The sequence below is a fragment of the Notechis scutatus genome, chromosome 1 (genome assembly GCF_049901735.1).
Source record: "Notechis scutatus isolate UNSWTSFEM ecotype Mainland chromosome 1, rNotScu1.2, whole genome shotgun sequence".
Lineage (NCBI taxonomy): Eukaryota > Metazoa > Chordata > Lepidosauria > Squamata > Elapidae > Notechis > Notechis scutatus.
Window position 1 is genome coordinate 134,408,134 of NC_142009.1, and position 144,179 is coordinate 134,552,312.

Genomic DNA, 144,179 nt, shown 5'->3' on the forward strand with positions numbered 1-144,179 from the left:
AGTGGGAAGTGATCTTTGGCAGAGAAGCACACTCAGCAAAGTAAAAGGCAGAGCAGGCCTCCCCTTATTAAGCAGTGATTGTTTCTCAAAATATCACCAATCCTGCAGAGACGTCCTTTAAAATATTCTTCAGAAGCCATTGTGGAAGTTCCTTTAAAACCTTGTGAAGATATGCAAAATTCTTATCTCCATCAGTGGCTGACTGCAAATGGAACTATATCGGCTTTACTTGTGCATAAGTCAAGAATTTTAGGTGCCAAAATAGAGCCCAAAAATTTGCTTAAAAGTTTGAGTGTCAACTAATCCTCAAATGGCCTTATACACAGTATTCCCATTTGCTGTTATATTAGGATTTGCAAGTGGAAGTGAGAAAAACAGGTGTTCAGAGGGGGCCTGAATGAGCATATTGGACAAGGGGCTACAGGAGATGGAACAAGACTTTTTTTGGACTGAATACACAAAAATATTGACAGAAGAGCACCTGGACCGACAAGCATCACATTGGCACATATTCTGTATGATGATTGGTGCTGAGTTTTCTCTTAGTTAATGACATTCAAATTTCAGCCATGGAAAAATACCACTTAGTAGATTTACAGTGCTGTGTAGAAGAGATATGGCTACAGTACAGTTTGTTCCAAGATTATTTCCTCGAGCTCCAGTAACTGGATGATTGAGCCATAATTCACAAAGGATAATTGATCTATACTTAGGAGACATTCACAAACTCTTCAGGTCAAGATGACTACCTGCTTCTGAAGTCCTAACTTCTTGCTTTCATGAGCTTCAAAGGAAAGCCAAACCTCTGTTTGAAGAGAAAACGATAAATTAAACCCCCTAAGAGATCCTAAGATTTGGCTCCACTACATTCTGTGCTGGCTTTGCTGCATTTTAATACAACTATCATGATTGCTCATTTCAAGGAAAATATTTTTCCAAGCATGAGATCAAAGAGTTAAAAAAAAAACACTTTGGGTCCCAAGCACAAGGAACCTTTGAACAAGTGAATCGGGGATTGTTTATGTATCTAGAAATGCTGTGACAAAGAAAGTTCTTTTCATGGGGCTTAGTCACAATAGCGTAAATCAAACATTAATCAGAAGTGGACAGCAACTACTCTATATTTTTCAAGGGACTTTTTACCGAGACTGAATTTTAGGTGGACCCAATGTGATTCTTGTTTTTAGTAGCATGAAGGCAGCCAGACAGAAGGCGCCGCTGTATCTTTGTCCTAAAGCATAAACCATGTTAAATATAAAAGGATAACTGAAATGATATGAAGCAGCTGATCCAACCTCTTGCAGGAGACACCTAGTACCTCACAAGTTTGATTGGCTCTTTAGATTCTTGTGCAAAGTAACAATTGGGTTTTAAAAAATCTGTATAAATGTATAGTTGTTTGAGACATGTCTACAAAGCATGTCAGATGCAAAATTACTGTATTTCTGTTAGGGCAGTTCTTCCATTTCAGTGTCCCCTCTAGTATCAGAAACACTGAATGTAAGCCAGGGGTGGGATTCTACCGGTTCGGCCTGGTTCTATAGAACCGGTAGTTCTGAAGAGCAGCTGACACCAAATCGGTTCTCTCCAAAGATCTTCTTTTCTTTGGTTGGGCCCACCCACCCGCATGGGCTCTAGGCTGTCCTTTATTCTTACCTTAGTTGCTTTGCACGTCACAGCTGAATGCCGCACATCAGCAGGAGATGGTGATTGCTTGCAGGAGAAGTTGTTTTGCAAGTACTGCACACACGCGCACAGCTCACCAATCCAATTGTTATGCCGGTAGGATCCCACCCCTATAAGGGATAAGCTATATGGTTTGTGAGCTATATTGTAGGCATGTGGGTCTAATGTGGTGTTTCTTAACCTGAGGAATTTTAAGGTATGTGGACTTCAACTCCCAGAATTCCTCAGCCAGCATGCTGGGTGGGAATTTCTGGGAATTGAAGTTTATACATCTTAAAGTGGGTGTCATGCCTCTGGTGGAAACTGACTCTGAGGGAGAGGAGGAACAGCCGACAGGGAGTGGAAGTGTGGCTCCAGAGGTTGTGGAGGAGGCTGGGGAAGTCCAGCTGGGAAGTCAGAGGAGGATCCAGGCCCATCCCCTCTCCATCCTAGGGCATGCAGGGAGGAGAGGATAAGGGAGAGACATGGTCTACTGGGGAGGAGAGGGCCTTGATCCTCTTCATGGACTGTAGCTGTGACAACTGGATAAGAGGACAGACATGAGTATGGGCGAGTGCTGGAAACAAAGCATGGAAATATCTCTAGTTTATTGTTCCTCTCTGAGTTTGGTGTCCTTCCCAGTGTGTGTTCTGATATCAGTGGACATCTTCAAGGCCTTATCTTTCCTGGTTTGTGTTGTTTTTTACTCTTTATAATTTAAACGGCATTTCCTCCTTCTTGTGACTGCTTGTGTGGGAGTTTTTTGTCTCCAGTCAAGGATATTTGGACCTTGGAAGCAAAGTGAAGGAATAAAAGGGGCTTCACCTGTTTTTTGTGACTGTGTTTATTTTGTTTCCCACCCTGGGTCACAGTGGGTCAGGCTGAGAAACATTGGTTACCCATCCCAGAATCCCACTTAACCCAACACACACTAGTGAGATTGCTGTATCTCACTCTGTGTTTGGACACATTTCCCAAAATAGAAAAACAAAGAGCCTGTTACTTATTACTTATTTAAAAATATTATTTTTTAAAGAATATAAATTTTCTCAAAAAACAATAACATATTTTATAAAAGTTAAAGAGCCTAGTAAGCACATCTCTACTGTTTATACCCCAACCTCAAAAAGGCCACATTCAGAATAAAATGGTTTCTGGAAACTGGGGAATGGAACTAGTGGTGGAGCTGCTGCCAGTTCTGACTGGTTCTAGCCAACCAGTAGTTCTGACCATCAGCTGGCCCTGCCCACCTGCCCCCACCCTATCCTGTCCTATATTTCCTTCTTCTGTGTGTGTCACAGGGCACAGCTGATTTCCGTGCCTCAGCTGTTCTACTTACCAGGTCTGCCCTAGAAGATAAGCAGCTGAGCTTTCAATTGCTGTATTTTGAATACTGCGTGCACTCACAGAGCCAATTGTTAAACCGGTTGCAGCCCACCACTGAATGTAACACTTTGCAACATATAAATGCTTTAAAAAAGACGTTGGCCAGAAATAGGCCAGATCAGGAGTGAGAAACTATGGCTCCTTTATGACCTGTGGACTTCCACTCCCAGAATTCCTGAGCCAGCCATTCAGGAATTCTGGGAGTTAAAGTCCCCAAGTCGTAAAGGGGCCATAGTTCCCCCTGCCTCTGGGCCAGATCTATTGCCAAAGCATAAAGGGAGAAACATAGATTATTAAATCTAAAATAAGAAGGGGTGGTATATGCTAGTGATTCAGGCAGAAACCTCCCTAACTCAGACCAGTATAAGGGTTTCTAGGGAGGGAAGAAAAGATTTGCAAGATTTTGTTACTATAATAAAAATAGTTTGCGCTTCCTTGTAGAGTTGGTTTCTTGGTTTGGTCAACATCAGGGATGTCAAGTTGGCGGCCTGTGGGCTGGATGTGCGTCATGCACAGATCACGCCCATCCCAGCTCCATGAAGGGGGGAAATGTCATGAAATGTCACATGACGGCAACATGATGTCACTAGTTTGACACCCGTGATCTACATGATGGTACTGACAAATAGTTTCTTTCTTTTTTTACTTTTCCCTGAACTTTCATTGTGCATGTATTTGCATTTTTTCAAAGTAGATACATATTTTACTTTTTGTTTTCATCTTGTGTTTTTTTTGCCTGTAATCCAATGCCTGATCTCTCTCCCTCTCTCTTACACAAACACACACACACACACACAAATCTTCCATTGTCTTGGATGCCAGAATCTTCTTGTTTTTGGCATGTTGTATAGATGCTTCCTTTGCCTAACCTGGTGTTTCATTGGGGGGAAGGAATTCCTGACAGATTTTAGAAATAAAAGCTGGAATGAATGAAATTAAATATGTATATAGAAAATACAGCTGTCCCAGCTCATCATTGTTAAGGACAACGTAATACAGTAAAAGGGCCTTTAATATTCTTGCTTTCCTTCACCCACAACCTGGGCTTTGTTGGCATCTTGGCATCTTTTTAGATGGAATAAGGAAAGGGCAACCCCTTAGATACAGTTCCCAGCAGCCTCCCAATCAGAAATGAAAAGCATAGGGTACTGGGAATTGTAGTTCAGCAATCTTGGGAGAGGCCTCAGGGCAAAGGTATAAGGAGAAGTTTGTCATTTTCATTGGTCTCTCAGTCTCAGCTGTTTGGAGAACCATACAGTTGAGAGACCGAAAAGCTTTAACATTTAAATAAGCATTAAATAAAGAGTAAATAATCCATCAATCAGTTGTATATTTGTGTCTGTGTGTTTTCTTGTCTTAGTGACAATGGTGTTCTGACTATATTGATGTCTTAGTTTTGAAAATAATGTGATAAAACTGTTCCCTTTTAGCTCCTCTTTATTTTCTTTAAGCTTCACTGACTAAAGAAATGGTAAGTTTACTTTTCATGGGGCTTACTTGTATTATTTTCTGTTGGCGCATGCTTTTATTTCAGGTTGGCTGATCAAAGAGGCCGGGCCTTTCTTTTCGCTGGATTTTTAGTAACAGAAACTAAATAGCCATCTCTCCAGAGTGCTTTCATTTGGATTCTTGCATTGAGGCAGGGATGGGGCTAAATGGCCTAAACAAGCCATACTAAGGCAGGACATAAAAATATATTAATTTTAGAGAAATAATGATACAAGTTTTATAAATAGTAAAATATGTGGTATTAGCAAGAAAGAACAAGGAAGTGTGAAAAGTCAAACCACAAGGATCATCTATCGGTCACATTTGCCAACAAACCTAGTCTCGCTTGTAACAAAACCACAAGCTAGGGAGTTTAGTAAGATGGGTTTATGACATCCAGCCATCCTAGCCTAGCAACAGGGGAGGGAGAAAGCTGTGTTTCAAGTAACCAATGAATGACTGACAAGTTATATTTCTGTGTTTTGCCCCTTCTGAAGAAGTATATAGGCATGTGCTGTTCTATAAGAAATTTGTTCAGAAGTGACTCTCACTAAAATACTCTGAACCTGCTTGCGCAAATAAGACCAACTTATTTTTGGATTCCAAGGTCTGAGTCTCGTAATTTCCTGCAACACTACCAATCTCTTAAGATTCAGTGATTCCTAAATTCAAGACAGACTTAGAAACAAAGCTCAGGAAACTTCCTGAAATGTTCAACTGTTGTATTAAAAGAACAGATTATTATCATTGCATGTTGATTGGCGTGCCCTTGGAAGGTTTTTTTTTTTTTTTTTACAATTGTATTAATTTAGTTTCAATCCTAAAAAAAATCATATCTTTAATTTAGTAAATTAGCATTGCAGGGCAATGCTTATTTTAAAAATAAAGCATGCTGAGTTTAGCAAGATTTCAAAATCACAAGAAACCTCCCTAGGGATACTTACTACTCAGTTCTGAAGTTCTGTCAGATACTTTCTGCTTTCCTCTCTGGTACGTGACTGCATTTTGGGTGCTTGGCAACTGGCTCGCATTTATAGCCATTTCAAGCATCCCACAGTCACATGGCTGCATTTTAGGATATTTTTTACAGAAAGCTAAAACTAAAATTTACCTTTGGTTTTGGATAAAATCTGTCCAGAGGGAAACATTGGTTTGGTTGACAGCTGCAGTATCTGCTTAATCACTGCCACAAAAAAGTGGTAAAAATCAGGTTGATCATGTGGCTTTGTAATTATAACAACTTATAACTGTGATGGGCAGGCCCCATTACTGTCATAAGTTGAGGAGTCCCTGTACAGTACAACTTTATTCTCCAATGTCTGATTATGGGTTTAGCTTTATCTATAAAATTCTATGTGTGTTTTTGATAACAAAATAAAATAACCTTGCTATGTGGAACCCAGTGAATCTTTGAACAAAAGAACAACACAAAAAGTTTTCTTTCTGACTCTTACCTTCCGTATCTTCAACAAACTTAAAAATATTTAGTCATTCTAATTCACTGATGAAGAGCACATATGTAGCATTCAGTCACCATTTTTTTCAATTATCATATCACATTTCAGATCAGTCGTGTGAGCTGAAAAAAAATAAATGCGGCTGTGTTAATGAGCTGCCCACAGGTGTCATGTTTTTACTCCTGCATGGTTCAAAGAGCTTTTTGACATTGCTTCCAAGGCATTGCATAGCCCTATTTATCAGTCCTATAATAAAATAAAATACCTTTTCTTTCTTCTATCTATCTGTCTATCATTTATCTATAATTGGGTGATAACATGTCCTATTCTCCCTCCCCCACTCTCTCTCACACACACATCTATCTATATCTATCTATCTATCTATCTATCTATCTATCTATCTATCTATCTATCTATCTATCTATCTATCTATCTATCTATCTATCTATCTATCTATCTATCTATCTATCATCTATCTATCTATCTATCTATCTATCTATCTATCTATCTATCTATCTATCATTTGGCCAAGACTTTGTTCCAGGGACATCTGTAGCAAGCCATGTATTTATCAAAGGGATAAAAGCTTGGGTTGGGATGCCATAGGGCAAGCTTTGCCCTGTGTTAACTTACCTGCAAATGGCTCCATCATAAATACAGGTGTAGAGTTTGCATGGTGACATTACAATAGGTATGTCTAAGGTGATTAGGAGGGTACTTGCATGCCTTCCAACAAAGAGTCCTGGAGTAACTTTAGAATTGAAAAACAATCACAACACCAGTCCTAGCCTAGCTTTTGCTTGTGCAGTACTTTAGAAGGTTCAGCAGTGCATTTGATCATAGGCAAGTTCCTCATAGGAGTTGGGATGCCTAATTTCTGCCCACAGGCTCACAGCTTCTCTAATGAATGCTATATCTCTGTCCATTTTCATTGACGTAGAAAGAGTCTTCTCTTTGGACCATCTATTTTCTTTAAAATAGGCCCAACGTGGGAGGGAAATTCAAGGAGACACATCTGCAGGAAGTATGAATCAGGGAAGACACTTAACATTTGGCACACTTCTCGGAAAGGATGGCTATAGAGGGCGTGCAAGTGCATTTATTTTCAATGAAGAGCTACTTATCCGTTCGGCAGAGACTGCACTTCCTGCCCTGTTTCAAGATGTTTGGAAGGGCCCCAGGAAGATAACTAGCTTGCCTGCCATCTTTTGATTTCCATCAGTTTGTCAGAGGCATTTTGTAACCATGGCTAGCTTCATTGAGCTAGAACTACATTAATAACACACCTGCCAGGGAGGAATTAGAACAGGGGTGTCAAAATTGCAATGACACGTCATCACAACTTTTCCCCCTTTGCTAAACTGGGGGGTGGAGTGGCTAGCATGTCATGCATCTGGTCCATGAGCACAAATTAGAATATTGTTTTTCAAACCAGACACCTTTAAGAGGTGTTAACTTCATATCCCAGAATTCCCCAGCCAGGGAATTCTGGGATTTGAAAGTACACACCTCTTGAATGTCTATGGAGATTCTCAGTCATCCAGATCATAGTTGTTCCAAAGGTGCCTTTTCAAAAGACAACTGGACTTTGGTTTTCCTTGAAGACGTTTTGCTTCTCATCCAAGAAGCTTCTTCAGTTCACAACTGAAGAAGCTTCCTGGATAAGAAGAGAAATGTCTTCAAGGAAAAACAAAATCCAGTTGCTTCTCAAAAAGCACCTTTTGCACACCTCTGAAAGTCACTAAATTTGAAAAACACTGAACTAGATGAAAACATAATAGGTAATAACAAGTAGAATGCCCATAAACTCTGAACCTTACTATGGTGCAAAAGTCCTGTATTTTCACAATTACTTTATACTGATGCTCCAAGAAAGCAAATTGGGATATTGCACTAATGTCAACTCATAAAACATTTGTATACACAGTTTATAGTTGACACTGGCACCATTGGAAACACCAGCAACCATGATCTATTGCAATTGCTTTGATCTTGATTGTAAAATATACAGCCCCACAGGCACCCTTACAGTATATTGTATTTTACAATTGCTTCTGCATTTGCAATGTCTATTAGGGTTGAGGAAAGTGAGGCAAAAGAATAAGTGCAGGATCTGTGCAGAGGCTCAGGGAGGGCAAAAAATGGGCCTCCTGAAGTTCTGGAAGAGCCTCTGGAGCCCGGAGAGGCAGTTTTTGCCCTCCCAAAGGTTCAGGAAAAGCCTCCGGAGCCCAGGGAGGGCAAAAAACAGGCCTCCCAGAAGTTCCGGAAGGCTGGAAACGAGCCTCCAGAGCCCAGGGAGGCTGGTTTTTTATTTGTTTGTTTGTTTGTTTATTTGATTTGTCAATCGCTTACAAGATAATAGGTATAAGTATAAACATAGTTATGAATACATGAAATGGGTACATATAAGAAAAAATAAAAGAAACAATAGAACAGGGACGGTAGGCACGTTGGTGCGCTTATGCACGCCCCCTACAGACCTCTTAGGAAAGGGGTGAGGTCAATAGTAGACAGTCTAAGGTTAAAGTTTTTGGGGTTTGGGGAAGAAACCACAGAGTCAGGTAGAGTATTCCAGACATTGACCACTCTGTTGCTGAAGTCGTATTTCCTGCAATCAAGTTTGGTGCAGTTAACCTTGAGTTTGTATTTGTTGTGTGCTCTGGTATTGTTATGGTTGAAGCTGAAGTATTCATTGACAGGTAGGACATTGCAATGTATGATTTTATATACTATACTTAGATTGGACCGATCTAAGTATAGGTGTAGTTCTAGGTTTTCTAGGTCTAGAATTTCAAGTCTCTTGGCATAAAGTATTCTGCAATGAGTAGAGGAGTGGAGAACTCTTCTTGTGAAATATTTCTGGACTTTCTCAACTGTGTTAATATCAGATACGTAATGTGGGTTCCAGACTGATGAGCTGTATTCGAGTATTGGTCTAGCAAATATTTTGTAGGCTCTAGTTAGTAGTGTAATATTACCAGACAAAAAGCTACGTAAGAGTAGGTTAACAACTCTTAACGCCTTTTTGGCTATGTAGTTACAGTGGGCTGTAGCACTTAGCTCATTAGAGATGAGTACTCCAAGATCCTTGACAGAGTTTGGATCCTCAACAAGGTCTTGACTATTCAGCCTGTATTTTATTTTCTGACTTTTTTTGCCAATATGTAAGACAGAGCATTTATTTGTTGAGATTTGAAGTTGCCATTTGTTTGACCATTCTGATACATAGTCAAGGTCTTTTTGAAGGGTAGCAGTATTGTCTGGGGTGTTGAACAGCTTTACATCATCAGCGAAGAGAACGCAGTTGCTCTTGATATGATCACAGAGGTCATTTATGTAGATTATGAAGAGAGTATGAAGAGAGTATTTTTACCCTCCTGGAGGCTTGAGGAAAGTCTCCGAAATCCGGGCAGGGTGAAAATGACTCCCCGCAATGGTGCAGGAGGCTGATTAGGCCACACCCACCCAGCAACCAGGCAGAGAACTGGTTGTTAAATTTTTGAAGCCCACCCCTGCAGAAAACCCTACAGGGTTTTTGCTTTCATACAGTGTAACATCTATTTTTGAAACATCCGATTAGGAAATCTCCTCTCTTTTTTCCCCCTCTCACTTCAAAAAGTTCTGGAGATCCTGAGGTTCATGGTAAATTAGATGAGGTCTAAGAAGAGACGGTGATATTTCCTAACCCAAAATAATCCAAAATGTGAATGGATAGTGTTGCCCTGACAAAGGCACCTCTAGAAGGCTATAAACCCAAATTCCACATTTGGTGGAAAGCAAGAAAGCACAACAGTGTGGGCATCCTCTCCAAATGAGATTTTGACAGTGTTCCTGATTCATCTGGTCATGGTGCTGATACCCCCAGCGAAACCAATGGGGCCCTGCTGATCCCCTCGGCGTTCCCATTCGGTTGGGCTTGCTTTAGGTGGGGCGTTGCTGGCGTCCTGGCAACGTTGGCACGTAGCGACCCAGGCCTTGATTCTTTTGTCGATTCCCGGCCACCAAGCATAGCTGCGTGCAAGTGATTTCATCCACACAATGCCCGGATGTCCCTCATGCAATACCGCTAACACAGTCTGTTGCAATTTGCCAGGGATTACGACTCGATCGCCCCCACAAGATACAGCCTTTTTGGGAAAACAGCTCGGTTTGGCGGGCTTTGAAGGGCGCCCATTCAGGTGCAATTTGGTCCGTCGGCCACCCCGTTCAACCCAGCGTAGTATGTGTTGCAGAACTGGGTCACGTTTCGTTTCAAAAGCAATGTCTCTAGCCGTCAAGGGTGGTGCCTGTAGAGCTTCAATCTGTAATGTTGAGAGGGTTGGGCTGGATCCACAACAGCGTCTGGGAGCGGTGTTCTGCTCAATGCATCGGCGTGGAGAATCGATTTCCCGGGCGGTGTTGCAAGGTGTAGTTGTAGGCCGCCAGGAATTCAGACCAACGGGTCATTCTGGGGGACAATATATACGGGTTGGTTTATTACCCGCAATGATCCCCAGTAGCGGTTTATGATCAGTGATTATTGTAAACACACGGCCATAAACATATTCGTGAAATCTTTTAACTGCAGCAACAATAGCTAAAGCTTCTTTGTCCAGCTGACTATAATTTCGTTCAGCTTTAGCTAAGGTTCACGAAAAAAAGCGATGGGGGCCTCCGCTCCGTTTGGTAACATGTGGGCCAGAATTGCCCCAACCCCAAAAGGTGATGCATCACACGTGATAGTGAGTGGCAGAGTCTCGTTGTACTGCATAAGTACTGAATCAGAAGTTAGCAATTTCTTTACTTGTTGGAAAGCATGTTGTTCCCGTTGTCCCCAAACCCACGTTGCTTTTTTGTCTAATAGTCTATGCAATGGTTCAGCTACTGTTGCTTTGTGGGGTAAAAACACATTATAGAAATTGATAAGTCCAAGGAACGCACTGTAGGTCTGCCTTGTTCCTTGGAGTGGGTGCCTTTTTAATTGCTCGTAATTTGTCTTCGATTGGGATGAATTCCTTGGCTGTCCAGGAGGTATCCCAAAAATTCTACTTTTTCGGTACATAATTGGCATTTATCTTTTTTTACTCTGAGGCCTGCATTTTGGAATCTTCGTAAAACCTCTCTGAGTCGTTTTTCTAGGATGTCTTTGTTAGGTGCGGCGATGAGTACATCGTCGAAAATATGGGACAACGCCTTTTATCCCTTGTAACAACCTTTCCATTAAACTCTGGAAGATTCCAGGGCGACGCTTACCAATTGGAGCCGGTTGCATTTAAATGCGCCCTATGTGTTACGATCGTTTAGCGCCTCGGCTGTGGTTGGGTCTACAGGCAATTGTTGATACGCCTGGGCTAGATTTAGTTTGGCGAAAACTTTCCCGCCGCCCAGGGAATGGAGTAAATGTTGTACTACCGGTACTGGATAAGCACTTTGCTGCAGTGCGTGGTTTAATGTGGCCCGGTAGTCTCCACAAATTCTTAGGGACCCATCAGGCTTGATAGGCGTCACTATCGGGGTTTCCCAACGGGCGTGGTCGGTGGGTTCCAGTACGCCCTGCGCTATCAGCTTATCGAGTTGTTCGTCGATTTTAGGCTTTAAGCGAACGGCACCCGGCGCGGCTTAAGGCGGATGGGTGCTATTTCAGGGTTCAAGTTAAACGAGATTGGGGTCTCCTTATACTTGCCTAGTCCGTTCACGAAACGTCTTGGAATTCTTGCACGAGAGTGCTTCTTCCCAATCGACGCTTTCGGCCTTGTGGACTCCGGCTACAGTGATTCCGGCGGCCTGAACCATTGAAGGCCTAGAAGACTAGGCCTATCTCGATCCACGACAGTCAGTGGTAGTGCGGCGGTGCGGTCCTTGAATGAGACCTGGAATCTGCGGGACCCGACAACGGGGATTCGGTTTGCCCTGATAGTCTTTGAGTATAACCCTTTGAGGGTTAAGGTCTTGGCGGCGAATCGTTGGAATAAGCTGTTGGAGCGTTTTCCATGACACCATCGAGAGGGAAGATCCTGAGTCTACCTCCATCACGCAAGGTTTGTTTTCAATGGCGACTTTTACTCGGATTTTCCCGGCATCAAGGGATGTAGCGTGGCCTATGGTGATTGTTTGGTGGGTCTCTTCCTGCCTGGTTTCTTCACGCCTGGTGGAAGTGGTGGACGGCTTGTTTCTGTAGGAGTGGTTCAATTTTTCTTGGTGTGTGCCGAAGAATCCGGAAAACTGGAATTCGGCCTGTCGGGGTTTGGAGTTCTGTTTGCTTCTGCAAACCTTTGCGATGTGACCGCGTCTCCGCAATGGCGGCAAAGTGCGTCGAGGAATTTGCAGCCAGATCGTGGGTGATTTGCTCCACAGCCGGCACACTGCGGTCGAAATGAGTGTTGTGTGGACTGGTCTCTCTCCGTTCGAAGTCGGTTGACCTCTTCCTCATCGCTGTCGGACGGGACTCTAGGTCTTCGTGGTGAGTTGATACCGGGTGTCTCTCTGAGCGAGGCGAGGTATCAGTGGCGAGTTTACGTGGCGGTGCGTTGGTGCGGCGCATTTGGGCTGCCGACTTCTTTGTCACCTCCGCTGCCGAGGCTTCTTTAAGGGCATCGGTGAGGCTGATGTCCCCTTAGCCATAATTTTGCTCTGGATAGCGCCGTCTTCTAGACCCAGAACCAGGTGGTCCCGGAGGGCTTCTTCTAAGTCTGCGAACCCGCAGAGGCCTCCCTAGGTTCCGGAGGTCCGCGATGTAATTGGCAAGGCTTTTGCCCTTCCGTTGGTCCCTCTGGTAATATTCGTGTCTTCTTACTAGGGTTGGCATGGTGGGCCCGTAGTAACGGCTCAAGGACGTCCCAGTCCATTTCTTTTACCTCTGCTGGCTTGGCAAGCGACTTTGCCATTTTAAACACGGTTGGTCCACAATGAGTTAGAAAGATAGCTCTTTTTTTGCCGGTTGTCGCATCTTTCAAATTGTTGGTTTCCAGAAACATCTGGAACTGATCCATGTAGGCCTCCCAGTCTTCGGTTTCTGGGTTGAATGGAGCGGGTGGTACGGCACCGCTGGCCATGTTGCCGTTGATGGTGCGTGTTCGACCACGTGCTCTGTTAGTTGCTCTGTAGGTTAGTCAGCTCTTCGGTCTCCGGATCCCATCCTCGTCGCCAGTGTTAAGTATAGAGAATAACGGAGACCAGACATCTGACCAGTGACTTCAACTCTTTAATAAAGTGATAGAACATAACAGAGCAATGCTATGGGCAGCAGTAACCCTTTTATAGGGTTAGCTGCTGCCTTATTAACCAATGAAAATGTGCAACAAGTTCAAACTACTGACCAATAAGGACAGTCCCAAAAATGGCCAATCAGGGACTGGTTCTGGCCCAATCCCAAGTTGTTGTATAAGGACCAATAAAGTGTGCAGGTTTTCAACCCCTAATTTGCATTTAGGTTATTCACTTTTATTGATTCACAACAACAATTTTTCCCCCTTTGCTAAACTGGGGGGTGGGGTGGCTAGCATGTCATGCATCTGGTCCATGAGCACAAATTAGAATATTGTTTTTCAAACCAGACACCTTTAAGAGGTTTTAACTTCATATCCCAGAATTCCCCAGCCAGGGAATTCTGGGATTTGAAGTACACACCTCTTGAATGTCTATGGAGATTCTCAGTCATCCAGATCATAGTTGTTCCAAAGGTGCCTTTTCAAAAGACAACTGGACTTTGGTTTTCCTTGAAGACGTTTTGCTTCTCATCCAAGAAGCTTCTTCAGTTCACAACTGAAGAAGCTTCCTGGATAAGAAGAGAAATGTCTTCAAGGAAAAACAAAATCCAGTTGCTTCTCAAAAAAGCACCTTTTGCACACCTCTGAAAGTCACTAAATTTGAAAAACACTGAACTAGATGAAAACATAATAGGTAATAACAAGTAGAATGCCCATAAACTCTGAACCTTACTATGGTGCAAAAGTCCTGTATTTTCACAATTACTTTATACTGATGCTCCAAGAAAGCAAATTGGGATATTGCACTAATGTCAACTCATAAAACATTTGTATACACAGTTTATAGTTGACACTGGCACCATTGGAAACACCAGCAACCATGATCTATTGCAATTGCTTTGATCTTGATTGTAAAATATACAGCCCCACAGGCACCCTTACAGTATATTGTATTTTACAATTGCTTCTGCATTTGCAATGTCTATTAGGGTTGAGGAAAGTGAGGCAAAAGAATAAGTGCAGGATCTGTGCAGAGGCTCAGGGAGGGCAAAAAATGGGCCTCCTGAAGTTCTGGAAGAGCCTCTGGAGCCCGGAGAGGCAGTTTTTGCCCTCCCAAAGGTTCAGGAAAAGCCTCCGGAGCCCAGGGAGGGCAAAAAACAGGCCTCCCAGAAGTTCCGGAAGGCTGGAAACGAGCCTCCAGAGCCCGGGGAGGCTGGTTTTTTATTTGTTTGTTTGTTTGTTTGTTTGATTTGTCAATCGCTTACAAGATAATAGGTATAAGTATAAACATAGTTATGAATACATGAAATGGGTACATATAAGGAAAATAAAAAGAAACAATAGGACAGGGACGGTAGGCACATTGGTGCGCTTATGCACGCCCCCTACAGACCTCTTAGGAAAGGGGTGAGGTCAATAGTAGACAGTCTAAGGTTAAAGTTTTTGGGGTTTGGGGAAGAAACCACAGAGTCAGGTAGAGTATTCCAGACATTGACCACTCTGTTGCTGAAGTCGTATTTCCTGCAATCAAGTTTGGTGCAGTTAACCTTGAGTTTGTATTTGTTGTGTGCTCTGGTATTGTTATGGTTGAAGCTGAAGTATTCATTGACAGGTAGGACATTGCAATGTATGATTTTATATACTATACTTAGATTGGACCGATCTAAGTATAGGTGTAGTTCTAGGTTTTCTAGGTGTAGAATTTCAAGTCTGGTGGCATAAGGTATTCTGCAACAAGTAGAGGAGTGGAAAACTCTTCTTGTGAAATATTTCTGGACTTTCTCAACTGTGTTAATATCAGATGCGTAATGTGGGTTCCAGACTGATGAGCTGTATTCGAGTATTGGTCTAGCAAATATTTTGTAGGCTCTAGTTAGTAGTGTAATATTACCAGACAAAAAGCTACGTAAGAGTAGGTTAACAACTCTTAACGCCTTTTTGGCTATGTAGTTACAGTGGGCTGTAGCACTTAGCTCATTAGAGATGAGTACTCCAAGATCCTTGACAGAGTTTGGATCCTCAACAAGGTCTTGACTATTCAGCTTGTATTTTATTTTCTGACTTTTTTTGCCAATATGTAGGACAGAGCATTTATTTGTTGAGATTTGAAGTTGCCATTTGTTTGACCATTCTGATACATAGTCAAGGTCTTTTTGAAGGGTAGCAGAATTGTCTGGGGTGTTGAATAGCTTTACATCATCAGCGAAGAGAACGCAGTTGCTCTTGATATGATCACAGAGGTCATTTATGTAGAGTATGAAGAGAGTATGAAGAGAGTATTTTTACCCTCCTGGAGGCTTGAGGAAAGTCTCCGAAATCCGGGCAGGGTGAAAATGCCTCCCCCGCAATGGTGCAGGAGGCTGATTAGGCCACACCCACCCAGCAACCAGGCAGAGAACTGGTTGTTAAATTTTTTGAAGCCCACTCCTGCATAAAACCCTACAGGGTTTTTGCTTTCATACAGTGTAACATCTATTTTTGAAACATCCGATTAGGAAATCTCCTCTCTTTTTTCCCCTCTCACTTCAAAAAGTTCTGGAGATCCTGAGGTTCATGGTAAATTAGATGAGGTCTAAGAAGAGACAGTGATATTTCCTAACCCAAAATAATCCAAAATGTGAATGGATAGTGTTGCCCTGACAAAGGCACCTCTAGAAGGCTATAAACCCAAATTCCACATTTGGTGGAAAGCAAGAAAGCACAACAGTGTGGATCCTCTCCAAATGAGATTTTGACAGTGTTCCTGATTCATCTGGTCATGGAGCTGATACCCCTAGGAAACCAATGGGGCCCTGCTGATACCCAGGCTTTGATTACAGTCTCCTTTCATTGCCTAGAATCATACTGGATTGGAGAAGATCTTGGCTGAAAGGTAAACTAATGGTCAGTGTGCCTATTGATAGCTGTCTCACATGGTCCTTGAAGCATCACATGCTCACAGCCCCAAGATCTTCCTCTGGGTTGCAGACTCTCTGTGACCAATTTGTCAGAACTCAGATTAAAGCATGTAATGGGCGCAAATCCATGCCATGGAAATAATTGGAGAAGGGAAAAAAGCTTGACAGGGAAAGCAAAATTGTGTGTCTCCTTGAATCAAGATCTGAAGCACATGACCTGGGGGTTATGGGGAAGACGTATCTTCACAAAGCACTAACTATCCATCAATGCACACAAAACGACAAACCATAATGTTACATTAGGATTCCTGTGTGATAGGCGTAGAGAGAAAACAAATGTTTTGGAAACATAGTGGCTTCAAAAAAAAACCAACCCAGTTGCCAGATCTTTGGGATTATTCAGTGGATATACCCATTCATAAAGGCAAGTGAATAAAAATAGGTCCACGTGACTTATTTTTATTATAAGCATATGCTTGAATGGAAAAGGAAATATTCTATAGTTTCCATCACATGCACAGACATCCATGTGATTGGTTTGAATGAAGCACTGGAAAAACGCCTTGTTCACTATATGGGAATTAATACAAGGCCTACTATATAGTCCATTCTTGTTCAAAAGCTCGGGGTCACCATTCACCCAGAGCCAGAATTAAAGTTAAAAGATGTCAGGTCGAGTAGGGGTGTCAAACTCAAGGCCCAGGGGCCAGATCTAGCCCATGGGGTGCTTTGATCCAGCCCATGGGGGCCGGCCTATAAACAGCAAAGGACCGGCTCGTGATGCCTCTGCCAGTGAAAATGGAACTTGGAGAGGGGTGCACATGGCCCCCATGCCCCATTTTGGGCCACGATGGCCTCCTGCAGCCCCCTGCCAGTGAAAACAAGGCATGGAGGGCTGTACCTGGGCCCCCCAGGCTCAATTTTCTCTGGCAGAGGGCGATCAAAACAAACTAAAAACAAAACAAAGGGAGAAATGTTTCCTTTTTTTGCATTTGAGCGTGCAAGAAGGAACAGGCAAGGAGGAAGGGAAAGAGGAAAGACAAAGAAAAAGAAAGAAATATGGGAAGAGAGCAAGGAAGGAAAAAGACAGAAAGAGGGGAAGGAAGAAGAAAGGAGAAGGAAGGAAGGAAGGAAGGAAGGAAGGAAGGAAGGAAGGAAGGAAGGAAGGAAGGAAGGAAGGAAGGAAGGAAGGAAGGAAGGAAGGAAGGAAGGAAGGAAGGAAGGAAGGACTCTCCCAAATCTCTGTCTCAAGACTGTGCGTCTGACAATAAAATGCCAAAGTTTTAGAAATGGCTTTGTAACATTTTTCCAGGCTGGTAAGCTTCAACCACAATTTTTGACCAGGGGTCTTCAGAAAGTTGCTTGGAGGAGGGTATATTGTGCCTTTACAATTCGTGTGGTCAGACCTTCACTCTAATGAGGGAAACCAAAGATTATGAGATTGTCATATTAGTTCTGACTGCTCAAGTACTCCACAGGTGACCTTTTGTTCTTTTTCATCACCTATTCCCTGTTCTCCTACAGGTACAGGATCTGTCTTCTGGATCAGTTTTCTGATGATTTTTACTTCCGTTAATTGTGCCCTGCCACCTTGTCTTTAGCCTTCCATATGGGTATTTGTCATCAAGGTTAAAGTGATAGAAAGTGCCGGTGAGATTGTGGGGGCCTATTCATAGAACATGATTATACCACCATAGGCAATGTTTTCCGTATTTTCTCTGTTATTGATCTAATTCTCATCTGCGGTTGGACTGTATCATTGCTGACATGTTCAGGAAGGGAAACACCTAATGACCAACGGAGTACATGCATCTCCCTTAGTGCATGTAAAGATACTCAGCACTTTTGGTGGTTGGCTAGCGCTCAGTGCCATATAGTATGAAATAGGTGGGCCATCATTTTATTCCCTTTTGATTGCTCTGATCTTTCATGATTTATAGCATTCTTTACAGATTCATTTATAATTAAAAATATTTGCCATTCTGAACATTCAAAAAGCTGGTTTGAGGAATGAGGTTGGGCTAGGTGACTAACAGCACTGATGTCAGAACAATTTTCAAGATACCTTGGATTAAAAAAGTAATGTTGTGATTCACGATCACTCCGTTAAAATGTTATACGAGGGTCACTCAGAAGAACTAAATATTGGAACCTAAAATAGCTTTATTAATGCCACTCATTAGCAATTATTGTTGATGGTCACATTGCTCATCTTTAAAAAAAAAAAGATTTCCTGGTAGTTTGTGTGGAATTATATGTTGGCCTAAATTGATAAGCATCACAACTTCAATAAAACAATTAGCTCGCAGAGCAGACAAGAAGAAAAGCTATATTCATGGATACAAAACTATTCATCAAGTTTAAAGTCTTGGAGATAAGGCAGGGGGGATTAGTTTCACAACTTGAAAGCAAAGCATCCAACATTTAGGGCAGTTACCCTTGAAGTAACCCATCACCAGATAACCACGTTGATTTCACTCTATATGGAATAAGTTTATTGATGGGATTCTGGGCTGAAAGCATGAAACCCACGCCTGAGGCCAGTTTAATATACTGTAGTGGGAAGCTGCTGACTCAGAAACCAGGAGACAATGAATTCTAGGTCTTGTCTTAGCATGAAAGCCACTGGGTGACTTTGAGCCAGTCACTGTCTCTCTCCCAATCCAGATAGATAGATAGATAGATAGATAGATAGATAGATAGATAGATAGATAGATAGATAGATAGATAGATAGATAGATAGATAGATGATAGATAGAGATGATGATAGATAGATAGATGATAGATAGATAGATAGATAGATAGATAGATAGATAGATGATAGATAGAATGATAGATAGATGATAGATAGATAGATAGATAGATAGATAGATAGATAGATAGATAGATAGATAGATAGATAGATAGATAGATAGATAGATGATAGATAGATAGATAGAGATGATAGATAGATAGATAGATAGATAGATAGATAGATGATAGATGATAGATAGATGATAGATAGATAGATAGATGATAGATAGATAGATAGATAGATAGATAGATAGATAGATAGATAGATGATAGATAGATAGATAGATGATAGATAGATGATGATAGATAGATGATAGATAGATAGATAGATAGATAGATAGATAGATAGATAGATAGATGATAGATAGATAGATAATATATGATGATAGATAGATAGATAGATAGATAGATAGATAGATAGATAGATAGATAGATGATAGCTAGATAGCTAGATAGCTAGATAGCTAGATAGCTAGATAGATAGATAGATGATAGATAGACAGATGATAGATAGATAGATAGATAGATAGATAGATAGATAGATAGATAGATAGATAGATAGATAGATAGATAGATGATAGATATAGATAGATAGATAGACAGATAGATAGATAGATAGATAGATAGATAGATAGATAGATAGATAGATAGATAGATAGATAGATAGATAGATGATAGACAGACAGATGGATAGACATAGATAGATAGATAGATAGATAGATAGATAGATAGATAGATAGATAGATAGATAGATAGATAGGATGGATGGATGGATGGATGGATGGATGATAGATCTGTGTGAGAGAGAGAGAGAAAGAGAGGGAGGGAGGGAGAGAGGTAGGGGGAGAAAATAGGACACAATATTATCACCCTCATTATCTTGTATAGTTGGCTGAGTCTGAGCCTGCCAGTAGGAGGGAGACTACAGTCAAATCCCTACCAGGGTTCAAACTGGAGATTGTGTCAAGGCTGTCAGTTTTATGTACACTAGATGTAGTGCAGGGCTGTTAGGGCCGGGGACTCAAAAAGACTTCCTCTGCTCTGGGGTCCAATTGGCAAAAAATGTAGCTGTTAAGTTGTTTTCTCTTCATAGTTATCTGTATCTGAAGCCATTATTGTAGAAATACTGGGCAACTCCTGTCCTCGCAAGTCACTGAGAGCATTCGCATGTGTATTTGCCACTGGTGCCCAGAGAAGTCTATCTTCAATTAGGATTATGAAGGAGCCAAAGCTGTAGGATTGGTATTTGATGGTGCATCAAGTTGTACTTTTAAAGAACAAAAACTTCCTTCTGCATATGCTAACCTGGCAATGTTATAGGAGGTAGTATCTCCAGTTTGTTGTCTCAAACCATAACCTTAACCCTTCTACAACTTAAGGGAAGCCCTAATAAAGGAGTTGCAACACAGAAACAAGGTGAGACCCCAAACGTACATCTTAAGTTAGTCTCATTATTTCAGCTTTCTACCTCCTGATCTTCTCCAGCAATGCTGCTTTTTCTTAAATGGTCAGGTTGAGAAAAAAGGCCTTCAAAGAATCATAAATAATCATGTCATCAGTCATTAATTTTATTTTTTCCCTCCCATTTGGCTTCCTGATTTCTGCCATGCCTCTTACTCCTTCCATGACTTCTTCCTTTGGAAAGTAGTCTCCAAGACAGCTAACAGCTGATTAGCATATTTTGGAATTGGCTGTGCTCACAGCAGAATAATCTAACCTAGTTGGAGCCAGTGCCCACTAAGACTATTTGAGAAGTCTCTTTTCATTTGACTTATTGTCTGATTGGGCATTTTGCTCCTAGAAGTAGAATCTAAACATCACCACCAAAATATCTCTCTTCTTTCTTTCTTTCTTTCTTTCTTTCTTTCTTTCTTTCTTTCTTTCTTTCTTTCTTTCTTTCTTTCTTTCTTTCTTTCTTTCTTTCTTTCTTTCTTTCTTTCTTTCTTTCTTTCTTTTTCTTTCTCTCTCTCTCTCAAACTCTCTTTCTTTCTTTCTTTCTTTCTTTCTTTCTTTCTTTCTTTCTTTCTTTCTTTCTTTCTTTCTTTCTTTCTTTCTTTCTTTCTCTTCCTCCTCCTTCCCTCCCTTTCCCTCTCCCTCTTCACTCCTGGATAATTGCCCGGTTAAGTGATTCCAATTTTTTCTTGGTGACATTTTTCAAAAATGGTTTGCCATAGTCCACTTCCTAGGGCTGAAAGTGACTGGCCTAAAGTCACTCAGCAGGCTGTGTACCTCAGTGTTTAACTTAGTCTTCTGGTTTAACCTTAACCACTACACCAAACTAGCTCTCTGTACCATTCATAGCAAGGAACAAAACTGAATGCAAAGTAGGACTTCTTGAAGTTTTGCAGCATTCATAGCAAGGACCAAAAGTTAAAATGCTCCACTGTTGCCACTTCTTGTCTTTTTCTAACTTCCCCCTCCTCTGCCCTGTGCCATCAACTCACTCTGCTGCATGACAGAACTAGCCCGGAGATACAAGATCTTATCTTAAGTCCAAACCAAGTCCACACCCATAGATACTGAAAAACAACAACAACGCCTCCTCATCAAAGCAGTTTTTCCAGAAATTCACTTTAATTTCATTGAACTCATTTAACAGCTCCAGGAAGATGGCTGTCACTTCTTGAAGTGACAGGTTTGCATGATGTAGTTTTTAGTCTGCTATTTCTTTTTTCTTTTTTTTTTTTTTGGGTGGGGAGAAGCATTTGGATCTAAACATGTGTAATGAATACAAAAAATAATTCTCCTAAATGAGTTGCTAGAACTGCTACGGTTGAACTGAAAGAAATGTCCAAGGGCCTCATCAGCATTGGTCTCCAACACTGAAGAGAGAATTCTTCATCTTGATCAACTCTTCATTTTTAGTAAAGTATATTTCTTCGCTCAAGGTGTCATAGTCCTCCCGTGTGGGGCAGGGAAATGATTTAACATCCTTGACTAGTCTAGAAAGTAGGCATCTAATTATGTGATTTGCATGAAATCTTCTGCAGTATCAATAAGGAAATAGGAGGCCCTTTAATAGTTATCTCCTCTGGCAGTTGTTTTCATTTCTGCTGGTTTTTTTTTTTGGCCTCCCTCCCTTTGATTTTTGATATGGTTTCACTGAAAACCTTGCCCATGGTTTAAAGTGCAAAGCTGTTTTGGAAAAAAAAACACCTTTGGATTAATAAAGGAGATCAGCCCCCACCCATTAGCTCATTTGGCCTCTGGAGCAACAGGAAACAAGTCACTTATTCTCTGGATGAAGAAATTGAGTTCTACATTGGTTGAGAATCAGATACATCAATGGTCCCCAACCTTTCTGAATCCAGGAACAGGTTTCAGAAGAAAAATTGTCTCCCATGGGGCAGGAATGGTTTCGGCGTGTGCCAATCTAGATCCTGCATAAAATCTTAGGTTGGCACATGCAATGCCATTCTCCGCCTCCCCCAGTCCATGGGATGTATTCCCTCCCCTCTTCATGGGATGAAGCTTCGCTTGGTTGTCCACTTGTGCAGCCTAGTTCACAACGGGTTGGGGACCCGTGAGATACATAATTGAATACACACACAAATGTGTTTTCAGAAGCTGTTTGCATAACACAGATTTTGAGTCCTCTCACTAATTTGGACTTTCTTGCTCCGAGGGTAGAATTAAGGCAAGCAAGGAATCAAATAACACTTAATACACAGAAAGAAATGGCTCTGTGATTCAGAATCCCCAGTTAGTAAATCAAACATAAAATAAAGGAACACACGTACCCACACAACTACGGGGCTGGCTGGCACCATGAGAACCCTCTTGTCTGCTTCTATTAATAACTGCTAATCCATCATCTTGGATTTTTTTTCACCTTTTGAAATTGTTATAATGCTGTTTTATAATTTTAAAATGTGTTAATCCCAAATTATTCTGATTTCAGAGGTTGATTTTGATTATAATTGTATACTGCCCAGAGTCCCTCTCTGAGGGAGAGGGCAGTTTAAAAATACGCAGCATAAAGTATAAAGAAATGAATACTTCATCCCTCATTACCATAGCATAGATACTATTCAAGCAATGGGCAAAACATTATTTCTGACTCCTTAATAAAACATTGAAAAGAAATCCTGTAAAGGAAACGATGTAGGCATGATTTATTCTATAAAAACTGAACAGTAATTTACTATTACTATTAATCCTCCCATCCTTCCTTTCACCCATCTCCTCCTACTTATGACTGTATGTCTGTAACCTTGTTGCTTGTATCCTAACAATTTTTATTGACTGTTTCCTAGTATTTGATTGCTTATGACTAATATTAAGTGTTGTACCTTATGATTCTTGACTCTTGACAAATGTAGCTTTTCTTTTATGTACACTGAGAGCATTTGCACCAAGACAAATTCCTTGTGTGTCCAATCACACTTGGCCAAGAAATAATTCTCTTCTATTCTATTTGGTGCGATTAAAGACTTAGAAAGAGTTCAAAAATGAAACCATCCACCCCAATGCTTCCCTAAAAGAGAGTAGTCCAGAGATGAAAAATGAGGATAGAGCATTTATTTTATTTATTTAGCATATGGCATTCCTGAGATCTTCTCATAGTGATGTGCTTTAAGCCAGATCACAAGGATTGTCTGGCTGCTATCGTGGAAGAATTAGCCAACTCTATGTCATTGCCCAGGAGATGTCCTAGTTTAGGATTCCTACACCCTTCAGGGAGGCAACTTCCTTTTCTCCTGAGAGTAGAGCAGACTCACATAGCTATAACTTTATATTCCAATCTTCTGAATTCAGTACAGAGACCTCCTATGACTACTGCTGGTAAGGGGAGGGGGGAAAATCTTGAAGCCATTGCTGTTCGCTTTCCCTACCTTTGTGATAAGGCAAAAATAATCTGTCTAGAATGGAGTTTCTTCCCTTGAAGAAAAGAGAATTAAATGAGATACCAGCATTACATGTGGTTATTCACTAAACATTACTAGAGAAGAATAGACAGTAGGTGGATTTCAAGAAATCCTACTTTTATGGTATGCTGCTGTCTCTTTCTAATAAGAAACCACTAATGGGAGTCCCTGTAGGTTATTTAAGAAATTGTATGTTAGAGTGTGCATGAGAGTTGCATATGTGTCAACTAACAAGTAGAAAATAAATCAGATTAGTCCTTCACAGGCTTCATCGACATTTGCTTGTCATCTTAGCTGTGACCCATGGCAATGGATGTACTGTGGTTTCGGCTGCTTTGAGGCTGCAAGATCTGGTGGATCACAATCATTAAGGGAACAAAGGATTCTGCATTGCATCATGTTAGTGTTTGGGGATTAACCCCTAGCAGAGTATTGCAGCAGTAGTCAAACCAGGCAGCCAAACGAGAGTGGAAGGGCCCCAGAGTATACACACACTGAACACAAACACTGTTTGTAGTTTAAATAGTTTTTAATCCATTTAGAGTTTAAAGCATTGTCATTCAGTCCAATAGTCATTCACTATATTTCCATCCAGTAAGACTCACTATTACAGTCCAAGTTAAGAGTCCTTACAATATCTTTATCAGCCGATAAAGATATCTTCTCCTCCTCCGGTGCCTCTCTCCAGAGGAACAAACGCTGGATATTCAGCAAACAGTAGCAAACAAGAACAGTTCAGTCACAGGCACTCACAATTAGTCGCAGTAAGACACAGTTAGTCGCAGTAGCAGTTACAGTTACAGTAAGCTTTCCAGCTTCTAATGCTTCCTTATATTGTAACTTCTAACCGCACCCTTAATCGGCTAATTGCCTGCAGCATTGTGCTTAAAGTGATAAGCACTTAAACCATGATATCTAAGTTTTATATATTTATTCACCCAAACCATATTTGGTATCAATGTTATACCTAACATACTCCCCTTTTGGGTGAAATAAATATATAATACCTTTACAATCTAATCCCATATTTTTCACAACTCTCCTGGTGTTTACTGGCACCTTGGGCTTTAGTAAAATTATCAGCTAAATTGTCCTCCGACATACAGTACTCTAGCTGAATAATCTTACTTCTTACAGATTGTCTCACGTTTAGGTATCTTAGATCTGTATGCTTGCTCCTTGTTTTTACTGCAATATTTGTGGCCATTTGAATTGCTGCCTGATTATCTTCATGTATAATTATAGGATAATCTACAGTTATACCTATATCAATTAACATTTGTTTATACATTATTAATTCTGTACATAACAGAGATAAACAGGAGAATTCTGCCTCCATAGTAGACAAACTTATATGCTGTTGTCTTATTGACTTCCAGCCTATTAATGTCTTACCCAGCATTATGGCTGTTCCTGAAGTCGACTTTCTAGTGTCTCTTTCTGATGCAAAGCTAGCATCTGCATAAGCACTCAGAATTAAATCACCCTTTGGTTCTAAATACAATGAATAATTCATTGTCTTTTTAAGATATCTTAATATCCTCTTAGCTGCAATCCAGTGTCTTTCACATGGTGCAGAATTGAATCTAGCCAACTGATTCACGCAGTACGAAATATCTGGTCTAGACCAATTACTAATATAACTCAAACTACCAATTAAAGATTGATAAATCACCTTATCAAACTCCGGGCTTTGTTCATCAGTGTTGCTAAACTCCTGACTCATTGGAGTCTTAGCCGGCTTACAAAGCTCCATCTTGTAATCTTTTAGCAATTTGCTTATCTTATCTTCCTGAGATATCTTAAAACCTTTCCGTGTTTTCTTTATATTCAAACCGAGATACTTCTTTATCTCCCCTAATTGCTTGATCTTTATTCTCTTTCCTAATGATGCTATTATTTTATTTGCTTCATCATTAGTTTCAGTTATCAATGCAATGTCATCTGTGAATAGTAATAATAATGATACTTTCCCATTTGTCTCCCTCTTAAACAGACATGGATCGGCTAAACCAGCTTTAAATCCTATATTGTCTAGTTCCTTTACAATATACTGGTTCCATTCATAGCCTGATTGTTTAAGACCATAGAGGCTTTTCTTTAACAACCAACAATCATTATTATCCTTATTTTCACTTTTAATACCAACAGGTTTTTTTCATATAAATAGTATGTTTTAATGGGGCGTGCAAGTAAGCAGTTTCCACATCTAGATGGTTAACTATATAGTTTTTACTAGCTGCCCACACTAAAGCTGCCCTCAAAGTTGCTGCCTTAAGACTAGGTGCAAACACCTCATCATAGTCATTAGCATTCTGCCTAAAACCTTGGGCTACTAACCTTGCCTTATGGATTAAATTACCATCTTTATCTGTTTTTACCTTAAAAATCCATTTGCAGCCAATGGACTTCTTACCTACAGGTAATTTGGCATTCTCATACACTTTCATATCTCTTAATGAATTCATTTCCTTATTCATTGCTGCATACCATCTTTCTTTTTCCTTAGTAGGATACTTTTTAATTTCTTCAACAGAATTAGGAACTTGATTAATCTGGCACACTGTGTTAGCCTGGTACCTATCAGGCGGTCTAGATATACGTGTAGTTCTTCTGGGAATTACAGGGCTTACAGGAGGACTTTGTTGAACTACTACCTGTTCATCTTCCTCATCCTGTTCAGCTATTGAATCTGTTTCTTCCTTTATGGGCACTATCTCATCCTGTATTTTTCTCTTTACTTTATTTTTAAAGTTACAGGGATAACTAATGGGATTTCTATAGGATTCAATAATTACATCTTTATTGGCATCCTGTTCTAATTTCTCCCATCCTTCATGTTCTAGAAATTGGGCACTAGCACTACATAACACTTTAGATGTGCCTTTCTCCCAAAATCTATATGCCCTATGGTTTGCCTGATAACCAACGAAGAAAAATCTTTTAGCTCTATGTTGCCCTTTTTTTCTGAGTTGTGCAGGAATATGCACCCATGCTGGTGCACCAAATGTGTGCAGGTAACTTAGGTCAGGTTTCCTGCCATGCCACCTGGTAAATGGTATTTCACCTGTTGTTGTATTAACAACGTTGTTCAATATGTTATTAGCACACATTGTAGCCTCCCCCCACAAAGAATCAGGTAACCCAGAATCATTTAACATTGTTCTAACCATTGCCTGTAGTGTTTGGCCTCTTCTTTCAATAAAAGCGTTATGTTCTGGCCTGTATGGAGCAGACTTCTTATGCTCTATCCAGCTACCTTAAGTCTGTTCTGGAATTTGTTATTAATAAATTCCGTACCATTATCTGTCACCAGGGTTATCAGTTGTCGTTTAGACTTTCTTTCAGCAAACCTAAGCCAATTGAAAAAATGTTGATATGTTTCAGTTTTGCTTTTCATTAAATAGCAAAACCCATATCTAGAATAATGGTCCATAATGCTCAGTATATATCTAGCACCCCCCCATACTGGGTTTCTTTGGACCTATTATGTCTGCAAATACTACTTCTAAAGGTTCTTTTGTTTTGAAACCATTTAGCCTATTTGCAGGCAATACTTTGCTCTTATCTTCACAGCAAACATTACAACGCAAATATTTATCACAAGGTTTTAACCTTATTCCTTCAGATAACTCAACTGTACGTTTTAGCATTTTAAAATTTACATGCCCCAAACGCCTATGCAATAAATGGATACATTCATCATGAGGTTTTATATTATTAAATACAGTTTGTGCCTCCCCTTTCTTACTATTATCTAAGACATATAATGTTCCATTTAAAGCTGCAGTTACCCTTTTGTTATCTTTTTCAATTATGCAATTATTATCCTTAAAAGTAATTACATAACCTAATTTATCTAATACCCTTACTGAAAGCAAATTAAACTTTAGTTGCGGTACATACAGCATTTTTATATCCTGGTTTATGCACGGACAATGTGCAAAACCTTGACCTTTCGCGTTAAGATTCCAACCGTTGGCAAGAGATATATGTTGAGAGCTTTTAGACATTTTTATAAATTTTGTCTTATCTCTTGTGATGCAGTGGGATGCGCCACTGTCAACCACCCATAGATCATTCTTCACATCAGAGTTGTTAAACGTGGCTAGTTCAAATGCTTTCTTTGGCTTTTTTATATTCTGGCTTTTTCTCTTTTTGCAGAATCTTGCCAAATGTCCTCTGCCTCCACAATTAAAACACTTTTTAATTGTGTATGCCGTCGAAGATAAATTCTCTTCTTCCATGTGCTGTACTTTGCTAATCTGGTTTCTTTCAAGCTTTGAAGATAATTTCTCTTCTTTCTTATCTTCTCTCAGCTCGTCACGCTCACGCCTTCTTCTGGCTTCTTCTAGTAGCCTGCCTGTAATCTCGGTTAATGAGAGGCTATCCTTAGGCAATACTTCCAACGAAGTCACATAGTCATCATAGCTTTGATCTAATGAAGATAATATTATGTAGACTTGTTGCAGTTCATTAAATATAAGCTCTTTTTCTTGCAATTCTTGAAAAATGCTCTTCATACAGTTTAAATGAACTAACATATCTCCATTCCTCTGAAGATGCGTTCGAAAAAGCTTCCGTGTAAGATTTATATGTGCTCCTACACTGTCCCGAACATAAATCTTCCTGAGGTTCTCCCAGCAGTTTGCAGCATTTTCTTCTCCACGAATATGGACAAGCTGCTGATCACAGAGAGTCAGTCCTATGATGCATAAAGCCTGCTCATTCTTTAGTTTAAAGTCTTGTAACTTTTCTTTATCATCATCATCAGCAGGATCCCAGCTACTCACATCTGGTGGGTTTGCTATAATGTCCCACAAACCTTCTCTGCGTAGAAGTAAACTGCATTTCATTGACCATGAAACATAGTTTGTTCCATCCAGCCTGGATATCATGGACAGTTGTGACAAATTTACTTGTGCCATTGCTCTTCAGATATTTTAACTATTTTAAACTAATTAAAACAGTTTGTTTTTACAGTAATGTGCAACTCACACCAACTCTCTCTGCTATATCCTGGTTAGTAAGACTATGCTGCTGGGCCCATAACCAATGTTAGTGTTTGGGGATTAACCCCTAGCAGAGTATTGTTGTTTTTTTTTTTTTGTAGTTTAAATTGTTTTTAATCCATTTAGAGTTTAAAGCATTGTCATTCAGTCCAATAGTCATTCACTATATTTCCATCCAGTAAGACTCACTATTACAGTCCAAGTTAAGAGTCCTTACAATATCTTTATCAGCCGATAAAGATATCTTCTCCTCCTCCGGTGCCTCTCTCCAGAGGAACAAACGCTGGATATTCAGCAAACAGTAGCAAACAAGAACAGTTCAGTCACAGGCACTCACAATTAGTCGCAGTAAGACACAGTTAGTCGCAGTAGCAGTTACAGTTACAGTAAGCTTTCCAGCTTCTAATGCTTCCTTATATTGTAACTTCTAACCGCACCCTTAATCGGCTAATTGTCTGCAGCATTGTGCTTAAAGTGATAAGCACTTAAACCATGATATCTAAGTTTTATATATTTATTCACCCAAACCATATTTGGTATCAATGTTATACCTAACACATCAGTACATTCTAGAGGAGAATATAAGAATGTGCATAATTAAAGCTTAAACCACTGTGAGACATACAGCATCCTAAACACATAAATGATTTTACAATAAAATTGCTGAGGTGGAGGAAACATTGCATCATGGAATAGCCAAATCAAAGCCCCCACCTGAATTTTAAAAAAAGTGGCATCACCTGAAAAGCTTGTGCAAAGTAGCTAATAGGCGATTACTGTATTATTGTCAGGAAATGGGTTGAAATCATTGCTACTAAAGGAAACTAAAATTTCACGTTTTTTTTCCAATAAGAACATTGATGAATGTTGGCCCAGTGAGTTCAATAGACAAAATACAGTTTGATGTTTGTTTAACCAGAACCTCATTATTAATAGTATTTAGAGAAACGTCAGGTACTATTGTAGGTATGTACTGCAGGATTCCTGATAATTCTGAAGAGTTCACAAATCTCCTTTCAATTTTCCCTGCCTAGCTTTTCTGGAATTTTTTTTCTCGAATCACTTTTATTATACCCTAAAGAAAAAGGTGAAAGGAGTGTTTATTCTGAGTAATGCATGTCTCTTCTGGAGGAAAAATCTGTTGGTAAGATACAACTAAAAAAAGTGGGGATAGCAATTGATTAAGTTTTTCCATCTAAAATAGGTTTTTTAAAAGGAATTCGTGAAACTTCAAAGCTCAGACATAGAAACATGAACCCAGCACCTGAGAAAACTGACACTTGACTAATTAGAAACTGCTGAAATAAAATTCACATTAAAGATATAGATCATATTGATAGACTGCAGGCTCAGTCTAACCCTAACCCAGTATTTGTCAATCGTATTATGTGAAATAGATGTAAAATCAGAGCAGACATAATACCCAATGTAGGAAATATTTCTTTTTAGTTGCTTAGTAAACTTGACATCCATGGAATTGCATACAAATCTCACATACAGGGATTTTAAACTTAGCTCCTCTTCAGGATCACAAACGGATTGCTTTCACCAAAGAGAGCTTTAAAGTAAATCCTTACTTTTCTTTTGCTAGAATAAAAGTTCATTTTAACATCATCAGTTGGGAAGAAGTAAAGCAAATATTATCTTAATTGCTTGGTTTCCCAAATACTTATCAACAGGGCTGTGTACTATTGTTCATATACCATAAAAACATAGTAAAGTTTTCCAATCCTTAAGAATTAGAGCCATTTGAAGTATCACAATACTATACACGTTTATTCATGTTCACATAGAATGTACACCTATCAGCCATCACACAAGGTTATACAATAACCAGCTGCTATCGCTTCAGAAATACTTCAGTAATACTTCTGATGCAAACAGGAGATCCATGATGCTTTCTCACAACATAATTGGGCTTTGGATGGTCTTCCTCTGTCACAGTGGAGAACAGTCCACTATTAAAACAAATTTCTGAGTCCCCAAAAGGAAAGAACCCAAAGTTCTCCATCAATGGAAGCGTCGCCTCTTTCCCTGTTTACTTTTGAGATGGCCCGCAGACCGTCTGAGTTTTCTCCTCTCTTCGTGATGGAGTTTCTCTGCTTCTTGCTGCTTTTTATGGTGCTCGGACTGGAAACAAAAATTACAAAAATCACTTAAAGACAACCCAGTAGTTAATATCCAATGGAGTCCATTTTAATAGATATCTTTCAGTGGAAGGAAGAGACCAAATGGTGCCCTTCTCCTTCCAATTGTATCTTTTCCCTTCTCCACCTTCACTTTTGGGTTGGGAGACATATGGAGAAAAGGGAGAGAAATGAAAAGCTTTGGGGATGTGGATTCAATCATTAAATTTGCAAAGAGCTTCATATTCCCATAACAGAGATATGAAGAAATAGTATAAAATGTGACAAAATAAAAACAAATTTAGTGAAAAGTTTATTAAGGAACATAAATAAGTGGATAACTTTTTTTTAATCTGCTCATAATCTTAAGTTTAGATTAGGGCTGTCAAACACCCGGCCCGTGGGCCAGATACATCGCATGCTGGCCACACCCCCGCCTAGTTTAGAGAAGGGGGAAAAAGTCCCAATACGTCACGTCACACTGCCGTGACAATACGAGTTTGACAACCCTGGTTCTAGAGGTAGACCGAAGGTGTGTCTGGGGGAGAAAAAATCTCAAAGAAAAATGTGGACACCATCTCTCCTTCCACTTTCTCAGAACTGGCAAAAAGCTTAAAGATGTCTACAAATGCAACTTAGGGTGTAGGCTGAAAATTCCCAGTTTAGCTACCAAAATACGTCCCAGAAGCTAGTTAATTCACCAAGCCATCTGGATACAATTAATAGAAGCAAAATTTTGATGCAGTACTTCAAAGGCCTTTTTAGTTTACACTAAACAAACCTAGCTTTTGCAGTTATGAAGTCAGTCCAAAAATAGGATAAATGATGGCCTGGTTTCTAAGAAACTGCTAGTCATTTCTATTTCCAATTCCTTCCTCCTGTCACCTTGCCTATGTACTTTTTGTGAGTGTGGGATGACACAGGCAACAATGATCAAAGCTAAGATGGTGGGAGGGGCTGAAAGAAAATTGGAGAGCCCTACAAGCAATGTGTATGGAGGGTGTGGTGGTGAGAACATGAAAGAATCTAAGATCTATCCCCATTTCTGCTTTGGTCAGACTTCTGCAGCAGCCAAGCCAATACCCAGCAGAAGCATAATGCTAAATAGATCTAGCTGTCACAACACAGTCAGACAAAGATTTGGTCCCCTCCCACAGCTGGTTGCAGCAAATTAAAATATGCAAAGCAAAAAGAGAGGTGCACGTCTGACCAAGTTGGTCCAGCATAGACAATTCGGAAACAGTAGTCCACCTGCGGAGCACAAGTGGGAAGCAGTCTCATTCAAAGGGCCACTTGGTACTTCTGCTACATTGGGCTTAACAGTTTTAAAATTAGGATTGGTATTTACCTTTTTTAATTTAAAAGTAACTTGTTTACTTCCTACAGTGGTATCATGTACACTAAGTGCACCAACTCTCTCTTCAAGTTGCAAGCGATCTCCAAGTGACTTTCTGCAAAAGAATAAAAATAAAAAATGAGAGGATAAACTCAGCATCCACTTTCATGATCAGCATATCATTTTCCATGGTAATTGCTTTGAGAGCAAATGAAATGAAATCAAATGAAAGGGATGGAACCAAGCTAGTTAAAGTATCTTGAGAAAACTTAAAATGATCTTTAGAATAGGATAGGCCAGTGGGCTGACTGGCTAGTAGACTATGGATCCTATAACATATCAACCTAAGACAGTATCCAGATTTAAGGGCCTTGGACACTGGCACAATGATGCCACATTGGCCTTGTGCCTCCCTATGCACAGCCCATTAAAATTTCTAAGGAGTCAACGGAGATGGTAGTTGCACCTCCTTTTCTAATTGGTATGCAAATGAATGGATGAATTAAGAGAAACCTCTTCATTATATCTGTGCTTTGAAATCAACTGCCTTTAGCAGAAATCTGAAATCATCACCACATCTTAATCACGAGCAATGAAAAAAAAAAAGAGGACAAATCACTAGAATGGGATAAAATCGTGATCTTACTTCATTAACTTTTGCTTTTGGGCAGTGTCTTGGAAACTTCTAAATTCTTCCCCAGCTTTAATCTCAAAAAACTTTGGTTCCAGGACTGTTTGCTGATCCTCCTTGAACCTTTCCTGCCGTTTTACTTTTTCCTCTTGGCGTAGAAGGCTGCGCTGTTTCCTGACCTCTTCAACCCATCCTTTTTCATCATCTGAAGACTCCGAACTTTCTGCATCACTTGGTTTTCCTTCTGGCTCTTCCTCTTCTTCCTGAAGACCAAAATAGTCAGTTATAAAAAAAGAGAAAGAATTAACGTTCCTTAAATGAACCATTTACCTAATTAGGAGTACGTGACGCCTCACAGATGCACTGTTGGAAAGGACTTTAACACAAGACCGGGCAAGATATTTTCAACAGAATGCCTTAATGGCTAATTACCATCGCCAATGATATACCTCATATTCTTAATCTACAATTCTACCTGTAACTATTAAAGTACCCCCACATCCAAAAGGACAAAATGTATCCGGTATCAATTAAATTTAATATTCTTATTGTTGAAAAGAGACAAAAAAAGATCCAAGACTGCTAGGAAGCAAAGGATGTGCTACATATGTCCTCCAACAGCTCAATTTAAGAAGCAAACATCTGAGGTTAGGAACCAACGTATTAGGAAGCAGAGAAAGGGAAAATGGAGAGCCACCCCTTGAATTTATAATAATTCAACAAAACAACAACCATTTCCAAAGATAAACAGTGGCACGAGAAGCCCAGGACAAATAGATGTGTTCTTAAAAAACACAGACATTTGCATGAGTTGGGGATCTATGTATACGTGAGGGAAAATCATTCCACAGCATACATGCTATCAATGAGACTCCATCATATCTCCCAGGATCAATCTGCAAAATTGTGACAAAGAGAACATGTCTCATCCAAAGGCTGCAGGCGCTTGATGTACCTGGAGATGCTTTTTAAGATAGCCTGCGACTAAGCTTGGTGGCAAACTGTTACACAGTTCTGATCTTTTAGCAGAGGGATGATTGCGTCATGTTGAGGCACTCTAGTTAGTAACCTACCCATTGAATTTGCACCAATGGTACCTTCTGGACTACCCACAAGAGCAGTCCCACAAACAGCCGTTGTAGTGGACCACTCTTGAGGTTGCCTATGCAATGAATTGCTGTGATTAGGCAATTCTTCCTGAGGATACAGCAGAACTAATCTACCAGTTTAAATTGATAAGATACTACCATTGGTAGATCCAGAAATAATACTAAACTGCACATTTGTTCCTTTGGGAGAAACCAGTTTAATCTAGAACAGGTAAATCCGTACTTTCTATATGAATTATAATTGCCTTTATCCTTCTCATCTTTCCTATATCCTTCTCCTATTGGTACCTTATGATTTATCGCTTTGTTGTTTGTATGTACACTGAGAGCTTATGAACAAGAGACAAATTCCTTGTGTTCAATCACATAAAGAATATTCTCTTCTATGAGGCAGATACTCCTAATGCTTTAAACTTATGATGCAAAAATATTTTCACTCCTGGAAAACATTTTAAGACCGTCTCCTACTTGAATGTCATCAGAGTGCATGCTGCATTCCCATTTGGTCCAAACTGTTGGCATTTTTCAAGGTTTTGTGCTCAAACAACAAATACCGTGTAAAAGGGAAATGCCATTTGTCATATTTTATTGACTATTCATGTGTGCCTGTGCACAAGCAGGAATTGGATGTCTATGTAAGATGCACAACGTAATTATTTCAAATCTTGCTGGGGATTCTTAGCTAAACAAGTGATGGGGATAGAAAAGTTAAAAAAATATGGTTCTACTGAATCCTCCTGGGATCCTTTTCAAATGGTAGAGAGGAATCACATCTCCACTTTTTTTTTTTTATAAACAGCTATTGAAGAACACTAGAGAAATCTCAAATTCTCAGATTTTACCTCTCCCAAAGCTTCTTGGTACTCTAACATCTTTAACTTCTTCTTCCTTTTCTCACTTATTTTAGAAACAAGTGGATTAAGCAGCCTAAATTCTTCACTCTTCTCATCCACCTGGAAATCAGGATTCTCAAACATGATTTTGAAGCGGTCATCACTAAGGATGTTAGGCATTTTCTGGAAGAAAAAAAAAAATGAAGTTGAGAACTGGTTCCCTTGCTTAAATTTTCCAACTATATTGGTTAAACACATTTAGATCTCCAGAGACTTTTTGCACAGCAAGAAGCAGCTTTGTGAAATAAACTTAATTTTTTTTTCTTCCAATGAGTTTTCTATTTGTACTATTTATTTAACATCCTGCTAAAGCAATTTTCCCTGCCTTTTAATAGTTTGCTTTGGGGACTATAATTCCTCTTCATATATTTGCTATATGATGAGTTTTTATGTTTAGTTTTTCTTTTAACGTCAGTTGTTTTGAGTGCTGCTTGTGGTAGAAAGGGAGGTTGTAAGTTAAATAAAGTAAAACAAATGCAATTTGCAGGTTTGCAAAGGAAGAAGGAAGCTGCCAGGATTATGTTTTATGTGTTTTCTTCCAAATTCTTCATCAGTCCTTGAAATGTCCACATTACTTACCCAATATTATGCTGACTTAAATTTATTTGTCATACTTTAGTTTATTTTTATTTCATTTGTTTTACTTATTTAACTGATTTTAATATACCTATTTGCACTTACACATAATTCAAGATAAAGATATTATTTTAAGATTAGTGACAGAAGGGATAGCAGGTTGCTACATTAAATGTATGAGTTACAATCCTCAACAGAATGAATCCTTTGGGGATTGAATAAACAGACATTTTCTGTAATAATTTGGAGAACATCTTTCTGAAGAGATCCATGCATGCCTTACTCAAAATTGGCCATAAAGAAATAGCTGGTGTTTGGTATGTAAGTGAGGTTTTTCTAATATCATAAAATGTCACATTTTTAATTCCATACAGTGATTTCCTTGATAGTGCGGTTTTATTGCTAGCTTTTGAAAAATAGCATACATACATCAATTGTATATCTTCTTGTATTATTCACAACGGCTCCTGTCAGCTTGACTAGGATTAAGGCCCCCACCTTTACCTTAAGTAGATTTTGTTAGAAAATCTGAAGCCCAGAGTCTATTGGTCAAGGGACTCAGGATTTAAGTTGGGATTCAATGTCTCATTTAACCACGTAATTAAAAGACAATTCCACCTTTAAAGTGAGCTTTAATTTTAATTAAGATTACAGTGTTCTGACAAAGCTATTTAATCACTATTTGCATTTTAGAGTTAGGAAAAGGTCATCTGAGCCTGGGCTGCTGGAAAAATACTAGCATCTGGGAGCTAGCCTTGTCCAACAACTTGTTTGGACAGCTGGCCAGAAAGGAAAATTCTTTGAGCCACTAAAATTACTCTAAAATATGCATGAAGTGTAACTAAAAGAATATTACTAGCACAAATTGCTTTGTGGTCTAACAGGGATCAGGAGTTGCTGGGTAAAATAAAAACAGCTTCAATTTAAAATACTAAGAGGCAGCAACACAGTATTTTGATCAAATAATTGTATTAACCCCCATTTATTATGTAGCTGACTAACTTTTAGTTCATATAATTTAAAATAGTTTACATTACCTTACTATTACTATTACTTTACTATTACTACATCATTAATTTCAACATAACTTTTCTATGCAGGGATGTGCATAGTGCACTCTCATTTCTGATCATAATACAGATGTACTTTGATTAATAGAATTCAACTTAGCAAATAAAGCTCTTTTAATTCTAAATACCATTTCCTGTCATGCTCTCCAAGGATTAGGGATTATATCAGTCATATAGCCCTGTCAGCAGAGGCCCAATAACTGGAGATAACAGGATAAGTCAAAAGGGGACTTTCAAAGTTTCTGGTCTCTCATGAACTTATACCCCTCCATCACCCCACACATATTCAGATACAGGCATCTTTGAAACAGCACAACTGGCCAATTTCATTTCATATAATTAATGCAACAGAAACAAGGAAGGGTACCTACCTTTTGTTTCTTCTTTCGAGCATTTTGTAGTTCCTCTTCTCCCTCCTCAATCAACTTCAGTGCAAGTTCTTTATTAACTTTGGGAAGTTTCTAGTGAATAAAACAACCATGGATCTCTTTAGTGTGGAACCTGGCACCTTCAACATATTTGCTGATTAAATATATGAATCACAGTACAGACAATCGTATGGAATATATAATAATTTGGAATATGTTAAATTATATATTAAGTGAAAAGCAGGTTCTAGTTACCACTACATAGATTTCTTGGATAATTTGAGAAATGCCAAATTATTTAGAAGGTGCTCATACCAGGGATTTCGGTAGAAAACATGGATCTTCTGAGATACCCAAGGATTTCTGATTTTACCAGTGGCTTAAGAAAGAACAGGGTCACACGTGTTTTCACATGGTTTAAAAATTAGTTAAAAGAAAGGCTTCAGACTTCACCACTGGTCTGAGGAATCCACTTATAAAAATTAAGGAGACTCTTAGGGAAACTCAAAAGGGCAGATCGACAGACCACTGGATCTTTTTCTGCCATCAGTTTTCTATATCTCTATGTTTCTTCAAGCATAGAGATCTTTTTTCCTCAGATTCACAAAGAAGCCTGAAAAATGTTGGGATCTCTCCTTCATGATGCAAAGTAAGCCCCAAGGACAATTCATATTACAACCAGTGACATTTTACCTAGCTAACACAAAGTAAAATTCAGGTTGCTGACTTATCACCTGGTTCAAATATAATTTCTTATCAGGCAAACCCAATCTACATAGGGGGCTGCATAATTCTCCCATCAAGAATGGCCTTTTTCAGATTCCTGGTTTGCATTCTGGGGGAATGAGAACAGTAGGATTCCTGCCAATAGCCGAGCCAATGCCAGTTATGTCCTTTGAGATCTCACTACTTACCCCAGCAAAGAGAAGAACTCTGTAACAGATGAAGTCGTGCTCCTTTCCTTTCAGATATAACAACTCTAAAACACCCCAAATGTACTACACACACACACAGACACCCCTCTCTTTTTCATTCTCTCTCTTTGATGAACCTATCCCGAATGAACCAAACTTCATATTTACCTTTAGCTGCACTCTTTGTGCACGTGTTTCTTCTATCTTCTGTCTAATTTTCTCCCTTCTGTATTCCTCATAGGCAAAAGGATTTACCATCATTTTAACCTGCAAGCACAAAGCAATCAGGGAGAAAAAGGAAGAAATCATAAAACACTGCGTAATTCTCCCATTTGATTTAACATTCTTATTTGCTAGGTTGACATTCAGGATTGCTAGCAAGAATGAGAATTAAACTAAACAAATCAGGCTACGTACTAATGAAACATTGCTAAAAGATGGCAATAAAATGAAACCCACAGCAGCCAACTAATTAAAAGTCATCTCGTCCGTTCAACCTGAAAAATGGTGCTCTATAAGAAAGGGAGCCTAGCCTGACTTCTTTGGGCAAGCCTACATACCTTATGATACAATCGTATGTCCATGAAGAAGCCATGCATGTATGCCCGAAGAAGGGGTGAGCCAATAAGATGAGCAAGCCCTGGAGACAAAATGGAGGTGGGGGCAAGGAAAGAGGGAGATAAATGTATTGAACATGACCTTAATATAACACAAAATTTAAAAAATAAATTTCGGGTACTTTACAAAAAAAAAAGTTTGCATCTATCATTTATGTACAGAAAAAAAGTGAAGAGCTGGTCTGGAAACATTACCAGAATGTGTCAGCCCCCAAAGAGAATCACATATCTTTTCAAATGAGAAATACATGGAGTATCCATGGGAAAAAAGTAATATTGTGGTGTCAACGTTACTATAGGCTTTTGATTCCAGGTCACCATCACAGAATCCCTGTAAAATCTAAAATAACCATTTTATATCTCTGTTACTTAGCTATAAATCTTAAGAAATGAGAATTTTAAGTATTCGTAAAGGAACAAGGAACAAGTAGACTTGAAAAAAAAGATTTAGTGTAAATATTATATTCTTTTAAGGTTGATTAACCTTAAAAGAAGGTTGATTAAGGTTGATTCTTTTTAAAAAGAAATCATATGCTTAATTGGCTTCTCCTTGGTAAAATATATTTATATAGAGTTCTAACAGTTTATTACTAAATTAAACAAGTTTAATTTCCCTCAATTGCTAATAAAAATGGAGTCTTAAGCAGCTTTTAAATTAAGGTCTTTAGCAGGAAAATTATTCCTGCAAAAATGCTAGTTATATGTGTATTTTTTCCCATAATAACGTAAGGTATTGAAATTGCGGGAATTAAGAGTTTTGAATCAACCAATATAAACCATTCCTTGGATCAAGGTAAGAAATCAAAGTTCTCAATTTGGACAAGGAAAATAAGGAACTCAAAACAGGAATCCTCCACCAAAGACCTGGTAGGTAGAGACAGGAATGCAAATAGAGGTGCATATAAGTAAAGAGATTATCTAAGGTCATACTCAAAGGAAAGAGTCAAGATAAAGTAAATCACGTCTACAGCAGTTGTACTTTACCAAGATTTTCAAGATCTTTTCTTGTTACAAATTTATAGTCATCGTAAACTGTTGTCTCCGGGTTCTCCTCCAGCTCTTCTGTCAGATTATCAAGAAATGAGCACCACTTTGGAGCAGGACCCAAAACCTGTAGATGTATATTAGAGTCAAATGTGATAGCAAATTATTTCAGTGAAAACCCAATGACCCCCTACGTCTCAAAATGATTGCTTCCATTTCCTCCCAAACGAGGGTGGCTCATCCTTTTTCCACTGTTGATATCAATCTCTCTTCTGCTACCGTGAGCACACAGGCACACCCAGTGAACCAAGATTAACTGAGTAAACTTCAGTATGTACAAAGCATTATCAAGGTGCATGTTGAAAGCTCTCTCCCCCTCTCCCTCCCAGAGAAAAGGACAAAGGAAATAATGGTACCTACAGAATGGAACTTTAGATGCCCCACTTCCTTTTCGAATCTATCAGTGACAATAATACAGGGAGAAAGTAAACAAACCATTTCAAAAGAGAACAGCTGCCATCTAAGCCCCTCAAACTGCCCTACTCCAGAGCAAAATATATTCCAGGGATGCTGGGCCTAAATGCTCTTCATATAATGACTCTTATCATTGCAACTGAGATTGTTACCTATCAACCTTCTACACAACTCTGCTCAAGGATAAGAAAAATATTTCTACAGCTCAATAAAAACTTCCGGTACCAATTATCTTAATATGCGTTCAGGATACTCCAAGTACTTCTTTGGAATTGTTAATATAAGTTTAATTTGTCAATTCACACATAAAAAGTTGGGGGAGGGGTCTTTACAAATGATTAATGATAAATCTTGAATAAAAGAATGTTGTGTACAGAAACACTCAGCCTGTGTTATCAAGTATATAAATGGCACATGGCAGTTGCTTTAGCAAGAAACCTAATGAAGCGTAATTTTTCCTGATAATTTTTTTTTGCTACTGGAGCTTTGGGTTCTAATAAAGATATTACTATTAACTGTTAACTTCATACTATTAACTATTAACTTCATATTACTATTAACTGTAGTTCTCCAGCTATTGTTTTTTTCTGTCCCTCCACATTTCAAGACTCTAACCTGAAAAGTATAATTATCATTTCCCTCAAACACCCAGAGAAAACATTCTTTCAGAATTAGGCATTCTCTTGTAGTTGTGTTTGTCCAAACTACTGACAGCTTCCCCATTAACCTACTTTCTAGTTGATTGAGAATAAGCCTGTTAACTTGTTCACTTTCCTTTCAGTATAATTATGCCATGTTTTGTCACGGGCTTCCTTTCCTCCCTCATTAGATACACCCAAGGATGATAAATGCTACCATTCATTTTTTTCCTTTGCTCTAGACTAGTGATGGCTAACATATGACACGCGTGTCACTCGTGACACGCCGAGGCACTTTGACTGACACGCCTGTTGGTGTGGGGAAAACCTGCACATTTAGAGGCTGCCTGTGCTCTGCTCCAATCCCTGCTCCCTGCTTGTTGCGTGGAGGCGTGGTGTCACCGCTGCCGCAAGATCTTTGCAGCAGAGAACCAGTTTTAACCGCCATAAACTGAGGTTTGTCAGTTTCATTACCTCAGGAACGCTACAGGAGGAAAGGAGATCCATGAGGTTCACAGCCCTGTAAAGTGGCCTTCCGATCCCCACATCCTGCACCTGCAGCCCTGAGACCAGGGAGACAAGTTTCACAGCCCTGTGTGATCACCCCAGCCCAGTCCGTCATAAACCAAATTATTGATATTTCTTGAAGTGACACACGACCCGAGGAAGGCTACACTTTTTCCCGATTTTCGACACACCAAGCTGAAAAGGTTGGGCACCCCTGCTCTAGACAAACCCAACCCTAGCCGTCTCTTAGGTTCCTTTCCCCTATTTCTCCCTTGTTGCTCTTGAGCGCTTTCCCTATCAGGGGTGTCAGAATAAGTGTATCTGCTCCTGCCATCAACAAATCTTCGTTAAAAAAATAACATGGGGACGTATTTTCCCAACAATAGTTACACCGTCACCTACTCTTTCTTCACTTAGGCAGCCTAAATACGAGAAAAGAGCTTACGCAGGATCAACCTGACTGCAGATTACAGTATTGGCAGGTAAGTTCACCATCACATGTTGGTTTTCTAACATTTTATCTGCAAGCAAGGACAGAAAGCAGAGGAGTACTATTTTATCTACAGCACCAATCTGAGTCACTGGAACAGCTTCAGGTAAGCGATTTTGTTAAAACGGAATCTGGGAAGGGAAGAGTTTAAACTCCTCTCCTTCATCCCTTATGGTGCTCCTTCTGCTGTCCTTTATTTTTTAAAACATGCACGTTAAAAAACAAGCCACACTTGAATAACATTTATGGTAATTAAACTGACAGAGAAAACCCAACCTGCTGCCCAGCAACCATTCCATGTTTCTCTTCCTCTCCTCTGTGAAATCAAAGAAAAGAAGGGCTACTGGATTTTAAACAGCTGAAGCAAAAAGAGTTTCAGCACTAACTAAAATGCTCCATTCTACACAACTATTAAAGGACCTCTAATCTTCTTCATGACTGGCCATCCTCTTTGATCTCTGCTTTTGCTTTTGTGTCCTTTTCTTCAAAAAGAAATTCAGAGGAATGGAGGAAAACAACAACAAAATATAAAGTTTTTTCTTTTCTTTTAGGTATGAGCACAATCTTTAAAATATTGAATCCTACGGATCTTCCCATGGACAAGCAGTTTTGCTGCCCAAACAAAGTATAATGTGTGTTATTATACTGTATTTCTGCGCTAATGTTATCTGTTAACCAGCTTAGGGATTTCTAACATTATCAACAATCCAGACCAATTCAGCATTGTGCTTTATGTGTCATCCTTCAACATCCCACAATCTTGTTTTGATTTCTTTCCTCTCAGGCATTGTTAATCACTATGAGGATTGGGGATATACTTGCTTAAGTCTTGTGAGCAAGTTGCTCCAAGGAAAAGAATCCACAATAACTCCAAACAAGAAATCTCTAATTTTCACTCATTTCATTCTTGCTGTGCCTTTTTAAAATTTCTCTTCCCTTTAGGCGGCCAAAGTTAGACCTGTGGCAAGGTCAGGCTTAACTCTTATTCTGAAGCTTGCTCATTTCTAGGCCAGATATTTTAATATAGTTTGAGTCACCTGTATTGTAAGAGGGAACGAATCGCAAGATTACGGTATTCAAACATACAGCAGTGAGAGAAATTACATGGAAATTTAGAACATTCATAATTTTGCAATGCTGTGACCTACATTGTGATGTGATGTTTCATCTAAGCCTCATTAAGAGATCAAGAGAGTCTGGTTAAATAAACAACAAAAGAAGGTAATGTCAAAAGTGAGCACACTGAGCCAACTTCCTCTGTCTTTGTTGGGGGGGAAAAACTGCTGCCTCTTTTGGCAATGATAACTTCATTATCTAACGTCTCCTGCACTTATTGATCGATTCTTAACATCAGCTTCAATGTATTTTGGTTCACTCTTCTTTATAGAAACTGCTTCAACTCACTTCAGATTATGACACATTTCAGCTGGATTCTGGGCAGGACTCTGACTTGATCATTCCAAAATCTAGTCCCATTTACCCCCTTAAGAGAGGCAATTATCCCAGGGCATCACATACATTTCTACTAAGGAAGTAAATATTACTCGGTACAATCAAATAAAGGATGATAGAGTATACTATTTGGGCTGGTTTGTTTAAGCAGAATTTCTTTTCTATGAATTAGATTTAGATGAAGTGGGCCGGAGTACTGTTGGATTACAGACAAATCTAAAGATTTGGACACATTCTGGTATTACTCCAAAATCATCCTGCTGCACATTTCTCCACAATAACCAACTATCACAGAACTGAGAGGCAGGTCAATAGAAGCTAATTATGATGGAGGAGGCAATCAGGATTGTTTCCAGAACAAGACCAGCCAAACAAAACACATGTTGCTTCTCCATCTTCTGGTCAAACAAAATCTTGTATATGTAGACTCAACAGTGCTCTTCATTATTTGACAGCCATACCAGTCCATCAATTGGGAGAAAGCGTCTGCTCCTCCTAGATTTTCTGAGCTTTGAAAGGAGGAGTACACCAGCTTTTCCTAAAAGTTTGAATGAAAAAGCAGTTGCCTATAATTTCCAAATATTCCCAAAAATCCTTCCTGTACCTAAGTCTACCATTACTTTGTAAAGTAGCAGAAATGGTCTATTTAAATGGCCTTCTGGCCAAACAACGATACGTCACTAAATTAGACTTCATATTCGTAATAGAAAGGAGCTGCCATGTAACAGCATCCTTTGGCTATACAACAACTAATATCTATCCTTCTCACTAGATATAACTACCCAATTCCTTCTACAGCTTCTAACATGTAGAGGTGGAGGTATAATTCCATCAGTTCAATGACTTTCCATGGCACAGTGAGGGCCATACTCCTCATAGTGGATGGGGTCAGGTTCCCTTGTAATGCTTATGGTAACTTTAAATCTTTAAATCTTCCCAACAGCACAGTCACAAAAACACACATCAAGTGGGGGGTGGGGAATTGGCTTGAAATTTTTTGGTCTTTCCAACTCCAGGACCATAAAATAGCAAGCCACGTCTCCTTTTTTTTGCTCCCCTGTTCCAATAAAGCTAAGGGGTTCCTGACCAGAGGGATTTTATTTAAACCGAATGTGATGGGAATCTCAAAGCTGCACTGATTAATTACTAAAGTGGTGTCTGTTTTTCACATCTCTGTAGAGCTTCCTATTCTATTTCAGGATAAAAATTCACATTTAAAACAAGGATGTTATAACAGATGGGGCAGGATTGAGAACTGTGCACATTTTTATTTTAAATGAAAGAATAGAAAACACACATCAAGCCAAGGTTTGGTATGAACCTTCTTGTACTACTAACGATGTGGTCTTCTCTCCACACAGGCAATCTTCATCAACTGAAGCTATATCTATATATTCAACTATTACAAAGTCTGCACTACTATTACTGTTAATCTTCTCATCACTCCTTGTTGCCCATCCTCTCCCACTTGTGACTGTAACTTTGTCGCTTGAATCCTTACGATTTTTATGGACTGTTTCCTGGTATGATTTGATTGCTTATTGTACCCTATGACTATCATTAAGTGTTGTACCTTATGACTCTTGACAAATGTATCTTTTCTTTTATGTTTACTGAGAGTATTTGCACCAAGACAAATTCCTTGTGTGTCCAACCATACTTGGCCAATAAAAAATTCTATTCTATTCTATCTAATAATATAAATGCCACACCTTCTTTACACCCAGTTCCCAACCTATTCAATGGTGCGTAAGATTTGGGAAGTAAATCAATGAATAATCATTATCGCTCCTATTTCTACCCCTCCTCAAAATTTTAAAGTGTACGTGCAAAAATCTGAGATCGCTGAACAGAAATCCCAAAACTGGGTGTGATGTGGTTCATGACTTCCCCACTTCCTTCCCCAAAGCATTCTCTCCTGGTGTGGCCCTCCTGCCCCCACCTACCACTCTCTATTTTCCCCATAACCGTTTCCCCTATGGGCGGGTGGGGTCCTTGCACCCGTTGTGCCAAAGGCCACAGGCAGCCCTCAATAGCCTTGATACTTATCTCTAGACTCCCTCCCCATCCCGCCAATCAACATTAACGTTCTATGTGCCGGAAGTGGGGAAATTCCTAATTCAATGAAAAATAATCATTTTAACTGGTCAGTATAATTTAGTAAAATAATTCAATTAAATCAGAGTTATATGTTTCCCTTTCTCTACTTTCTTCTTTGTTTTAGTCCTGCCTATGTTGTAAAGTGCAGCCCACAACATGCTACCTAAAGCATTTCCCTTCGTAGAACATTTTATCCTCCCAGAAATGCCCCTTCCCATCCAGACCCACGTTGGTCCACAATCCACGACCACCCTTTAATTGAAGTATCTGACTTTCACATCTGCTCATCCAGCTGCTTATCAGGCCCACAGGGTCTCCCCCCCCCCACACCCAACACAGAGGTCCAAATGTGTTAAAAGATTCTACAGGATGGCCACAAAATTACTTCCTGAGAGTCGCACACGGGATGGTTTCCGCACCTATGCCTCCCCACACACGCGCATTTCCTTTGAGGCAACATGTTATGATGGGAAGTAGAGGATTTCCTTTGTTGTGAATAAGCCCAACGTGCTACTTTTTAGGTTGAAAGTATTTATCCAAAAACAGATAGGAAGCCCACGTTTCCTGTTTTGTGGAGACTCAACAATTGTCTGGCAGATCGTACTCAAAAATATTGGCACACGAATCACAGTATTTCACCGCATTACGATAAGACGACCCAGGAAAAAGAAGATGAAATTTCTAGGGAAAAAGTTAATGCTGGGTGTGCAATGCACAAGTAAAGCAACAAGCACGTTCCCTTCAAACCTTTTTTTTATTTTATTTTATTTAGTGCTACATCTATAGTTATAACACCACATTGGTGAAAGAAATTGGTATCTGATGATCAACTGTATCACTGTGACAGCATAATAGAGAGAGAAAATATCATTGACAAGCTTCGTCCACAGTGTTCTATGTATAAGAAGTGGAAATCTATGGAAATTACCAGTTAATTTCATGTGATTGTAATTTTTGCAAATAATTTGTGCTATAAATAAGCATGAGAAAGAAAAGATACAGAACTAGAGTCCAACAGCAGAAAATCAAAGCACAGAATTATCTGTTATAGTATCACAAGCTCTCTGCTCCTTCAAATAAATGCTTTATTTAGTATTCAAGCATAAATTCACAATTCTATGGCAATTTTTTCCATATAAAGTGTGGAGGAGACGGGTCTGAGTTATCATCCTGTTATCTAAGGATGGTATTAGATCCTAGCCACATTTTATTTATGAAAAAGCAATGTATTCAAGCAATGTATTCATAGGAACAGGTTGCTTCTAATGACAGCCTGCCCCCAACTCCTTTATTAAAAGTGTAAGAGGCCCATCTGAACAGAATTTGGAACATATATAAGGTAGAAGAGATGAAAGTGAAAGTTCTTTGATATAATACGTATCGTGTAATGCTACACATAATCTAAAATCAACCTGGGCCTTTCTTGAGCCTTACCTGCTGTCTTAATTCAAAATGCTGAGGCTAAAATTGTTTTCTTTTATTTACTTAAATTTGTTATGGCTGCTCACTTTAACAGCTTCTGGCAGCTTAGAAATCCAAAACACAGTTTTAAAAAGTTAAAAACACAAACAAGGCAGCCTGGACTAAAAGATCAAGAAAAAAAATAGGAGAGCTCCCCCCCCTCCCAATTAACCAAAGGCCTTTAAACAAAGCAGGTTTTAGTGACTTTCTGAAACCCCAGGATAGGGGGAACCCTTTGTAGCTGGGTGGGGGGGTATTATTCCAAAGGATAGGGGCAGCAACAGGGAAGACACACTTCCTTTGACCCACACAATGACAATTTTTAACACAGGAGACCTGGAGCACATCCACTCTTCTGAAAGTATTGGATGGAGAGAAATAATTTAAGATAGATGGTCCCTCAGATAACCAACCCCTAAAATGATTTGATAGCGGTCTCACTAGATCACTGTGAAAAGTGGGATGTCAAACAGAAACAGATCTTACATTTTTCAACTATTTCCCCACAGGATCCAATAAGCTATAATCAATCTCCCATTCTAACTGCAGCTCCGGGATTTTCTAGAGATTTCCCCTTGTAGTACTAACTAAATACCACCTTGCTTAGATCGACCAATGGAGGTATTGCCATCATGAAAAGACAACTTCAATGAAATAAAGTAAACTGTGAAATTTCAATAGGACGGGAATAAAAAACAGGCATAAAGAACATGCTATTTCTTTTTCAATAGAAGTGTAACATGCATTGAAATATGTACGGTAACCCTTGTAATTGAATTAAATGCAAAGTGTACAGGTCTATTCTATCACGCCCAGAGGCAAAACAGCAAACATTAACGACCCATGTTACTTACTGGAATGTAGTAGATGTTCATTTTAGGGGCTTCGTTAGCTGTGAACAGCATTCCTGCAAATCAAAAAAAAAATAAGATTGATGCTCTCAAATGCAGAACTTTTCCTCCATTTTAAAATTTGAGGAGATTGAACTAACTAAGATTGTTAGTGGGCATAAAGCTAAAATATCATACAGTCTAAAGTCATTTTCAAAAAGAAATTAACAGGTCCACTAATATAGCAGCAACTCTAACTCAGATAGAAGAATGTTTAAGCCAAAGCAACCATCTTTCAACATATACTTTGTACTCAATTAAATACATTTGCAGATAAATTAAGAGAAAACCCTAAGTCAGACCAACACTGATATTTGACAAAGAAGAAATCATTCTTCTATAATATTGGTAGTATTGAAGAAGAAGGCAACATCTTGTTTAACTTTAACTGTCAGCAATGTCCATTATTTTTATCTGGGATATTATCCTGAGAAACAGATTCTAACAATCAAGAAACTTAGAATAAATCCGGATTTTTGAATTTTTACATTATCCCATAGAGCTGACTCTTAACAATAGTAAGAGATATGTTCTAATTAATATGTCTAACTTAATCCTTAAACACAGGGGAAAGAAGTGTCATCGTATAGCCAGATGGGATTAAGATGATCTTCACAGGAATTAAGGTATTTTTTTTAAAAAAAATCAACATTTCTTTTCATATTTCTACCCTCCTTACTACTGGACAAGAAAGTTAAAAAATAGAAAATGAGAACACTAATCAAACTAAAGCGATCACACAGAATTTTAAAACATGACCATCCATAATCACTTCCATATATTGCAGTAAAAGATACAAGCAGTAAAACTCCATAGCTTCCTGTAAGCACTCTAATTAAACTCCGCCAATCCCATCAAATGGTATCAACTTCCTGCAGAGTTACAGATTTATCATTTGGCAGGATCCTGGCTCCCGTGAAAACATGTATACAACTGTGTGAAGCTTCCAGCAGGAAGCCAAGATTGTCTGAGTGACTTTGGGGTTGGGGGAAGGGGGGGGGCTTAACTACAGCACAAGGACTTTCGGAACATGTGAATGGAGCTCAAGGGATGCTCTATTTAAAGCAGGCAGGTCTTGTATTTTTATTTTCCCATTCAAAAAATGACAGGCATCCAATAAAGAATATAATGGGCTCCTTGATTAATTCAATAGAAAGAATCTCTACCATTCCCCACTCTGGTATAAACTTAAAATCAGAACAATTCAATAACCAGAGGAAAATGCGTACCCATGGTGTACATGCCAGTGGAAGAGTCCTTCCAGAGAAGCACTATAAGGACATGACATTATAATATACTTCTCCGGTTAGATGCTCATCGAGCTGCAAGCTTCAAACTCTCGGAGTGATACTTGTAACAAATCAGGAAGGCATCATGCTCAAACATGAAAAAAAAAAATCCTGACTGCTTTGAATAATCTCATTAGTAAAAGAGAATCTATGGAGACATTGTTAAGACATCATAGACATCTGACAGTGAAATTTTGACATCTGACAGTGAATTTTTTGTGACCGGGGAATAAAATGCTCCAGTTCTAACATGACGACATTTTCAGTGAGAGATGAAGATTTTGGAATTTAGAAATGAACTGATTAAAAACCTCTATGAAGAATCATTACAAAGAATATGTCTATCTTTAAATCTCAAACTCATCACCCCTTGAATTGAACAGATTTTTAGGAAATCACAACCAGTTCTCTATCCAATCTTCATGGAGGATTCAATATACAGTACAGCCCAGTGCTTTCTCACCAAGATATGTGGCTTCTATAAGATATGTGGACTTCAACACCAGTGGTGGGATTCAAATTTTTTTACTACCAGTTCTGTGAGCGTGGCATGGTGGGCGTGGCAGGGGAAGGATACTGTAAAATCCCATTCCCTCCCCATCCCACTGACCTGCTTTCCAGCTCCATTCTCCTGTGCAGGGCAAAAAAGAAGACCCAGCCAATCAGCTGGGACTCGGGAGGCATAGAATAGATGGGGGCGGGGCCAGTCAGAGGTGGTATTTGCCGGTTCTCCAAACTACTCAAAATTTCCACTACCGGTTCTCCAGAACTGGTCAGAACCTGAATACAACCTCTGTTCAGCTCCCAATTATTCAGCCAGCATTGTTGGCTGGGGTATTCTGAGAGTTGAAATTCACATATTTTAAAACGGCTAAGGTGAGAAACATTGTGATAGCCTGTAACAGCGAAAGTGCTCCAATGCTGTTGAAAATTGTTAAGAATTCTGAAACGTTCAACAGATGATTCAATTGCTAAATACTGTCAGAGGAGAAATGAAAAAGGTCACCCTCCTTCCAAATTCTAAAGAAGTTATCTAACATTGGGCTGCCAGGAAAGCTTTGAGTCAAGAAAATCCAGATTTTTTGTTTGTACTTTACCTGAATTGGGGTACAGGCAAACATCATTAATATTATGTTCAGGTTCTATAGAGGTGAATATTTTTCCCTGAAAAATAAAGTCACACAATTCTTAATAAAATCATACCAAGGAAGTAAGGAATTTTATACTATAGAAAGAGGATTCTTTGGACAGTGAGATGGATGACCTATAAATTCAATAAATAAATTCTTCAGAAAATAAATAATTATCTGTAAAATATTGTTATTGCCTTCAAAGTGCTAATATTAATCTGGAAGTGTATGAAATTAAATAGAACAATTTCACCAGTTTCAGGAAGGAATTAGTTCAAAGTAATGAATTCCACTGTTATGCAGAGCTGTGCTTTTATAGTTGCATTTTGTAATTTATAGTACTTTTTTAAGAGTGTAAAATATATTTATTTATTTATCTACCTATCTATCCATCCATCCATCCACTAAATTGTTAGCTGAACCATGCAAAGAGCATTAGCAGCAAATTTCCATGTCCAAATTACATTTCCTTTTAATAAACAACATGCGCCAAATTATAAGAGTAGTCAAATTGTCAAACAGCACAGTCCTAAATTCTATTGATTTAAGTGGTTGTCAAGTTTTTTCTTCTTCAGAAAAAGGAAGGATTCCTTAGCTCTGGCTAGACTAGATTCATCTTTATTGCCAACAAGCTCTTCTCTATAGCCATAGCTCTTCACTTCCACAATGTGTCTTCTAGTATTTCTAGTTCAGTAGATAATCCATAATTGAGGCACAAGGTCCTCTTTTTTTTATGCTTGTGATCATGATGCTAGTGATTGTAGCAAGCTCCATTTTCTATCATTTGAAGGCAGATTCTGTAACCATTTAGGCACCCCACATTCCTTGGCAGCCAATTCCACCTACTTCCAAAGAATTTAGAAGAGGTCAATCAGACAATTGTATTGCTAGGTATGAAAAAAGCAAATCAATGATACAGAGAAAGGAAATTACTCTTCTGGTATTTTTCTGGTGGCTGGATTGCAAAAACAAAAAATTGGCAAGCATTTTGAGGATATGGATGTTGACGATTTTAACACAATAAACACACCAGCAAAGCTCATATACTGGAGACGTCTTCCTTGAGTAAGTGTTAATTAAACAGTACTACAAGCAAACATTTGCCAATACAGAATTCCTATCTGCCTGCTGGATCAGTCATTTCCCTATGCTTTCCCCCCAGCAAGTATGAACATAGTTTTTCTGGGCCTTCAAAGAAAGTATTTTCTCCCTTTCCATGGGAAGTATGTGGATTTTCCATTCCACTTGTAATATTTTCCACACCCTATTCCAACATTTTCATGTAGAGGAAAAAGATGTTTGGCCAGAAACAGATTTAATTTAGAAGTGAATGTATGTGTGTAGGGAGGTATGAAAGAGGAAAGAAGACCTACTGCTTTGAAGAAGGCAATACATTGTATTAATGACTGCAAGTTGGTTGAGGAAGCCTCAGCCCTTTTCCTCTCTACTATAAAAACAACTCCCTCACTCCCGAGACAAGTGAAATGTTAAAATTTTGTTCCACAACATGCTGGGATCAGAACACTGGGATAATATTGTGCAAAGTCATGGCTGTGGCAGAAAAGGCTTGTGGTATGCTGGGAAAAAAGTGAGGAGTCCACATTTCTGGTTCTTACACAGAAACTCCCGCTGTATGGATACATATTCCAAAGTTGGTAGTCTTCAAATATGGGCTTCATTTGTTAGTATCAATCAAATGCATATCCTAGTGGAGTCATAGGATTCTTGGCATCTCACAAAATGTGCAATACAAATGTATGATATAAAAACGTAACACATAATTAAAACTCAGAGACAACATTTGGCATCAAGCCCCCCAACTCCTTCCAAGAAAAAGTGCTAGGATCACCCAACTGGGAGCCACAGCAGAGGGCCCAAAGAGCCACATGCAGCTCCAGAGCCGTGGGTTGCTGACACCCGCTCTAGGTACAATACTCTTCCTTTCCCTCCCTGTTTAATTCTGGACCTCACCCACTTCTGCTGCTGCTTTCTTATTCATTAAGAAAAAGGTTTTCCTCCAACCTCATCTCTGAAAACAAAAGATGAGATACTTTCCAGCTCCAGGCAAAATGCACGAAGCTGCTTCCTACCTTACCACCTTCCTCTTTTGTCCAATGACACGCAATCAGAGGTGATCAGGGAGCAGCTGAGGCAGAGGCCAGCAAGAATGATTAGATCTGCTTTGCAATAAGAAGACCTTCTCAATTGGAGACTCCTCACTGAGAAGAACAAGAACCATAGGGAGAAAAGCATCTTCTCCCTTAAAGTTTCATTTACAGAAATGGGTAACAGTGTCTCCCTAAGGTTCGGTCAACCCTATTTATTAAAAGCAATGACCGAATCTTATTTTACAATTGTATAAATACGTATAAATATGTCTGAATCCTGGGACGTATCCTTTGGAGTCTTGGTGGGTGATGTTTGTCTATTATTCTGTGAACAGAAGGGTCATTTCTGGACATCTGTGACACCAGACAGTTGGGGAGGAGAAATGCCATATGGTTGGATAACGGGCAGGAAGACTACAAGAAGGAGAGATGATCAGCAGTTGTGTCATTCCCGCAACTGACCTTGTTGAATTAGAAGGACAGTATTAAATATGCCTTATCCCACAAATTAAGCATTTGGGAACTGTAGCAATACCAGTAGGACGTTCAGTTTTTGCAAAATCCAAGACATGCAAACACATTTTCTTGAAGAACTGAAACACTTCTACTTAACTAAACAGAGTGTTACCATTATGATTTATCTGGCACACTAAATACAAATCAAAAAAACACTATTCTTATCTCGAATGGGGCACCACCGAAAGTAAACATACTATTTATGATTTAGCTATAACAGTAGAATGTAGAAGTGCTCAGAGAGAAGACATGAATCGTTATCCTTACCGTGTCCTGGTTCCATAGTTTTATAATTCGTGAATCAGCAGAAATAATCAGATCCAATGCATTGTGGAACTGGATTGATTTGACTGGCAGACCATATTGGTGATCCTTCATTATTAATGGATTACTCGACCGAAGATCATAAAGTAAGACCTGGTACCAGAAAAGATTTTTTTTTCAATTTTTGTGGTCAGGTATTGTTTAATATAGGTACAAATCTAAGATATCATTTATATTTTCAAATTAAAAAAAAGAAAAAATATATATTTCGATTTACTGAGTATTCTGTAAATCCACCCCGTGGACTTTAAAGTAATAAAACCTCTTAAAATAATTCATAGTATTGATCTGAAATCAAGCAGCATTAAGCATTATTTTATTTAGCATAACCATTACATACTTTTATTAAAATGGTATGAAGCAGAAAACACCCGCTGCAGACTAGCTCAACCCTCATCCACTGTATGCTTGACAAATCTCTATTTATATGTTGCAAAACACAGAAATGTGTGGTCACAGTGTATCATCCAGCCATTGGTTTGGTTGGCCTACAGTAATCTCATTACATTCAAGAGTAGTGTTTTATTTATTTTGTAAAACTTTAGAGGAGCTATCACAATAATCCTCTGGCCTATGAATTATACTAATAATTATAATTAGACTTCCATTCGGTCTGGTTTTGTTTGGTTGGCTGAAGTTCTTTTAACAGGAAAGCACCACAAGAAGCCCACATCAATAATCCAACTTAACATGCAACTCATCAACTAACCCTTTTGAAGAACCCACAAGAGTCTTGGACTTGAATTAAGCAATCTAAATTACAATGCTTCCAGTACTACATTCACTTCACACAAGTTCACCTCATCAAATTAACCTTCCTTCCTTCCTTCCTTCCTTCCTTCCTTCCTTCCTTCCTTCCTTCCTTCCTTCCTTCCTTCCTTCCTTCCTTCCTTCCTTTTTTATATGCCCCACACCTCACTCTGCAAAGTGACTCTGGGTAGCTTACAATTAAAATCATAAATATTAAAATATCACAAACATTGATTACAAAGGCTAAGAAACAAAAGGAAAGAATGATGCAGCGGTGGCATCTTCCCTATTAGTCCATCAGCCACCCTCAACACAGAGCACCCCTGTCAGAACCCCAAGCTACCAAAGCCAGGTTTTAATGTCCTTCCAGAAGGCCAAAAGGATGGGGGCTACCTCACTTCAGTAAGCAAATAAGTTTACTTGACAGCCCTTGAGGATTGCAATAAGAAGGTGCACAGCATACCTGCCCTGTAGACGTTCCAACAGCCATCTTCAAGCTTCCATCAAACTTCAGGGCGGAAACAGCAGGCAGGCCACCTACCCTGGGAAAATTCAAATACATTTCATTCAGATGCAGTAAAGGTCATCACAGTCTGGACTCAGGCTGATCTCCCCCAATCTGCACCTGACAGCATATTATTTCTGTTAGAAACATGACAGGGGAGAGATATTTAGAAAGAGTATCAAGAAATGTCCATACTCTTGATCAGCAGTCACGCTGTTTAAAGCGCAATCCAGTACTCCAACTCGATTTCTCACTCTAGGATCCCAGCATTCCACTTTCCCCTGAAGGAAAAAACAAAAGAAAAATGCCACTCAGTGTTCTGAATAATGCACCACGGTTCACCTGCTTCCTGATCTGCTTTGTACAGAAATCACTGAAATCACTATTCAAGGGGTCTTTGGAATAATGTGCATTTATTCCTCCAGTTTAAATACAGTATTTTGCTGCATTCAAATCCCCCAATTCTGAAGAACAACTCAGGAGATTCTAAAGGCAGAATAACATAGCTTCTACAGAACATCAGCCAGCTGAATTATTTGGAGCACACCAGAACAACTAGATACAAGAACAGTTTCCCCCCGAAAGCCATCACTCTGCTAAACAAATAATTCCCTCAACACTGTTCAACTATTACAAAGTCTGCACTACTATTACTATTAATCTTCTCATCACTCCTTATCACCCTTCCCCTCCCACTTGTGACTGTATGACTGTAACTTTGTTGCTTGTATCCTTATGATCTATATTGACTGTTTCCTAGTATGATTTGTACCCTATTGACTATCATGAAGTGTTGTACCTTATGATTCTTGACTCTTGATGAATGTATCTTATCTTTTATGTACACTGAGAGTATTTGCACCAAGACAAATTCCTTGTGTTTCCAACCACACTTGGCCAATAAAGAATTCTATTCTATTCTATTCTATTCTATTCTATTCTATTCTATTCTATTCTATTCTAATTCTAATTCTAATTCTAATTCTAATTCTATTCCATTCTATTCTATTCTACCTAATGAAGAAAGGACCATAAGAACCACTTAGTATAAAACGTGCTTGTCTGGTTGAGCATCTAATTGGTAAATATTGTTTGCTCACTCCAAGTTGAAGCTGGATAGAACCCCATAAGATTATAGAGGCAATATCTAGTCGTACAGGTATTCTTCGAATTGGGAATAGATTCATTTCTAAACAAGACAGTTGTAAAGGAAGTCTTGCCCTATTTTCTGACCTTTTTGCCGTGTGTTTTAAGTGAATTATTGCAGTTATTAAGTGAATCACAAGGTCGCTAAGCAAATCTAGCTTCCCCACTATGTTGCCTGCTGGAAGCCATCTGGGAAGGTTGCAAATAGTGATCACATGACCCTGAGATGCTGCAACCATCAAAAATACATGCTGGTTGCCAAACACCCAAATTTGATCACATGACTATGGGGATGCTACAATGGCCATAAGCACCAATTGCAAATCACTTTTTTTAGTGGCTGCTGTAACTTTGAACAGTTTCTACATGAATGGCTGTATGTCACTTGTATTACCCTAGCTTCAGGAACTGGAAGAAGGTTTTCAATTATGGTAACTGCCATATGTGGATCCTGCCTCGCCTGGCTGTTCACGATGGCCAGTTGAATAAGGATAAGCAGCTGAATCTAAGCAATGGTCAGTACCACTTTGTGGGAAGGGAGGTTCCAGCAGCCCTGAAATAGGTGCTGGTCTGCTGACTGCTCAAGAGGACAGCCACGTATCCAACTTCAATGGATAACTACTATCCAAACTTGTTCTAGAGAAGATTGTTGCGAAAGCAGTAGGTCAATAATTAGAAAGCTCTAGTACAGGGGTGTCAAACTCGCGGCCCTCATGCGTCACGCGCTGGCCACGCCCTTGCCCGGTTTAGCAAAGGGGGAAAAAGTTACAATACATCACGTGATGCCACTGTGACGCCGCGAGTTTGACACCCCTGCTCTAGAAGATGCAGATTATGTGGATCCATGGCAGTGTGGATTCAGGCCTGCCTACTCAGGAATAAACCTTGTTGAATTTAATAGAACTATATCTATGTACTCCAAAATAAAAGAGAAGGTAAAGGGGTATAGAAGTGAAGCTTCAAATAAATGTTAATTATTATTTAACTTTTTGTAGTAAAATGTCTCAAGCCAAACATATCATACAAAAAAGAACTGCCAGCAACATCCTTTTTCAGGATACATTTTTCCATTTCCCAGTTATCTTTTCTTATTTCCAAAAATCAATGTCCTCTGCTCAGTATTTAATAACATTTGTAGAGAGTCTCCTGCTATCATTTTCCATTAAAACTTTTGGAGATTATTTTTTAAAATATATTTCTAGAAATGTCATCTTTTCCTTACATCTTCTATCTCCCATTCTTGTGTGAGTGATGCTGTTCTAACCAAATAATTGAACCATCTCTGGAGAATAAGCATACTGTTAATTTTAAACTCACTTACCTCAATTGTCCCAGTGGCAAATAAACCATGTACAGGATTTATGTCGCATACGTGATTTTCTCTAGAAAACAAGAATAATAAGTATTGAATACAGACAGAATAAAATCCTCAAGGATCATGTTTGTTGGAAATATTAAAACCAATCAAAATATATAGAAAGCAAAAATATTTTAGGACAAATTGAATTCAGTGGCTTGCATTTGAATTACTGCATTTTCTTTCTGATGTAAAATATGCACCATAATATAAATACAAAACCATAAACTGTCACAGAAGAAATAATCAAACATTTGCTTTTCCCATAAAGTATCTCAAATAAAAATGTTTTAATTCTTACTAGGTTATCCTGACCCAATCTGCAGGTCATTTAAACAAATGCTTTATAATCAGGGTACAAACCAGGGGGAGTGTATATTTAAAGTAACTGCTCTTAGAGAGGAGCAAACCCTCAGCACTCAACTATTATTCCTAGCTCAAATGTAATAAGAAGCTATGTTAACATCGTGAATCAAGGCTTATTTTACAACCTGTGGAAAGAAAACACCAAAGCTAAAAAGAAAGTGAGGATTACAGATAGAAAGATTCCTTTTGCCTTTGCTAGACTACTAGCTGATTTTAGAATTAATGTAACGAGCAAATGCTGACCATGAATAACATTCAACATTTACATTGTATATGTAGTATTATATGTATAAGTACAGACACAAAGACACAGACACACACAGAGAGATATAAATACCAATACCAGATTGTTTAGAAATTAGCTCGTGATCCATCTATGGTGTTTTCACAGACAGATCTTATATAGTTTGGCTCCACCTACTGGAAAAAAGATTCTTAGATTAAAAAGCAGAAAATATACTTACGAAGCATCTGTTCGTAGAGAATTCAAATACCTTCCTTGTTCCAGATTTAGCCTGAATATTTCAGAACTGTAATAAGAAAGGAAACACTCAATTTGCTTTTGATTCCTGAGTCTTAACAAAGAGAGAGAGAGAAAATCATGCAGATAAGAAGTGATGAATTAAAGACCGCTCTGCTAAAGATAAAGACGAATGCGGTGGAATGAAGAGCCAGTGAATAGACTGGCTCTTCTCTATTCTTCTCTGGACAAGAAGAGGATGTGTGATAGCCCCCAAATGCTCCCTACAGCCGTTGTCACAAGGAGACTGCAAGACAATAGTTTATTGCAGGTTTAGAGCTGTTGGAGACAAGGGCCTAACCATCCTGCTCAAACCACAATCAGCAACTTTAAAGATACTGGGTTTTCTAGTAATTTTTGGCAATTGCTTGTGAACTGCTTTTTAGGTATCAGGAACATCTGGATGGACAAGACTGAAAACACCGGGTGAGTGACAAAAATCCCAGTACTGCACAATACTTCTGTACTTTTGTAACAAAAACTTCATGGAACTGCCTATGAAGTCAAGAGATCTGCTTGCCTTGACGGGGAGTTTAAAATAAGATATAATAAATATAACAGTTATAAATATATAATTATAAATATAGATATATAATAAAAGTTTTAGGCATTGCTATGTGAGAGTCAGAAACTCAGTCATGTCATCCAAGAAACATTATGGAAATAGGATTCTCTACAGTGTATAGAGATACTGGTAGATGTACAGATTCCTCACCAAATGTCAATGGGAATATGTAGCTTCAATGTAAATTCTGAATATAATTCCACTTTCTCCTTTTTTAATAACAAGTCAAGAAAAAAAAATGTTTTGTTGTTTGGAAAGGATGTAGGCCAGGCCTTCGTAAAAGGGAAAGAATGAGCACTCCATTAAGGAGGGATTTTCAAAAATGATTACTTCATTTTGAGAAACAAAAAGCATGAAAAAGAAACTCGAAAATAATCCCACCTTCATTTTGTTTGGGGCAGAGACAAACACAATCAAGTTCTCAAGGTTCTGTAGTTCTCTTGTACAACAGTAAGGAATCTTTCAGCAATCTCAACTGTGCCTGTTTTTTGATCTTGCCCATCTTAAAAGTCTGATGATTCTGACGCTTCCAAGGAAAGGACTGGATTATGTTGCAAAGTTGTAATTATACATTAAAAAAAGCTTTTTAAAATGTCATTTAATTTTCCAAGATTTCCAATTATGATTTTTGCAATTTTTTTTACAAAACTTTAAAAAGGAATTTAGATCCTCAGTTATTCATGAAATTGAAATGTGCCACAAATATATTTAGAAAACTATTTGATTTCTGAACAGCACTGCAGCAATTGTGCTTGACATATAGAAATGCTTATTAAATAATTTTATTATTTAACTCAGGGAGAGAAAGAAAATGAATTTTTAAGAAAAAAAGAACTAGTCAAAAAACTATTTCCCATATAGAAAAATAGAAGTAGAATTTAATAATGATTCAAAACACGACACATACCTTGCTCCTACGAAGTATAAGTCACAGGATGGATAATGATAGGAGAAATCTCTTCCAAATTTTGGTATTCTTGTCCTGTAATAACGACCATGTTGTGAATGAAATTCCACATATCTGTCATTGTGCAAGAAAACGATCTGAAAAACACAAGGCACGAAACCGCATTGGAGAGGATTACTTCTCCCAACTGATACTCTTACCAAGCAGCATTGAAACAAAAAAAAAAAAAAAGCAGTTATTTAAAACAAAGAATTCGTCATTCAAAAAACTGCGTCACTCAAAAAACTGCGTCACTGTGGCTATTTAACTCTTTGAAAGGATGATTGGCTTCAGGAGTTAACTAGGGCTTTTTTAAAGCCGTACCAGACTTATCTTTCCTGCATACAAACAGCTTCTCCTTGGTCACGGTGGCTGCTGTTTGTACTACAGTCCCCTGAGGGACATTACACCCTGGTTCATCTCTGTCAAGGTGGACCAATACATATCCAGGAAGTGCTTTTTCTCACCGGGTCACAGCAAGGAGCCTCAAAAACGTGACGCTCTTCAAGCAGCTCCTTATCTGGGCAGGGAGTTGGACTAGAAGACCCCCCCAAGGTCCTCTCCGGCCTTACGATTCTATGACAAGGTAAAGAGCAGGCTGCCTACATCCAGGGGTGGGCTGCTACCAGTTCGCACCAGTTCAGTTGAACTGGATGTAAATTTTACATCTGGTTCGCCGAACCGGTAGTTGCAACGACTGGCTGATCCCGGCCACCCCTCCCCTCCCCTCCCGGATTCTCCACGGGGCCCAGGTAAGTCCAGGGCCCGCACAGAGGCTCAGGAAGGTCAAAAAATGGACTTCCTGGTGGCTCTGGCCTCTGGAGAGCCTCCGGAGCCCAGGAAGGCTGTTTTTTTGCCCTCCTGGAGACTCAAAGAAAGTCTCTGGAGCCTGGGGAGGGCGAAAAACGGGCCTCCAGAAAATTCCGGAAGGCTGTTTTTGGCCTCCACATAGCTTCCGGAGCCAGGGGAGGGCAAAAACGCCCCCCTGTCATGGTGCAGGAGGCCGACTAGCCCACGCCCACCCAGCAACTGGGTAGAGAACCGGTTGCTAAAATTTTTGAAGCCCGCCCCTGCCGACATCCTATGAAGCATGTGAAGCCTGTTTCAGAAACAGAGAAGATACCACAAGGGATAGAGACTTCACATTAGCTCGATTTGGTTATTTCTTTTGTAAAGGTATATGGCAGCAGTTACACAAAACACATTGTGAGTTTTACTTCATTAGCTTCACACTATACACATACGAGAGCCAATTAGGTGTAGTGGTTGAAACCAGGAGCCCTTGAGTTCTAGTCCCACCTTGGGGACAAAGCCAATCTGAGTGACCTTGGGCCAGTCCCTCTCTCTCTACCCCAGGAAGGAGGCAAAGACAAACCACGTCTGAAAAACCTTGCCAAGAAAACTGGAGAGGCTTTTCCACCCAGTCTCCAAGAATAGGATAGAATTGAGCAAAAGAAGAGAAACGCTTCGCACAGCAGGCTATGCCATGATATTTTTTTAACTGTAGTCCTTAAATTTAAAAAATTAAAAGTTGACATACCTTTGAGTAATCTTCTGATAAAATATCAAACGTGACCACTGGGGAGATGAAAAATAGATTACAAATAGCAGTCAATTATATAGTAACTATTCCACACCATACATTACCCCACTTTCTCAAAGCTTAATTACATTATCTGCCAAACGCTCTCTGATCTTACAGAGTCAGGGATCAGACCTGGCCATTACAGCTCTCCATCTGCCTTCTCAGCCAAACTTTTCTCTCTTGGGCTTTTGATCCATGGTACTACCACATCTTGAACCAAGAACCTCCACAAGGAGAACAACTTTGTGTTTCAGTCCAGGCTCTTACTACTGTAAAAAGGTTTCAACCTCTCCCATTAGGATCAAGGGCCTAAGAGAAGCATTGGCAAGATTTATTTACGTAGGACATTTGTACGCTGCCTGATTCTCTTTGACCCTGGAACCCCTCCAAAGTTACTTTCACAGCTCTCTATAGGCTATCTGCTTTAGTATCAGTTATATGTATGCCAAGAGGGAGTAGCTCAACACTCATCCTGGATGAGCAATAAATGATTGCAAGCCTACATATTGTTTAAATATCCTACCCAAAACAGATCAGTATCAGTTGATATAGAAAGTTATATTTTCTAAGTATTATACTAGCAGATAATCCACAAAAAAAACCCCAAGAGATCATTCTCTCACAGAGTCTAAATAATGAAGAGAAGGATCCATGTTCAGCAAGCTTTCTCTTCCAATGATAATTTGTTTAAAATCAAAAATCTTTCAATGTACTGCCCAAACAGAGTGAAATTTTGAAACATTCCAGTTTGCTACAGTCGTATATTTTTCAAGAATGAAAACAATTTTCTACAATATATTTTATATATATTGTAGGATATATAGAATAGAAGAGAATAGAATACCTTTATTGTCATTGCATTCAAAATACAATGAAATTTGAAAGCTACTCCAGCACAGTGCCCCAAACACCAACACCACCACAATCACACTACACAGTATTTAAAAAGTAAAGTAAGTAATAATAATAATAATTAAAAACCTTGGCTAAAACCTATTTAAAACATATATTAGATTAGATAGTTTAAAAATGCCACTTTATATATAGAACTAAATTACAAATGTACTGTTTGATTCAAGACAATTATTGCCTTGGAAAAGAAACTGTTTCTCAGTCTATTACTCCTCATTTTAAGACACCTATAACATCTCGCTGATGGTAACAATTTGAAATATGAATGATCAGGATGAGAATGGTCTGTGGAGATTTTTTGTGCTCTAGAGAGGAGTCTGGTCTTCGCAATCTCTTCCAAAGAAGAAAGACAGCAACTGATGATTTTTTTGTGTTGTGTTTATAACTCTCTGGAGCATCATCTTATCCACTACAGAGCATCCAGCATACCACACCGTTACAAAATATGCCAAAATGCTCTTGATGGTAGAACGGTAAAAAGTAACCAGCAATTTCTCACCCAGACCACTCTTTTTCAGCAGCCTCAGAAAGTGCAGGCGCTGTTGGGCCTTTTTTGCAGTGGCCATAGTGTAGACCAACCAAGTAAGGTTGTCGGAAATATGAGTTCCTAGAAATTTAAAACTATGAACTCTTTCCACACAATCTCCATTGATATATAGTGGGAGAGGCTCTGCTTTGCATCGTCTGAAGTCTATAATCAATTCTTTGGTCTTTTTGATGTTCAGGGCGAGGTTATGACTCTTGCACCACAAGACCAGTCTGAGAACCTCTGACCTATAGGCCGTTTCGTCTTCTTCTGATATGAGTCCCACCAATGTGGTGTCCTCTGCAAATTATATATAATATATATAATTATATATTATATACAAATATATAACACATTTTACAATATATTTTATAAAACTATACAATATAGTTTTCTACAATATATTTTCCAAAAGAACAAAAATAACCCACATTGAAACTGTGCTACAACTTCATTCTTGAAGACCTAGCTTTTCCCTTGGCATTGTGGCCAAGATGTTAGCTAAGCTTGATCAGTATAAATGTATTATTATGTGTTGTGGTTAAGTTTTGAAGTCTTGTTTACATGATATTATACAGCATTGTATTGGTCTTATTTTATTTTGCTTTATATTGGGTTTTTCATGTATTGGCTTGCCAGAGTATTGTTAGGCTGAACGGATTACTTTATAAATTGCACAAACAGTACAATTATTACATTAATAAGCAAAAAAATAGATAACTTAGAGTGCAGTCCCTATCTGCTCCCCAAGAAAAACACAGATCAGAGGTGTACTTGTTTCAAAATAAACATGGGTTGATTTACACTTTGAGATTTTTTTTTCCTTTGTGCCTAATTTATCCATATTGATTTCCATCAAAATCAAGATTACTAACCTTCAGCATCCAAGCATCTTTCAAATTTCATGGACAACTGATAAGTATCAAAACATCGGAGCCTTGGCTTGTATGTGCCTGTTAAAAATATATATTTAACATCAAAGTGAAAAGAAAGATTCAGAGGTTGCTTTTCTTTTAGAGATTTTGATCTCAAAATTAATTGTTAGGCAAAAGAAAAATAGCCTGAAATTTTGTTCCTAGTGAAATTCAGTAATGAAAATGATCCTAGTTTACACAGTATAAGTTCATGTTTCATATGTAAATGCATTTACTTGAAGGCCAAATATGTACATATATGCACATATATAAATGTTTATAAAACCTGCCATCCATGGTTTCCGTAACAGCCACTATAGCAGTGCCCATATTGTCTAAGTGTGTCCTTGGGAACAAGTTTGAAAACCACAACCCTTTTCTAATTTCAATGTTACGTCAAAAATCTTTTTGATATTGTAATATAAAATAAAATTGAAACATTAATGCATCATATATAATCCCTTATCACATCATCTTTTTTTAAGGCTCCCAAATACACAATGTAACCTTTGCAAGATTTAGCACCAGGAGGCACTATTTAGATTTCTGTGTAATCTCCAGAACCCAACCCAGCATTCCTCAGTCACAATTTGACTTTGCAGGTTTATTAACTGGACCTGGTTTTGGCCAAACTTACCTGTTGCCATTATGTACTGCCCATCTTTTGACACCTTGATCTTGGTGCTAACAGCAGGCATATCAAAATCTTGGATAAGTTCAATTCTTCTGTGAATATCTTTAAAATGTGAAATAAAATTTAAAGAAAGACTGCATAGCAAACACACCACTATCGTAGGACATTAATGGCAACAGCACTGATTAACATTGCTCCACTTAGTCCTAAATACTCTTTGTTACCCAATGCTTATGCAATCTGCTCTATAAAATGTTACCGCATAAACACATTTGCATTTACCATACAGCACTCCTATGAGCCTTGCATCTTTTTCCTCAAATGTGCTCCTGACACACTAACAAAGCAAAGAAAATCTATCCTTAAAATTATTCTCAATCCCTGCTAACCCCATGAACATATCTACGTGGTTTTCTTTTAACAATAAAAATGTCGCATTTCTTTTTCCTACAATTTTTCTAATTTTCAGTCTAGCCTAAAGCCTGATGATTTGCTGATGATCTCTCATCCAAATATTAACCAAGTCCAATTCTGCTTAGCTTTTTCAAGAACCAACCCAGAAGCTGCTATCTGCTATGACAATCAAATAACGAACAAATATTTTCTTTTGTTAGTCAATTTTTCTTCATCAGTTTCAGAGTTTTCAGTGTTCTCATTACAACACTGAAATATTGCTGTTTATGTCTCTTGGATCAATGTTTCAGGGAATTATCTTGTTTTGTTTTCCCCCACCTGGAATTTTTTATTTAATTAAAAAAAAATCTTACTTCATGTATACTATGCTATTTTGGAAAACATGTGTTCTGCTATTTAAAACACCTAACATTACTTCTTTGTGCTCCTAAGCTTTTACTCAAACATAGTAAGTTCAGAATATTCTGTACTGTACTAATACAACATGCCAACTCCCAAAACAAGACTACCGTATTTGCCGGCGTATAAGACGACTTTTTTGCCCTGAAAAACATGCCTCCAAGTGGGGGGCGTCTTATACGCCGGAGGACTCCGACTCCCACTTCGAGCTTGAGTTGCAGCCGGGAGGAAGGCTGGGGGAGCGGTGTGTGTGTTTGTGTGTGTGTGTGTGTGTGTGAGAGAGAGAGAGAGAGAGAGAGAGAGAGATCAGCTGTATTGAGAAGAGAACGTTTCCTGTGTTCTCATTTTATTTACAACATATTTTACGCTTAATGGTAAGCAATGAAAAATATTTTTAAAACTCATTTCTAAACTCCATAGCTATTTGCATATTCTTGGTTCAAAATTGGATTAGCTCATTTCAAAATTGTCCAAAGCAGAAAAGTGCGTCAAAAAAAAAAAAAAAAGTGCAAAAGTGGAAGGTGTGTGGAAGAGGGGTAGTCTTATACGCGAGTATATAACAAACTCTATATTTTGAGTGGAAATGTTGGGGGTCGTCTTATACGCCCAGTCGTCTTATACGCCGGCAAATACGGTAACTAGAATTGAAAAAGGAAGAAGTTATAAAGGAACTAGAAAGCAGGAAATGTCTTCCTTCAAACATTAATGAAATACAGAAGCTATGGTTGATAGGAACATGTCTTCAGCTTGGTATCATTAAACAATTTGTTGCAATCAGAAATAATATTAACATGCATGAATGAACATAAGAACTCTTTTTAGAATAAAATAAGGACAACTCACCAACATTTTTCTTTTGCAGTGCTCTTTTTTTTCTATCAGAAAGCCACTATAAAAAAAAAACATAAATAAGACTCTGAGGTTTAATGATTTGTAGAAAAGACTAAAGAAATGTTGTTCAAGGCGGCCAGTTTATATTTTAAAAATCAGCTTACAAAGGATTATATATTAAAAATACAATAAAATCAAATAAAACAATAATTGCAGTAGGATCCAACACGGCAACTAAGTATTCAAAAGCGACGAACCTGATTCTGTAACTAAAGATACCTTTACCACCACAAGTAGCATATTACAAAATTAAAAATTCAGGGAATATATAAGGAGTTGGTTAAAATTTTTCATTACGTACTCCTGTGCAGGTGATTTCAAGACAATTCACTGCAATCCCTGCAGCTTTGTTTTTTCTTTCAAGAAGCTGGAGACACTGTATTTGCATTAGCAATAAAGATCTAGTGAACTTGGTAGTATGGTCAGAGAAGTGCTTTTTAAAAAAAAAAATACTCCAACTTTCAGACAAAAGTAGTATAAAATTTGCAAAAGAATATGTTAAATACATAAAAACACCTTTTGCCAGTTTTGTATCTGCCAGTAATGGTAGAATTTAATTTCTAGCCAGGGTATCAACAAAAAATGTGATTCTTAAATAGCCCAAATGTTCACAAAAACAAGAGGGGTCGAGGGGACATTTTTTTCTACTTGTCCTGAGAATTAGTTCAAAGAAGGTACACTTCTAAATACTTGTACTTAAACTTTGCAGGATTCATATTAGACATACATAGGATTACATTGTGAGTGATATTACTAGTAGTCATTGCTTACCAACCACTAATTCAGCAACTATTCAAAGTTACGAGGAGGGGGTGAACAAGGAGATTTAAGACCTGACCTTGAAACTAAGGCCCTGGCACCCTGTCCATGTAATCATGATTTAGGTGCTTAGAAACTGGTGCATATTTACGTTGGTTGCAGTCTCCAGCAAATGTGATCACCATTGGCGATCTTCACAGCTGGATTCCAATAGTCATACATTACCTTTTATTTTGCAATTGTGTCACTTCGCATTTGATGAGAACTACCTGCATGTCTACAGTTTATAGTACTAAAACCTACATCTTGTTGAATAAAAATAATCACCGTATCTAAATTTCATCAGTATTCTAAAACAGAAAATGACTAGAAAGGACCACTTTTGATCGTCTACAAAGCTATGAGAGAGTATCAAACAAAACCACCCGTATGGCAATGCCAAGCAATATTTCACAGCTCATTACAAATTCCTCCAAGGCTCATTGAATTAGGTTTTCATTCTCACAATCGAGTCAGAGGTAGAGTTATAAAAAAGGAAACGATGTCTGCAGCACTTTAAAATGAACTTCTCAAACCTAGAAAAGTGTGGACTGCAACTCCCAGATTTCTTAACGGTGGCCATGAAACAAAATTGTAGAATGCTGCCTTCACAATTAATACATGTATTTATAGTAAATATTAAACATTAATGATCTCAAAGCAGCTTATTTCTAAGGAAGTATAAAGAAGACAACCTAACCAGTTCCAAAAGCAAGAGATTTTATGTACTGCCTGTTTTCATTGGAGGGACAAACAGACTTAAAAGGCAAAAGATTGGAAATAGTAGCCAGGAATACTCCCCCCCCCCGTAACGATCGGCTTTTTTGACGCGTATGAATAGGGGAGCGAAGCGATCGCGCCTAGCAAAAGGCACGCGCTCTGCCAGGCAGCGCAGCGCGAGGGGAGGGGGAGCGCGCGGACAGGGCAAAGGGCCGGTGAGGTGGGGGTTCGCGCTCCCGCGTTCTCACCTCCGGCAGGCTCCGTCCGGCGCTTAGGCTGTAGATCTTCACCTCGTTGAGGCTGGAGACCTGCATGTCGCCCTTCTTCCCGAACGAGACCGGGCTTCACTTCCGGGAGCGAATGGGAACTCTTCCGGCCATAGAGTGCGAAAACCCGCTCGTAAGGCACTGGGCGGTGACGTCACGGACGGCGGGGTGACGTCGATGGTGTCCTTCTAGTGTGCGCTTCGTCCTTTTTGGGTGCGCTCCCCCCCCCCTCCGACCCTTCCTTTGCCCAGAAAGGGGAGGATGGAAAGGAAGGTTGCCATCAACTCTGAACTTGGTTATGAGTTTGGTGGGAAACAATGGATGAAAACTAAGGAAGGACAGAAGCAACCTGGCATTAAGGAGAAACTGCCTAACAGAGAGGACAGTTAACCAGTGGAATGGCTTGCCTTCAGAAGGTGTAGGTGCTTCATCACTGGAGGCTTTTAAGGAGAGACTGGACAGCCACTTGTCTGAAATGGCATCAGGTCTCCTGCTTGAGCAGGGGCGGGGTTGGACTAGAAGACCTCCAAGTTCCCTTCCTGCTGTATTCTGATTCTGATTCCCTTCCCAAAGTGCATGCTTGAAAAGGGTACACGGAATCCTGACCCCCTTCTCCAATGCATAGGCAAGTTCCCACTCTTCCTTCTTCCGGGCTGTATGTGGCCTCTGACGTGTCCTTCCATGCCAGTTGGCTTCATGCCCAAGTTTTTCCATGGACTGAATGTGGGCCTGGCATCCCCCATTCCCCCCCACAAAAAAAAAAAGAAAGAAAGAAAGCTGGAGGCACTTGGTCTGATCCCTTGGTTGCCATGCTGTTCATTGGAAATTGTCTTTTCCAGGATTCATTTTCCTGTTTCATTCTGGAGGAGCATAGTGGTGGCTTTCTTCTCCATTGCACCACACCACTTCTTGCTCAATTTCCCCAGAGGTACTGGGGTAAAACTGCCTTTTCTAAAGATGTGAAAGACCATGTCTGAAAAATATAGATGGAAGTTTAACTCTGGCAGTTTCACCTGTCCTTTCCACTAGCCAGCTGCAAATGACAGATTTGAAGTCTGCCTTTACAATGGTAATCAAAGAAATTTACAATAGACAATAATAGCGGCAACCAGGGTAGTTTTGTAAGTAGTTCTGTAAAATTTGTATGTATATAAAGTTAATTCTCGACTTATGACAACAATTGAGCCCAAAATTTCTGTTGCTAAGCAAGGCGGTAGTTAAGTGAGTAGTGCCTGATTTTACAACCTTTTTTTGCCACGGTTGCTAAGTGAATCCCTGCAGTTGTTAAGTGAATCATGTCATTCAGCGAATTGACTTCCTCTATTGACTTTGCTTGTTGGAAGCTGGCTGAGAAGATTACATATGTGATCACATGATCCTGGGACAGTGTAACTGTCATAAATAGATGCTGGTTGCCAAGCACTCAAAGTTTAATCACATGACCATGAGGATGCTGCAATGGTGGTTAGTATGAAAATCAGTCATAAATCACTTTTCTCAGAGTTGTAACTTCAAACAATCAAGAAACAAATGGTGGTAAGTCAAGATCTACATGTACCTTTGAAATTAACAGAGATATTAAAAGCCTTGGAAGAAAATACTGTACTGCTGGCTGGTAGGCACATCTTCCTGGAAAGCCGTTCTGGAATAGGAGGAGCTACCATTGAAATGCCCCTCCACCACAACAGATGGTGCCCAGAGAAAAACTATGAAATGAAATTAGGGTGCATGTGGAAGAAATAGAAGTACAAAGAGGTGTTTCTTCAGCTATAAGAGCTTGATGGATTAAAATCAGCACTAGAATTGTGACCAGAAATGAAATAGGGACCCATGAAAATCATATTAAACTGGCCAATTATGTTGGTACTATCCTATTATAATCACTTTCCTTGTTGCAATGAGTATGCATGTTTCTCCATGAATGTATTTCATATATGAAAGAGAATAGTTAGGGTATATATTTGGGGGATTTTGTAAATAGGGCATCTAAGCTGTTAATACTGATCAGTACTTAATTAATTTTTCCTTCTTTTAATGTCCTTGTGAATGGCATATGGACAAGTGTACATACATGACGTGGAAGCATCCCGTGTATGCTTAACTGAAATGAGGGAATATCTAAGTTCACATTAAATGGAGACAAAGATTCTCTCCAGAGTTAGCTCCCCACATTATGAATTTTAGATATACTACCGTAAATTGAAAACTGATATTAACTGATGTTAGCATATCTAAGTTCATAATGTGGGGAGCTAACTCTGGAGAGAATCTTTGTCTCTGTTTAAATTGATTACAATTACAATCAGAATTGAGCTGGAAGGGACCTTGAAGGTCTTCTAGTCCAACCCCCTGCTCAAGCAGGAGACCCTATGCCATTTCTGACAAATGGCTGCCGAATCTCTTCTTGTGGAAACACCTACAACAGGGGTGTCAAACTCACAGCGTCACAGCGGCGTCATGTGATGTATTGGGACTTTTCTCCCCTTTGCTAAACCAGGCGTGGGCATGGCTAGCATGTGACACATCTGGCCTGCAGGCCAGGAGTTTGACAGCCCTGATCTGCAACTTCTGAAGGCAAAGCTGTTTCACTGATTAATTGTTCTCACTGTTAGAAAGTTTCTCCTTAATTCCAGGTTGGTTCTCTCCTTGATTAGTTTCCATCCATTGTTTCTCGTCTTGCCTTCTGGTGCTTTGGAAAATAACTTAACCCCCTCTTCTTTGTGGCAGCCCCTCAAATACTGGAATACTGCTATCATGTCCCCTCCAGTCCTTTTCTCTAGACTAACCATATCCATAGTAGCATTCAATTTTTTTTTTACTACGGGTTCTGTGGGCGTGGCTTGGTGGGCGTGGCAGGGGAAGGATAGTGTAAAATCTCCAGTCAGAGGTGGTATTTGCCAGTTCTCCGAACTACTTAAAATTTCCGCTACCGGTTCTCCAGAACTGGTCAGAACCTGCTGAATACCGTCTCTGATCCAATTCCTGTAACCATTCTATATGTTTTAGACTCCAGGCCTTTAATTATCTTTGTTGTTCTTATTTCTGTCTATTCTTTATTTTAAGAGTGGATCATCTTAATGTGCGTTTGTGTTCCTTTCTAATATTGTAAATACAGTAAATGAAACTTCTACAGCATCTTAAAAGTAACCACACAAAAATTTCATTGCAATAAACTGAAACATCCAGGCAAATCAACAAGGCTGTATTCTAGGTAAAGGTCATTCTGCAGGAAAACCTCTATTTTAAGTACCAAAACAAGCCTAATCCCTGATTGAAATAAATAGTGAAATAGATTACTAAATGTTTTATTTGTTAAGAACTGAAATTGGTGAACTGGGAACCACTAGTTTTCAAACTAGACCGAATCTTTCTTAAACAAATGCATCCCTGCATCAAAGCCACAAAAAAGACATCCAAATTTCACTTTACCTGAAAGGATGAAAAAATGACCTAGAATTTAAATATTGGATGAGACATATAGAACAGAGCTTGATTTCTGTATATAGCAATAGGCGGATCTTCTTTGTGTTTATGATTTCTGATTTTTCTGCAAGAAAAAAAAACTTATTGAGCCAGATCACCTGAACTTCCTGTTTATAATCAAGTTGCAGAAATATGAAGTTTCTGTAGATTTATTGCTCGGATGGCCATGAGATCAGCTCATCAACACAAAATTATTGAGAGCAAAACTGGCAGATAGAATACACACATTATTCCAAACAGAATTAGATCAGAATAGCATATACATTCTTTACTTTTTAAAAACAACACAACCTGAGTTTGTCACCAACCCTTTGGTCATAGATTACTATTTGGGATTAATATACATTCACAAAACTGGAAGTCAGTGGTGTTAGTTTCACTAGGAGTGTGTAGAAAGTTAGCACCCACCCCTCTCCTAGAAGAATGAAATATTCTAGGAAATATTAAAAAGACAGAATATTATATTTCCCTGGATGAGAAAAGGAGAAATATGTTTTAAAGACAAAGCAGCTCCCTGCAGCTCCCTGCCCCCCCTTCAGCTCCAGGGTGGTGGGATTAAGACATGGCCCCCAGGAAATGATAGGATTAACCATCTGGGAAGATTGCATTAGCCAGCACTCAGGTGAAGCCATGTGGTCCAGACAAAGTCTACAAAGTTAGCTAAGACCCCACCGCCCCTGGGAGTCTGACAGCCATTTCTTACACAGGAACAGGAAACACTAAGGTGGGGCCCAACAGAGGGTGTAAAACTAAGGGATTCTCGGCATCTCTGCCCTTTTCGCCCAGGACCAAGCCATGTGGTCCTGTCCACTATTAAACCATCTTCCCAAACAGCCTCCATGTTTCCAGTGTCTTTTTCCCCACTTGGAACGGAACCCAGAAGGATATTGCTTCCAACAGGTGCAAAATCCTTTGATCCAAATTCTGAGAAGTTTTACTTAAATGTGGATTTCCTCCTTACACAATGTCCTCGTTACACAAAATAAAAAAATAAACTAGGCACGTCAGGTACAACAGTGACTATAATTTATATCATGATGCAATTTTAATTATCAGCTAGAGTTAGGCAAAGGTAATTTGTTTGAGAAGAGAAATTTTGTTTGAAGAAAGGCATAGTTAACTATGGGAAGCCTGTCTCTCTTAGGAGGGGAGGGGGGTAAGGTGAAGGTCACCTTTTGGAAATGGGATAGAGAAGAAAGGCTGCCAGGGTATATTTTGGCTCTTTAGGAGAAACTAGAAGAGGCACTATGTGAATTGCTATATTGGGCTGAGAGTTTTCATAATCCCATTTCCATGTACAAACCCAATGTTTATTATTATTTCAGTGCCTGTTTTCAAAGACAGAGAACCTTGGTTACAGAAAGATAGATAGGATGTAGTCCAATGCTTTTTTTTTTAAAGATGCAATTTAGAGAAATCTAAGTTAATACCTCATATGAGGCTCAGATCTTTTCAAAATTTGCAAGAAGTAACCAATCTCAACCATGTACCAAAGCGGCATAGTGGCACCTCTGAGACTGGCAGTGATGGGAAGGGAAGGGAAAGGAAGGGAAGGAAGGAGGGAGGAAGGAAGGAAGGAGGAAGGAGGGAGGAAGGAAGGGAAATTATGCGCCAGCCCTGAAAAAGTTCGAAAGCTTCCCTGTCTGGGCGTGTGCGCGCCTCCATCGCCTGACTGGCCTCCCTGAGGAATCGTCCATCCCTGTCAGGCGGCTCCAGATCTGAACCACGCAAATAACTGTGAGGAGGAGGAGGCGGAGGCCAAGGAGGAGCTTCCCCAAGCGCCACCGGCCAGAGAAAGGCGGCGGGGTGGGCCTCTCCCCTCCCCTCCCTCCTGCCAAAAGCGAAGCCCCAGCCGCCAGTGGCTCCGCGCCCTACAAAGTCCATTCCTCCGCTCCGGCGTCCCCTGAGAGCTGCGCCTGCTGCCGGCGATGGACGGAGCCGCCGCTACAGTGTGAAGGAGCACCTGCCGCTTCTCCCGAGGGCTTGGGGTAAGTAAAGCGGTGGGAAACTTTTCCCAACGTCTCCTTAGAGAAGCCGGTTGCTGCGCTGCTGGGAAGGGGGCGCGTTGCGTCGCCGGCTTGGAAAGGAGACCCGAAACACGAAATGATGGGATCGGATCGGCCTCGGTGGGCTTTTTTCTTTTCTTTTTTGGTACCCCTTGGTCCATTTGATTCCGCTCGGAGGCCGGCGTGCGTCTTGGGAACAGAACGCGCTATTTGTTAGTCGTTGAGCCTGGCCGTTTACTGTTCCTGTTTCTGAAAAGCAGCTCGGAGTGATGGTGGGGAATGGCATTTTCGCCCAGCCGTCTTGAGCTCCTTTCAACATCCAAGTAGACGTGTGAGTCATCCCAATAAAAGCTGATCGCAAGCCTAATTTTGTGATTATTATTATTATTTTTTTAGGATGCTGTGGTTGTTTTGCGTTGAAAGGCAAAAGGAAGGTCGTTTTAGAAAGGTGCCCGTTTTGCCTTGGAATCAGCATTCGAAGGCCAATTGCTTAAATGAATTAGAAGATCAAATGATGAAGGGAGAAACTGAAGAACGTTGATGATGATCACTTTTCACACCGATTAAAGTGGTAGCCAACCGTTTTCCCTTCTTTTGGTTGCACATTCTGTTTTTTTTTTAATGATCTTTCTGGGTTAAAACATGGATACATAGTATCAGCCTAATTCGTTCCTAATGGTAGTGGGCAGTCTTTGCAGGTGACAGCCTCCAACTTCTCTGAAAAAGCTAAGTGGACAAGGGACTGATTAAGGATAGGATAGGAGACCACTAGGAAATCCCAGGGCTGAAGACTAGGTTGGAAAACTGAAAGTTTCCCAAAAGACAACTGTGGCAAACACCTTCCGTATCATTACAATCAATGTAGATGTGTCCATCTAATAACCAGGAGTCAAGCTCAATGTAGGTAGTATTTATCTTTTTTAAAACTGATGAAAATGATCATAGATGCTCATATATGAAATGCAGAAGGAGAAAACCGCTTCTTCTGCACTCTTTCTCATAATGCCTTAGCAATTTTATATATACATTTCATTGTTCAAATGTTTCTAAAAAGAAGTTGATTTTTTAAAACAAATCTACACCATGGTCATGCCAATATGACAAAAGATATGGATTAACTGCCTACCCTTTAGGTTTTTACAATGAAGTTGATTTTTGTTATCTGTTTTGATATTTCTAGTATAAAAATGAAGGACAAAAACATATAGAATATTTATGCTAACATGCGGGAATTCTGGGAGATGCATCTTAAAGTTACCTAGTTTGGAGAAGGAAAATGTTTTAACCTCTTTACACCCTTCTCATACAATGTTCCTTGGATTTGAATAATGAACAGATCAGCCTATTACTTCTGCAAATAACTGTGAATAGCTCCATGCACATGCACCCTTACTATTAAAAACTCCTCCCTACTAACAAGATAAAACAACCCAGGGCAGGGAGGGGGAAGAAAAGAGGAACTACTGCCTGTTGGTGACATTGAAGAGAAGGTCACATTTAATTTTAGGTTTGGATTGAAAAGGTGATGGATGTTTCCCTGTATGGAGTGATATACCAATACCTTTTTAATTTTTTTTAAATGGGTTTAAAGTTTTAGCTGATCTATTTTTGTGTTCTTGGGTTTTTTTTTTTTCCTTCTTTAGTTATAGTAATTTTGTACTCAAGGATCCTTTTCCACCATGTCAGAGTTCTGGCTAATCTCAGCTCCAGGGGATAAGGCAAATTTGCTTGCCTGGGACAGAATGAATACCGTGACTTCGAAAGCCAACCTGTCCAGCAACAGCAAGTTCGCCATCCCTGACCTCAAGGTAAACAGTGGGATGAAAAGCTAGGAGGGGGAGCAGGAGAAAGAGCAAGACAAGAGCAGGGCAGGGATCAAGCATATTTCTTCTTCTTTTTTAATAGAATGGGTCTCTGTACAGGGAAAACTAGTCTAAATAATATATGTAATTCTGCTGCTCTCTGAAGTTCTTGAATAGCATGCACCATTATTACTAATCAGTGCGTTAATTGCTAGCAGAAAAATCTGGAGGTTTAATTTGGTTCTACTCAAGCCTGTCGTTCGCAGAAAATCTCAAAGAATGTAAGTTAAACAATCTATGAGCATCCTTAATAGTCAAAATTCCAATTAATCCAAGTAGAACTCTGCCATACTATATCTTATATAGAGACAAATTAAGTAGAAGTTACTCACAAATAAACATACTTGGAATTGTAGCATTAATAAACTAATAACTCCGAATGAATACAATGGGACCTAATTCTCAAGGAACCATAAAGTTCATTGGGCATACACACTTTGAATGAAGATGCGTAGCAATTTAATGAGTGTCTGCAAGGAAGCTGGGGTGGGTGGGAATTATAATTTCCCACATAATGTCAATTTTACCATAATTGATAAATCATAATGTGCTACCGATGCCATTAGCATGTCCATTCCAAATAAGTCTTAATTGGCTGTGTAAACTTTCTCATGGTTAACAGAGCTTGGAATTGTTAAATTACTTATTCAATATCATCCTGCACGAACATGTTAGCTAATTTTGGTGAAGTACTAGACATAAAAAAAATATAGGGATTAATAATATGACTATGATCGAAGCGCTGGCTGATATCTGAGAACCACCTTCACTGTTGGAATCTTAAAGTGTAATAATTTCAGGAAGAGATGCAATGGATTTATTTGCTGCAACCAGTTTCTGCTCACATTATATATAAATGAAGTAAAGGTTTCCCATCTTAAGGCTTAAATGTTTTTTTCCGACTGAAGTTGGCAAGAAAATATATATTCTGTTCAGTGCCTTATGATTTCTTATATAAGATACTGAGCAATAAAGCTGCTGAGGAACACCAAGAATAAAAATAGGGAAGAAGTCTTATAGAAGTGGATTTATAATCACATGATAACGTACAGTTTTTCCTTATTTAGAATAGAAGAGGAGACATTTCTGCCATTTTTCCATTGACAGAAAATGTTCTCCTGGATTGACTTTTGCTTCCTCCGAGTGCCTTAATACTTTGTTTATACAAAGGATCATTTGTGTCAAAAATAATAAAAAAGGATCATTCTGGTAAAACAGTTGTGCAGCTCTTCTGTTTGTGTTAAAGTTCCTGTGTTCCCTTCTACAGGTAGGAACTCTGGACACGCTGGTTGGCCTCTCAGATGAGTTGGGAAAAGTCGATAGTTTTGCTGAAAGGTAAAATAGAACTTATTTACTGCACACAAACACAAATGGAAGTTGTTTCTCCAGGTCACAGGGTTCCTGCCTGAACCTAACTCTGACTTGTTTAAGCTTGGTCCTAGAGGTCAGCCAGATCAGGCAGGTTTGGCTTTATTCTGTTTAAAGAAGAGTTGGTTTTATTTTGAATCGAATATATTTAAATCTAGAGAAGCACTGAGCTTCGCCTCAACGTAATCAGCAAGTCCCTATGAAAAATGGTCCCTGTCTCTTAATTGGTCTATTCTATGCAGTTGTTCTGAGGAGCCATTTACAGAGATGAGCCAGAGGCTGGAGGAGGGGGGATGTGTAGGAAATAGTATTTTTGCATACTTTTAAGAATATCTAGATAGCTCTGTTCTGTTTTATTTGGAAAGATGTCCATCTGGAGCCAATTCTTCTCTGAATCTGCCCTCTCCCGCCCCAAAAGTCTTCAGTGTTTAGACTTCACATATCTGAAGGATGGTCTTCTTTGTTTATTTCTCAACCCAGAAGCAAGTCCTCCTATATTGGAGGAAGCCAAAATCAATCAGGGATAACATTTTCTCCCACATTGGCAATAGTAAGTCCTCCTATATTGGTAATAGAGACACAGGAGGACTACTAAGACACACAACCCAGAATTTGGGAAAGAAGATATAGGGGTGAAAATGAAGTGTATTTTTGAAACGCTATTGTGGGATTTGGCAGCCTGGAACAAAGGTTGGATTTTTTTGGGATGGCCACCCCTTCTCCCATTTTACACTGAAAAGCATAGCCAAACAGGCAAGAAAGATTAGAAATCCTACTTTCTCTCATTTCTTTTTCTAAATGCCCACTTTCCAATTCTCTTTCCCCTTTTGTCTATGTTTCCCCTCAATCAAACAGGTCATGGTTGTCTCAGAGGATCTTTTTCAAAAGGCAACCGGATTATATATTTTTTTCTTGTTCCCTTGAGGAAAAAGACATTTTGCTTTTCATTCAAGAAGCTTCATCAGTTCTGGCTGGATGTGGGGGAATGGAAGGGTTATCCTAATCCTTCCATTCCCCACCACCTACCACCCTCCAGCCAGAATTGATTAACTTTCTAATGAAAAGTGAAACATCTTTTTTTTTTCTTCAAGAGAAAAAAAAAAACATACTCCAGTTACCTTTTGCAAAAGCGCCTTTGAATCCTTCCCCCTTGTTTTCTTGGTCCTTGCATCTGGATGAAAGGTTAAAAGTATGAAGCTGTGTATTTTATTGAGGGCTTGAGAATGTTTTTTAAAAATGCAGAACACACAGGTCTATAATTAAGGAATAGATTTGGTGCTCCTCAGTGGGACATTGTTTCTCAGAATCCATCTGTTTTCTCACCAGGCTGCTAATAATATCATGGTCACCAAAAATTAAATAATTCAACTTTGCTCTATGCATAGACATCCATTCCTAACCATGGTGGTGCCAAAACTCCAAGAAATGGGTTCCCGCACTGGGATGCACATTTAATCTCTTGCCCCCCATGCAGATATTTTCATTTTTATTTATGTATTACATTTCTGCATGACCCATCTCACCTAGGTACCTCTGGGGGGCGGTTTACAATAGCATAATAGAACAATATAAACACCCGAATAAAAAGCACAGCCAAAAAAAAAAAAAAAAAACAGAATGAAATACAAGTTAAAGCTTACAAGTTAAAAGTAAAAAAAAAGTTAAAAGTTTAAAAAAATTAAAGTTAAAATTTAAAAGGCTAAAAAGGTTAATGAGGCAACAGGAGTATCGTCAAGCCTGCATCCACCCCCAAGATTACATCATACTCTTACATTCCCATGCTAATTAGAAGAGCCAGTTCTTAATTCTTTTCTGGAAAACCAGGAAGCGGGGTGGGCTTGCCTTGACTGGGGCCAAGATTTTCCAAAGGGCAGGGGCAACTGCAGAGATGCCTCATAAATAATAAACTTTTTGCCTTGAGATTTAAACCCACATTTCCATTAACGACATTTTTTTTAATAGAAGAAGCTGACAATCTGATGAGGAAGCTCATCTGATGAGAGAGCAGAATTATATATCAGACTAGCATGTTATAAAAATGAATGCAACAGATACTGAAGCCCGTGGACAAAGAGAGAATAGGTCTAAAGCTATGCCAATGAACTCAGCATTTATATTATAGTTGCAGGGAAGAAGATTGTTCGTGGAATTGTTATTAGATCAACATATGCAAGAAATGCTGGTACATCTAGCTAGGCAGCAGAAACCAGTCGGCACTGCTTCTGACCAGCGTAGCAGGGAAGGGGCAGGAGTTTTCATGGTCTCTTGTTTCCGTGCAGTTTTATTACTTATTTACACAAGGAGGCAGAGTATTTTTCCATGTCACTCTGAAGCAGCCTGTGGCATTCTGATGCTCTCTGCATCATTCCATTCTTGAGCTGTTTCCATCTCGGATGGCACGCTCTGCTTGCAAACCTATTTTTAAATACTCAGCAAAGTTAAAATGATATAGAATAAAGATAAAAATCCTGGGAAATCTGTGAAAAAACTTACTACTTCAAAAGCAGGTTAATGTTCATTTCTAGATATGTTTATGTGGGAGGAAGCATTTTTGGACTTTTCCCCATTCTGTTACATCAGTGTTCCATTACATGCACAAATCTGAAGGAGCATCTGTGGATCCCAGGGGCTTCAGCAATGCTTCCTCCATTCATGGTTGCTGTAGGCTACAGTTTAACACAAACTACACTCTGATTTTAGGCTTGCTTCTTCCTCTTCCTGAACAAGCCACACCTTATTTTCTTGACACCCAGTAGCAGTTGGGATACGTAACATAGAGAAATTATACGACTGAATTGTTAGCCCATCAATCAGAATTGGGTGCAAAATAACAGAAGATCATGCACCTAGAATTTAAAAAAAAAAGCTTATCTTCTTATTTTAAGTACCAGAACTCAACAGGTCTTTAATACAGTACCCCAAACACACTTTAAAAAATACCCAGTTCCCTTTGTTCTTAATGAAACGTCCTGTTGATCCATCACTGATCTGTCTTTTGTCCACTTCTGTCCACACCTTGGTTCTCCCCTTAATGTCTGTGAAAGCGATGGTTTTTACTACCTATCTGTAAAGTTATTTCATGATTCTTGAATTAATTTAAACTAAAATGTTGCTGTTTTATTCTTATATGAAGTGTAATAAAGAAAATTGCCCAGTATATTGGAGAAGTTTTAGAAGATTCAAAAGATAAAGTACAAGAAAACCTGCTGGCTAATGGAGGTAGGCCTTGAAATCATGGATATATTGTTGTGTTTGGATGCAGGTTGTTGTTTTTCACTCAGTTTCCAGTAAGAACCGTTGGAATTTACATGCTCATTTATTAGGAAATTAGATGGTGCTTCTAGTTTTAGAAAATAATGCTTGCATTTTTCATTAGCTTTAGGACAAATTCCTGTCACTCTATATGCTGTGAGTTATGGATGAAATTATTTTTTTCTTCACTGTTTATATGATTAACGAATTGTGATTGTTTTACAAGGTGTCTCAATTTCCAGAGAGGTGGCTATTACTCTACAATTTCATACAGTTCTATTCTACAGATCACAAAGTATTTAATTATTTCTAATGATTCAGAAAAGCCTTTAAAATGGCAGTCAGCAGTGAAACACTTAGCACAAGGAAAAGTTAAATGTAACAGATAGGGAGAAGAAAATCAACTCAGGCTAAAATGACAGTTTTGAGAACATTGCAATTGTCACAGGCTAAAGTGAGATGCAAATTGCTCCAAATTCAGCTTTAGTTCTTACCTATGTACAGAAGCTTTTGTGCAACCTACTGAAAACCACCTTTAATGAACTGTTGAAATGTCTATCGATAGCATAAAACCAGAATGGAATTCTGTTCTTTGGCAGACATCTTTTGCCAAGCGATAACTTTACTTTTTAAGTCGGGCGTTTTTGAAGATCAGTAATTGCACTTACTATATTTCAGGCGCAAAGGACAAAATGAAATGTCTAAAGGGTATGTTGTGTTTGGGTGGCAATGTGTCTTGGCCAGCATGCACTAGTGTGTTTAATAATAGAGTCGAGCCCACATCTGGTTGTAGGGGTACAGTGATCAGGTTACGAAGGATTTCTCTAGTTACAACCCCGTAGCTTGATCACCATCTCCCTATGACTCAGATTACTGCAGGCCTGCATCCTTTATACTACTTGGTTTTTCCTTTCCTTCAGTCTTTTTCTTTCTTTTTTAACTTACTCTGCATGTACAGTGAAAGGAACTGTAGGGACTATTGGAGTGTGTGACACTTTTTGCATGCACCTGTTTTCTTATAATCAATTGTATCATGGGCATTCTTCAGTGTGTAAAACAAGTTACTGCAGTTTTTATTGAATAGATTAATTAGTTCAGGTTACTCATCTAAACTGTCAAAATTCAGATGGGAGTTTAATGGCAGCAAATATAGCTTGCCACTGCCATCTAGTGGTTATTTAGATTTTGCAGCCTGGGGTCTGGTATACAGGTAGTCCAACTTAACCATCACAATAGAACCCAAAATTTATGTTACTAAGTGAGAAATTTGTTAAGTGAATTTTGCCCCCCTTTGTGACTTTTCTTGCGAGATAACATGACCCCAGGACACTGCAACAGTCATAAATATGAATCAGTTGCTGCAACAGTCATTAGTGTCAAAAATGGTCATAAATCATTTTTTTCAGGGCCATTGTAACTTTGAATGGTCACTAAAGAAATGATTTTAAGTCAAGGACTACCTGTATCTAAGACTCTTCCTGACAGGTGAGAGTTGTTCATTAGTCCTTAAAGGGGAAAACAAAAAATTAAAAACCCCAACGCACACCACCCTGGCATCAACAATCTACAATCTTTGCCAATCTACATTCTCACTGGCTCCTGGTACTTTCCTTATCTATCTGTTGTAGCCATATTAAGGAAAGGAAGTGGTGATTCCCCTTGTTTCATTTCCTGCCCACCAAGCAATGCTTGCTGATTAGGAAACAGTCACCAATCTATTTCCCTCACGGGTAGGGAGAGAGGATGGGAGAATTAGATGATTGGTTAGAATGGCAGATTAGCCCACTAGGAAGTTGCCTTACAATTAGTCCTCCCGACCACAACTGGGACCAAAATATCAGCTGTTGAGTGAAGTGGTCATTAAGCAAGATGCCCAAGATGACTGCTCTGCCCAATGAATGCAATCCCAGCATTTTCAGTTGCGGTCATGAAATAAACTTGTTTATCTCTCAGGGCCTCCCTCATCCCTTGAGACATCATTAGCTCGTTTCCTCACTGTTCTGCCTCTCCACTCAGGTGCTGAAAATCTCCTTTGCCAAAATCCAAAACGGATGTTCAGCCTTTGAATAAAGCAACATTCATTCACAGCCAGCGTCAGGCCTCCAAAGCCCACCCACTCCCTGCACCTGCCTTAAATATCCCATGCTCATTACCTTACCACACTGCCTCTCTGCTCTCTGGTTGGATTTCGGACCCCTTTGTTTCTGGGAGCTGGCTGAAAGAGCTAGCTGCCTGCTGGAGGATTTCAGCATCCTTCCATGCAGGGAAGGGAACTCCTTCAGTGGGATGCAGGAACAGTGCTTAAATCTTAAGGATTTCAGATCCACTTCTGCACCTGCTGAAGAAGTTCAGCTCCTCTTGGCAGGCAGCTCTTTCAGGCAGCCCCCAGAGGTGAGAGGCAGGCAGCAGTAGCAGCTTGCAATATTCCCTGCTAGCTTTCCCAGTGACTTTCTGGGGAAGTCGATTGAGAAGACTTCAAATGGTGACAACATGATTGAAGGGTGCTTGGCAACTGGCTGCAAAATGTAAACAGGGTGCCAAGCAATGTTTTATGACAGTTGGAAATGCTTTATGGGCCATAAAGCGCCATTTCAAAGCCATAGTAATTCTGGACTGTTGTTACACAAATACCATAGTCGTGAGTCGAGGACTACCTGTAAAAATATGGAATTGGGACATGGGGAGACATAAGAGGGACCCTCTGCCAAAGCTCCTTGGATCGTTTATATCTATCAGTCAGATCATTTCCGAACATGAGTAAGGTGTTCTGAAAAAAATGCTAAACAAAGGTAGCTTGGATCCACAAGTATAGAGGACAAGTAACAAGTGAAACAGAATGGAGCTGTGATGCTGTCAGCAAGTCACTTTCCATTTTAAGCATCTGGCAGTAACCAAGAGACAACCATGCAGAACATGTGTGCAGTAACTGGCTTCCTGAATCACACAATTCTGGATGGTCTGCACATAATCATAACACCAAGGCAACTGCTGCTGCCAAAGCCAAAACAGAAAGGAATAAACTATCCTTTCCTCTCCCACCAAGGGAGTTCATATGTATCTGTGATGCGGTGTGCCAAGAGTCACAAGAAATGAAGCTGCATAAAATGATCTGGGAGCATTGGCCAGTGGAGATAACTATTATTGTAGCCTTCTTGTCAGCAGCAGCCAATGGAAAGCTTTTAATGTACCTACTGGTGACAGTAAGAGCACATGGCTGGCAGAACCTGGTTCTCTTTTCCTCCTCTGCAGTACAGGACTGGTGTTCTTTCAAAAAAGCACTAAACTCACGTTATATATTTTAAATCATAATGTAAGGGAGACTGTGAGTTCTAAACCTGCCTTAGCCACGAAAGCCGGCTGAGTGACCTTGGGCTGTAACATATTATTTGCATTCATGGTTTATTCAGAAGAAAACAGCACAGAAGAACAGATTCCAAAATAAGATACGTGACAACTATAATAAAGTGCTGCATGGTGGAATAGTTCTGTTTGAAATCCATTTCATTCCCCACTCAGGAGCGAGGCAGAAAGGTTTATGGTAGGGGTATCCAAACATGGCAACTTTAAGACCTGTGGACTTCAACAGAAGAATTCCTCTGGAAACTGAAGTCCACAAGTCTTAAAGTTGCTAAGATTCGCCATCCCTAGTTTAAGGCAAAGGAAAGGGCCAGCCAGTTAGCACGATGCACCATTTAACACCGGACTCTGCATTTAGGAATTTTACAAACATTTTTGGAAGGAGTCCCATTTGCTTCTTGTATGTTCCTACTGAGCTGTCTCATACATACTTTATAGAAGGAGGCTAAAGATGAAGCCTGTTGATTTCAGGTCTCCAAGTCCTTAATTCTTGATGTGCACATTAGATTTTCGACACCCAGGAAATATAAGAAGGTAAGGTGACTCTTTCTAGGAGAAGCAAAGACTTTGAGATACCAAAAGGGAGCCTGTCTGATACCACAAAGGTAGGGGATTGTTGAAGGCATTTGAAAGAGGCATACTATCCACTGAGGAAGAGGTCTCCACACCTGCTTATGCGTGGCTCAATCATCCTTAGATCACCTGGATTTGCACTGTGTATGTATCCAAATGCATTGTGAATGTTTAGTCCCACAGGTTTCTTACAGACATACCATCTCACACACATGGATCTCTAAGTGAAGAATGTTTCACTTAAGAATTCCTTTTTGTGTATTATTAAGGCCTCGCTAAGAACTACACGAGTTGCTGGGATGTCTAGAAGCATCCTCAAATGTTCTTTCTCCTGTTTTTTCAGCTCTAACTGTGTGCGTGTTTGTCAACTTGTTCGTTCCAGCACACATGTATTATTTAAAACGTGGTTTTTAAAAAGTACCTTGCCCCATAAACTAGGACCCCCTCTTGATCATTTCTCCCCCTCCCCCCCCCCGGCAGTGTCGCCACGCTACTTTTGACATCATAGCAAAGGTCACTTGAACAGCTTTTAGATGGACCAAACTGGCTCAAAAGACCAACCCACAAATGGAGAGAGCTACAACTACAAAAGCAAATAATAAAATAAGTCAAGGGGACTTTATGGTTTTCCCTAGCCAATAGGAACTACACCTTTCAGGCCCCCAGATCTTGCTGATTGTGGCTGTGAAGCATTTCAGTGCAGTGACACATTGTGTGGGCCATGGATTGTCTAACCTGCCCTAAATTAAAGCTAACTACAGTATTACTTTTAATCAAAACCTTTATTTTCTTATTTGCTAGCTATATTGACAAGATGAGACCTAAGAGAAATATATTCCTCTTCATGAAATTAATTGGGTAAATCTTTATTTTTAAGTTGTAAAGAATTGGCACAGGGGAACTTGAGATGTGGATTAGCATCTAGAAAAGGGAATAAATACAAGATGGCAACACTTCCCAATTTATATCCCAAATCAATGCAAGCTAGTCTGGATGCAGGTTTTCATGAGAAAAAGACTACTTTATTCTCATAATAATTCTTATATGCATGCAGCTCACTGGATTTACTTTTATCGTTTCAGTTGACTTGATTAGTTATCTAACAAAATTTGAATGGGACATGGCTAAGTATCCAATAAAACAGCCACTGAAGAACATTTCAGAAGGATTATCAAAGGTAATCACTGTTTTCCCTCATTTCTCCTCTATCGAGAAGCACCCTTATAGAAACTTGTTCCCAGGAATGATAATAAAGTTCTACTAATGTATTTAATTACTGAGGACAGCTTTCTCAGGAACCCAGTTCTGGATACGATGGCTACTGACCAGAGGTGGTATTCAGCAGGTTCTGACCAGTTCTAAAGAACCAGTGGCGGAAATTTTGAGTAGTTTGGAGAACCAGCAAATACCACCTCTGACTGGAGATTTTACAGTATCCTTCCCCTGCCACGCCCACCAAGCCACGCCCACAAAACCGGTAGTAAAACAAAATTGAACCCCACCACTGCTACTGACTCACCTTGAAATTTATCAGAAAGCAAACTGGGCCCTTTTCCCACACTGTCCAATTCTAGCATTGTGTAAATATCTTCTTCCTCATCTTTCTCCCCACAAAGATATTTTTGTCTGCAAGGCAAAGGAAAAATAAATATGTAATATCTACGTCACCCTAAGAAGTATCTCCTATGACCTAAGGAGACTATTTAGCTTATAATTATATATTATATCTATCTTAGAAGCAGTCACAAGTCTGTCACATAGCTTTCAGCAGAGAGAAGGCATTTATTTCTGTTTCTGTAAATATGAATTAGAAGTGTGTATTTAATGAGGGATTTCACCCTAGTACAAGGAAGGATTTTCTTCTGGTCCATAACAGAGCAAGAATAAATCAATTTCCACCTTTCCTTCCCCATCCGACTCTTGTTAAAAGAGAAAGACAGCTGTATCTATTTAATTTGCCCCTAAAATGGAAAATAAGTTTAGTTTTGGCGTGTAACGCATTTGGTAAGTCTAACAATAGAATCTACGTTCTCTGTAGACTTTTGCATGTATGGAATTATCTCAACTTTAAAATGGATGCAGAGTTCATATTACATCATAGAATAACAGAGTTGGAAGGGACCTTGCTCAGCTAGATTTCCTCTTTACATTTAGCAAATTACACAGATCGAAGCAGACATGAAAAGCCGAGCTGCTGTCTACAACAACATCAAAGGAAATCTTCAGAATCTGGAAAGAAAAACGGCGTATGTGTTTAGATAAGTTTTAATGAATGGCGTTTTCTGTATGCATTGGCATATTGACTTCCTATGATGATGTCTTAACATGTTAGCTGCATTGGGAATATGGTAATACAGACAAATAATATGGGCTTAATCAAGGAGTGGGTTTTGTGTGTGTGTGTGTGTGTGTGTGTGTGTGTGTGTGTTTGGGTCAATATTGATGACTTCTAGCCTTTCTCTAGACAAGTCGGCAAGTTGACATTGCCTGCTTCCTACGGCTAAGAGAAGGTGATTTGCCTAAAATGGTTTCATGTCTAAGTTGGGAGTAAATTTACGGTCTCCTGGTTTCTAGCCTAGGTTCTTAACCATTACATCAAATTGCCTCTCTAATCAGCTCTTTCGTGGGTCTGCATTAATTAATCTGTTTAAACAGAGTAAACAAAAGTGCCCATTTCCTCTAAGCTTACCATAATATAATAGCCAGATTTGCTTTGAGTTTGTCCAAAAATTCCCAGAAAACATTTTCTTCCTAATCATCCAGTTAAGCATCTACTTAACACTTAGAAAGTATCAGTGGTAGGTAAATCCTCTACTGATTTTTTTTTCCTATCTTTTTTTTCCCCAGAGGAAATCTTTTGACCCGTACGTTAACAGATATAGTGAACAAAGACGACTTTGTATTGAATTCCGAATATCTCATCACTCTACTTGTTGTAGTTCCCAAGTAAGAAAAAAGGTTGGGTTTCCCAGGGATGGGCTTAATTATGTAATACAATAAAAAGTGTTGTAATACTTTTTAGAGAAAATTCTCTATTATGCCAGTTTTGCCAGGAAAATTTTGATGCAATGAATTGATAGAAAGTCCTCTACTAACCAATGAGTTAATGGAAAAGGACAAGGTTTGAGAGTTTAGTGCCTATAATAAAATTCTCAGCTTAGCTCTGCTCAAATTCACACTGTGTCTTCACGTAACGACTGCCCTATTTAGTGACCATTTGAAGTTATGATGGCACTGAAAAAGTAACATTATCAGTGATTCTTGCAACCATAGCAGCCATTTCTGTGGCCACTCGATCAAAATTTGGACAATGTCAGACATTTATGACCATTGCATCATCCCACAGTCCCACAATCGCCAAATGCCTGCTTCATAACCGGATTCTGGGAAGCAGAATTGATGAAGAAGCTGGCAGTAAAATTGCAAGTTGTGGTCATGCGGTGTTTCACTTAACAATCATAACAACCATGGCAGACAGAAGTGAGGTCATAAGTGTTGCAGTCACCTGTCTTATTTAATGACTGCGTCGCTCAGTAATGAAGTTGCTGGTCCCAGTTGTGCTTGTTAAGTGATGTATCGCAAATATTGTAAATTCCACATGAGAGATTCAAAATGCAGGTAGTCCACAGCCTGTAACAGTTAGTTTAGTGACTGAGGTTACAACAGCAGTGGAAAAAGTGACTCATGAATATTTTTCACACTTACAACCATTGCAGCATTCTCATGGTCATGAGATCAAAATTTAGACAATCGGCAACTGACTCATATTTATGATGGTTGCAATATCCTAGGGTCATGTGATCAACTTCTGAGAACTTCTGACAAGCAAAGGCAATGGGGGAGCCTGATTTAATTAACAGCCATGTTACTAACTTAACAACTGCAGTGATTCACTTAACAACTGTGCCAAGAAAATGGGGCAAAATTCGCTTACCAGCCGCCTCACTTAGCAACAGAAATTTTGGGCTCCATTGTGGTCGTATGTTGAGGATTACCTGTACCATGTGGCTTGCAACGAGGACTTCTTTATTTCTGGAAAACTGTAAATGCTGCTTTTTCTTCGTAATATAAATCCAAGGATGCTGGCACACAAAGAACATCTTTTGTTCATGCTTACTCAAAAGTAAAACCTGTTGAAATAGAACTGACTATTGATTGATCTTACTTCCTCTCCGTCATCATATTACTAGTTGCCTCAGGTAGATTTAGAGAAGAGGAGCATCATGGAATCCTTGTACCGTGTTTCTCATATAATAAGGCCGGGTCTTATTTTTTTTTGAGCCCCGAAAAAATGGCTAGGCCGTCTTTTCGGAGGTGACTTAATTCCCCCCCCTTGCATCTTAGGGCGGGTGGCGACGGCTTGGATGTTGACCTCGGCGTTGGTGGGGCACTTTGTATCAGGGTCAATGCAGGCAGCACCATATCTGGGTGTGCAACAAAAGTACTTCCTAACGGCAAGCCCCCCCGCCATTTCGCATGTTTTAATATAGGCTTTAATTTGGGGGGAGGGGCTTAATTTCATTTCATGCCTATAAAACATGCTGGGACTTCCTATTGGGGGAGGCCGTATTGTTGGAGAAACAGGGTAGATAAGATTCTAATGCAGTTAGTTCTCCCCTTATGACAGACCTCAGAAAGGGGACTTCAAAGTTCTGACGGCTGGGTTACATCCGATCTCCATAGTTACATGAGTGAACTTTGGGTGCTTGGAATACGACTGCATTTGCAGCCGTTTCCAATTCCCCGCAATTACATGGCCACATTTTATCAAAACATGACACTTCCAGGTTTTACCAAAACTGAGCAAAACTTAACTTTGGTTCGCTGAATGACCAAGGTGATCACTTCACGACTGCCACCCTTGCAAAACAAAAAGTCACATTAATTGTACAACTATCACAATATATGACCATAGTAAGTCCATTACAATCATATGTAGAGGACTTCCTGCATGTGAGACCAGATTCTAACTGCAAGCCCTAGTATGGAAATTTCAGTATGAACCCTGAATTTTCACCTCTCAAATCTTGGGCCCAGCACCATCCTTGGATCCACTTTTGTCAACCTAGTTGGGAAGACTATTTCGGGAGTGCAATGCAAACCTTTTAACATCAACTATTTACATTGGAAAATGGCTGATCCCTAGGGACAAAAAAAATGGAATGGGGATTGGGCAACCTGTGTTTCTCCAGATTTTTCTGGGCTCCAACAAAAGTATAAAAGGTGCAGCTCAAGAAGCCCTTTGGAAATTAAGTGGGGCCTAAAATTTTAGTTCTTGTTTTTTAAAAAAGTTTCGGTTATGAGGTAAAATGGGTGCCTCGCAGAGTTTGAATAGTACGTTTCGGTTACTTTTGGAATTTGGCACAGTAGAGGCTGCCTAGAGCAGAGGTCTCCAAACTGAAGTCCACAAGTCTTAAAGTTGCCATGTTTGGGGACCCCTGGCCTAGAGGCTCAAGCTGATAGAAATGGAACATTCTTGTCACGCAGGATTGATTTCCTTGCGGTCTCCCCCCCCCCCCACAAGAGCTGTCTTAATGCATAGGCCTGATGGGCACTTGCCCATGGGCCCCATGGACATAGGGGCCCCATACTAATCTGTGTATGTTAACCCTTCCATATAAACACATTATACATATATTATGCAAATACATGTTTAATTTTATCGACCATTTACATTTTTATTCCTGTGAGTAGTTGTCGTAGGTATACTGTACACTGCTTCGTTGCCTGGGTCCCATAATGCAGTGAAGACGGTCCTGCCCCAGAGGTGGTATTCAGCAGGTTCTGACCAGTTCTGGAGAACTGGTATTGGAAATTTTGAGTAGTTCGGAGAACCGGCAAATACCATCTCTGACTGGAGATTTTACAGTATCCTTCCCCTACCACGCCCACCAAGCAACGCCCACAGAAACGGTAGTAAAAAAAAAATTGAATTCCACCTTGCCCCCTTCCCCCCACTTATCAGCTTGGCATTAAGATTTTTCTGAATTTCTGTAAAGGGAAATGACAATCATTATACTTAAAAGTAGCAGTTTATACAGAGACGCTGTACAAAATCTGTCCTGTTGCAGAACAAGCTATGTGCAGTGGCAAAAAAACTATGAATCGCTCTCAGATATGGTGGTTCCTCGCTCTACAAAGTAAGTACAACGTTTGGAAAGTATTGCTTCTCTTAAACAGATTTCAACCTTTCGCTCAGAAGCGTTGGAAGAAGTCAGGTAGCATGCAAGTATGGATATTTGCAGGGGATCCGACCCTTGAAAGAACTTAAATGGGATTAGGTACTGACGAGCCTCTTCTTCCACTAGGAATTTTGAAAAAGAAAGAATTTGGATTGTGGCAGACTGTGACAAGAGATACCTCTTGCTCTTATTTTAAAAAGTATTAAATATTGATACTATCTCCTTGCATAAGGCATTTGAAGGGTGCTGAGGGAGGTTGTATTAAAGCTGCTGAGCTTTACCTTTGTTAGATTTCTTCTTATATAATAACAAGGTTACTTTTTATCGCTGGGGAGGCGAGGAGAGGAGGGGAGGAGAGGGGAGGAGGAAGAGAAGGGGAGGAGAATGGAGGGGGAAGGGGAGGGTCGGGTCAGGGGAATGTAGGTAGCAATGTTTGGAAAGTGTGTTCAGGTTTTTTTTTTTTTTTTGAAGGACCCAGTTCCTTCTGTTAATCGGATGAACTTGGTGGTGGTGGTGGCTAAATGGAAATAAAAAAAACTTTATGTAACAATAGAGTATATATACCGTAATATTATTGTATAGATTAAGAAACTGCTGAGGAAGTAATTGAATCCCTTAATTAATATTTACTATAAGTTATAATTATTAACTATTGCAGTTATATACTCACTGTTAATTACTTCAGCACCTATCACGGAAAAGCAGGACAGAATTAGAATAACTAGACCAACATAATTGATTCTTCCAGGATGATCGCTGAAGACTCAGAGGGAGGGCTCTTCACAGTCACCCTGTTCCGAAAAGTGATTGATGACTTTAAGACCAAAGCCAGAGAGAACAGGTACTGCTTTCTTTCTACTTTCGTGCCAAAATAGTTCAGGCTCCTTCTCCTGTTCTGAAATGAAACAAGACACATCCATGCAGTCATTTATCAGAGCTCTCGAATAATTTGCACAGGGCTGGATCCAGGGGTGGGTCTGTTTCCATCAGCAGAACAGGAAGAGGTGGCAGCAAATTCTTCTCTGCCCTCCATGAATCTCGAGGATGTAGAGGAACGTCTACTAGATGAATGGACTTCTATTTATCTTACATTAAAGATACGCCATTCATGTATGTTTATATTTTCATAAATATTTTCATAAAATGAATATTTTCATAAAATGAATATCTGGTTCAACATTGAAGAGATAGAAAAGAGAGGAAGATGGTTTTAAAATATCCGTTTTAGCCAAGTATTTTCACTGAACATAAATGAGGAAAGGATGACAAATAAGACAAATAAGTCTTAAATGGCATGGCTTTTAAAACCATCTGATTGCTTTCAAGTATTTGATGCTTGTGTATCAAACCATGAATAACCCTAACCCCAAACTTTGAACAATTTAGGGACTTGGTTACCTGAAACAGCCCCTTCTTTCGAATCACAAAGGTTACAAACAGAAATTTGGCTAGTAACGCCACCACTTGTAGATTTCCACATGATGTTAAGTGAGAGAAGAGCGCTCTCGGTGGCATCTTCTATGTACTGCATGAGATCCCCTTCTGGGCTAGGCTCTGATTACAGGTAGTCCTCAACTTATGAAGATCACTTAGTGACTGTTCAAATTTACAATGGACCTCCCTGAGGATACTTGTTACCCTAAAGTTCTGAGAGGCACACACCCTCCCCAAGTCATGTGGCTGCATGTTGGCTCCTTGGCAACCAGCCTGCTTTAACGGCTGTTTTGGGCATTCTGTAATCATATGACTGCGTTTTACAATTTTGCTGAAAACAGGCATCAACTTCTGGTTTTCACCAAAACCAGCCCATTGCAAATTACTAGTTCCCTTAATAGCCATGGCATTCACTTAACAATTGCTATGGAAATTGGATCAGTCACATGGGTGACCTATTTTATGACCGTTATGACTTCTGTCCATGATGGGAAGTCTCCATTACTATCATAATCATCAAAGACAACCTGGTATCTGTGGGATACACACTCTGCTTAGGCACACGGTGGAAGTGTACAAATGCCTGCTTGGACTCGCAGTCAGGGGTGGGATTCTACCAGTTCGGACCTATTCGCTAGAACCGGTTGTTAACATTCTAAGCAAGTTGGAGAACCGGTTGTTAGAAGAAATTACTGGCCTAATCCTGTAAGGAAGGCAGGAAGGAAACATTCTGGTGTTGCTTACAGAAACTGCCTCTCCGTTAACCCTTATTACATTCTTGGCAGGACTAGACTTCCTGTCTCAGGAACTTCTCCGGAGTTTTTTTCCCTTCCTTTGCTGGTACTTTGCTTGTGTGGAGTGACCATTCAAAGTTACAAAGGCACTGAAAAAAGTGACTTATGACCATTTTTCACACTTACGACTGTTGCAGCATCCCCAGTCATGAGAGGCCAGACGAGGAGATGAGTGCCTTGATGTGAGTGATATTGAGTTGGCCAAACCCAGCCAATAACATAACCATCAAACCATGTCCACCCAGTCACATGACCACCAAGCCACACCCACCAACTAAGCCACACCCACAGAACCGGTTGTTAAAAAATTTGAATCTCACCCCTGCTCGCAGTTCTCCTGCAAATATGTTTTGGATTGCTGCCTAATGAGGCATCCATTGGGAGAGGCATCCAAAAAGATGTTTGGGGTTTATTACAAAGAAAAAGCTGGGGACCACTGATATAAAGGAATGGGACTTCAATTGGGCCCGTCTTCTTGAATCTTTTGATGACCCCACCCCCACCTCCAATGGTGCCTCTGTAGCCTAAATCATCACTTATTTTGAGTGAATTGGGACCCCTGGCTCTCCATCCAACCAAACACACAGGATGACTGTTAAATTCAGAGAGGAAGGGTACAGCAAAATAAAATAAAATAAAAACCCTTCATAACTTCAGCTAATGAGTCACTTATTCCAGCCTGATGCATCGGCAGGGGCTAACAGAGCTGAAAATAAAGCAAGCTTATTAAGGATGACAAGAGCTCCTAAAAGCTCTGAAAATTGCTCTAATCTGATTTACTCCCACACAGCCAAAACGTACCTTGTTTCCCAGCTAGGTTTTCAAAATGTACCTTGTGGTTTGAAAAAACATTTGTGTTCAAAAGCCCAGGCAGGAAACACCTTTCTAAAAGCCCATGTGCTGAATGTCTATATTGATTTGTTTTAAGGTTCATGGTGCGGGAATTTTATTTTGATGAGAAAGAACTGAAGTGTGAAAAGGACGAAATGAGGAAGTTAGCTTCTGATAAGAAGCAGCAGTATGTAAGTAAACACGTTCAAGTTGTCCATATTGACTTCTGTGCCTGATTTGCTGATTGTTTGCTAAGTTACCACATAATCTCACTATTAATGGTTTGCTCAGAAATGCTGTACGTATTCTTGGGATGACATCCAAGATAATTCATTATCCGAAAGTGTTGTTCACACATTTAACTTGATTGCTGAATTAATCCATTGCCATAATCCGCATGACTCATTGGCCCATAAATTAATCAATGACCTAGATTTGCTAAACCAAAAAAAAAAAAGGAACCACATTCAACACATTCTGAATACAGCTATAATGTTTGTAGTTTATGTTTACAGGTTTGGTTTTACCTGTAAACATTTGGAGTGTGCATGTGTATGTTTGAGACCACTTTGCTGTAGTGGTTAAGGTACCAGGTAAGAAGCTTGGAGACTGTGACTTCTAGGTTGGGGCTTAAAGCCAATTGGGTAACCTTGGGCCTGTCACTTTCTCTCAGTTCTAGGAAGGAGGCAAGGGCCAACCACTTTGGAAAAACCTTGCCAAGAAAATTGCAGTGACTTGTCCAGGCAGTTGCCAAAGCCAACACTGACTCAAAGATGCGCACATGCATCCAGATGCATGCACATGTGCGCGCACACACACACATATACACACAGAGCACAAATCAGTGCAGTTTCCACTCATCAACATTATATATAGGGCAGAATAATACTCGTGATTTTCTAAAAACAGGACTTTCAAATGTCTTACCTGTGAATGGATGTTATGTTGTTTGTTTAATATGGCCAGCCGTCTTGCACAAATAACTCTGTGCAGCATATAAGGATTAAAAGCACACAACCCACAATATACAAGCCCCAGTGCCCACAGATAAAACATTGACCCCACTCTCAACTACTAGTAACCAACCAACCCCACCCCCCAGTAACAACAGCAATAGATATTGTATAAATCTCCTGACCCAAATGCCTGGGGAAATCATTATCCCCTAGATCAGTGTTTCCCAACTGTGGCAACTTTAAGATAGATGGACTTCAACTCCCAGAATTCCCCAGCCAAAATGGCTGCCTGAGGAATTCTGGGAGTTGAAGTCCACAAGTCTTAAAGTTGCTAAGGTTGGGAAACACTGCGGCTAGATGCTGAACAGAATGCAATCCAACAGACACCATTCAAATAGGTTGGCTAGTTCTTCTGCAAGCTTCTCCCAGCCAGAGGTAGCATCACGAACTGTAGGAAGCTTGGTTACTTGAATCACTGGCTAATATCACATTTGACCCATTTTTGAAGGGCTCGGATTTTGAGGGAGTGAATGTATAACTGAAGCCTCCGCAGACTTTGTTTTGCATGAAACTCATGAAAACATGCCATCACTGAATATTAGTGACATAGAAGTGGAACCTGAGGCATAATTGGAGGTTCTGAAGGCCATAAAATAGGATTGCAGCCCACAAGTGACAGGTTCCACATGGATGTCAGATTCCCGCTATGCCAACTCTATTTTTCCTACCAAGGAGTTGTTTTTTAATCCCTGGATGCTGAATCAGATTACCTGCAACCTTGCTGGGAGGGGGTCAAGGACCACAATTAGACATTTGGGTTAAGTATTGTGGGACCATGATGATATCTAAAGGTAATTTAAGACAGGGTTTAATTTAAGAAAGTGTATTTCATGGCTCCTCACATGCTTGGTATTATTTTGTGAAATTTTCAAAAAATTATGCTTACAGTTCTTCTGTTGTCTGATACCGTATTTTACTCTTTAAAGGGTCCTCTGTTGAGATGGTTGAAGGTGAACTTCAGTGAAGCATTTGTGGCTTGGATCCATATAAAGGCACTAAGAGTTTTTTCAGAATCTGTCCTCAGGTAAACAGAAATTTCATAGGATACATGAAGCCAATCACAATCTCAGTTCAATCATTACATTGATCAGTTTAACTTTCTTATTGATTTTAAACATAGTTTGGTGGTAGCTTGCAGAGTGGGTTCTTAAAACATTCCAGGAATAAACAGATTGTAATTAGGCAAATGTTGTGATAAGAGTTAATAAGGAAAATAAATAATCTTTGACACAGTTTAAGACTCTCAAAACTCCTCGTCACAAACCAAATCAAAATGAGGGTAGTTGAAAGTAAAAATTCCTTGCATTGCATTCTACTGCTTCCACTTTAACCTACATTGCATCCATTCAAGGTATGGATTACCAGTGAACTTCCAGACCATGCTACTTCAGCCTAATAAGAAATCTATGAAGAGACTGAGAGAAGTATTAAATGCTGTTTTCAAGCATCTGGACGAAGTAGCGGCAGCCAGCCTAATGGACGTAAGTATGCCATTGCAGGCGGCCCACCTAAGGATGGAGACGGCAAACAAGGGCCGTGGGAAGCATTGGACAAAACGGGTAGAGTCTGTTCTCTGGCCATTCCCCTTGTCTCATTTTTGACACCAGCTTCTGCCTCCCAATCAGGAGGCTGTTGAAGAAAAGGTAATAAATCATTTATAGCAGAGATGAGGAATTATGGCCCCTTTATGACTTTTGGACTTCAACTCCCAGAATTCCTGAGCCAGTTGAAATCCACAGGTCGTAAAAAGGCCATACTTCCCCAGCAGAGTACTGCGTGGAATCCCAGGGCTGCAGTTACCCCACCCTTAAATTGGCCTATTTTACTCCTGTAACATTTGCCATGAGGTTTTCAGAAGACCCAGAGACTTCCAATGGGGGATCAGCTTCCTTAATCTGGGGATTTCCAAATTAACCTCAGTATTCACCGCTTGTTGAAACCTTTCATTTCACAGTACTTGCTCCTGCTATGGTTCCTGATGTTTTGGAAGTATTCCCTCACATTCCGTAAAAATTGTAGCACATATCTAAGGAGTCTTAAGGAACTCACTCCATTTTTAAATTTTTCTCCCCAGACTTCAGTCGACATTCCTGGCTTGCAGCTAAGCAATCAGGACTACTATCCTTATGTCTATTTCAAGATTGACCTCAGCCTTCTCGATTCCAGCTAGTTTGCTGCACCAAGTGTGACTTGTTTTTCAGTATTGTAGGATTTGTGAATGAAATGTCATGTTTTGTTTTTAATGCAAACATAATTGGAATGTGGCCCTTTTGATGCGGAAAGACCAAGTAATTTTAAGCAAGTGATCACTGTAGTTCCTAGATTTGGCTTGACTATAAGTAGACGGGTTGCTTTTCCCCCCCATTTTGAGAATTAAAAGAAACTGGAAGCTTTTTTCTGATTGTATTAGAAAACATGCTTCATAAGACATTGTGTTATTGTTGTATTTATTCTGTTGTAATTACAAAACACCCCTGATCATCTAACGTTTTAAATAAATAAAATCAAGGTATCTGGCAGTTAAGGTAGAAATATCCTGGAGTCATAAACCTGTAATTGGTTTAATTCAGTCAACACAGAAGTTACACAGTGAAAGTTCAGAGGGAAATATGTTTGGGAAGTTCATTTTAATTTTGTTGCTTCAGTTTAGCATTTAAGAAATCTGGACAGAAAAATTTTCTCTTGTTTCAGTGAAACCGCTTCCCCTTCCACCGAAGACTGAATCACTACAGACATAATACAAAACTTGAAATCTCATTTTGTCGGTTTGTTGAAAGTAGTTTGGCCTTTTAAGCATCCAACTTGATTAGAATAAAGGGCAGCACTTCCTCTCACCACCATTGGTTGACAATGTTACAGCATAGATGAAATCTCCTTCAATGCTCCTCAAACGGTAGTTTACCAAAAGAAAAAAGTGGAGTCCAATAAATGGCTCCAATGATGCTGGAATCCTGGAGGTCTTAGAGTAAATTGAGCCTTTTCTAAAAGAGAAATATTGCCTAACTTCTTGGAAGAGGAGAATTTAATACTGACCCTGGTTTTTTTTTTTTCATTCTTCCAAAGAAATCGTGTCTTCTGTTATAGGAGTATTATACTTTATAATTTAATTATACTAAAATTAGTCTCAAGTCATAATTCTGGGCTGAGAACAATTATTTGTCAGAGACAGCATGAATTAGCAGACGGCTTACTATTTTTCTTGAGTTACCATAAAGGAACATTAGTTTTTAAAAGATTCCCATACAATTGATAAGATGTGCATCAAAAACCTGTCACACGTTACCAGTAAATAGAGTAAGTTCTCTCAATCCTACAGGCTCCCCAAAGAAAAATAACAGTTGGAAGTATTTAGACTGAATTCACAGACCAGATTCATATCCAAAGCTTAGTATTGTATGAAACATTTCACTATAGCTTCTTCAAAACAGCAGAATTTAAAAAGTGACTGGCTTAATATGAGCACGCAAGCATCATAACATTCATTGCAAAAATGGCTTCAAATACTGCACTGATATAGTCAAAGGGAGATCTCTCCGTACACTGTACAACACTGACACAGAGTCAAAAATATTGTTTTATTCTTTCATTGAAATGAAAGCTATACTGTGGGGGAGGAGAAAAAAGATCACATTTTAAAACTAAGTACAACAAAAGTCTCAAGTTACAATTGACCACCACATGCCAGCTAGTTTTAAAAAAACATCCAAGAGCATTTCAATGAAAGATCAGTGTTGTTGTCAAAATATCTGCTACACCGGATACAATTTCACTCAATAAAAAAAATTCATAGAATTTGTGAGATATTTTTTCTTAAGAGATGCTCAGTTCACTGATGACCATGTTTCCAACAGTTTCTCTCTTGGCAAACAAGGCCACTGGTAGATCCATGTGATGCAAAACGTTCTTCTATCCAATCCAACCACTGCCCAGTGTCTCTCAAGAAACCAAGTTATCTTCAGGCTCTCACAATTCATCCTTCTGAGTATCCCAATCATCAAGATCTACATCACTGAGATCAATATCCTCTTCAGCTGGGAGCTATGAAACAACAGAGTGTGAATTGATCAGGCATTTATCACATATCATCACATACTTCTTAGAACAAGTTTCAACCCCCCTAAGATGCTGAGAAAATACTGTTCAATAGCAAACAATGTTACTATTAAATAACTTTTTCTAAAGAGACAGACCTAAATGTTCTCTTGTGCTTTTTAAGTTTGTGTACAACTGGCAATTTGCTTTTCTGATCTTCCTTTAAAAGTATAAAATACACACACAATCTTATCCTGAAGGTACGGTTTTTACCATTCAGATAAGTGATACAATTAAAGTGGAGTTTCAACACCACCATTCAGTCTAATCGCTGTTATTTTAAATCAGCAGAAAAATTAAAGCTATGATTAGTGTCTGATGGTTAAGATCAAAATAACTAGTTTTACACTGCATGCTAAATCAAATGTTGGCTTAACATGATAAGGGAATTGGGCTACATGTTTATTTACAGCTCTTTGGCTTCTTGATTCCTGTTCTGTGTCTTATATCTAAGCTGCTAAATGTGTACAGAAATGTACAGCAAAATCATCCAACAAAGTTAACTCAAAATTGGCCAAACAAGGCATTATTATTTTATCTGCCTACAAGATGGGCGGTTTCTTTTTCATTAAGCAAGCCAGGATTGAAACAAGCCCAGGTGTGACATTTTGTATGGCTTCAATAAGCAATGGAGCAGAAATTGTCTATAAAAAAGTAGAAATCAACAAGTAGACTCTAAGCAAACAATAAAAGTTGGAAAATCTATGTAAGCTTGAATGCAACCTGAGCAGCTGGATAAACAAGCAAAGTAGGAGTCGCATTATTATCAAGTTCCTCTTTATAACCCTTAATGCAAGAATGCTAGACTAGTTGAACATTTGGTGAGCAACCTGCATCAGCAGGACAGGAAAGAAAAAAAAGAAAATAGTCTGCACAGGAAGCATTTCAGAATAGCTCAAACAGGATATAGAAAATAAAATGATGCCAGAAATAGATAAACAAATGTCAAAGCTTTCAGCAAAATTCAAAAGAGAACAAAGATACAGAGCCACATATAGAACTAAGGTGGTTTCTCACAGATAAGGTGGGTGACAGAAAAGAGAAGAAATAAAAAGAAGCAGCAAAGTTTTAACTAAATAGATCTTTGAGTACAGGCTTTAGGGTATATATTTATCAGGCTGACTAAACATTGAGAAATTGACTGGAGAGTGAACCAATTTAAACGTATGGACCCTAAAATGTCCAAATAAGAATGTCCAAATAAGTTCTGTATGACTATAGAGATGAAAATGGAGTCTCTCTTACCTCACCATCTTTGCCATCCCAGGGCTCCACTGTGTTAATTTTGGCAAAAGCCCCTCCACCAACTGGTGCTGTGGACCCTCGTCCAACAGAAAGTTCCCTAGAAATGGAAATACCATTTAGAACATAACATATACCCCTCTAGGGATTCACATTTGAGAACCAGTTTAATTAAGGCACTGGGTTAGAAACTGGGAGACCATGAGTTCTAGTGCCGCCTTAGACATGAAAGAAGGCTGGGTGGGTGACCATGGACCAATCATTCACTCTCAGTCAACCTACCTCATGGGGTTGTTGTGAAAAATAGGAGGAAGGAGTAGTAGGTATGATCACTACCTTGTTTATAAAAATAGTAACGGTGGGATAAATAAACAAATAAATAAGCCTGATGTGATGAATTATATAGTGAGCAGCACTGAGTGAGACTGGTAACTGGCCCTCCTCCTCCTCCTCCCCCCAGTTAAAATTTCATGAGATTTCATTTTTTTTAAAAAATGGGAGGAGTAAGTAGAAAAAAGATGGGATTCAGGAATACCCCGAGCAAGATCGGGTTTTTTGTGCTCAAAAAGGAAGTCAACAAACATGGTTACAGAATCAATTCTGTAAATAAAATAAAAATCAATTATTTCCCCCCGCTATTTTTAATTGAAACTCGTCAAGCACCACAGCGTTCATATGCTTTGAGGTACCGACAAAACAGCCTTACCTCAGGAATTCGTTAATCCCTTGATCGCTGAAGGAACCTTTCAGCAGGGCAAATTTCATCTTTCGAGCATTCACGGCTGCCATGGCCGGATAGCCAAAGCCACCAATACCCAAAGAGCTTTCGAGATCAAACTGTGCTCCGGCTTCTGTCCACAGCCACCTTGGATAAGAAGAATTAAGTGTTTTATCTCGAAGCAAACCACAGAATATCACTTTTCTCCACACTTCCAGACCTCCCTGGCATCACCCAGTTTCTGCTGTAAGTTGCAGAGCAAAAGGGCTGAAGAGAGCAGATCAAAACCAGCTCCTCTACCTCCAAGTTCGTAAGCAATCTAGCCTAGTCTGTGCTGCCACTGAGCTACTATTTTCATTTCAATAGGAGCACAGATTGGTATTCCTCCCTGCCCCAAACCAAAAGCACCTCTGGCTGTAATCTGTAACTTACCCCCATATCTTCCTTTTATATTTGTCTGCCATTTTCAACATGACTTCCAGGTAGGCATTTCTACCTGCAGCTCCTGTTTAACAGAAATCATAAAAAAGAAAAGAAAAAGAAAATCACATTTGAGGCCAGTATAAAAGCCAAAGGTAAGGGAAAATACTGTCTTGTTCTTACCTGTGTCAAGTATATGGGGCAAAACAGAAATGATACAAAGTTGGTGAGCATCACACGTTTGCTTTAGGACATCTTCGTTAATAATCTAGGCGAGAACAGATTTACCAATTCAGACTCCTAGCAATTAAAGAGTAATATCTAAATTGCAACTACAAAGTTAATTTTCCTACAAGGTCTTCTCTTGCTCAATCTTTTTTTTTTAACCCGGTTGATTTATTTGTCCTGATAGGAATTTCTCTAGGTCTCTATATAGGCAGTCCTTGACTTATGACCACAATTGTGTCCAAAATTTCTGTTGTTAAGTGTGACATTTGTTGTGAGTTTTGTCCCATTTTACAACCTTTCTTCCCAGGGTTGTTAAGTGAGTCACTGTAGTTGATAAGTTAGTAACCCGGTTGTTAAGCGAATCTGGCTTCCACAGTGACTTTGTCAGAAGGTCGCGAAAGGGAGCCCGGGACACTGCCACTGTCATAAATATGAGCCAGTTGCCAAGCAGCTGAATTTTGATCATGTGGCCATGGGGATGCTGCGGAAGTTGTAGCTCTGAAAACGGTCATAAGTTACATTTTTCAGTGCCGTTGTAATTTTGAATGTTCACTAAATTCTTAATGGTATTCTGGTATCATTAAGACTTTTAAACAATTTTGATCTACACAGCTAAGGCCACAAGGATGCCAGAAGTTTTCTTAATTCAAAGTCCACAAGTAACTTTACTAAAATTAGGACCTCTACATCATGTCATTTCTTGCTCATGATCTTCAAAGAGACCCTCTCTCACAAAGCTCTTTGCAAGCAAATGTCACTATATCAATGCAGCTCATATGAACTAAGGGCAGACACTTCAACAAAGGGCTTGAAATTTCCAACCACATGAATTTAATAAAGGCAATAAGGTGATTTTAAGATATTTTGGGAGAAATTCAGTAAGAAATCAAGTTTAGCTTGATTACTCATTTCCAAAGAAAATGATTTGAAGTATATATAGCGTTCCCTTAATTTTATCAATAAAAGGCATCATACTAGCAAATTTGGTTATCAAATTATGACGGCTACATAACCAAAATAGGACTCATGAGATGGGGGTAACTGCCATGCACAGGTTTGCAGAGGAGAAAATACTAAGAGTTCTGTGACTACAAAATAACTGAGATGAATAACTTAAATGGAATATGCAGTATTTTGAAAGACTTCATGGCTCCTCACGGGACAGAAGTACCCCATACTGCAACATTTTCTTCCGATTTCCCTAGGAAGTAATCGCTTGATCAAAATAAGGATACCTCTAGGATTTCAGGTGCTGGTGCATTCTCTGAAAACAAGTCCAGAGCTCGAGCAACGATATCGGATTTTGTCCTTCCACCATCATAGTCAACAGGTTCTTCTCCTTTTTGGAAAATTTTTATTGTCGGAAATCCACGGACCTGGAACACAGAATCAAAGAATTCAAATCATAGTGAGCACAAAAGGTAATCCACCTTGGTATTCGATGAACTCAAAACCAAAATAAAATAGCTCTTCGTTTCACTGAATGTCAGCACAACCCAAAATTTCTAAATAGACAGTATGTAAAATTATCACAGAAACCATTACATCCATCTATCTTATCTTATCTTATCTTATCTATCTGGCCGTGTTTTCATATAATAAAGATCGCCACCGGGTCTTAGTTTTTGGTTGCTTTTGAGCCCAAAAAAAACGGCTAGGCTGTCTTTTCAAGGGTGACTTAATTCGCCCCTGAGATGCCATCTTCAGGCGGGGGGCGGGTCAATTGGCTGATGTTGACCTTGGCGTTGGTGGGGCAACTTCATATGGGGTCAACGCAGGCAAGGCACCATATCCAGGTGTGCAACAAAAAAAAAATGTACTTCCTAATGGGCTTAAGTCCCCCACCATTCCGGCCCATTTCGCATGTTTTAATATAGGCCTTAATTTGGGGAAGGGGCTTAATTCTTGCATTTCATGCCCTATAAAACATGCTGGGACTTCCTATTTAGTCACCCCAAAAGAGGCCGTATTGTTGGAGAAACAGGAGTATCTATCTATCTATCTATCTATCTATCTATCTATCTATCTATCTATCTATCTATCTATCTATCTAATCTTCCTCCCTCCTTTTAAATGCTTAAAACATTCCATTCAATATGATGTTGCCTCTAAAAAAGGACATATTCTCCCCTCTGTGTTATTTGGGAGACAGCAAGTAATAAAAGCATTACCACTTGCACTATCTACTCACCCCATACCGACTGGCTAACATCTGGTGCACGGTAGCATCTACAGCACCAAGTTTAATTTTTCCCTTTGTTTGCTCCTTCACTTCAGTTGCAGCTGATGCCCACTCTGGCTCCAAACTGTAGAAGAAAATGTGTTGTTACATGTGAGTGTTTTCTTTTAAAAAGTACAGCAATAAATTACAACAGCAATTTAAAATTAAAACCACTTTTTTTTTTTAAAAAAAAGCAAAGTGGTTAAATTATGACAGTTCCAAAGGCCATAGTTGAGCTCAAAATTACTATAGGTTGGTTGCTTGTTACCTAATTACAAAACATGGTTGATTCAACTTTTACTAACAGATCACAATGACTACTTAATACTCCTCAAAAGGATCTTATGACTTGACATCCTTGAGAAAGCTTGAACTATATTAGCCCTAATAACCCTTATCAATTATCAGATTCCAGGAACCAGGATGCCTGAAAGTCCTACTTCTGGATTTACAAAAGATTATAGATTTTCATCAGTTTTGTCTTAGGTGACAACACATTATTGAGTACAGAAGAGAATCATATTAAAAGCAAATAGGGAAAATAAGTCAAGAAAACCCAAGGTAACTTCACTATGGCTCATGTGCCTCCAGAGCAGGGGAGTCAAACTCAATTTCAGTGAGGGCTGCATCAGGGTTGTGTTTGACCTTGGGGGGCTGGGGTGGGTGTGGCCAGCTCGACATCATTTGTGTTGGGAGCGCCTGTGGTGGCCCGAGCGTTTTGCCAGCGAAAACAGGCTCCTGTGCTCCGTTTCTGGCTACGACGGCCTCCTGCAACCCTCTGCCATGCGGCCCTCCCCAGCTCCGTTTTTGCTGGCAAAGGCACTGCGGACCAGTCCCTCAGTTTCCAGGGCAGTCCCGTGGGCCAGATCTAAGCACCCCGCAGGCCGGATCTGGCCCACGGGCCTTTGTTTGACACCCCTGCTCCAGAGGTTCCAAGCTTAAGCTGCATTTCTGTATTTGAGGTTAGTTCCACTGAAGTACAGTAAGCAGGACTAACCTATTGACAGACTGCATTATCAATATTATTGCACCCAACTACTACTCAAACATCTGGTTTCCGTATGTATGTATGTATGTATGTATGTATGTATGTATGTATGTATATGTAAATTTACTGTAACAATCCTGAGTACAGCCAGAATACTTACTTTTTGCAATGTCCACACCAAGGAGCATAAAATTCTACCAGCCAGACACTGTCACTGTCCATTACGGTCTTATCAAAGTTATCATCAGTCAATTCGATCACATCTTTTTTGTTGGAGCCTCCACTTTCATAACTGCTCTATTAAAGAAACATGAAAAAGGTATTTAGCGCTACAAGTTTTACTCCAATTCTAATTATTGATGACAATAAATGGGTATATGCTTTCTAATCAAAACAGGTTTAGGATAGAAACTTATATATAATATTTTAGCTGATAAAAAAACCCAATCCACCTCTGCTTGAAATCATAGTCTGTACAGGATGGAAAATGTAAACGCAAAGTCAGCCATCGATTATTCAAACGGAGTTTTTCAACAATGAACATCTGGATACATCTGGTCCAGTGGTAGTCAACCTGGTCCCTACCACCCACTAGTGGGCGTTCCAGCTTTCATGGTGGGCGGTAGGGGTTTTGTCCCCCTACTGTATAAATCACCATTACTGTGGAACCGATGGGTGGTTAGAGAAAACTTTACTACTAACAGAGATACAAAAGTGGGCGGTAGGTATAAAAAGGCTGACTACCCCTGTTCTAGTTGAATTAATCAGTAGAGCTTCACTTCCTCTATTTCAGCAGATGTACTGTATATGTTGGCCTGAGAATGGGGAATTTAAATAACAGAATAACAGACTTGGAAGGAACCTTTGAGGTCTTCCAGTCCAATCCCCACTCAAGCAGAGACCCTACATCATTTCAGACAACTGGTTGTCCAAGCTCATCTTAAAAACCTCCAATAAAAGACTTAACATGGCTGCCTATCTGAGATCTATGCAACCTAGAAGTCTTGCCTTTTTCAATGAGTCTCTTTCAATTTATTTACAGCCATGATTTCTTTATAAATCTTTTAAAATAATTTTTAACAAGATAAAAAGAATGTGACATGAAAGAAAGAAGAAACAAAGATCAAAAGAAGAAAAAGATTATAAAGTGGCTTCCAATCTTATTATATTTTCCTTCTTCCTGCATGCTACTCTTTCTTATGTTCAAACTCTTAAATCACAAATTCATACATGAAGTTATTGTTCTTTCTCTAATGCTTATAGCCATGATTTCTAGAGCCTATGTACAATGGAGACATCAGAAGTCTGAAGAATTTCCTTGCCATTCATTTATCCTGCCAACTCTTTACTTTTGTGTATTCATCTACTACCATTGGCTGCCACTATCCTCTTACTAAGAAACTACAGCTCCATATTTTTTTGCAAAATGTGACTCATTTAAATGAACAAACCTGTTGACCTACTAAATTTTCACTCCTGCCATAAAATAAGCCCTTGTTCAATCCATCATTCAAATGCCAATGTTACCAATTGTCCTGTAACATTCTTCACAAAATACAGGCATGGAAAGAACGAGGCTTTGCAATGAGTAGGAGTCAAAGCCTAAAAGGGGTACCTGTTTTCCAGAACTGTATCCTCCACCTCTGCCACTAAGACGATCTTTTACCAATGACCGGACAGCACTTAAAGCAGAATCAACAATAGCATCACTGGTCCTGGCTCCTGAGACACAAAAGAAAAGCATCATGCTAAGCAAGACTCCACACAGATCAACTGTCAACTCTGAAGCTGGCCTGACTTGGGGCCATCTTTGAGGCTTCAGTGTTGCCACAACGGAGAAGAGGGTTAGAGAGTGGGGGAAGTAGAGCCAGCTGGGGTTTTATAGCCAAAGCAATATACTTTCCCTTGGGAACCAAGTATCTTCCAAAAGGTGGCTGAAGAGGAGTGATGTTACCAAGCACTGGAGAGCACCCTGATTGGACCATGTGACTGGTTGTTTGGGGGAAAGGGAAAGAACATTTACTTTTAATTTGGTGAAAACAGCAGGAACCTTTAAAGTCAGTTTTCACCAATCTGTGCCAATATATATCCAATAAACCTGTTCTTTGAGGAACTTACTTGCCTCAGAATTCTGTTTGCTATGGGTGTATTACTTGGAACCCTGATATCAACATTCAAATATTCATTCCAGTAGCGGTATCCACCATTTCAGTCCTTTTAACAGGAAGGGGGAGGGAACCAAATGGGCAGCTTATGTGGTGTCACATTAGGAGAAACAACAGGAGGCTTCAGCCTTGAACTGGAAACCCAGGTTTTAAGTAACCAATAGGGTCCCTGCAACCAGGGTGGGGAACCTATGTTTCTGAATGTTCTGAATTATAACTCCCACCCAGTCCAGCCAGAAGTGAGGTACACTGGGAATTGAAGTTCAACACCATCTGGAAGACCACAGGTTCCTAACTTCCTCTGTAAAAAAATACTCAGTTCTTCAACCAAACGTAAGGTTGCCATAAAAGTGGGAAATTCTTAGGAATTTCAAGTCACCAAAAAAGGACCCAATATATTATAGCAGTCTTTTCTACTTAACTGGGCTTGTTGTGAACAAGAGAAAAAAAAATATCAGTTTTGCTCAAGACGCACATCAACAAAAAGAATGTATCATCTTAAAAATACCTTGGTAGTCTTCTGCTTTGTGCTTGTTAGCACCAAAAATCTTGATAGTGGGAAACCCTTTAACACCATATTGACCACCAAGAGATTGGTGTTTGTCTGCATCAACTGCCCCAATTTTCACAACACCCTGGAAGAAAGAAAGGCTTTTAAGTTAGAGAAACAAGACAAAACAATTCCACAAAGAGAAGGCAAAATATGTTTTGCTGAGTTCACACATGTGTACTGACTTAGGTCAAAACAATGGAATGTATCATTTTAAAACAATGGAACACATGCACAGAGAAATCCTGGCTTTGGTTTAGATATTCCTTTGACTAAGTGGTTTCATAAACTTAAAAGAATAATTCAGCTTGAAAATAAAGGATGGTGTGTTTCTTGATTCTCCCTTTATATTCAAGAAAGTCATGCATTTACATTAACTATGTTCTCTGCTAGGGATGTGCTGCCTTTGGGAGCATCCTAATGTGGTTTGCCATGACTGTGATGGATCAAGACAATATTACTCAGGCAATTGTCCAACAGCAAATGCTTGCTTATTAGGAAGTCAAGACTCAACCCTCTTCCAAAAATCTGGCCAAGAAAACTTCATGGACTTGTGATCAATGAGAATCAAGACTGAATCAATCATGCATGCACACACACCACATGCATTTCCTTCTCTTTCTAGGCTCTCAGAAAACAAACCCTATCAGCTCAGCCATAAAATACTTGAAAAGTGAAGAAATGTTGATATAAAGCTGGGAGAAGATGCTAGGAGGAAAGCAAAGGCCCTCAGATGCAAGAACAGTATAAGATATATATATATAACAGTATATATCCTAACGTAACAATATGTGGTACAATGATTAAGGTATTGAATAAGGATAGGGGAAACTCGGGCTGAACTGTGTTCTCCTTTATGGAAATTCAGAAAGTATCTCTGGGCTAGTCACACTCTCTTAAGCCCAATTTATCCAATACATTTACTGCTATGGGAAAAACTGGAGGAGGGAATCAGCACACTTCCTTGAGTTCCTGGAACACAAGCAAGCTGTAAATCTAATAAAGAAAGATTATTTATGGATATGCTACTCACTTTTAAGGCAGTTGCAGCTTTCTTCCATTCAGGTGTCAGTCTTTGGCAATGGCCACACCTTGCAGAAGATAAAATAAAAATATTACCTTCAAACATTTGACTGATTCCAAACCAAATACCCCCTCCCTTTCCATGAATCTATCACTTGGAATATAATGATTGTGTGCTCCCTTATATAGTTTTCAGAATGAGAAAACTATATAAGGGAGCACACAATCATTATATTCCAAGTGATATCTCAGATTCATGTTTATTTTTCTTGCATTCCATATGGTTTGTAACCAAAGTTAATTGCTACAACTTTCCACATGTGTAATATTGCACAAAACTGTAAGATATATTGACTGCCAAACATGTCTCTTGTCCTTTAAAAAAATTAACAAACCCTAACATTTCTATACAATTGAAGTTCAACACCTATAATTCAACCACAGCATTTTCATAGTAGGCAATTGAAATTCTTTCAATTTCTAGCTGCACATTACAGATCCTTTTTCCCCAGAAAAAACACCACCACTAAAGTTGGCAACCATACATACTTTTATAATAACATAAAGCTTTCTGAAACATGAGAATAAACTGGAGGTATTGAGCACCGTTATGACTTCTCCAGCCTTCAACAAATATTTCCACTCTTATTTCATCAACTGAAAGATGTAGGAACAGCATTTATATTGTTATCATGACGAACACATGCAGATCTGCATTTTAATAAGGATATTAAAATAAGTTAATCTTCATCAACTCTCCAGGGGTGTTGGGCCTGTAGGTTGTCTGTGAATTCAGCAATTTTGATACCAATATCTTTGAAGGATAGCAATGAGAAAGACTGACCCGTCTATTCCTGTCACCATCTCAGTTAACCATAAGTATTAATATGACCAGAACAGTCTAGCTAGAAATTTTGCATTGAGATGCAAGAAACTATTTACAGAAATAAGACAGCTAAAGTATACACATGAACAAGCAACAAACAGAACAAACAACAACCATTTTCTTCAAGACAGCTGAGTAAATACATACCATGGTGCATAGAATTCTACTAGCCATAAACTATCACTTTGAATAACCTCTCTGTTGAAATTTGTTGGTGTAAGTTCTATAACATCATCACTGGAAGAATACAAGCTGTTAACAGCCAAGAAGAGGGTGCAACTTACAATACCTAGGACACAAACAGAATAAAATTCAGATAATTACAGACAAGCTTTATACGTTTTGGGTAAAAAACATGCACAGCTGCTAAATTAACGGTAAAGCAACGTAGAAGAACCCTGGTTCACTAAACCATTAAGATCAGGATACTAATGGAAATACAGCGAAGTTGGAAAAGATAAAAAATAAATACATCTAAAATCAGACTAGATCTCAGGACTGGAACTTTTCCTGCTAATCTGATGCTTTCATTTCCTCTCTATGCAAGTGTGGCCACTTGAATTTTTTTTAAAAAAAGGAAAAGGCTATTTTTCTCATCATTTGCCATGAAAACATGCCCAATCATCAACAGGCAACATAAACCAAACATATACGAAGTAATTTAGAGGTCCCGCTCTTCTTGCTTAATCCAGGGAGTCTCTGATTTTGTAGTCACGACCCTTAAATGACGCATGGCAACAGTTGCCCTTTTAAGAGGAGAAAGCCTCCAGCCTTTTTAAAACCCCTTAAGCATTTTCTCAGCAAAGCTAGAGCCTCACCAGACTGCATTCAGGGCTCTCCTTTGCTTGGATAAGCATATTTGCAGCTTCTCCTGGCACAGGGCGAGTGATCCCCATCAGTCTGACTTGGGTGCATGGGCCCTTCCAAACTTGTTAGTTTCTAAATTTGCTTAGACCTCTCATAAGCAAGAGTTCAAATCTTTCTGACATCATCCTTTACACAGCTTAAATCAGGGCTTCCTGCACACAAGCTGGATCCCTTTGGATCCATGGGACTCCCAGCCCATGGGCCGGATACATCACATGCTGGCCACGCCCACGCCTGGTTTAGTGAAGGAGGGGAAAAAATCCGATACATCACTTCATTCCTAAATTCATTTACAGGAAAATAAGCTGCATTAGACTGAATGAAACCATTCCCAAGGAAACAGGACTGCATGCGCTGACTCACACCCTTTTGAATTATACTGCATGTGGGAGTGGTTCTTCTGCTTTCAACAGATTACACCACAGTTTGTAACACTGATGAATTGCATGCTTTATTATATTTTTACTGGTATCTTAAGGTGGTATCTTTAAATTATCCTGCTTTGGGATCTGAATGAAAACTGAACTTTATTAGGATAATATGCCATCTGTTACTGTTCTTTAAAGATTCTGTAATGAAAACAAGAAAACAAGCTTAATCTCTTGTCATCATTGGGTTCTTTTTGGAAACATAGTCTTTAATACCTAAATATTAATTTGGAAAAGATGTGCTCTGATCAGTTTGCTGAACCATTCATGTGAAAGTTAGTTTGCAATAATTAGTCAGGCCAAAAATGTATCTGTCTAAGGCAGGGATGTCAAACTCCCAGCCCATGGGCCGGATACATCACATGCCCACGCCTGGTTTAGTGAAGGGGGAAAAAATTCCGATACATCACGTGAGATTGACACCCCTGGTCTTAGGTAAGGTAATCTATGTGAAAGCACTGAGCAGCCTTTCAAATTCTGGTGAGATGTGCAGGCGGGTGGCAAATAAATTTAATAAATAGAAGATGATCCCTAAAATAGAAATCTGCATGTGATTAAGAAAACTGATCATCAGCAAGCTGCATAGTTGAAGCATTCCAATAAAGAGATCATTTAATACAATTGTAAGCACTTTTATTTCTGCAAGACACTTTCCTAAGCCAGAAACTGTTGGAAATTTACACACCCTTATTTTAACATGTAATTACCATCTCTACGTCAATCACTTGATTTATATATCAAGATAACTACAAGTCTGATCTAATGTCTGGAAATGTGTTTGTATGTATGTATGCATTAGAAATGCCCCAAATTTGTAATCAGGAACAGAACCAATTCTGTACATCTCTAAAAGTAATTTGTATGTATTTGGGACTGCACTATAGTAAGGTTTTTTTCCCTTATGATGGGGAAAAAAAGGCCTCTCATCAAATAAAGAATCTGTGTTCAATTGAAAATGCTGAACTTTTATTCCTGTGAGTTGTCGTAGCAGCAGGAAAGCAACCGGGTGCCTGAGATCAATCCCATTCCCACCCACTACATTCTTTGCAACAGCAGGTTTTTTTTTAATATGCTTTTTAATTGAAATAAGTGCACTGCTGACATATTGAAAGTGAAGCACAAATCTCTTGCATCAATCTAATTTACAAAACTGTTTCTGGACAACCCCTCCCCCCCCCCCAATAGATTGTAAAAGCAAGGAAAGAAAACGTGTGGGTGCCTGTAGCCCTGAATTCTGTTTCTCCTGGCTTGGTGATAAGCTGAGCTTACAAGCAGCATCCTTGGGAGGTGAGGAGGCAAGTGATAAAACCAGGTTTGTGCATAAGTTCTGCCCCTTTTACACATGCATGATGACATTACACGCCCACGCAAAAGAGGTGGGGCTTCTGATGTGACACCTGCATTGCTATTTTGATGAAAGCATTAGATCCTGCAGATACCTCTGATCTTCAAGTGGGCCAATGGGAGCACTGCATATGTTAGGACAGTCATGCTAAAGCAAACTTTTTTAACGGCAATCATTTTGCAAAGTTTCCATGTGTCCACTGACCCTAAAATACAAGAAGTCCTTGACTTACAACTGTTCATTTAGTGACCAGTTACAACAGCCCTGAAAATATGTTACCCATGACCATTTTTCACACTTACAACTGTTGCAGCATCCCCATGGTCAGATTATCAAAATTCAGAAGCTTGGCAACTGACTCATATTTATGACGATTGCAGTGTCCTGGGGTCATATGATCGATCCCCTTTTGCAACCTTACAAAGCAAACTCAATGGGGAAGCCAGATTCACTTAACAACCGTGTTACTAATTTAATAACTGCAGTGACTCACTTAACCACTGTGGCATAAAAAAATCGTAAAATGGGGCAAAATTCACTGGACAAATGTTTCACCTAGCAACAGAAATTTTTGACTCAACTGTGGTCGTAAGTCGAGGACTACCCGTACTGCCTTCTCTATGCTAGAGATAAGATTTGTTTCAGGGCAGATACTTTACATTCTTCTGTTCTTACTTGATTGTCAGCGCTAACAAGGTCCACAGCCCTAATCAGGTCTGGTGCATTGAGAGACACCAGATTCCAAGGGGGTTCCCAACAGGATCTCCTTCTGGTCTAATGCAAAAAGCAGAATGACGCTACCTGAGACCCACTGCAGTAGGCACCAAGCTAAACCCAGACTTCAATTTCCATTCAGCCTGCAATCACTGTAAATGGGAAGAGCTCCAGGCACCCTCGAAACAACCGTTCTGAGTCCAAACTGGCAGGGACAGCCCAGCTCATTCCAAATGTTTCAGATTTGGAAGCATTTTGCCCATCTCATACAGGCGCCCGGCTCACCCAGAGAGCTGTCGAAGAAAAGGGTGCCAAAGCTGCCCTTCAAACAAGCCCTTCATGGGGCTTAAATAAAGTGTGATTCCTATAGCAAAAGGGGAAAGCATGGGGAAAGGCAGGAAGGACCCTGGGCTTTCCTATTTATTCATCCTATGGCATGCAGGGGCTGTCTTAACGCATGGGCCTGATGGGCACTGGCCCGTGGGCCCCATGAGCATAGGGGCCACATCCTAATCTGTGTATGTTAACCCTTCCGTGCACCTTGCATCATATAAACACATTATACCTATATTATGCAAGTACATGTTTAATTCCATTGGCCATTTTACATTTTTATTCCTGAGAGTTGTCGTAGAGCCCTTTGCCTGCTTCTTTGCCTGGGACCCATAATGCTATTAAGACGGCCCTGAACACAGCACAGGGATAACACTTAATAACATTATACAGGAACAGCACATCATACGAGGGTATTATTTAGCTTTCCTTAAAAAATGGGGTGAATAAAAAGCAGGACAGCTGCATGATAAAAAGCCATGCCTGGGGGGGAGAGGACCCACCTCGCAAGGAGGAACCCCAGAAACATGCAAATCACAGCAGCCGCCTTAAGAGGGGAAAAAAAAGAGCCTGATTTGACTTCTTTCCTAAGTTACCCCTCGCATCCCCCAAAAACGCTTCTTAAATAGCCCGATCTCTCTCTTCCTTTAAAGCAGTAGCCTCCAACCTTGGCAACTTCAACTCCCAGAATTCTCCAGCCAGCAAAGCTGGAGAGCAAAACTGGCTGAGGAATTCTGGGAATTGAAGTCCACAAGTCTTAAAGTTGCCACGGTTGGAGACCACTGCTTTAAAGGCACAGCTGTTCTAGAACGAGATGCAGAAAATTCATCTAGAGCCCCATGGCTGGAGACCCCACGCAGCCCATTTAAGCCTGGCAAATCGGGGGGATATTTCTTGCGCTGAACCCCCATTAACCCGTCCTCGCTTCCCCTCCGCTCCAAGATCTGTCCTCCACGGCCGCGTCTCCTTCCTTCCCTCCCTCCCTCCTTCCTTCCCTCCAATTACCAAGCAAAAACCGCTTTCCACTCAAGGCGCCCATGTTACTCTCCGAGGAACTCCGGCACAGCTAACGTCGCCGCGATTCTGCCGCTCCTCTCCCAAGAGAGGAGGCAAATGTTTTCTGCGATCCACGCCGTGTCTGCCGCTCATTGGTTCTCGCCGCAATCCCTCTTTTGCATAGCCAATGGGAAACGGACGGGTCAGAGCCGGAACGAGGCGTGGAAGGGTGCGGGTGGGCGGGGCTTTAAGGAAGCCTCAGAGAAAGGAAAGGGAAAGGAAGTGAGAGGGGTCAAGGGGTGTGTAGCCGGCGCCGCTCGACCACCCGCTTCCGGCCTCTTACTGGCACTCTTACTGAGTGGCCATAGAGATAGGAAAATGGGAAAAGAGTACGTGGAAGGGAGGGGTTCCTTTCGGGTTTTTTTTTCCCTTTGCGGACCAATGGAACTGCTGCCTACCGCGGTTTTAAAGCCTGGCGCCATGCAGATAACCTAAGAGTTCAGCTCCCACAATGCTCAGTTTTTGATAGGCGTCATCCTAACTTTTGTGGAATGTGTCCCAAGCTGCAATAAGAGAGTCGGTTAACACGTTTGCAGAAAATAAAGGTTGAAAAGAGTTTGGAGATCATTTGATTCTGAACCCTCTGCATTCCTCCCCATGCCCTCTCTACCTACTTGTAAGATGGCACTTCATGCGGTTAGCGTTAGCTTTTTATCCTGCTTGCCATAGCTCAATGTGAGAAGCATACCCCAATACGCCTGCCTCCTATTTTCCTCATTTTCCTTTGTCCTAAAACAAAAAAATTCTGGACCAAACCTCACCCAAAATATCACTTGGAAGCCAAGATTGCCAAACAGAGGTTTTGGTGAAATCATGAGAGCAAGCTCACTGGAAAAGTCAAGCAAGCTGGGAATGATCAACGGAAAAAGGAGAAGAGATTGCCCTACTGCCTGCTGATTGGATACTATAAAGCAGAGGTGTCAAACTCAAGGCCCATGGGCCGAATTTAGCCAGTGGGGTGCTTAGATCTGCCCCATGGGGCCACCCTGGAAACAGCAAAGGACTGCCTCGTGGTGCCTCTTCAAGCAAAAACGGAGCACAGGAAGGTCTCCATTTTGGCCACAATGGCCTCCTGCAGCTCTGCCAGCAGAAATGGAGCTTGGAGAGCCGTGCACCTGAGGGGGGCCTGGAGGAGTGTGTGACTCCCCTGGGCTCTGTTTTCACTGGATGAGGGCTTGAAAACAAACTACATACAAAACAAAAGGAGAAATGTTTCCCCATTTGCCTTTGAGCATGCAAGAAGGGACATGAAAGGAGAAAGGGAAAGAGGAAAGAAAAAGAAGGAAAGATGGGAAGAGAGCAAGGAAGGAAAAATAAGGAAAGAGGGAAAGGAAGAAGAAAGGAGAATGAAGAGGAAAAGGAAGGAAGGAAGGAAGATTATGAGAGGGAGGGAGTCCTGGCTTAGCACTTGACCACCACACAGATGCCCCCAACATGAGTGATGTTGAGCTGGCCATGCCCACACCAGCCATGCCCATCCTGGCCCCCAGAGGTCAAACACAACCCTGATGCGGCCCTCAATGAAATCGAGTTTGACACCCCTGCTATAAAGGATGACGCTGGGATGACCATGTCGAATCTGAAGAAGGCAGTGCAAGAAAGAAAGACATGGAGAATGTTCTATAGAAAGCTGAGGGTTGTACATGACTGAATGGCTGAAGACGACGATTTTCCCCACAACAATAGGTGGGCTGGGCTAACAGAGATGACTAGCCCAAAGACATCCAGCGGCTTTCATGCCTGAAGTGGGACTAGACCTCCCAGCCTCCTGGTTTCTTGGCCAGCACCTTCATCGCTACACCAAACTGGCTCTCTTGTGCAAAAGGACTCTGAGTCTGTTAATTATCCCAGATGGGAATGTATTTAATTGAAAGAAGCACACCAGTAAAGAAAACTGTTAAATTGTTAACATTCACTGTATCTATTAAAACATGGGGACCAGATTGCCAAAATTTTGTTTCTTCATATAGTCTCTATAAAACCTGCTTTTACAGAAGTTTGTATGATGTTATTGCTGTATGGGTTGTACAGGTAACTGGAACAGTTTTGATTGGGTAGAATAGCTTTCCTTCTAAAGTGTTATGCCTCTTTTACATATACATGCATAAATGTGCACACACACCATTATAAACTTACATCGCACAGCAATGATGAGCATGAATCAAGTATGGAAAAATCAAGGACAATAGCCTGGCAACTAAATCAGATTGATATGTCAACACTGCTGGTAGAGAAAAGCCATTTAAGTTTGACCCATTGCAAACAAACAACATTTCATTATAGAAGCTATCCTAGAACACAAGTATTTTGATATTCAACTTGTATTGACCTATAAGAAGCTTTTTGTTGTTAGGACAATATTTGGATTAGGATCCAGCTTGACTATCTTTATTTAGCAGGTTCTGATAGTTCATAACGTGAAAGCACACAAACATGAAAATGCATTTCTGAATACTGTAGGAATACATTTCCTTCAGTAGAGTGGACTTGTCTAAGTCAAATTTTATTTCAGTGACTGACTGTAAAATTCTAAATTCAATATATATTCAAAAGAGAACAACAGTATTGTTAGCCTTCGTTTGTACACGTAAGAATTCTAACAATAAACTACATTACTCACAGGATTCGTTGTGAATAGGTAGATTTATTTTCAATTGTTTTCCTTCAAACACGGCAACAATGGATATACCAGATAAAGTCAGCGCTGAGATCATTCATCTCTCAGCGCAATTTATCAAGCAGCCCCACCCTATTCAGCTAATTAACATCCGCCCTCCCCAGTAGTCCTACACGCCTCCACCCGCAATTCTATACGCCACTAATTACCAAACAGAATGTAGTTTTAATTCCCAGGTTGTGCTTTAACTTCCCCAGTGATTGTGTTTCGTTCGTTTCGGGTAATGAGAGGAGTTGGAGCGACAAACCCTCTCTCACCCCATCCCCACTGCACGTTCACACTGACACGAGATAAGTTGAACTGGGGTGGGATCCTCCAACGCACGAGACGCCTTCCACTCAAGTTGATATATTGCAAACAGCAGGATCTGACTTTCACTCCCCAATCAAGACAATGTGTCGGGATTCACCTCAGGAGATAAACCGGTCAGTTCTTTGAATCCCGACAGGCGGCCCCCTCTACCATTGCTCCTTCTGTAACAGAAAGGTTATTATTAGTTACATGTATACATCGTATTTCATCCCTCCCACCCAGCTTGGTAGGGTTTTTTATATGGAACTGTCATCTCAAACGAGATGCCGATATATCTGTATATGGTATCCATGATGCATCAGCTAATGGATACCCTGTCCACCGGACTAAATATTGCAATACTCCACATTTACGACGTGAATCGAGTATTTCATTGATTTCATAATGGTCATCACGGCCTGGTCCTGGGGTATGCAATCTAAGTTCTTGTCGTGTCATATTTGCAGGTTTTAACAAACTGACATGAAATACGGGGTGGACTCTTTTGAACCGAGAGGGAAGTCGAAGGCCAACTGTCACAGATTGATCACTCGTATAACTTGAAATGGTCCAATGTATTTTGGACTTAGTTTTTTACTAGTTAAACCAAGATGTAGGTATTTAGTCGATAGATATACCCAATCTCTGATATTACACTGTGTTTGTGCTGATCTTTTTTAATCTGCTTGGACTTTAAACATTTCCTGCACTTTTTTCAAAGCAAGACGAACTGAGTTCCATTGCTTACGTATTTTATCTGCCCAGGTATTTGTGTTCTCTATGTTGAGTCCTTGTTCATTATAAGGCCATTCGGGTATGGGTACAAATTCCATACCACTTACTATTTGGAAAGGGGAATGACCAGTACTGCTATGTACCGTATTGTTATATGCTATTTCAGCATACGGTATCAGATCTGCCCAATCACTTTGTTGATAGTTAACGTAACAACAGAAGATATTGCTCGATGGCGGCGTTTGCTCTTTCAGCTGCTCCATTGGTAGCTGGGTGATACGCTGTACTTAGTCCTTGTGTTGAGCCAATCAAATGAATAAACTCCTGCCAGAATTTTGAGGTGAACTGTACTCCCCTATCGGATATTATTTTTCGAGGTACTCCATGTAAGCGATATATATGTTTTATAAATCGGCTAACTTTTTAGCGGATGGTATTCCTTTACATGGGACAAAATGTGCTTGTTTGGAGAACAGATCAATAACAGTCCATGTCACTGTGTAGCCATGGCTATCCGGTAGATCAACTATAAAGCCCATTCCAATGTCTTGCCAGGGTTTCATCGGTTCAGGCACTGTTTGTAATAATCCTGCTGGCTTTCCAATTTTATTTTTATTTATTATACATACAGGACAGGATTTCACATAATTCTCTATATGTGATCTCATGCCCGGCCACCAAAACTGTCGTTTTGCTAAATGTAATGTTTTTAGAAACCCATAATGTCCTGCATGTTTAACGTCATGACATTTTTTTAATACTATTAATCTTAATGTGTTCGGTACATATAATTTAGTTCCTCGCCAAGCGATCCCATCTTTCATTTCTATTTGATTTTTATTATTTATTAACCATTCATCTTCTGTTAATATTGTAGGTAAGTCAGTTGTAAGTATTGTGGATCATAAAGATTCTATTCTATTAGTAGTTCATATCAATGGTTGGATTATATTCTCTCGTACACTATTATACTGAGGAAGCCTTGACAAAGCATCTGCCATAAAGTTTCTCCCTGATGGGACATATTTTAGTGTGAAGTTAAACCGTTTAAAAAAAATTGCCCAGCGAACTTGCTTTGGCGACAACCTTCATGGATTTTGGAGTGTTACTAAATTCTTATGATCGGTCCGCACCTCAAATGGTTGTAAGCTTCCTTCTAGTAAATGTCTCCAATTCAGTAGTGCCCAGTGGACCACAAAGGCTTCCTTCTCCCAAACCACCCAATTTCGTTCAGCCGGACTAAATTTCCTAGATGTATACGCACATGGTTGTAAATTACCTTCTTTATTTCTTTGCAATAAAACAGCTCCTACCGCTACATCGCTAGCATCCACTTGAATGATAAATGGTAGAGTTGTATCTGGGTGTTTGAACAGATGTTTTAGGTTATCAAACGCTGTTTGGCATTGGTCAGTCCACTTAAACATAGCACTTGGTTTTGGATTTTCAATACCAATGGATTTAGTTCATAATAAATCTGTTAGCAGTATAGCGACATCAGCAAAACACAGAATAAATTGTCTGTAAAAGTTTGCAAATCCCAAGAAACTTTGCAATTGTTTCCTGGTTTTTGGAGCTTGCCATTTTAATACCGCTTCCACTTTTTTGGGATCCATTTCCACTCTTCATTCTGAAATACAATACCCCAAATAATCTAACTGTTTAGTGTGAAATTCACATTTCAATAATTTCACATAAAGTTGGGCATTCAATAATTTTCTAAGCAAGAACAAATTAGTCAGACAGGTGCTTTCTGACTTTCTGTTAGCCTTCATTTGTACACGTAGGAATTCTAACAATAAACTACATTACTCACAGGATTCGTTGTGAATAGGTAGATTTATTTTCAATCGTTTTTCTTCAAACACGGCAACAATGGATATACCGGATAAAGTCAGCGCTGAGATCATTCATCTCTCAGCGCAATTTATCAAGCAGCCCCACCCTATTCAGCTAATTAACATCCGCGCTCCCCATTAGTCCTACACGCCTCCACCCTGCAATGCTAAACACCACTAATTACCAAACAGAATGTGGTTTCAATTCCCAGGTTGTGCTTTAACTTCCCCAATGATTGTTTGTGTTTCGTTTCGGGTAATGAGAGGAGTTGGAGTGACAAACCCTCTCTCACCCCATCCCCACTGCACGTTCACGCTGACATGAGATAAGTTGAACTGGGGTGGGATCCTCAAATGCACGAGATGCCTTCCACTCAAGTTGACATATTGCAAATGGCAGGATCTGACTTTCACTCCCCAATCAAGACAATGTGTCGGGATTCACCTCAGGAGATAAACCGGTCAGTTCTTTGAATCCCAACAAGTATAACATGTTAGTAAACTTCAAATGATAATGGCCTTCCAACCAATATCTGTCAAATGTGATAACACTGAAAAGAAGTTGAATGAGCCCTTCATCTTGGTTAGACAAAAGATTAATAACATACAGTAAATGTATGGTTGTTCTTTTTCATTGTATTATCACTGATAACAAGAACCTATAACAAAATCAAAACTAATAAACAGAAAAAATAATGTAATAAAATACATTAATAAAAATAAATCTTATTAAACAATGAGCTGAACCTTGATGACATAAAGAAGTATTGGACAGGCTTTCATGGAGAATGAATATGTTTCATTAGTCTATGAAATTACTTGTCCTCTAAACTCATGGGTTGAATTTGCTCTTCTGAGGATTTTGTCAAAGGCTTTCTAAAATGCAAGTATACAGTGTCATCTTTGTCTATGTTTGCATCCCCCCTCCTCTATCATGTCTTCATTAAACTCTAGAAGTTGAATGAAGACATGATAGAGCTTGGAACAGTATGTTGGTTGCAAACAATATCCTGCCAGCAGTTTTATAAATATCCTTTTCAGTATCTATAACCATGTTTTCTTAAGTTAAGACATAGGTTCATCCCAATAAAAAGCAGAATGTTTCTGTTGGGAAAAAAAGTCTGCGTCTATTGATTTTAAAATTAACACAAGGTAGCTAGATACTTAATGCTCCTTCCTGCTCCTATTTTCCCCACAACAACAACCCTGTGAGGTGGATTGGGCTGAGAGAGAGAGTAACTGGCCCAAAGTCACCCAGCCAGCTTTCATGTCTAAATGGGATCAGAATTCACAGTCTCCTGGTTTTTAGCCTGGAGTCATTTGGCTGAAATGGGCAGATATAGAAATTAAATAAGTAAGAAAGTACATTGGCAGCCTCTGCCTTTTCAGTTATCAGCCATTTCTTTTCAGAAAGCCTGTTTTTTAGTCAGTTTCACAATTAGTACTTTTAAATTTTACACAGCCTGTGGAAAATTCCCAATCCCTGCTCGCATCTTCCCTTAGTGTTTCATATTTTGTGGGGCCAACAGTTACCACTCTGATGGGATGTAATATCTGTGCAGAAAGAAAAAAAAAGAATCTCTTGCTTGGTAACTTTTCTGGAGCCTAAGGTACCCCAAAGGCCAGCAGGTGGCAATGTTTGCTTTGATGCAGCCACGATATCAGGAAGGCCAAATCAAATGAAGTTATTTTGTATATTGCCCCTGAAAACGAGAGAGCTTTCATGTCTAAATGGGATTAGAATTCACTTCTAGAAATATTTCAAAGGTTTTACAATAAATCAAGAACAAATGTCAATATTGTGAGCAAAGGTCAAACAACCTGTAGATTTGATATAAAAAATGATCCTATCAAAAATTACCAATCCTTTTTTTAAATTGCAGCGCATCACATTAAATCAGGAAGTGCCATAGAATTATCACTGTCTGCAGTATAGTTGCACTAGTACAACATCAAAAGGATGCATTCCAGGAGATTCATGACAGGAGCAGATCCAAAAGGGATTAGAACAGGATCAACTGATACTGGAGTAGGAAATAGTGACCTTTAGCAGCCCACATAATTGCAACAAGACAAAACAGCAATGCAAAGCAAAATCCATCAGGTTTTCGGCTGCAATGTAACATCTGAAAGAAGAAGAAAAAGCTAATGGGAATTGTAGAAAGTTAGTACCCATCCCTCTCTTAGAAGAATGAAATATTCTAGGAAATATTAAAAAGGCAGAATATTTCCCCTAAAAGAGAAATAGAAATCTTAAGAGACACAGAAACTCAGCCCCAGCAGATATTTTGGTGCCAGCTTATCTACAAGACAAAAGACTGGGCCATCTTATCTATGATACAAAAGACCCTCAGGTCCAGGGTGATAGGATTCGTCCTGACTCAGATCCAAACCAGGACAAAGCCATTAAGCCATAACAGGAATTGCCCAAAGCCCCTTCATTACATCAACCAAGCCTGGGACTCAAGACAACCTACAAAGTTTTCCCTGCATGGCCCCATGGGAGTCTGACAACCAATCAGGATATATTTCTTGCCACTGGAACAGGAAGCAAGTCCAAAGCCCAACAGAAGGTATAAATCTCTCTCCCTCTCTCTCAACAATTTACTCATTTTTTGCCCAGGACCTCAAATCATGTGATCCTGTCCACCATTAAACCATCTTTCCAAACAGCCTCCATGTTCCCAGTGTCTTTTTTCCCCACTTGGAACTGAACCCAGATGGACATTTCTCCCAACAGAATAATGGGAATAAAGTTATACAGAATAATCTTATATGGATCTTGTCAAAATCAAGGCTCCCTGCCTGAGTTCGGTGAGGTGCTTTTCAGGTAGGCAGAGTAGGATTGGAGACATAGAGTACAATTCTATGCCATGGATTTGGGAAAGAGCCCACATTAATTCACTGGGATCTAGTTCTCAATATCCTTACATAGAATGTTGCCGTTAAATTGCTGCCTCGCTCTAAGCTTCTGAAGGAACCTTCTGACTTCTCTGTACTGCTGATGAGAGGTAAAAGAAGGCTGGGGCATTTTACCCACTGGCTTGTTATGTGCTGAAATAAATAAAATTTTCTTCCATTGAGGAAATTGAGTGTCTGCCTCCTCTTCTCTTCTCTTCTCTTCTCTTCTCTTCTCTTCTCTTCTCTTCTCTTCTCTCTCTCTCTCTCTCTCTCTCTGTGTGTCTCTTTCTCTCTCTTTTATTCTCTCATTCTCTCTCTCCCATTCTCTCTATCTCTGTTATTCTCTCATTTTTTCATTCTCTTTCTCATTTTTTCATTATCTCTGATTCTCTTTCTCTCACATTTTCTCTCTCTCTCTCTCTCTCTCTCTCTCTCACACACACACACACACACACACTCACTCACTCACTCACTCACACATGCATGCACACTTCAGTGTATTCTCTTTCAGGTTAAGCAATACTATGTAAATGCAGATCATGAATAAATACCACACAGCAAAAGAAATTAAAGGCAAGGCCAGGGAAATATATAGCTAAATCTAACTTGCAATACATTCGTTATACTTTTCTTACTTTTCTGCGGCTGCAAACCATACTGTAGGTACTAATCTCCTAGAAATTCAATGTAGTAAATGTAAGAGATGCAACCATGTGCATCAGAATTGAGTTCTTTTAGTCCTTTTGTTTTCTTCCATAGCCATTTTCTCCTATGATTCATATTTGTCCCTACTAAAGAATGGTCTATTTCACATTCAGAACTTACCAAGATGAGTGGAATCTGCAGGAGGGCCAAAAAATAAAATGAATAAATAAATGGCAAAAATGTTGCGGTGATGCAAACCTCATTCCTTTTGGACATGCACTGCACATATATGCAAAAAGTGTGATGCTTCTTCCATTATCTCGTTTGTTTTGTTTTCCTGAAGTTGTGTTGATCACCCTTGCCTTTCTCACTGTTTTAATCTTTCATCACGATCAAAGCAATCAAGCAATTCTATTTATTCCTTGATTCACATCATTTCCCAAATTGGCGTTGTTTTGTAGAAGTTTCAGTTAGGCCACAGCTGACCTGGCAATATATCAGTTCAGCTTTCCAGCACTGACCATCTCTGATATTGCTTTGTCCCCTATCATGGAAACAGAGAGGTCCACAGACCTCTTCCACTATGGCACAGTTCATTGCTCCTTTCAATTGATGTACCCTGGCATAAAGAAAACAAGATTGAAATACGAGAGCAGGTATTTGGTGGGAATCTTTTGGACAGTGTCCATCATGCTTCTGATGATAAGCAATGTTGGCTTTACGCAGCATCACAAAAAGGTTTTCAACTTTGTCAACATCATTTTATTGCGTGGCACAAAACAAAAAAGTGAGCTCGGTTTGCCAGTTGAGATTTGCAGGAACTGAGCAGAACAGAAGTTTTATGTCTCTGAATCTTGGATGCAGTTTCTATGAAATTTAAAATATAATAGACTTTTATACAATTAGCTTTGGTTCATGTTCTACTTGTTGCAGCTCAGTGCGATTTCTACATTGGCAAAGCTGCTTAGAAATTAATGGTAAAAATTCATTTTGTTCAATGCAGCTCATCAGTGTCAATAAGTTTGTACTTTTCTGTAACCTATCATATTCTTTGCTGAAAAATGAAATGCATATGGACAAAAAACTACATCCATTTTATCTACAAATTTCTATTATTGTAATGTGACTTTCATTTATTCTCGTTTTTTCTTTCCATTCCAGATATTCCCCTTTCTTTTATCCCAAGCTCCTCTCCCCAATTCTCTTCATCTATTTGGAGAACGTGCAGAGAGAATGCTGAATGAGAAAGATAATCTGTTCTACTGGCAAATACCATTCCATCAGCCAAATCTTTGGATACAATCCTAATATATTGACTTCTTGAAACTATTGTCAGTCCTTGAATGTGTGAAAGATGAACAGATTGGGTGTTCCTTTAATTACAATAAGGGAATAGTAGTCTAAAACAAGGATGTAAAAAAATTAATTGAAAGACCACATGTGTCTGTTCAATATACATTTGTAGATATGGGTACCCTAAATTGCTGTGGGAAAAGTGTTTTGATCTTTCTTCACATTTTAAAGATTTGGAGACTTTTAAGGGACAAAACAGTACTTTAAATCTTGCAGATGCTTAAGGTACCCATTGCAATCTTGAATTTCCATCCAGCAATTTTTGGAGTGTGGTTTTCTACATGAAGTGCATAGCCTTAAGCTTATGCAAGGTTATGTTCTGATCTAGAGGCATCATTAATTAGATTCTTTATGCTTTGAGTAATAAATGACTAGAATCATGATAATGATCATTATCCTACTTCAGCTGGGGTGTGTTTCATATGTTTTGCCACTTCTTTCTGAAAGGTATATTTCTGTATGGAATGTCTTAAACTCAGGGCTGAAGATGGGATAAGGAGATATTTATTTAAACATATGATGATTTAAACATATGAAGGAGCCTCTGTGGCACAGTGATTAGGGTGCAGTACTGCAAGCTACCTCTGCTGCAGCCAGCTGCCTACAATTTGGCAGTTCAAATCTCACCAGGCTCCAGGTTGACTCAGCCTTCCATCCTTCCAAGGTGGGTAAAGTGAGGACCCAGATTGTTGGGGGAAATAGGCTGACTCTAAACCGCTTAGAGAAGGCTATAAAGCACTATAAAGCGGTATATAAGTCTAAGCGCTATTGCTATTGTTGTGAATGAATAAAAGTAACTAAGCCTAAATGCAAAGCAGGTTTTGGAAGCCTGCACATTTGATTGGTCCTTAAACAACGAACAAGGATTGGTTCATAACAAGCCCCTGATTGGCCAAACTTAGGACACTTCTTATTGGTTATTAGTTGAACTTGATGCACTTATTATTGGTTAATAGGGTAGCAGCCAACCCTATAAAAGGGTTACTGCTGCCCATAGCCTTGCCCTGTTCTGTACTATTTACTGTTATTAAAGAGTTGAAGTCACTGGTCAGATGTCTGGTCTCCATTATTTCCCAAACTTAACACTGGCGACGAAGGTGGGATGTGGAGACCGAAGAGCTGACTGATCTACAGAGCAACCAACAGAGCACGTGGTCGAACACGCACTATCAACGGCAACATGACCAGCGGTGCCGTACCACCAGCTCCATTCGACCCAGAAACTGAAGACTGGGAGTCGTACATGGATAGGTTCCAGATGTTTCTGGAGACCAACAATTTGAACGACGCAACAACCAGCAAAAAAAGAGCTATATTTCTAACCCACTGCGGGCCTACCGTGTTTAAAATGGCAAAATCACTTGCCAAGCCAGCGAAGTAAAAGCGATGGACTGGGACGTCCTCGAGCCTTTGCTACGGGCCCACTACGCGCCCACCGTGCCAACCTTAGTCAGAAGACACGAATATTACCAGAGGGACCAGCGGAAAGGCAAAAGCCTTGCCAACTATATCGCAGACCTCCGCAACCTTGGAGGCCTCTGTGGATTCTCCGATTTAGAAGAAGCCCTCCGAGACCGCCTGGTTCTGGGCCTAGAAGACGGCTCGATCCAGAGCAAAATCATGGCTAAGGGGACATCAGCCTCACCGATGCCCTTAAAGCCACTGCAGTGGGCGACCAAAAAGTCGGCAGCCCGAATGCGCCGCACCAGCGCACCACTACGTCAACTCGCCAAAGATACCTCGCCTCGCTCAGAGAGACACCCAGTATCGACTCACCACGAAGACCTAGAATCCCCTTCAGAAAGCGATGAGGAAGAGGTCAACCGACTCCGAGCGGAACGAGACCAGTTCACACAACCCTCATCTCGACCTTGTGCAGGATGTGGGGCGAATCACCCACGATCCAGCTGCAAATTCCTCGACGCACTCTGCCGCATTTGCGGGAAAAGAGGTCACATCGCAAAGGTTTGCAGAAGCAAACAAAACTCCAACTCCAAACCCGACAGGCCTCAAAGTTAAAAAAAAAATGCCAGTTATGTACCGAAAGGGTGGAGTTTTGGGATACCTCCTGGACAGTCAAGGAATCCATCCCACTGAGGACAAATTAAAGGCAATTAAGAAGGCCCCCACTCCAAGGAACAAGGCAGATCTACAGGCGTTCCTTGGACTTATCAATTTTTATAATGTCTTTTTACCCAATAAAGCAACGGTAGCTGAACCATTACATAGACTCAGACAAAAAAGCAACGTGGGTTTGGGGACAACGTGAACAATACGCTTTCCAACAAGTAAAGAAATTGCTAACTTCTGATTCTGTACTTATGCAGTACAACGAGACTCTGCCGTTAACTATTACTTGTGACGCCTCACCTTTTGGGGTTGGAGCAATCCTGGCCCACGTATTACCGAACGGAGCAGAAGCTCCCGTCGCGTTTTTCACGAACTTTAGCTAAAGCTGAAAGAAATTATAGTCAGCTGGATAAAGAAGCTTTAGCTATTGTGGCTGCAGTTAAAAGATTTCATGAATATGTGTATGGGCGTGCGTTTACAATAATTACTGATCATAAACCACTACTGGGGATTATTGCGGGTAATAAACCAACCCCGTATATATTGTCCCCCAGAATGACCCGCTGGTCTGAATTCTTGGCGCATACAACTACACCTTGCAACACCGCCGGGAAATCAATTCTCCACGCTGATGCATTGAGCAGAACACCGCTTCCAGAATCGGTTTAAGATCCAGCCCCAACCATCACAACGTTGCAAATTGAGACTCTACACGCGCCGCCATTGACGGCGAGAGACATTGCCCTCGAGACAAAAGCGAGATCCGGTCCTGCAACACATCCTACGCTGGGTTGGCGTGGTTGGCCAACAGAACAGCTATCACCTGAATGGGCGCCTTTTAAAGCCCGCCAAACCGAACTGTTTTCTCAAAAGGGCTGCATCTTGTGGGGCGATAGAGTCGTAATCCGGGCAAACTGCAATGAACTGTTTTAGCGGTATTGCACGACGGACATCCGGGCATCGTGCGGATGAAAGCACTCGCACGAGCTACGCCTGGTGGCCGGGAATCGACAAAGAATCGAGGCCTGGGTCGCTACTTGTCAACGTTGCCAAGGCGTCAGCAACGCCCCACCTAAAGCAAGCCCAACCGAATGGGAAACTCCGAGGGGACCATGGTCCAGTATTCATATTGACTTTGCGGGGCCTACAAATGGGCACACTTTCCTTATTACAGTCGACGCCTATTCAAATTGGCTCGAGATCCATCGAATGAACACAACTACAACGGACTCAGTTTTCAACAAATTAAACAGGTTATTTGCCACACATGGTTTTCCGGATGTTCTCGTCTCGGATAACGGCCCACAGTTCACAGCATTACCATTTGAACAATATCTTGCTGACCGGGGCATCCGCCATGCGCTAACCTCGCCCGCGTACCCTGCGGCGAACGGACGTGCAGAGCGCATGGTACAGTTTGTAAAAAGACCCTCCACAAAATGGAATCGGAAACATCGATTAGAAAATCAATCGAATTTTATTGTTGCAGCACATCACGCCCACAGCGTTACCAACAAAACGCCCGCCAAACTTCTTATGGGGCGGAAACTACGATCGCATCTCGACCGGCTCCACCCGCATACGCACCGAAAAGCCTTTCGGCTCCAGCAGCAAATGCCGGGAATTTAAGGTAGGCGATTTAATCTTTGCCAAAAACTTCTCCGGCGACCCTTTATGGATACCCGCAACCGTTACCCACCTTACCGGGCCTAGATCTTACCGCCTGCTAACAGACGATGGGAGGGTGTGGAAACGCCACATAGACCAACTCCGTTCGAGATTACCACCCAGCGCCCATGGCTCCCGGGTTCACCAACTGAGGGGGAGGAAATATCGAGGAAATTGACTTCGATATGACGGATAGCAGGCCAACGGAAACCCTACGGCCCAGCGAAGTACCGGGAATTGAGCGGGGAGGGAGTTGACTTTTCCATGGGACTTGAACACGGGGAAACCGAACTGCGAAACCCGAAGAAACACTGATTGGCGGAGACAACCACAACGGAAGCAGCACGGAATCACCGTGCAGCGAAACGGAACTTAATAGAGATCATCCAAACACTCCACCGGAACCGGACTTGAGGACAAACCGGTGGAGCCACGAAATCATCCAGACAGACCAAACGGCCTGTCTATCTTGAAGATTTTGTTACAGCTCCTCAAACGGAACCCAAGGGGAGGGGTGTTGTGAATGAATAAAAGTAACTAAGCCTAAATGCAAAGCAGGTTTTGGAAGCCTGCACATTTGATTGGTCCTTAAACAACGAACAAGGATTGGTTCATAACAAGCCCCTGATTGGCCAAACTTAGGACACTTCTTATTGGTTATTAGTTGAACTTGATGCACTTATTATTGGTTAATAGGGTAGCAGCCAACCCTATAAAAGGGTTACTGCTGCCCATAGCCTTGCCCTGTTCTGTACTATTTACTGTTATTAAAGAGTTGAAGTCACTGGTCAGATGTCTGGTCTCCATTATTTCCCAAAACTTAACAGCTATTGCTATGATAGCAGGCATATAACATCTGCATGTACAGAATGTTAATAAGGTATGCAGGCATACACACACACACCACATAGGCAGACACAGAGAAAAATCAAGACCAATTGGAGATTGGAAAGTATAAGCAGATCTGATCCAATTGTATATTTCCTTCCGTCTATAAACATAGCAGATTAGGATGCATGCTTGCTATTTATATGGCATTGTTTACAGATTCAAAATAAGAAAACAATGTGGTAAGAACAGATATTTGGACACCCTTCCAGTCAATACTTTGTAACACCTCCTTTGACAGCTTCCAAACACTTCCTTTTGCCAGCTAAGAAAGTGAGTAAGATGATTTGTCACATGTTCTGCCGTGATCTTTGCTTAAAAGGTTGGCTTTTGTTGTGGATGAGTAGCGTCAGGGAGGGCAGTTGTTCTTTTCCCTTTAAAAGTGTAAATTGGGCAAAGTCAGCTATTCCAGAGGGCCTTCAGGATCCCTTGATGTTTGCAGAAGAAAATGTTGTCTTTCTATCCTTGATGAAAATGTCTTCTTCAAATGCTGCTCCTACTAATGGAGCTTAATCTTTTTTTCAGTCACCCAAGAAGTAAATGTATAGACTAAGGCTAACAGGTTTCTCTTAGGATGGTAGGAGCTAAACAGACAAAGTGGGTTTTTGCAAATGACATTGAAGGCTTCCTCTTGGGAAACTGGGGGCAACCAAAAATGCTGTCATCTCATCTTTGCATTAATACCTTAAGTTGGGAATTGCAGCACAAAGCTTCTCTGCTTTCCTTTGCCCTAGATTAGGCTTTATCCCCAACTTTATTATTTAGATAAATAACTCAAGGTGTAAATATCACTAAGATGGGTCTAGAACTCAACGTCTCCTGGTTTCTAGGCCAGCACCTTAACCACTAGGCCAAACTGGCTCTTTATCGTATAATGCAGTGGCCCCCAACCTTTTTTGTGCCACGGCCCGGTACCGGCATCACAAAATGATCCGCGGCCCGGTACCGGCATCAGCATGCATGGCAAGGCGAGCCGAGCAACCGGCCAGCCAGCCGTCCCCCGCTTCTCCCCGCCACCTTCAACTCCTCCTTTGTATCTTTATCGATGGGCTTCGGGATGGTCGCTCAGCTCGCCTTGCCTTGGGTGCTGAAAGAATCCTCGCGCCTTAGTTTTGTTCGAAGCCACACACCCCTTCGATGAAACTAAGGCGCGAGGATTCCTTCAGGACCCAAATGCCGCTTTCCAACTGGAAAAGCTCACCGGAAGCACTTTCTCATCAAAACAAGATGGCAGCGCCCAGCAAACCGGCGGCCCGGTAGAAAATGTTCTACAGACCGGTCCCGGTCCGGGGCCCGGTAGTTGGGGACCCCTAGTATAATGTACAGGTAATCCTCAACTAACAACCACAATATCAAGCCCGAAGTTGACATAAGTGTAGCCATTTTAGTTAATCTTAGTATATATTCTTTTTCTTACTTTCTCTGTGGTAGTCATGGGGGGAAGGGTTTCGGGCTTGACACATTCCTAAGGGGCAACGTTAAATTACGTCTAATGCAGCGTTAAAGCAACGTTAAATTACTTCTAATGGAGAATGTGACTTATGGGGGTTGTTTCTAACTTGTAATATTGTGGGGTAATTCTGGGTTGTGTCAGATCCGGAATTACCATGGACTTTGCCAATTTGATGCTTTCCTAAATAAAAGAAATCTTTTTGAAAGATGGACTTTGTACTTTTCTTTTTAAATGGATTTCATCACTTGGAAACCTGACAAACAATTGAGCCCAAAATTTCAGTTATTAAGTGAGACATTTGTTAAGTAAACTTTGCCCCATTTTACAATCTTGCTTGTCACAGTTATTAAGTGAATCACTGCACTAGTAACACATATGAATATGGCTTTCCCATTGAATTTGCTTATCAGAAAGTCATTAAAGAGGATTACATGACTCCAGGGCACGGCAACTGTCATAAATATGAGTCACTTGACAAGCATGTTAATTCTGATCACTTGACCATGGGGATGCTGCAACGGTGGTAAGTGTGACAAAATGGTCATGTCACATTTTCAATGCCGTTGTAACTTCGAATAGTCACTAAATGAACTGTTGTAAATTGAGCACTACCTATAATCTCTCTACCTTTTCAAATATCATAAAGATGCCATCATGGCTGCTTGTTGGCTTCGCTGTCAGATGAAAGCAAATGTGTGCTGTGTGATGAACAGAAAAAAAATTATGCCCTCTTCAAAAACGGAATGCCAATCCCAGCAATTTATGAACAAGATACAGAGGCAACCTGACATTGATTACTGCAGATAAAGTTATTCTATTTATCTGAGTTTCAATCTCCACTCTTTCAGCGAAAAATGACATAGAACCTTCCGCCATGTTCTACTTCACAGAAAGAGTAGAGGAAGCTTGGAGCCAACTTCCAGTGGAGATAGTAGGTCAATCATCAGTAACTGAGCTTAAGCTTGCCTGAGATAAACACATGTCCAACATCCAGCATAAAAATTAAATACAATAAAAATTAATAAAATATAACAATAATTAAAAATAATAAGTTAAAAAGAAAGCCCCGCAAAATCAATAAACTCAAAGGCAGAGGTGGGTTTCTACCGGTTCTGTCCACCTCTGTAGAACCAGTAGGTCTGAAGAGCAGCAGACATAGAACTGGTTCTATGTCTGCTGATGTTTTTGGCTACCCGCCCACCCGGGTTCTTACCTGACCTTTATTTCCTGATTTTTTTCAACTTCAGCTGTCGAACGAGGCACAGCTGCAGTTAAAAAAGCAGGAAAAAAGGGCTGTTTCAAAGGCTGCTTCTCTGCAGGCAGCTGCTGCTGACGATTTACAGGCGTGTGGCTCGCAGCCTGCAGGGAAGCTCGTAAATCCTGAACCAGTAGTTAACCCTGTCGTATCCCACCCCTGCTCAAAGGGCAGACTTGATGGAGCACTAGGTCTTTTTCTGCCATCAGTTTTGATGTTCCTATGTCCTCAGCTACAAATGAAACCTGTGACATCTGTGAAATTGCCCAGGTGTGACTTCATCCTTGTATGCAGAGGGAGGGAGCTGAAGTTCTGAATCCAGAAAGCTGGAACGTAGAAATCAAGTGACAAGTGGATGAGCTGCTAACAGAAAGGGCAAAGCAATTTATAACTTTGAGCAAGAATAAAAATAGGTGGCTAATTAGCAGTCTGTCTCCAAGGGGAACATCTTCAGTACTTTAAAAAGAAAAAAGAAATAAGCCATTATTACATCTTGCTCAAATCACCAGAACGCTAACTGGGAAAATTACTTGCCATGTTATAAACTCCAAGAATATTCCCAAAATCCTGCTGGTGTTACTGTTGCAGAGTATTTGATTTTGGTCTCAGCCTTTACTTAGCATCCAGGCTGCCAGACATATTGGGCTACACAACTCAGGCTGGAGAATTTTGAGTAGGGTAGGAGGTATAGCTCTGAAACTTTACATACAGAAAGGCTGCCATTTGTTACAGCTTTATACACCACTGTCCTACTTAGGAATTAATGTACTTGTTTTGTAGTGTTGGAAGAAATATCCATCTGGTTCGGTTCCAAGCTGGGAGAAAGACAGTAGAAACATGGAGGCTGATTGGAAAGATGGTTTTAATGGTGAAGCAGAAGCACATGGGTGGTCCTGGGCAGCTGACCACATGGAGTTGAGAGTGAGGGGCTTTTATACCTTCTCTTGGGCTTTGAACTTGAGCTTCCTGTTCCTGTGCAAGAACATGTACTCTACTGGCTATCGTCAGATTCCTATAGGGTCACGTTTGTCTGAGCTCCCAGGTTTGGTTGAAGTTTGCTGGGTGATGCAATGTCCTTAGGAGACTGCAATGCAGTGGGCTCTGTGTCTTCTGCTAAATGGCCCTATTATGCCCTGAAGGGCCATGTCTTAATCCCATCACCCTGGAACTGATTAGGCTGGCCCAGTTCTGCTGGGGCTATTAAGAAAGGTGGGGGCTGCTTTCCAAGAGCATGTTTCTCCTTTAGGGAAATATAATATTCTGCCTTTTTTAATATTTCCCAAAATATTTAATTCTACTAGGAGAAGGGTAGGTGCTAAGTTTGTACAGTAGTTTTAGCAGCTGACAGCAGCTGACTGACCTTGTTTAGGCTCAGAAGCAGAGGTGGTATTCAGCAGGTTCTGACCAGTTCTGAAAAACCGATAGTGGAAATTTTGAGTAGTTCAAAGAACTGGCAAACATCACCTCTGACTGGCCCTGCCCCCATCTATTCTCTGCCTCCCGAGTCCCAGCTGATCGGCTGGGTCTTCTTTGTTGCCCTGCACAGGAGAATGGAGCTGGAAAGCAGGTTGGTGGGGTGGGGAGGGAATGGGGATTTTGCAGTATCCTCCCCCAGGAGTGGGGAGGGAATGGGGATTTTGCAGTATCCTTCCCCTGCCACACCCACCAAGCCACGCCCACAGAACCGATAGTAAAAAAAATTGAATCCCACCACTGCTCAGAAGCTAATTGGAATTAGGCCAGAGTAAGTATTTGGACAGGAGACAGGAAATTCCAAGGCTTAAGGTGGGAATGAAAAAAACAAAACGTGGTAGGCCAGGTCAGAATTAACAAGTGCTGGAATTTTGATTAATACAGGGAATAACAACAGAACCTTGAAAACCTGGTTGGAATTCTCTCTCCCTCTTACATCAAAGAAAATCAAGGCAGGTTAATCTTAAATTTCTTTCTTACCCTCTTGTTCTAGAGAAATGACAGTGGTCTGACTGGCCACAAATGGGGACAATGCCTGTGCCTTTATAACCAGGAGATCAAGAAACCACAGTGTGGCCTTGAAAACTCAATCATGCAAAGCACTGTGGGAAAGGAGAAACTTGCCATTCTTATTTACCAAACTTTTAACATCGCCAAGGTGAACAGTTCCCCAGGGTTGATAAATGTATTAATGGAATTGCACGTGTCTCTATCACATTTGTGAAAAGGGAAAAAAAAGAAAACACAGACAGATTAAAAGTGGTCTGAAGAGTTGCAAGATTAGCTGAAGCTCTGAGGATGATGGAAATCTCTTGTATACTTAATGGATTGATTGCTCAAGCCGTTCTCTTGTACATAGTTCAATTGAATGGAGATTATGGAGCAACTAGATCAGTGGTTGGATTCAATTTTTTTTACTACCGGTTCTGTGTGCGTGGCATGGGAAGGATACTGTAAATTTTCCAGTCAGAGGTGATATTTGCCGGTTGTCCGAACTACTCAAAATTTTCGCTACTGGTTCTCCAGAACTGGTCAGAACCTGCTGAATATCACCTCTGAACTAGATTATATATTGGGTATAAAACCTATAATCAGAAAATGGGCCAAGTTGCCTTGTGAGATTACAAAGCCATTTATGAAGATAAATTGCTAGAATTATTTAATAACTCAGAATAAAGAAAAAAAATCTACTGCTGCTAGGCATGTAAATTAAAAATATCTTTTCTGGGAGAATAACATTAAAGAACATTGCCTTCAAATGCAGAAAATAATTATCTCCCACCCATGCAAAACAAACAAAACAAAATAATACAACCTGACATTAAAAACTCAAGAACAAGGAGACTTTATTCCCCACAACCACATAAGGGACCAGTTTAGAAATGAAAACAGTAAACTAACAATAAACAAAAACCACCTGGAGAATATGTGATGCATTTAATATACACTTGTCTCCTTCTTCCAACACTTTTTCCATACTGCTCCAGCTGGGCTGTAATTGCACTTTAATATTTAGAAAAAAACAGAACTGATAAAACAAATACAATGGGAACTCTGCAAAAAAGAGAAGACAATATGGAAATCTTATCATCTGGGCACTAAGTAAGTTCCCAAAGAACCTGGATGACTGAGAATCTCCATAGCCGTTTACCTAAAAAGAATGAAGACTCCATAGAAAATTTTTGAAAATGTTGCCCAGAAAGCTGCATGGACTTGTTCAGATGGCCACCAAGAGCCAACACTGACTCAAAGACACAAATACGTATATATATATATAACACTATATTCTTAATTAAGGAAATTGTTGTAGAAGAATCCTGATGACAGTTCTGAAGGACAATTTCCCCAACCCACTAATCTGAGGATATGGGTGAACTACCATGCCTATTGTTCCCAGTCAGCATGATATTGACAGGTTTTATAAATGCAACACATCTGGAAAGTAGTGAGTTAGGAAAAACTGCAGTAAGACACAGAACAAATTCCTGGAGTTCTAATTGAAGATTTGGCAAAACTGTGACATTTTCCAGCCCAAGGAAGAGTTTATTTCTGGTGATGAACTCAACTGTCATGAAAGATGTATTATTATTTCTTTGAAATACTGTACTATTACTGAAAAAGGTAATTTTCTTTAAAGTAAATGTTGGCTTCATCACTACTTTAGTTGTCAATTTTTCCTACATTATGATTATTAAAATAATTATATACTGCCTATCTAGCTCAGCATATCCAGATAGGGTAGAAACTTAAATATTTAGCATTCTGTAGTGTGTTTATCACTAGAAGTGTTCATCACTAGAAGCAGAGGTGGGTATTCAGCAGGTTCTGACCAGTTCTGGAGAACCGGTAGCGGAAATTTTGAGTAGTTCAGAGAACTGGCAAATACCACCTCTGACTGGCCCTGCCCCATCTATTCTCTGTCTCCCAAGTCCCAGCTGATCAGCTGGGTCTTCCTTTATTGCCCTGCACAGGAGAACAGAGCTGGAAAGCAGGTCAGTGGGGTGGGGAGGGAATGGGATTTTACAGTATCCTTCCCCTGCCATGCCCACCAAGCCAGGCCCACAGAACCGGTAGTAAAAAATTTTGAATCCCACCACTGACTAGAGGTGAGGAGAGTCACATTCACATCCATTGTGAGCCATAGAAGTTCACTGGGTGATTATGGGGTAGCCATTTTCTCTCAGCCCAATAAACCTCTCACAGTTCTTGTTGATGTGGGAAATTATGGGAAGAGGGCTACGTATGCCTCGACCTCCTGAAGAAAACGCAGGACATAAATCTATCAAGCAAACAGAAAATGCCAACCAACCAGGAGGGCCTCTGAGGGTGATCAGGGCAGTCAAGCATCCCTGTGCAAAAAGGGGTAATCTCTCTGAAATTATAGCATAGGCAGAATTGGTTGTGAGGCAATTTCTTCTCCCTTGATATTGTGCCTCCTTTCCAGCGTAAGAAACAAGGGAAGTCTCTTCTGACCCTTTTGTCGTTGTCGTCCCCCACCACTATCCAGCGGCAGGCTACTTTGCAATCTCTTATCTTATTGTTCCCTTGGCAAGTTTCTTAGCCCATTCTCTCAAGGTCTTTCCCACATATCATTATAGATTATTTGAAACCAAAAAAGAGGTACAATGGACCAAACTGCATGAATTAGAAACCTCTTGAATTTCTTACAGAGCCAACAGGAAAAAATCTTGATATTTCTTTTTAAAAACAATCAGGAATCAGCTATTGGAATCATCTATTAGAAATTAATAGACATGGAATGAAATCTTCTTAGAAATTAATACTATCAAGTTTATATAAGAAGTGCATTTTACATTTCATAAAACCTAAGTTCACTGATTTTCCAAGAAGAGATTTGCTAGTTCCTTATTCTATAGTTCATAGGTATTACAAGCATATATTTCATCCATTTCATAGACAGCAGATATACTTGGGGGCACAAGAGATATTATATGTATTTGAATTAAAACTAACTATTCACTTCTATAGGTAACTAAGGCATAATTAAGATCAGTGGTAATTTATAAATGGTGGTAAACCTCAAAAGAACTCTAGAACTCTATTGTGCCTCTAGCACACTAAACAGAATTACAGTAACATTTTAGCTTTGTGTCGTAAGTGAAGTCTGCATGGTCAATTCATGGATCAGGGACTTGAACCCAGAAAATTGAATGGAGGAAAGTACAGTTAAGCTACCTATGGTTAAATCTCTCTCTATATAAGCGAAATACCACTCACGAATTATCACAAAATTTCCAGAACTGTAAAGCCTACAAACTTGAAATTTGGCATGTATATTTCTCTTGGCTTCTAGGTGCTCACTAAGAAAGGATTTTTTGAAATGACCATCAGAGCATTAGTATTTCATATATTATTATTTATACACTCTGATGCTAAGGAGTTCTATTCCCTCCCCTCACCTGAAAAGAAATCTGTTCCAAATGCAAAACACAAGCAGAGGAGAGGAGTTTCAGTTTCAATTTAGTTTCACAGCAGCAACCAGCTTTATTGAGCTAAGCCATGTCCAGGCTCCTTGCTGTCTCCTTCTTGCTCACGCAGCAAATACTGTTTTAGTTTCCATGTTTCAGTTTCCAAACAGCCTTCGACTCTCACACACTGACAGGACGCTAGCCAGTTGAATACCAATGGATGCTGATAGGCAGAGACACATTTTTTTCCTCTTATTTTCCTCCCCCAAAACTAAGCCCCATCACATAGTTTCATAGCGAAGCACGGGTATAGAGTTAGTGTGTCATAAAAGCTCAGCCTTTGATCTATTTTACTTTTGAAAAATAACCTGATAATTTCAGTCAGCTTTTTTTTTCCTGGCTGGCTTAAGAGGTTTCACTGTGATTGCAAGATAATTGGTGAGTTCTATCAAATTAATGTATCCATCTGGTTACAGCAATTTTCATTTACTCCATAATGGCCAAGAAGGAATCTAGTAGCTTTATTTGAGGTAAGTAAGCAGAGAAAGTAAAATCAAGGTTTTGTAAGATTCTGTAGCAATAAGAAAGATCAACATTTAAAACTTAGCTAACACATTGTTTCAATAAACCCTTGTAAACTGTGGTTGGGTATTCACAAAACATGAGGCTAAAGAGAGATGTACTACTTAGGCTGGCTCAGCAAATTGTGCGTACCAGCCAGTGTAGTTATTTGATGTTTCCATTTGTTATGTATGTTATGTATTGTGTGATACATATTATGTGAACCAAATTAACTCTGGTGGCATAGTGGTTAGAATGCAGCATCACAGGCTAACTCTGTTCACAGCCAGGAGTTCAATCCTTTTTTTTTTTTTTTTTTTGTAAATTTTTATTTTATTTTATATTTACAGTGATTCCATCTTTCATTCAAACAGTGTGTTGACTGGGTACATATATCTTGTGTTAACAGTTATAGTTATTACTTTTCTTACCAATAATCACATTTTCTTTATAAGCCATTATCTCTTATATCTATTATCTTTATAATATCTATTATCTCTTAACTTATTTCTCTGTATATTTATATACTCACTTTTAACTTATTTTATTTTCCAACCATTGATAAAATAAGTCCCATATGATATAATATTCAGTTTCTTCCTTTTCTTTGATTGCCAGTGTTAATCTATTCATCTATGCACATTGAAATATTTTCTTGGTCACATTTCCCTCTGCCAGTATTTTATCACTTTTCCAATTCTGAGCAAATACAATCCTAGCTGCTGTTAATACATGAATAATTAAATATGTTTCTTCTTTGACATAACATTCAGGTATCATCACTAATAAAAAATACTTCAGGTTTCAAATCTATGTGTTTCTTTATCATTTTTCCAATCATGTGTGTATTTTGTCCAATATCTTTTAGCTTCTACACATGTCTACCACATATGGTAATATAATCTGGGTGTCTGATGGCACTTCCAGCATTTTGCTGTTTTATCTTTAAACATCTTTGGCAGTTTTGCTGGTGCAAAGTGCCATCTATAAAACATCTTATACAGATTTTGTTTGTATGATGTCAATATTGTTAATTTATAATTTCTTTCCCATAGCTTCTGCCATTTGTCTAATTCTATGGTATACCCAAAATTTTTCACCCATGCTATCATTGTTTCCTTTACCTGCTCTTCTTCTAATTTAACACCTAGTAAGTAATAATACAATTTTTTTTAATTACCTTATCTTCCATTCCTGTTAATATTTTATCCAACTCTGTCAACTGTTGGGTTTTTTTTTGTAATTTTTATTTTATTTTATAGCCAGGAGTTCAATCCTGACAGGCTCAAGGTTGATTCAGCCTTTCATTGTTCTTAGTTTGGTAAAATGAGGACCCAGATTGTTGGAGACAATATACTGACTATGTCAACCCTTTAGAGAGGGCTGAAAAGCACTATGAGGCAGTATATAAGTCTAAGTGCTATTGCCAGTTAATTTAGTACGTCATTTTATCTACTTCATTTATTTATTATTCAAATTTATATAACTGTCCATCTCATATATACTTGGCTCTCGGTGGCTTACAAACAATTAAAAGATATAAAAATGACAAAAAAGTGCAACATAACCATTTAAAAAACAAGGAAAACAATATAGAAGCATATAAAAGCATTAAAATTCATAAAATTAATAGCTAAGGCAATTGTATACATATATACACAGAGAGAGAGAGGCAGGCGGACAGACTTCCTATTTTTATGAAGGATGTCCCATGGATTCTGCTGATGTGTAGCTTCTGTAGCAGAAATTTTATACATTTTATTTATTAATTAATCAAATTCATATTCCATTGCAATCACAGGATTATGGCAGCTGACAAAGTAAAATATATAATAAATAGCACATAAATGAACTGAATCCCAAACACAACACATGATACCAGTCTTCACAAGCTCTCTGGGAAAGCTTGATCTTCAACTCTTTCCAGAAAGTGGATAGTGTTGGAGACAGACTTCCCCTGAGGTGATTCCAGAGGGCTGGCTGGCTCCATCACTGAAAAACAATCTCAGCTGCAGCAGGCACCTGGAAGCTAATAGGAAGCCAGTGCAATGTCTGCAGAACAGATAATAATATATGAGCAATTTGATCCAGTGATTAAGGCACCAGGCTAGAATCCAGGAGATTGTGAGATCTAGTCCTGTCATAGGTACAAAAGCTGGCTGAGTGACTTTGAGCCAGTCACTCTCTCTCAGCCCAAACCACCTCACAGGGCTGTTGTGGAGGAGAAAACGGGAGGAAGAAGGTTTGCTGGATATGTTCACTTCCCAAGTTATTTGTAAAAACAATATAGGTAAGATATGAACAAATGAAATAAGGAAATAAATAAAATAAAGCCTATGGTCTGTGCTCTATACCCGTGAGTACTCAGACCACTGCATTTTGTGTGCATATTGAAGTTTTTGGGTGGTCTTTAAAGGGAACTCCACATAGGGTACATTGGAGTATTCTTATGACTGGTCGCACGGTCAGCCAGATGGTGAGTGGATTTGGTATTTTATCGACATATCAAGTCCTTCCTAAAATCCTGGAATAGGTAGATCTGGATGTTTGATGGTGTTATGGATATCATCTCAGGATGGAAGCCGTCCCAAGTAACGCTGCCTTTTGCAATTGACTGTTGGTGATTTGTCAATGCTGATTGGTACTACCTTTGCTTTCTTTTGCCACGATCATTCTACTTCTATTTTCTGGCTTTAATATTTTGTGATTTTTCTCTAGTTTTATTTTGCTGTTTCCTGGTACAATACCTGGAAACAGCAAAATAAAATGGGAGAAAATCATAACATGTAAAAATCAGAGGAAGGAGCCCCCTGGCTACAGCCATTACCTGCTAATACAGCACAGCAACAAAAGGACCCCCAATTGCAGACCTGATCTCCAAGGGCACTGCAGCTCCATCCCAAGTGTATAAAAATTAGCTCCATCCTGCTATATGGCTTCATTTAAGCCTGTTCTCTCACAACCAGATCCTTATCGCCCTCTAAGCAAAAAAGACAGAACTTTGATAGGGACACCAGCCTAGCCTGAGTCCTCATACATAGTTGATTATCATCAGCATATTGATGATCCCGGACCCAAAACTGCTGGAGAACCTGTCCCAGCAGCCTCATATACAGGTAGTCCTCATCTTACAACTATTCATTTAGTGACTATTCAAAATTACAACAGCATAGAAAAAAGTGGCTTCTGACCATTTGTCACACTTATGACCGTTGCAACAGCCCCATGGTCACGTGATCAACTTTTGGATGCCTGGCAACTGGTTCATATTTATGACGGTTGCAGGGTCCGTGGGTCATGTGATCACTTTTTGAGATCTCCTGACAAGTAAAGTCAACGAGGAAGCCAGATTCACCTAACAACCATGTTACTACAGTAACTTAATAACTGCAGTGTGACAAGAAAAGTTGTAAAATGGGGCAAAACTCACTTAACAACAGAAATTTTGGAATCAGTTGTGGTCATAATTTGAGGACAACATGTACATGTTAAACAACAAAGGAAAGGGAACTGATCTTTTGAGGTACCCCACAAGAGAACAATCACGCTACAGATATCTCTCTCTCTCTCCTCCTCCCTCCCTCCCTCCCTCCCTCCCTCCCTCCCTCCTACCTCTCTCCCCCCCAATCTGACTGCTCTATGTTTTAAATTCGATTTACGGGGAAACTGTAATTTGAACAATCGTGGGTTTTATCACTGAGCATTTAGTATGCCATTATGATTAAGCTTTGGCAAGGAAACGAGGAAGGTGAATATGCTTACAAGGGTGATTCAGTGAAACCAAGTATGGACTCCATGTTTCATTTGTTCCAAAGTGTGGTATACAAACTCAATTATCAGGCTTCATTATCAATGTCTCAGCAAAGTTGTCAGAGCATAGTATTTCAGGATGGATGCTCTCCAAGATACTAATGTGATTCCCAGTGCTATATAAAATCATTACAAAATTTTTAAAGTGAACTAAAGACTGTTCCTTGATGAACAATAAGCAATGGCTAATCTTTCTTGGTTTAACTTGGAAATGTATCATAGGGGATAAGAAGGCCCCTTGCCAATTTTTTTTTTACAGACCTACAATAATTTTCTCCAGAATACTAATGGTATATGCAGCCAATAATATGCAAATATTATGTTTTCCAAAATAATGTCTAAGTTCTTAATAAATATTCGGTATTGTTTTACTTTTAGCATTCTTCTCAGGCATGACCCTCTTATTGAATTGTATTGAGATGACTGATGACCTTCAAGGCTTTTGCCATCACAAGCCTTGGGGGATGACATATTCATACTCTTCATACTCTACATAAACGACCTCTGTGATCATATTAAGAGCAATTGCGTTCTCTTCGCTGATGACGTAAAGCTGTTCAATACCACAGACAATACTGCTACCCTACAAAAAGATCTTGACTGTGTATCAGAATGGTCAAACAAATGGCAACTTCAAATCTCAACAAATAAATGCTCTGTCTTACATATTGGCAAAAAAAATCAGAAAATAAAATACAAGCTGAATAATCAAGAACTTGTTGATGACCCAAGCTCTGTAAAGGACCTTGGAATACTCACCTCTAATGATCTAAGTGCTAGAGCCCACTGCAACTACATAGCCAAAAAGGCATTAAGAGTTGTTAACCTAATCCTACGTAGCTTTTTCTCTGGTAATATCACACTACTAACCAGAGCATACAAAACATTTGCTAGACCAATACTCGAATACAGTTCATCAGTCTGGAATCCACATTACGTATCTGATATTAGCACAATTGAGAAAGTCCAGAAATATTTCACAAGAAGAGTTCTCCACTCCTCTACTCATTGTAGAATACCTTATGCCACCAGACTTGAAATTCTAGAACTAGAAAACCTTGAATTACGCCGTCTTCGGTCTGACTTAAGCATGGTATATAAAATCATACATTGCAATGTCCTACCTGTCAGTGAATACTTCAGCTTCAACCATAACAACACAAGAGCACACAATAGATACAAACTCAAAGTAAACCGCACCAAACTTGATTGCAGGAAATACGACTTCAGCAATAGAGAGGTCAATGTCTGGAATACTCTACCCGACTCTGTAGTTTCTTCCCCCAACCCCAAAAACTTTAACCTTAGACTGTCTACTATTGACCTCACCCCTTTCCTAAGAGGTCTGTAGGGGGCGTGCATAAGCGCACCAACGTGCCTACCGTCCCTGTCCTATTGTTTCTCTTATTCTTTTATTTTTCATATATGTACCCATTTCATGTATTCACAACTATGTATACTCTTATACTTATTATCTTGTAAACAATTGGCAAATCAAATAAATAAATAAATAAAATAAATATAACAGAGGTCTCCAAACTTGGCAACTTTGAGACATGGCTAGCTGAGGAATTCTGGCAGTTGAAGTCCACAAGTCTTTAAGTTGCTGAGTTTGGAGATTCCTGACATATAAAACAGAAGATACTAGGTCTATAATGTCCAAGCACTTACAATTTTCCAGCTTCAATGGAACTCACCTGGAGTTCTCTGTCACTACAAACAACAGTAATAACAACAACAACAACAAAACAACATCAACAATCAGGTCTCTTTTTAACTTCCATACTTCGTGTCTTCAGTGAAAGAAAAAAAAGGGAGGGAATCGAGTTTCCTTCCCTTATTTTCTTATTTAGAAACCTGGCTCAGAACCAGCAGGACAGCTGAAATCCCTTCTGAAAGTAACATACAATAAGATCCACAGAGGTGGAAATGGAACCTAAACATTATATCAAGTGAAGTCACATGAACCCTACACATTTGCCATCCCTTTGCCAACAATTCTCTTCTTGCTCATTCATTTCATGTTGACTTCTGGAAGCACTCCAGAAATTTGGCTTCAGCTGAAAGTTGATATTCCCTCTTCAGAATTAAATTACATTTCCATTCATCATTCACAGTATGAATTGGGATCCCCTTTAAAGGGCCTTACTTCAGCAATACAGTATGTCTGTCACCCTTTTATCATTCTTGTAACTTAGCACATTTCCAAAGAATTTAAAGAAGCTGACTATACATAGGGATGTTCAACAAGCTTATTAGGCTGGTCTAAGGTGACCTGAGAGCTATATTTGCACAACATGCCTACTTGATGTTCAACTATCCTGGTAGACTCAATCCTATTTCCTGTTTGACACTTGGGTAAAATGTGGTTGGTTTATTTATGGATCAATGTGTCATATCAATCATTGTGTTATCTTGTTATCTTACGTATTTACATCTAGATGATAAAGTAGCCTAGACTTCAAGAAGCTCCTATTTTTACATTTTCATAGCTGAGACACATTAGGGTCCCACTTCTGATTTTCACATGACCCATATCACGAAATGGTAGTTTCCCAATTGTTGTGGGTAAAAACTGATGTGGAAAAGTTGGTTCTCAATGGATTAGCATCTTTGTTTTCAACATCTCGGCATCTGCCATTGTGACTTTTGTCTGAAAATTGCACAATCACAACCAATATTGTGTTGTTTCTCTCCCTTTTTGTAAAAGAGCTTTCCCTCTGGTATCTAAACTGCCCCATTTTAGCTCAACTTTGGAGGAAGATTGAAGTCATGGCTCTTTAGGAAAGTGGTTGGGGAGAATGAGGCTTGAGTTATGTCTCATTGAGATGGACCATGAATGGACATTGTTTTCCTTATTGTGATTCCATGTTAAAGTTTTTGTTGCTTGTTGTAAGACACTTTGGACCACATACAAACCACAATAAGAGAGTAAATAAAATGAATGTCTTAATATCTCTTAAAATTTTATACATAAAGCCACTTCAGTACTATTCAGTACTTCAATATTAGCTAAAAGGCTGATTTTAAGAGATTTGAATCCACATCACAGGAATCATGATTACCAGTTGTCAGTTTGACAGATCACTGCGTATATCAGTGGTTCTGGTGACATCTTCAAAACCGTACTATTAAAAATGTATGTATTAAGGGCATGTGTACCAATGTTGATTGCAATATTCTTCTATTCTTTTTTTTTTTTTAAAGTTAGATATTCTAGAAAAGAAGAAAAGACTGGAAACTAACTGACAGATCAGAAATGATCAATGATCTTGCCTGAAACTGACTCTAAAAATTAAATTAAGGAAGCTGTTCCAGATTAAATGGCTCCAGAGAAGACAGCTCTCATATACATTTTTTTCCTGTCATCTTCTCATTAAAAACTCCATCACCCACCCCCAAATCATCAGTGCTTGAAGACCAGTGTTTAAATCAGTTTTGTTTCTCATCTGACAATTTGGTCGGAATAATACAGTTGCGAAACTGATTTCCACAGCTAACAGATGCCACCTCCGGATTATAATTACACCCTTGTTAACAGTGGAAGAAGATTTGAACTGTCTGGCACTTCTTTTTCTGAAAGCATTTATTAAAAAGTCCCACCATTTTCCCTTCCTTTAAAATGAGTGCCTACTTGTACAATGAAGAGAATCACAAAATGCCAATCCCATCAAACTGCAATCTTCAGTCATTAGCTATCACCTGTTGCCCTTCCCCTTGACCTCTCTTTTTTTTTGGAGCAGGGTGGGTGGGCTTAATCTAATCAGGGGTTCTACTTGCTCCCCTCTCTGCCTGCCGTGGTACAGCCCAGCAGGTATTAAGCAGTGTGTGACAAATGCCAGGTTTTGTAGCATCTCTCACATTGCTTTGGAAACTTAACTTCCAGTTGAGGAGATTTGCACTATACATCTGAAATGTCCTAGCTGAAAGAGTAGCACAGGTTTGTTTATACAAACCTTCCACTACCACTGTAGTTCTTGCTAATAACCTCTGGCTTTTGCTCACATCAAGGATTGATGAAAGACAGGTGTGCTTTTTAAAAGTATGAAAGCAGATTGCTTGTAAAGTATACTGACAGAGAACATGGTCATACCACTGATTCCAAATCTGGTCTCAGAGCAGCTAATTTAAGTTCCAATTGGACATACTTGTACCAGGCCCACTGAAGTTGATGGATCCCATTCTGACTGGAGACATTTAGGATTGTCCAGCAAATGTATAATGGAACCCT

General features: G+C 39.7%; 3 protein-coding genes and 3 long non-coding RNA genes across 17 annotated transcripts; 1 reads left to right on the forward strand and 5 right to left on the reverse strand.

The window, feature by feature from the left end:
- Positions 1–30,498: 30,498 nt before the first annotated feature.
- On the reverse strand, positions 30,499–67,083 carry NOL10 (nucleolar protein 10). Its single transcript, XM_026674319.2, has 21 exons — positions 66,950–67,083; positions 65,136–65,181; positions 63,483–63,581; positions 62,807–62,884; positions 60,449–60,486; positions 58,870–59,006; positions 57,342–57,407; positions 56,476–56,536; positions 54,204–54,289; positions 53,967–54,045; positions 52,697–52,846; positions 49,773–49,839; positions 47,351–47,403; positions 39,375–39,501; positions 38,334–38,413; positions 37,942–38,040; positions 36,863–36,952; positions 34,795–34,968; positions 32,859–33,106; positions 32,225–32,327; positions 30,499–30,880 (listed from the first exon to the last, which is right to left on the reverse strand). The coding sequence occupies exons 1-21, from the start codon at positions 67,013–67,015 to the stop codon at positions 30,761–30,763; spliced, it is 2,067 nt and encodes a 688-aa protein (XP_026530104.1). The 5' UTR covers positions 67,016–67,083; the 3' UTR covers positions 30,499–30,760.
- A 5,147-nt stretch (positions 67,084–72,230) lies between these two features.
- ATP6V1C2 (ATPase H+ transporting V1 subunit C2) lies at positions 72,231–95,657 on the forward strand. Of its 12 annotated transcripts, none has more exons than XM_087946497.1 (14): positions 72,231–72,438; positions 72,853–73,027; positions 74,100–74,264; positions 75,586–75,653; positions 78,820–78,905; positions 83,951–84,045; positions 85,023–85,114; positions 85,716–85,814; positions 88,940–89,008; positions 89,799–89,891; positions 92,207–92,300; positions 94,052–94,149; positions 94,477–94,606; positions 95,200–95,657. In XM_087946497.1, exons 3-14 carry the CDS (start codon positions 74,136–74,138, stop codon positions 95,293–95,295), a joined length of 1,149 nt encoding a protein of 382 aa, XP_087802623.1. In that variant the 5' UTR covers positions 72,231–72,438; positions 72,853–73,027; positions 74,100–74,135; the 3' UTR covers positions 95,296–95,657. The 12 variants fall into 12 exon arrangements, with proteins under 12 accessions (XP_087802623.1, XP_087802645.1, XP_087802657.1 ...); XM_087946519.1 differs by having other exon boundaries at positions 74,106–74,264; XM_087946531.1 differs by having other exon boundaries at positions 74,122–74,264.
- On the reverse strand, positions 75,331–84,402 carry LOC148133003 (uncharacterized). The gene is made up of 3 exons (XR_015745835.1): positions 84,388–84,402; positions 78,180–78,532; positions 75,331–75,646 (listed from the first exon to the last, which is right to left on the reverse strand). It is a non-coding gene; the product is annotated as an uncharacterized LOC148133003 (long non-coding RNA).
- On the reverse strand, positions 83,022–83,483 carry LOC148133004 (uncharacterized). Its single transcript, XR_015745841.1, has 2 exons — positions 83,370–83,483; positions 83,022–83,086 (listed from the first exon to the last, which is right to left on the reverse strand). It is a non-coding gene; the product is annotated as an uncharacterized LOC148133004 (long non-coding RNA).
- On the reverse strand, positions 85,733–87,590 carry LOC148133005 (uncharacterized). The gene is made up of 2 exons (XR_015745840.1): positions 87,451–87,590; positions 85,733–87,099 (listed from the first exon to the last, which is right to left on the reverse strand). It is a non-coding gene; the product is annotated as an uncharacterized LOC148133005 (long non-coding RNA).
- A 1,024-nt stretch (positions 95,658–96,681) lies between the features above and the next one.
- PDIA6 (protein disulfide isomerase family A member 6) lies at positions 96,682–112,435 on the reverse strand. The gene is made up of 13 exons (XM_026674311.2): positions 112,351–112,435; positions 107,806–107,947; positions 106,783–106,840; positions 105,708–105,834; positions 104,650–104,756; positions 103,195–103,331; positions 102,017–102,131; positions 101,061–101,201; positions 99,781–99,865; positions 99,610–99,682; positions 99,166–99,324; positions 98,463–98,559; positions 96,682–97,163 (listed from the first exon to the last, which is right to left on the reverse strand). The coding sequence occupies exons 1-13, from the start codon at positions 112,382–112,384 to the stop codon at positions 97,089–97,091; spliced, it is 1,350 nt and encodes a 449-aa protein (XP_026530096.1). The 5' UTR covers positions 112,385–112,435; the 3' UTR covers positions 96,682–97,088.
- Between the last annotated feature and the right edge of the window lie 31,744 nt (positions 112,436–144,179).

Excerpts from the sequence above, each read along its gene's own strand:
- NOL10 (XM_026674319.2), bottom strand. The coding sequence starts at position 67,015 with ATGCAGGTCTCCAGCCTCAACGAGGTGAAGATCTACAGCCTAAGCGCC. Across the intron at positions 56,537-57,341 it reads TCTCTACGAACAGATGCTTC|AGAAAATCACGTATGCGACA; the intron begins GTAAGTATATTT and ends CTTGTTTTCTAG. Across the intron at positions 33,107-34,794 it reads ACCAAGAAGCTTTGGGAGAG|GAAGAAGAGGAAGAGCCAGA; the intron begins GTAAAATCTGAG and ends TTTGGTCTTCAG.
- ATP6V1C2 (XM_087946497.1), top strand. The coding sequence starts at position 74,136 with ATGTCAGAGTTCTGGCTAATCTCAGCTCCAGGGGATAAGGCAAATTTG. Across the intron at positions 85,815-88,939 it reads CTACTTGTTGTAGTTCCCAA|AACAAGCTATGTGCAGTGGC; the intron begins GTAAGAAAAAAG and ends GTCCTGTTGCAG. Across the intron at positions 94,607-95,199 it reads CGGCAGCCAGCCTAATGGAC|ACTTCAGTCGACATTCCTGG; the intron begins GTAAGTATGCCA and ends TTTTCTCCCCAG.
- PDIA6 (XM_026674311.2), bottom strand. The coding sequence starts at position 112,384 with ATGGGCGCCTTGAGTGGAAAGCGGTTTTTGCTTG. Across the intron at positions 106,841-107,805 it reads GTAGAATTCTATGCACCATG|GTGTGGCCATTGCCAAAGAC; the intron begins GTATGTATTTAC and ends ATCTTCTGCAAG. Across the intron at positions 104,757-105,707 it reads CAAAGCAGAAGACTACCAAG|GAGCCAGGACCAGTGATGCT; the intron begins GTATTTTTAAGA and ends TTTGTGTCTCAG.